General features: G+C 41.3%; 2 protein-coding genes and 1 long non-coding RNA gene across 8 annotated transcripts; all 3 read left to right on the top strand.

The window, feature by feature from the left end:
* Positions 1 to 3,816: 3,816 nt before the first annotated feature.
* LOC140591761 (uncharacterized) lies at positions 3,817 to 6,738 on the top strand. The gene is made up of 3 exons (XR_011992062.1): positions 3,817 to 3,924; positions 6,453 to 6,541; positions 6,626 to 6,738. It is a non-coding gene; the product is annotated as an uncharacterized lncRNA (long non-coding RNA).
* A 2,115-nt stretch (positions 6,739 to 8,853) lies between these two features.
* On the top strand, positions 8,854 to 28,540 carry slc35c2 (solute carrier family 35 member C2). Of its 4 annotated transcripts, none has more exons than XM_072713091.1 (10): positions 8,854 to 8,971; positions 9,595 to 9,795; positions 10,099 to 10,249; positions 16,009 to 16,072; positions 16,326 to 16,398; positions 16,536 to 16,704; positions 17,138 to 17,221; positions 17,310 to 17,485; positions 17,624 to 17,753; positions 28,236 to 28,540. In XM_072713091.1, the coding sequence occupies exons 2-10, from the start codon at positions 9,685 to 9,687 to the stop codon at positions 28,268 to 28,270; spliced, it is 993 nt and encodes a 330-aa protein (XP_072569192.1). In that variant the 5' UTR covers positions 8,854 to 8,971; positions 9,595 to 9,684; the 3' UTR covers positions 28,271 to 28,540. The 4 variants fall into 4 exon arrangements, with proteins under 4 accessions (XP_072569192.1, XP_023650945.1, XP_023650947.1 ...); XM_023795177.2 differs by lacking the exon at positions 28,236 to 28,540 and adding an exon at positions 18,698 to 20,450; XM_023795179.2 differs by lacking the exons at positions 8,854 to 8,971; positions 28,236 to 28,540 and adding an exon at positions 18,698 to 20,450 and having other exon boundaries at positions 9,600 to 9,795; positions 10,099 to 10,164.
* An 11,585-nt stretch (positions 28,541 to 40,125) lies between these two features.
* Positions 40,126 to 100,958, top strand: LOC111835174 (collagen alpha-1(XX) chain). 3 transcript variants are annotated; one of them, XM_072713089.1, is made up of 42 exons: positions 40,126 to 40,264; positions 41,374 to 41,492; positions 45,740 to 45,844; positions 46,457 to 46,600; positions 48,749 to 48,907; positions 50,065 to 50,253; positions 50,741 to 50,908; positions 52,249 to 52,368; positions 66,421 to 66,585; positions 67,013 to 67,171; positions 69,762 to 69,931; positions 70,876 to 71,005; positions 71,109 to 71,254; positions 71,422 to 71,551; positions 72,567 to 72,706; positions 73,094 to 73,220; positions 73,645 to 73,784; positions 78,165 to 78,297; positions 80,642 to 80,784; positions 82,178 to 82,307; positions 84,216 to 84,332; positions 84,559 to 84,705; positions 84,818 to 84,874; positions 85,191 to 85,229; positions 85,344 to 85,482; positions 86,402 to 86,544; positions 87,143 to 87,252; positions 88,316 to 88,474; positions 88,785 to 88,862; positions 89,079 to 89,165; positions 89,545 to 89,598; positions 91,599 to 91,694; positions 91,800 to 91,853; positions 91,953 to 92,006; positions 92,910 to 92,963; positions 93,162 to 93,233; positions 93,651 to 93,686; positions 93,922 to 93,988; positions 94,189 to 94,377; positions 97,050 to 97,127; positions 97,226 to 97,384; positions 98,604 to 100,958. In XM_072713089.1, the coding sequence occupies exons 1-42, from the start codon at positions 40,215 to 40,217 to the stop codon at positions 98,630 to 98,632; spliced, it is 4,785 nt and encodes a 1,594-aa protein (XP_072569190.1). In that variant the 5' UTR covers positions 40,126 to 40,214; the 3' UTR covers positions 98,633 to 100,958. The 3 variants fall into 3 exon arrangements, with proteins under 3 accessions (XP_072569190.1, XP_072569189.1, XP_072569191.1); XM_072713088.1 differs by having other exon boundaries at positions 46,454 to 46,600; XM_072713090.1 differs by having other exon boundaries at positions 41,370 to 41,492; positions 46,454 to 46,600.
* The last annotated feature ends 1,887 nt before the right edge of the window (positions 100,959 to 102,845 follow it).

Below are 102,845 nucleotides of genomic sequence, written 5' to 3'. Positions count from 1 at the left end.
GGACACAGTCTGAGACTTCCTGAGTATCCTGTGTTTGAATGTGGAGGGTTCCTCCTGTCACATTGATCATGGGGCACATATGGGCCGGGGGCGCTGTTGAAACCTTATACGCTGAGGGACGATCCCCATGTTTTACTTGTTTTTCTTTTACGGGAGGGAGTGACTTACTGTACCCTCCCCTTTTTCCTCACTATGGAGGTGGTCTGTCCCTTGCCAAAATATGGCTAATCTCGCCCACACTCTCTTTTCCTTCTCATGCCTCTCTTCCTCTTTTTTCCACTTCCCTTTCTGCACTATACTGGCTGTCGCCCTCTGCCTTGCTGCTTCGTCCCTTTGGCTAGCATGCTCTCTCTCCTTTTTCCACAGTAATTCTCCCAGTGAGCGCTTATCCTCTACTCGACACCCGGCGTTTCGAACCGCCCCACACATACGCTCCCCGGCATCAGCTACCTCCTTCTCTTTATCTCCTTCACCACTTGCCCCTTCTATGGCTTCCTTCACCAACTGGATCTGCTTTACTAGTGGCTTCCACACTGTATTTTCCGGGGGCGCCCATCCCCCGTCATCTAGCTCCCGATCAAACTCGCGGTCCATTTTTAATCAGTCCTGACTGTTTTGATCCCTTGTCTAACAGCCCTTCTGCCTCCGGATGTGGGTTCAGCCACCCACACTTAGTACACCTCCTTATCCTGGTCGAATGTCCTACCAACAAACACCACCAATACATAAATCAACAACTTCTAAAATAATAAGACTATATTCAGAGCAGCTCACTGTTGTGTCCCCCCTGAACAGGGCACGTCCCACAAGCTCAATCCCAGTCAAACAGGCCCGCTCCCAGCCGAAACCCCCCCCATCTCCAGCAATGTCAACTTGGAAGGGGGTGTTCTGTACGCACAACTGAGACAACCCAGGTGGGAGTCAGCTTATCGACCGCACTACCGGTGTTCTGACTCGACCAAGGCCGGCAAAATAGCCTTCAGGCGTCACCCACCCTCCCGAGAGTCCAAGCTAGGGGTGTTCTTAGAACTCACCCTAGGCGAGGTCCTGCTCGGCAGTTGTAATGAACGCCCGAGGTACCCGTCGGCCCTGCCCGTACTGAGTCAGCGGGTGCAGCCAGGCTGGCATGCTTTTGGGCATCCAATTGCTGAGAACTCCCCTTCGGTTCTGACAAACTGTAAGACCGCAAGCAGTGACAGCAGAGCCACGGGCAGCTCGACCAACAGAGAGCGAGCGGCGAGCACCCTGAACAGGAAGAACCCACAACCCTGCTCACACACAACTCAGCACAACAACACACAAATAGCTTTGAGACTCCTCGTCTCGAGACTCCAACCTGTTTTAGAGAGGGGGACCTTATTCCCTCTGGCCAATCTAGCATTCGGGGGTCTTGAATTCCCCGGGACTCTAACCCAGCTTTTCTACCGCTCATCAGCAAATAGTGGGGTTGCCACACCAAAGACAATGCGGGGGTCTCGTACCCTCCGCTCCCTAAGGTCCTACTTCCCTGCGGGGTTCCCGTACCTTCTGCTCCTTAAAATTCTATTTCCCTGCGGGGGTCCCATGCCCTCCGCTCCTTAAGGTTCTATTTCTCTGCGCACAATACCTGGACACAATGCATACACAATACAATATATATTATATAAACAGTGCGTGCAACCTCTCCTCCGTCTTAATTTACCGACGGGCCCCTGGACACTTCAAACTGCTCAATTTGACATATCCAATGTGCAGATTTTGATATACAGTAACAGGCTCTGCTTACCTCTTCTAGTCGGTGCCTCGCAGTTCTCTGTGTCCAAGTAGGCTGCGTCACCACTTAGCCGAATCCTGCGAATCTCCTGGGGATCCCGGACGAGCCCCTCAAACCGGGTCCGTGGATGAGAAGAGATTCACAGCTGACACGGGGAGAAGTTGCAAATCACCGGTTTATTGTCTTGACTGATTATAATCAGGGAGCGGCCGTCTGACATACATTCAGCATGTACAGGAGGAGGCTCTGCCATAAGAATTAGCTGTATCCCTTTTAAAGCCCTATGGGCATCCCCCCCCCCCCTTTCTCGGTACCTTCCGTGTACGTGACAACCACATGTGTGATTCCAGCCGGCTTGTTTTTATTAATTATTCCCTCAACACACATATAAAAGCGGGCGACACCCCCGCCAGCGGGCGACACCCCCCCCCCGTGGGGTTCAAATTCAAGACGCTAACCTACAATTCGAAGGGAGCACAAGCTCAAAGAAAGTAGCAAGAATCAAGCTCACGCCAATATACCAAACCCAATTGCGGCACTCCACTCTCCTACAAGCCTAGCCCTAACTCACTACAGGAGGCAACAAACCTCCCCTCCTAACACAGGAACAAACTAATCCCCCTCATCTGTCTGTCTTCGTCGCCAACAATCCTAAACAACTGCAAACGACACCCTCCCGTCCCAAGAGTACCCAGCCGCAGGTACACAAAACAATAAAAAACTCCCTCTCACCTATTTCTCGTATCCTTTTATATCGTGCCTTGTTCCAGAATACTCCTGAATCAGCTACACCTGCTACAGTCAATCCAATCAATTTACCTATGTCTCCGCCCATCCACACCCAAATCAGTCCACACATCACAATATCTATGGCTGCGTCTCAGTGGATCAGTGATGTCACTTCCTGCGTGTCAGTGGACGTGCGTGTCAGTGGATGTCTGCACTCTGCAGCCAGACTCTCTTGGGGCCCGATCTGCGGACGCATGCGCACACTGGTTTTCCGTGTACGTCACTATTTGATCTGTATACTGACTGCCAAGAGTGTCCAGCTGCAGACGCCTGTAGAGTGGAGCTCCACCGGAAATACGTCACTTCCACAGGAAATACGTGATTTTAAGGGCGTAAAGTGGAGCTCCACAGGAAACACGTGACATGGAATTATTTTTACATGCCTGTGTTGACCAGCGGGGCCTCCGGGTTAATGCTGTCTGTTATGAGAAAGATTAAATTACTGGCACATGAGTGTGTTGATTGATTTTTTTTTATTATTTAATTCTGTTTGTTGTTGCTGTCTAAATAAAATAAATAAATAGCAGTTGATTGAATATAATTGTTACATGTTGATCATCATTTATACAACACATACAGGGCTGCATATAACTGGTACGCAAGTACGCATTCACCTTTAAAAGCGATACGTGCGGCAATCGATTGCTGTGACAGTGCAAATGCTAACGTATTTTATGTGCATTTGCGCTGATATGACAAGAAAATACCGTGCATTTCAACCTATATACCGCAAATGAAGTACGAATTAGCATATACAGGTTAAAATGCACAATAATTTCTTGTCATATCAGTGCAAATGCACATAAAATACGTACGCATTTGCGCTGTTCCAGCAATCGTATATAGTATATGTTTATAACAGTTAAGGCAAGACCAATATATATATTAGTAATGTGTATGGAAAGTAACATAATAGCAATTGCGTATGTATGGCATGTTTATAACTGCTCATCTTATGACCAATATATATATTCCACAAACTAGATCAGACCAGATATATATATGTGTATATATATATATATATGTATATATATATATATATATATATATATGTGTATATATATATATATATATATACATAATAATTTCTCTAGCGTATAAATGAACAAAAACATACTTTTTGAGAATTTTACAACTGAAATTCCGCTGTAACACACAGTTTGGTCACGTGTTTCCTGTGGAGCTCCACTTTACGCCCCTTAAAATCACGTATTTCCTGTGGAGGTGACGTATTTCCGGTGGAGCTCCACTCTACAGGCGTCTGCAGCTGGACCCTTCTCGCCTGGCTGTGGCTGTCCGATCTGCGTACGCATGCGCGACACCAGCTACTCAGCGTGTAGGTAGAGAAGTGCGCCGTGTATCCCCAAGTTATACGATCAAAGGTATGTTAATTTATATCTGCTTGTTTCACACGGTGCGAAATCGAGTTAGGTACCAGTATATGTGTTATTATTGAATCTGTATAGTTTTCTTGCATAGAAGTTTCTGCATAAAAGTACTGGTGTTTGTGCAGCCGTGTCAAATTCGACATAGATCCATCCAAAATTTAGGTTATTTTAATTTTTAATATTGACTTTTGAGTCAACTGTGTTGACTAATGAATTGCCATGCAATTCTTTATGTTGATTATTAACTTTTATTATTATTATTTATTTTAGCCCTGCATAAGTCTCTGCATCTCAGTACAACCAAATCAGTCAATAATTCAGCCACCAGAACCACAGCTCTTTAATCTTCAAGATCAGACAGAACTTAGCCAACAACACTTTAACATGAGACAAGAAAAAGCTGGTCTTTTTTGGTCAGAGTCTTTCTCATTATGGTGGGTGAATCTGGGGTGGCTCTTCTGATCCTTATGACTTCTTGTGTGCATATTGAAATGGGGCTAATATGTGGAGCTGATGACTTAACAGTCTAGGTTGTCAATTGAACACTATATGAATTAATAAATATTAACACTGTAAAAACAACACTCACTGCACACTGTAAAGTATTATAGGTAACACTGAATGCTGTGGGCCAATATAAACAGTATGCAGTGTTAATTTAACACTGGCACATTTGCTGTGTAACGTATCTTAGAACAATTTTACCCAGAGCAGCTATGGTCTGCTAGCGCAGTGCTATGCTAACTGATGCGAACTGTAACAAGTATTATCTTTGGGGAAGCATGGCAAGACAGCATGAGACAAGGGGTTTTCTAGTTGCATTTTACAAATGCAATACTACTTAGATACTGTATAGATATTGTATGTAGCATATAGTACTGTATATAGTATTGTGCTGTACAATATAGATGTATTGAAATTGATTGACTGTACTCATATTTAAACCCTGCTGATCATACACACATATAATGCACACGATTATATTCCACTATTCAAATTGTTTTCTACTTGACTACTTTTGCAACATTTGCACAATTTCTGGATGTCTAAAATACCTATTGTATGCTTTCTGTGTTTAGAGTTGATATTTGTAATTTATTTATAAAAGTTCTTGTACTCAAGCAACAGGGTCCATGTGTTCTGTGTGGCTCAGTGGGTTAAGCCTGTGTGCCAATAATCACAAGGTCACTGGTTCAAATCCAGTCTCAGCATGTCTGTGGGTCCTTGAGCAAGGCCCTTAACCCCCAGCTTCCTGGGCACAGCCATGAGTGGCTGCCCTTCATGGACAACTTACTTACAAAGAGCAAGTTGAGGGAGAAATAAAAGGCAGAATATTACAATGTAAACCCTGGAATTTGACAGGTATAAACTGTTTTTATAGCAACATAAATATGTTAATTAGACAGTTATAAACCGTAAAAAAAACAAATAAAATCCGTAAAATATACAGTACAGTGGGTGCAGTCCTATAAAACCAATAACGTTGCTACCGTATTTTTGACGGTAAAGTTCTGGCAACCACAGCTGCCAGTTTTTTACCGTAAAATTTACGGTTTATTTTTTACAGTGTATAGGTTATTGCTTGGAAGAATGATTAAATTAAAATAGTTTTTGAACCAACACATCCTAAACACTTGATTTTTTTTTCACCGCACAAATGTCAAATGTCGGAAAATTAGAGTTCCTGCACTTATTTTTTCCCACTTCAAGCACTCTATCTATCTATCTATCTATCTATCTATCTATCTATCTATCTATCTATCTATCTAACCTGTTATGTGCGTTGTTTTTTTTTTCTATTAAAGTATCTGAGCTTAACATGAATAAAGGATGCATATCAATTTACTATAAATACAGATGTAGGATATTCTATCCCTATGGTATCTATGTCAAAAAAAATTAATTTAAAGCTTCTAAATCAACAGATGTTGTAAAATTAATTTAATGCCGTTTCACCAAAATTCTTTTTTATGTCAATGATGATATTTGTGACGCCCGGCTCCTCCAATCCTCGTTTGTGCCACGCCCCCCTCGTTACCTAATGTTAATTCCTGATTGTACTCACCTGTTGCTTGTTTAAGTCAGCCTGTCTTTTGTATATTAGTCCACGTCTGCCTTTGTTTCCCAGATCCGTCATTGTTGTTGCGTCGTGTTTTTTCATGTTTGCTGAGAATAAACAGCGTTTCTTCGTATTCACGGCTTTGCTCGCCTGCTTCCCCACTTGCCTCGCAAGTCCGGCGTCACAATATTTATGACACATGATAGCCACAGGCAGAAACAACTCCAGTGGAAACACCGACACACATAACAAATGCCTTATTTTGACGAGTATTATATTTCCTCATGTCTTTCTCATTCATGATTTGCCCTACAGATTGGAAAGTTTCCCATATACTGTAAATGTATCTTGTACTATATTTGCTTTTAATGGCCTATTAGTTCTTTTATTGAAATACAATGACAACCTTACATGATTTTAGTACAACAGTGTTTTATAATGTATTTTCGTTTGTTTTGTTTAGTCCATCATCTGTGCTCTAGCTCAGCTGACAGGTGTGTCCACACAGGAAGCAGAGAACTTGTCCCTTGCTGGTCTTCAGCACAGCAGATGGTAAGAGTTGCAGGAAAACACCTGCAAGGTTAAATGGTGCATGTAACATTGTTAAATGTGTACTTTATCTTTTTTCTGTTCTAGTGAGATTGAAGACTTTGACCCGAGAATAACCTGTCAAATGAATAAGGACGGTCTGCTGTAGGACTGTACATTTTTGTTATTGCTTTTCACTTTTCTAAGTGTTTTTTATTTTCTCAAAAGAGAATTTTTACTTTACACTATTTGCAATAAATAATTTATATATAAAACAAGTACTGACTACCCTCATGTGTTTTTGCTGTTCACTTATTCTTCACTTTCCACAATAAATGAGTTGCACACAACCTGAAGATAAATTGATGTTGAACTTACCACTGCTAATGCTATCTGCACACTGACCTAATATTTTATGTTTTTGTATTGCTTAGATTTGCATTTCCAGTATTTCTTCTCTTATTGTTTCATTCCTTATATACTGTACATCTGCTCGAGCTATATATAATGCACCATTTCAGGTTGACACAGTGATAGTTTTGTTTTACACTATGAAGATCTTGATAACTTCTCAAAACATAATAAGCACATTTAGAGAGGGCCACTGTTCCCCGCAGCTTAAATATAGCAAAAAAAACATGACAGGAACCAAGATTCTAAGAAGCAGTCCTGACAGAGTGAGTCTTTTAAGCATGGACACTCGGTGTAAGACAAAATATATGGGAAATGTATTGTTAATTAAATATACACAGCATACAAAACATTATGGACAGTATTTAAATATTTAAGACAGTCCACAAAAGGATCAACATCCACTTTTCAGTCTGTTTATTGGGAATATTGCAGTTGAACTTATTTTAGGTGAATATTTATCTGATTCATTTACTTATGTATATTCCAACAACTAACTATTATTAGTGATATTCAATATGTATGCGACCATTTGAACATTTTCTGAGCAGAAATTGTACCGTACACTCGCTTAGAATAAGACATTCAACTGCATTACATTTTTCAACAAATGCATTATTGTCTGCGCTTGTCTTAGTTGTGAGAAAAGCAATGATTACCAATTACTGTATGATGATCTGTCAAGTATGTAACGTTGTTTTGTAATGTAAAAACATAATCGGGCAGGCGTTTACGGAAGTCGGTGCATTGCGCAGCGTTCGCGGATGTCATTTAGAACAATGACAATGACAATCTCAAATAGACAAGCGAAACAGTGTCTTTCATCACATAATGTCACACCTCCTTTTTCTTTTACCTTAATTTAAAGAAAATACATCATTGCAACGGTGCAGTCAGTATACATGGTCAGTATACAGATGAAATAGTGACGTACACGGAAAACCAGTGTGCGCATGCGTTCGCAGATCGGGCCAAGACCGCAGATCGGGCAGCAACAAGCACGCATAGGGCACTGACAGCCGGCACGCATTAGTACGGAAGTCTTTAGAGGACATGCATAAACTTTTTTTATGCATGTCCTCGAGATCACGACTTATATTTTTCAGCCGACATCTTTCAAACATCACCCGGTAACCATGGAGACGTCCCGGACTCTCCAGTTGGTTGGTAATGAAACTGACTACTCGTTCAGGCTCACTATAATTTCTCCGACGATATACAGTAGCTGCATATATCTGATCCTCCTTCTCAAATGACGAACACTAATATGACAATTTTCTAGCACCGACAGACAGTGTTATTTCCTCGTATCCATGATTCGGTGCAATATATCTCGACTTTTTCCCCACAGTTTAAAGTCTAGCTTGGTTTTACAAACAAGTGCAATATAAGCACTTATGATATTGGTGCAGTATACTTTTACTTTACTGTGCAATATACACTTTTACTTTTCCTGTAACTTTCGGACAAAGGTACTTTAGATTCCTGTACAGAGATTTTCTATTTTATTTTATTTATTAGAATGTTTAACAGTGCCGTAATTTGTTTTACACTTCATTCCCATTTTATACTTGTTTTGTTCTTGTCTTCGTGTTTATTTGTGACAGTCGCAATGTGAGCAATTTCCTCCGGGATTAATAAAGTCTTCTGATTATGATTCTGATTATGATTGGGACAGTCCACGATCAAAGTAAAATCTGATGCATTCGTCCATGAGGATAATACTAAACCTCGAGATCATGGGAAAGTGACATGGGTTATGTCGACATCACAAGAAAAAAATAAGCTGTGATCTCGAGAAAACGACTTTGGTTATGTCGAGATCACGAGAAAAATAAGTCGTGATTTCGAGATAACGAAAAGAAAAAAAAAGTTTATGCATGTCCTCTACAGACTTCCGTACTTAGGGCACTGTCCACGCACTTCGATCGTACAGCTGGCTCCCGTGCTCCGCCCATTCCGGGGTGCCTTGCGCCTGCTTTTTTCACGTCAGCGGAAGTTGTTTACTTTTGGCTCGGACAACGCCGCGGTTCTTCGTTAGCGGTAATTTCTCCGTTTTTGAAGATTTGTTTATAATACATATTTTTAAAGCACGTTGGGTGAATACGATTATTCAATATTAATCTGATCGGAAGCGTCTGGTAGCTTTGTTGACGAAATTACGACCGCCGTGTGCTACAGGACCAAATAAATGTAACTAATAAAACTAACCGGGTCTGCTTTCTTAAATAACCCGTGGTGCAAGTTCGCTTCCATACAGCTGCGACCATTTACTTGCGTTAAAGAGTTGGTAGCCGATATTTGTGTTTATTTTCTTTTATTGCCATTCGTTAACTTACTTTTTTTCACCAGCTAGCTGATTCGCTAATGTGTGTTTATGTCACCACAACCCAACATAACAAGTAATAATAGGGGCAGTTGGTAAAGACGTGAATTCATTTTCCTCTTGAAGCTAGATCCGGTGATGGAGCTGGTTATCTGTTCCAAGTGGAAAGTAACAGTGTGCCGTTATCATGTCATGTGCTTATTATGAGCTGATAAAGAATGCAATGTGCTGCCGCTGCTTCACAGCTGCTATTTCCTTGCCCCTTTATCTGATAAATATTTTAAAATGCATATAAATGTTTATTTATGCTTATAGATGCATATTTATTTTTGTCTTTTAGCCCCAGGGTAGGCTCAGGCTTCCCCTCGCGATGCTGCCCCGTCAGTAGACCCTGCTCGGTCCGCAAGCGGGCCCACGCCCACATGCTGCCATGGTGTGCCCCGTGCAGTTTTTGTGCCGGGCACTCTGCACTGTGGGCCTTGTCCTCTTTTACTATGTCTTCTCCATTGGCATCACCTTTTACAACAAATGGCTGATGAAGGTGAGGCAGGAATGGTGTACCTTCTGTGAGCCACCCACTATTCTCTGTCATTGACTCAGAAATCCTAGGTGCTTTTTAATGTACACAACGTTCTTTATATATGCAGAACATCAGCATTTTAAGTGATGTATCATCCAGTCATACCACTGGTCTTCTACTTATGTCTAAGTCAAGGCTGCCAACCCTCAGCATTCAAACAAAGATTCCTGAAATTCTGTGAAAAAAAATTGGAGATGATGGGAGCTGGGAACTTATTCTTGTGTGCTTGTGTGCTTGTTTCCTGACTAATCCTTCCTCCCCCAGGGCTTCCATTTCCCTCTCTTCATGACCCTGGTGCACCTGTTCATGATATTCTGCTTCTCTGCACTGGTACGTTCAGCTATGCATTGCTGGACTGGCAAACCCAGAGTTGTAATGAGCTGGAAAATCTACATCACCAAAGTGGCACCAATGGGTGTGTATGTCTGCCAGGTTAATTTTCCTTTTCATTAATCTACCAAAGTCAGTCGTGTTACTGCTGTATGCATTTTCTGGACAGTTGTCATTTGGATTAAACATAAGCCTATTGAAGAATCTGCATAAATTATACCTTAAGTGGTACTAAAAACGTCTATTATATATGTTTTTTAAAAATGGTGAAAGTTCAACACTATTCACCTTGTTCTCTGTGGTAAAGAGGGAGGGGCCATCTTTGTTTATTTTCTGCTGAAACTTCCAGTGTGACAGCTGGTGCCTGTATCACAAAGCTGGATTCCTTGCCTAGCTGGAAAACTTTGTGGCTAGGTAGTGGTAGCTCTAGCTTTTCAATATCATGATGCTGGTTGTCTTCTTAGCGGGACACATTACCACAGTAACTCATGCTACACGCCAAACCTGCTGCACAGCTATGGTGTTATTAATGCCACATTCCTGAGCATGCAGAGGGACATTCGCGAACAACGTTTTCACTCTGTGAGTGCTCAACTCGGCCACCGCACTCTCGCTCACAGTGTGTCTCTCACTCTCACACATCTCGGCACAGTGCTCGTTCAACTCTTTTTGTATGCTTGCTCAAGTTGGGCACAACGTTACAAAAGTGCCACAAAACCAGCCAATTGCAGACTTGGATGAAGTAATTCTGATTGGCTGCTTAACGAATCTACTTGAGTTCTTTGAGGAAGCTACAAGTGAAATTGATCACAACAAGGCCTATGATGTGATTTACTTAGATTTCCAGAAGGCCTTTGATGATGTCCCCCACAAACGGCTCTTGCTAAAGCTTAAAGCTGCAGGGATTTTAGGAACTGTGGCAGCTCGGATCAAAAACTGGCTAACTGACAGGAAGCAGCGAGTAGTTATTAGAGGCACAATGTCACAGTGGGCCTCCGTTCATAGTGGGGTACCGCAGGGTTCAATTTTAGGACCACTATTGTTCCTAATTTACATTAATGATATTGACACAAATACATACAGTAAACTGGTTAAATTTGCAGACGACACCAAGGTGGGCGGTGTAGCAGATACTGATCTAGCAGCAGAGAGGCTTCAACGGGATCTGGATTTAATTAGCGAATGGGCTGATACTTGGCAGATGAAATTTAACACAGATAAATGCAAGGTAATCCATGCAGGGAGCAGAAATATAAAGTACAGATATTTTATGGGTTCCACTGAAATAAAGGTAGCTGATTACGAGAAAGATCTCGGTATGTATGTTGATGCTTCCATGTCCCACTCTCGCCAGTGTGGGGAAGCAATAAAAAGGTGAACAAAATGTTGGGTTATATCTCTAGGTGTGTGGAGTTTAAGTCAAGGGAGGTGATGTTACACTTATATAATTCCTTGGTAAGACCCCACCTAGAATACTGTGTGCAGGTTTGGTCACCATACCTCAAGAAGGACATTGCTGCCTTAGAAAAGGTGCAACGAAGAGCTACGAGAATGATTCCTGGTCTTAGAGGAATGTCTTATGAGGAGAGGTTAGCGGAACTGAATCTGTTTAGCCTTGAGCAAAGGAGACTAAGGGGGGATATGATTCAGGTCTATAAGATTCTAACGGGTCTGGATGCTGTTCAGCCAAATGACTATTTCAATATTAGTCTAAATACTAGAACTCGTGGCCATAAATGGAAATTAGCGGGAGAACATTTTAAAACAAATTTGAGGAAGCACTTCTTTACACAGCATGTAGTTAGAGTATGGAATAGTCTTCCTGCTAGTGTAGTGGAAGCTAAAACCATGGGTTCCTTTAAATCAGAGCTAGATAAGATTTTAACAACTCTGAGCTATTAGTTAAGTTCTCCCCAAACGAGCTTGATGGGCCGAATGGCCTCCTCTCGTTTGTAAATTTCTTATGTTCTTATGTTTCATGTCCAATCAACATTCCTGAAACTGTCTGTCATCCGACATAAAATAGATAAAAGTAAATCTAGTTTTTCTGTTAATATTTTTATCATTGAATTCAATTACAGAACTGCCTATTTCGTTTAGTATATTGTTGAACAATTATCATTTTACGATATTTCCACAGTCCTCGAACCATTGGTTTATATTTAACAAGTTTGACTCATCTTTATTCAATTATCTTTGGGTAGCTAAGCATTTCACAATGTCCTCGGAACTTGAACAGCAACACAAAAATTGTGCACCACAGCCACATGTAAGTAGTTTGTTGTGCTTTAGTTTGATTTTTTTCAGATTTTATTAATTTTATTGTGTTTTACCAATATAATCATCATTATTATTATTGTTAGCTTGCCAAATTAGCTAATGCATTAGACTATTGACAATGGCTAGGATGCTATAAGGTGTAAATTAATTACAAGCACCCTATTATCTCAGTTATATAGTTTATTCTGTGACTAGCAGCCACAGTGTGTAACTATTCTTCCCTCTTCTTTTTTAATTCAAGCTCTGTCTTCCACTAGGACATACTGAGACAACAATTTATAGAGTGACTTCTAAACAAACTACAATCTGCTCTAAACCACCAGCAACCACTAAATTTGGATTATTTAGTGTTCCAGACTTGCCATGAGCTTATACTGTTTGAATCGTTCTCTGAGCAGATAGTCGGTGTATCAGAGTTTACAGAAGCACCAAAATCTCCATCATCAAGTGCAGTGTGAAATTAATGACAGCTCTATACCCACAGTGGAACTGGAAACAGAAGTTGGTCCAGGTCCTGGCCACCCCAAAATTGTAATATAGAGGGAAAAACTGAAAAATTTGTTGGACTCACATCTGCCAGTTGTATGCATTGCTAAATGCCTTGGTGTTTCAAGAAGGACAATTTTCTGTAGGATGCAAGAATTTTACTTGTCTGTGTGAGGATCGTACAGCACAATAACTGACCAAGAGCTTGGCAACATCATATCAGCCATCAAAAATGAGATGCCAAATGCTGGTTATCGAATGGTTCAAGGACATTTGGTTTAAATGGGCATCCATGTTCAGTGGTGGAGAATGATGGCTTTGATGCATCAAGTTGATGCTGCTGGCATCTTGTCACGGATCGCAGAATTAGGTTGTGTTGTGTGAAGAAGCTATTCTGTTGAAGGCCCTCTCTCCCTGGTTCACATTGACACAAACTACAAATTAATAAGGTAAATTAGCATGCTTATAGTTTTATCTAACACAAGTTAGATGGTAAGGGGTATGTCATACTTTGAAAGGACTTTAATCAACTTTATATTATGTCAATTTATAATTTATTAAAGTGCTTCCAATTTAAATAAAGCCCTCAGACAAATTATTTTATATGACTTCATATTTTTGTTGGAGTTACTGATTGGAGGAATATTACGAATAAATAGATTACAGGATGTGTAAAACAATGGCAGGAATATTGTCAATGGTAATAATCCAGGAGCATTCATTTACACTACATGTACAGTAAATATATTAATGGACAATGTGTAATACTGATTGCAATAACACTTTATGACAATATATACATAATGTCATATTTTTCATAAGTCAAATTAGAATAACCTTCAGAAAGCTGAAGAAAAACTTTATAGCCATGTTCAAAAAACTGAAATATTGAGTTGCATTAACCATATTTAGTTTCACACATTCTGATGTAGGCGTAATATTCAGCATCCCCTTTGAAATAGACTTCTTATTTTATGTAAGTAAATTACAAGTGTGTAAGTTCTCATTCTTATCACAGAAGAACAACATAAGTGAAATCGTTTCCCCCCATCTTGAACAGGTACAATGTTGTGATCTTTGATGGAGTGAAAACCAACTTGAGCAAGCGTGCAAAAACAGTTGAGCGAGCACAGAGCCGAAATGTGTGAGAGCGTGAGACACACTGTGAGCGAGAGCACGGTGATCGAGTTGAGTGCGTGCACCATGCTGAGTGAGAGACACTGTGAGTGAGACCACAGTGGCTGAGTTGAGCACGCGCTGAGTTGAGCACGCACGCCATGCTGAGTAAGAGAGTAGCTGTGAGCGAGAGCGCGGTGGCCGAGTTGAGTGCGCACAGAGTGAAAACGTAGCTCGCGAATGTCCTTCTGCGTGCTCAGGAATGTGGCACTAATATAACGCCATACACAGCAGGATATATTTCAGGATCATGGCTCTCAAACAGTGCTTGGACCAATCAAAGAGAATAAGTTGGTATTTTACCTGACGTAACAAAGGAGCTTTCCCAAACTCTCAGTATGGCTTTCTATGAGAATCCTGGGACTAAGGTAAAGTTAGCTGTATATTCAATATTCAGGCTGTAATATCTTTCAGCAAAAGCAAGCCAAACACTTTTTAATCACAGACCTTTGATGTTCACAGGCCTACCAATCATCTTTGCTTTCGCTGTTCGCTAAAAAGATGATCTCTGCTGTAACAAGATATTGGTTTAGCATTTTGAGTTGGTAGCAACTCTTGCACAGCCCTTGGTTTTCTAGATTTACTTTACAGACAAATTTGAATTAATATTTGAATGTTGGCGTGTGTAATTCATTTTCAATAGCTGCTGGCGTATGGACACAGTGTAATTACAAGTACAGATGCTCCTCTACTTACTAACGAGATATGTTCCGAATAGCCGTTCGTAACTTGAAATGCTCGTATGTCGTTATTCAACATCATTTTAAAGGTACTCAAATCTATATGCATCAGTAAGTATGTGTCATGCCCTGCTCGTGCCGATCCTCCTGTGTGCCACGTCCCCCTCGCTATCTCGTGTGGAATCCCTGTGTCAGCTGTTTTGTAGTCATGTTAATTAGTCTTGTGTATTTAAGTCCGTGTTAGAGTATGTTTCTCGAGTCCGGTCATTCTGTCATGCATTCAGCGCGGGGAAGCAGCACAGGAGCCAGCGAAATCGGGTGAACACAGGGCTTATTTTAGGGAAACACACTCAGGAACATGAAAACAACGTCTAGATGTTAAAGACCAGACTGGGGAAACATACTGTAACGCGGACTTAAATGCGTAGCAACAATCAACATGACTTGTAACAGCTGGTAACACGGGGATTCCACACAAGGTAAATGAGGGGGCGTGGCACACAGGAAGCTCAGACGACTGGGGCATGGTATAAAGTCAATACATGTTTTCTTATACTAAAACACATTACTAATGATACATAAAACAAAAATGGATAATGTATGCACAGAATATTTCACAATAAAAACGAAGTAAACTTTGATCTCGAGAGCACGTCTTACGAATATGCAAGTAGAAAGAACTGGGATGCTGGGAGTACGCACGCTATGCTGCTGCGTGGCAGAAGTAGCGGCCAGGATTCGTACTAAGCGGAATTGGTGCGCAGAACAAACTTTGATGTTGCGGATAGGAAACGGGAGCCTAACGAACGCTATTTGGACTTGCAGACCTCTTCATTCGTAAGTTGAAGGTTCGTAAGTAGAGGAGCGTCTGTATTAATGAAGATGTATAGAAGTGCATAATTTGAAAATCAAGCTGTGTCCATTGTTTAAATCACACTTTACTGAAAATGTCAGAGCTGTTTTTAGCACAAGAGGGACCAAAACAATAGAAGGCTGGTAGTTTTAATGTTATGGCTGATCGGTGTATGTGCCAGAATAATTTAAAAAGAAAAGCTTTATCATATTATGCTATGGTGTTGAAAAGAACTTGTAGAATAAGCCTATGTGGTGAATTTAATGCAATTCGCCACTTAATCAGTGATGTATATGCGACTTATTCTGACACAATCTGGCAACATGGACATTTAATGGAGCTCCCTGTCCCTTTCTCTTTCCTCACCAGCCCTGGCTACAGCCTTGGATATAGGCCTGTCTAACTGGAGCTTCTTGTTCATCACCATCAGCCTGTAAGAACGCCGCTGCAGGTCTCTATATTCACACCTGCTCTTCTGCTTGAAAGTATCAGTGTCCTTTTAAAAATAAAAGCCTAAGTTTGTGTGTTTTGAGAAAGGAACGTTTTCGGAAAGATCCTTTTTATTGTTTAGAGATTTGTCGTATTTCCTCCATATACATTTTAAATGGAAGACCATGTGTCAAAGCTCTTTCATGTTTGTAAGTCATCATAGTCATGCAGTGATTATTTGTTTGGATGCCTTACAGATACACTATGACCAAGTCTTCAGCTGTTCTATTCATCTTGTTGTTCTCTTTGATCTTCAAGTTGGAGGAACCCGTAAGTTGGTGGTTGTACTGTATTACAGATTCATGTGTACACATGGATGTTTTGATTTTTAGTCTCACTTATTCTGAAACTGCAGACACGGATGCATAGCCCTTTGGCTCTGATCGGCATTCCTTCTGCCTCTTCAGAACCCATTCCTGATTGTGGTGGTTCTGCTAATTTCAAGTGGCCTGTTCATGTTCACCTTCAAGTCTACCCAGTTCAACCTTGAGGGCTTCATCATGGTGCTTCTGGCCTCCTTCATTGGAGGCATACGCTGGACCCTCACACAGGTTCTCATACAGAAAGCTGAACTGGGTGAGTCCCCTGGTCTCTAATGGGGAGCGAGTGGCAACAAGGTAGTTCCTTGCATTTGGTGTTCACTGTGAGTCTCATTTAGTTTGGTGTCATTTGAAGACATTTCACATTAATGGAAATTAACTCTTCACAATACTTCATAAGTACGTACTCAAACTCCCCGTTTATTCCTCATTAATCATACTTAACACTTTTCCAAGGCTGAGCTATGTGTCACTACTGAGGCAGACAATCACAGTAACTATCAGTAGTTTCTTCCATTATACAGTGTAGAATGGACCTCATTATGTTAGACATAAGAAACAGCATGTATTGTAGGATATGGGCTTTCACTGAAGTGGAATTAGGGTTTTCCTGGTTTCATTCAGTTCATTCAAGGGAAATCAACAGAAGGCTTTAGGGAGTTAATGTTATAGTGATTCTGGCCCTCCAGGTCTTCAGAATCCAGTGGACACCATGTATCACCTTCAGCCACTCATGTTCATGGGTCTTTTCCCCCTGTTCATCTACAATGAAGGTAAGGACGTTGCATCCCTATTAGTATGAGGGCTCCAGGCTCCTGATGTGCCTCTGGGGACTGTGTCTATTTGTGTGTTTTCTGGCAGGTCTGAACCTTAGCACCACATCGAAGCTGTTCCGGGTGAGTGAGGTGTCTGCACTCGCATACTCCCTGTTCACGTTATCGGTGGGGGGCATTCTTGCCTTCGGCCTTGGCTTCTCTGAGTTCCTGCTGGTCTCCCGTACTTCCAGCCTTACACTGTCCATTGCAGGCATATTTAAGGTAGGATTTTATATTTTATCTCTCTTGTCTTTTGCCATTAGTCTTTTTGACTCTGCATGTTAAAATATATGCAAGTCCCTCCTTTCACCCATTGTGCGCTCTCTCTCTCTCTCCCTCCCCTCCAATTCTCCTACATAGGAGGTGTGCACTCTGCTGCTGGCAGCAGAGTTTATGGGGGACAAGATGAGTGCTCTGAACTGGCTAGGCTTTGTCATCTGCCTGTCTGGGATCTCACTGCATGTAGCTTTGAAGACCTACTTCTCCAAAGGTAGGATTTGCATTCTTATATCCTCTGCATGCATGTTTGCTGTGTGTAGGAGAAAGGTTGCAAAAATCAAAAATTGAGAAACAATTTAAAAACATTTGGGTAGGGCTGCACAATATTGCATCACGATTATATGGCGCATTTGCAATAATCACCAGGGCTTTAGATTTGTCTTAACCCCAGCTTTCTGGTACGATGTGGGTGTTTACTTACACCCACAATTTGGTAAGCAATATAGTAGTACTCCTAAAATATTAACAAGAGGCATATCGTGACCCCCCCCCCCCCCAAAAAAAACTTAGTAATCTGTATAAATTCCATGTATCCTTATCTTTAATAAACTTTTTGGACTTTAAACTGCAAAAAGTACCGCCACACCACTGACATCTTTTTACTTTGTTTATCCACAGTGTCTCTTCTTTTAAAAGATGTTGTATCTGTTGAACTTTGCCTTTCTTGTCCACTACTTCACTTCTTACTGCTTCCATGACATAACAAAACAGTAGTATGTGGCAAATCTAATAAACACTAGGATGTGCTGAATTTATACAGATTACTAACTTTTGGGTGTCACAATATGCCTCTCATTAATATTTCAGGCATACTACTAATCTGCTTACCAAACTGTGGGCGTAAGTAAACTTCCATATAGTACTGAGAAGCAAGCATGTGGATTAATGTTTCTGCATGTCATCTGAAGCCCCCGGAGATTAATGTGCATGCGCCATACAATTGGGATTATCCCATGATGTGACATTGTGCAGCCCCTTTTCGGTGGTATTATTGCCACAGTCAAATTATTCCATTCTTTTTAACAAGGTGGGTACCCCTGTAGCATCAGGCTGCTTTCAGCTCTTACTCTATGCATTTGGTATAAGTCTTATAAAGTTGTACCAGTAGTATTTAATCTTGGTCACCTAAAGAAGCATATCTTTTGTGGACACCAGGTAAGAGCACCACCCTCAGGCAGTTGCCCAATAAAGAGTGTCCAGACATGGAACTTCCACTATTGCACCAAGGCGAAGAGGATGACAATGAAGATGCTGAAGAGGAGGAACAGGAGATTCTGCACTGACTGACGGGCATAAGGGGAAACTTCATTGCTATTTTCAGGCACACATGAGGAAATTAGGAATATGGATCCACCACAGTTAGTTTTGCAGCAAACATTTCAACCGCCTGGTAGAGGCCTTACATATTTTTTACATTATGGCCTAATGAACCATCTGCTTGTCTGAGTATCAATGAAAATTTATTATAATTAAAATCAGTTGATATATCAACAACCAACCTGTGTGCCTAAGAAAACAAGGCATGTGAAAAAGCTTCTGGTGACCAGCGAGACTTAACTGCCTTGCCTGTAAGCAATAGGTTTTCTAGAGACCAAAACAAATATTTTGTTTGTTTTCATTATTTTGAAATAGGACCAACAATTCTGCGTAATAATTTGAAATTCTTTTGATAATTTATTTAAAGCTGTAGAATATATCACTGTGTATGTGAATTAGTTTTTTTTCCCCATCACTGGAAAAAAATGAACGGTTGCTCTCAGTTTTTGTCCTGCATTTTAATATGATTGTGTGACATTTTATTTAATGTCAATACAACAGCCAAAACAGGAGAGAAATAAACACATTGGTTAGTGTTTCGAAAGAATCTGCCTTTCCTCTGGCAAGATTTGTTGGTTAGCTAGATAACTTGTCAGATTTAAAGTACCCCAGTTTAATTTGACTATTTTATTTGCTTACATTTACCCCAGTCCACTTCAAATGAGACCAGTTATCTGGCTAACTCAAAAATCCAGCTTTGCGATACAGGCTCCTGGATATATCTTGTGCAAGATAGCTTAATTAGATTTACTTAGCAAATTAAGTAAAAGGGTTGTCTGTTACGGTGTTTTTTGATATTTTCAATTGATATTTGGGAGCAAATTGTGGTTGTTGATGTTAAAAGGTATAATGATAAAACTAGCGCTGGTCACTTCAACGCCTTGACGCTTGTGATTAATCTGGCAACCTTAACCTGCTATTTTGTTTTTAAAGCAAATTAACCCACTGGCATCGGTGGTCCTGCCCACAGGATGAAACGGAAATCTCACCAAACCATCTAAAAAAAAATTATGAGATTTTATCATAGACACAAAAAAGACCCCAGAAACCTTGAACAGTTAAATGTATATAGGTAGAAACTAAATATCTTTTTTGTAAGGAGAATTTTAAAAATTAGTCACTGACTTGATGAGTCTGGAAGCAGTCCTGATCGCCCACCTATTTACAAATACTGTTATTCCTATAATAATGATACAATAACCCAACAATTTGACTCGCATAAATAGCATGTGTCTGAATTATACTGGCTGAGAAGTTTCACTGAGGAATTGATAAACATGCATCTCTTCAATTCATGGAAAACTGCAAATTCAGATAAGCAGTAAGTTTGTAAATCACAAAATGTCACTTGTTTTCCAATACTGTAATAACATGACTTTAAAAAGAAAAAATATATGCAAACTGTTGGTAACTAGGTTGTTCTAGTGTTTTGCAATACGTTTATGAGACTTTTTTTGCAAGTACAAGATCATTTGATTTAACTTGCATTTCTCAAATTACATGTCTTAAAATAGTATAGATTGTATTTATTGAAAATAAAATATTTTGTGTAAAATATTAACTTTAGAATTAAAACACTAATTCACATAAATGGTACAACATTGGTGTTCTCTGGTCATTCAAAAATGGAAGCAACAAAGTCACATGACAAAATTAAAAAAAATATAAGCAGAGTTGCTAATTCCATTAGCAACTTACATTTTTTGAACCTTGCAAGTGAACTATCAAAACCAAGATGTTAAAACGCGTGATTCCTCATCAATTTGTCATGCATTTCTTTGTTCCAGGACCAAATGTATTGTTTCATTTCCAAAAAGGACAAGCAAATAGCCTGCTGCCATTTTATACTCGTGATTCATCATGATTAATCATAGTCTATTATTATGATTAACTGGATCGATTGACACCACTTGATAAAACCCATTATTCTAAATTGATAACATTTAATCTATCACTCCCTTCCGGGCAGCACGGCAACTGGAATATTTTACATGTATTAAATAAAATACAATAAATATACGAATAAAAAGAAATTGACCAACATGAAGGGCCTATACAGAGTTTATAGAGCCCCTCATGGTAAAGCAAATATGTCTGACACAGCAGTGCATTCAGACCATTATTTTGCTTGCGAAAGCTGCCGGACAGGACACATTAAAAAAAAAAAAATTTAATTAATTAATTAATTGCTTGATTGATAACATTGATTTTGAGAAGGATTTGCAGATTTGACCATTTCTTTTTATTTCACTCCATTGATTACGTTATTTTTTTTATTTGTTTTTATCACGTAAAAGAACCCTTTGAATAATGATAGATGCAAATACATGTATGATGTGTTTATGAACGATAACACACTGAGTATGCTGCTGGTTATCTTCGGACAAAATTGTGGTGCGCGTCCTGAATGAACATCGGAATTCAGTTCCTCCAATTTGTTTTACAGTTTTTCTGAAGTGGTAAGACACATTGCCTAAAACTTTCCATTATTTTCTCAATACCCTAAACACAAATCCCAATTTTTAGATTGCATTCACGCATTCTTTGATTCATCTTGCAAAATCAATCAACTAAAAACTGTGTTATCTTTACTCAAAAACAAACAGTACCAAACACAAAGCCTGCCTGTCCATAAAGAGCAGTCATTACACATTACAAAAAATGAAAAACACTGTTCATGGAATGCCAGGTAAAAAATTCATTTGGGTCTTTGACATTTTTATGTAAGTAGCTGACTACTGGAAACAATCACTGGAAAAATATTAAATAATATTGTTTAAGTAATGTTCACTCAAAACAGTAATATGGTTCACATATGGTATGCACAGTAGCATAATGTATGGTACATGTATGTCTGCAGTAGTTACACTGTAGCACTGTTGGAACTAATACAGGCCCATGGACAAATGCAAAATTTAAATCAAATGCATATTACTGTACTACAGTAAAAGGGTCAACTGAAATTGTTCTACATCAGCATTGTGCCTGAGAGCCTGTAGTAGTTTCCATATGGAATGACAGTTTTAAATATTTCCAAATTGCTAAACACTAAACCTCATTCCCTGAATGAAATACTGAGTGACCTGAACCCATTTATCAAATTGCTCACTCTTCTTGTAGAACTGTGAACACATTGTTATTCGCTAAGACATATTTTGCACTGTGATGCACTAGGGATGCAAAATGGTAAACACAGGCTGCAAATGTTAAACACAGCCAGCACACACCATACAAAAATGTAATATATGGCCATATATGTACTTATATTTTAAATAGTATGACATATATCTATACATATATTTGTCTCATCTGAGAATATATTAAATCGGACCAAACGTGAAGAAAATATTTGAGGTTATCCATATATGATGCCATATATCTGCACATATTACAGTACAGTATTGGTTTATCACATATATGGACAATTTTAAGTATAAATATGTGACATACATATTTGTTTATCGCATATATGGAGAACTTTAAGTATAAATATGTAACATAAATATTTGTTTTCCACTTATTTAATACATGCATGTAAACATACATGCATGTGATACTGATTCATTTTTTAAAGCTGTGGCATATGGTTATGGTACTTTGTGGATGTATTTGTCAAAACTGACAAGGAAAACACTGCATTATTGTATTAAAAATACTATATTTTGTATTCACACAATACAGACATACAATATCCAACTATAGGCATTTAATTACAAGGCATTCAGATGTAAAGACAGTACTTTTAAAATATTGGTATTTGAGGTGTTCAGACATTAAGTATCATGTTTTTAAATTATTCAGACAAGCACATACAATATTTCTAATAATTATTATTAACTGGCATTTCATTACATGACATTTTGACAAGTACAAACAATATTCTTAACTATTAAGTGACATTCCACATTCAGACATGTACTATTTAGGACTCCACTATAGATATCAGACATATGCTCTTATTCTTCTTCAACCTATTGACATTTCATTTCAAGGTATTCAGAGTTAGACCATTCTTTTTAAAGGAATAATCTGGAGAAAAATGCTTCATTGGTCAATTTTTGAGTGGTACCAACTCAACATATGAACCCCCAACCATCCAAAAACTGACCTATGAAGCATTTTACTCCAAATTATTCCTTTAACCATCAATTCACATTTAACTGAAAAAACTCTACAAGATTAATGTGATTTCACCATTTGGTCTGCTCTGGTAAAAATTTACCAGGTAATCAAACTCAATATTACATTTTTGTATGGGTAGGGTGTTTTCTGTCCATCTTTCACTCACTAGCGATTTTTCTTGCGCTGTGTACATTATGAAGTCACAGCAATAGCAAAGGTAATGTATCCCTAATATAAGTTAAAGTACATGGTGTCATCATATTAGAAGCATATTTGTATCCCTAATATAATTGAAAGTATGTACTATGGAAATAAGTACATACTGTATATTGACATATACTGTATTACGTTTCTGTATGGGGTATAGTAGTTACCATTTAAACACAATGAATATTACTGACGTGTTTCTAAATGTGAACAAGCCAATGAGTAACTAGAAGAGAGAATACATGCCAGATGAGTGTGCAAGTGCCATGGGTGAGTAGAATTTCAATGTCAAGGTACAGTATGGATGGGTCACACCGGAAGATTCTTCCCCTGTTGCCTAGGAAGGGAGAACATTGCCTGTGGTGTAGACAAAGTCTGTCCTGACCCAGCCCAGAGACATGATGATGAGACAGAATGAATATTCTGTAATGCTTTACATTAACAGCACCTTCATAATGCATTTGTAGAACATTTAGTGCACCATCATCATGCATTTATAAAGCATTCATAAAACATTCATAAGCAGCAAGTAAAGTATACTTTAACAGCTTTAATATACATTGATAGCAAACATCATAATTGTATAGTCATTTAATGTTTGTTATTAATCTATTTTAAAGCTGTTAAGGCATGTTAGGATGTTAAGGTATACTTACATGCTGCTTATGAATGTTCTATGAATGCATTATGAAGGTACACCGAATCTCCTATGAATGCATAATGAAAGTGTGATTAATATATAGCATTACCAGATATTCTTCCATGACTTTGGCTTGCAGTTCTACAAAATTTCATTAATTAAATGAATAAAAGCTGAGCAAAAGTCTATTCACCAAACAATTTAAAGAAAATTTGTATACACAGTATTATTAAACATAACATTAAAAATAAAAGTAATAAAATCAAGTAAAATACAGTGTTTTCTGTGGTTGTGCATAAGTACAATAAAATTTATTTTGAGTGATGTTTCCTTTTCTTGCATTTATAATAATCTATTTCATTAAGCACTGCTGTGAACTATTAGGATATATTCACCAAGTACTGTCTCTCAGCCTGATGTCAAATAATATATCATCAGTTAATTCTGCCTATTGTACAATCAAGCTGTTTATTCTAGCAAGGATATTATGGCATATCTCCAGACGTTTAACCAACCACTCCAAAAATGTGTCATAGTGTTATAGGACACTCTGATGTAATTTAAGAGATCACCAGTGTCACTACAAATTATTTGCCTATACTTGTGATTAAGCAGTTGCTTTGTATGAGAGACCTTAATGGCCAACATTCATAACTCAACTTAGGAAACACTCTGTCAGTGCTGTGCAAAGACTATTTGAGGGGAAGGTGGTCAGACGGATGGCGGGGGTGGCTTAGGGTGAATTTTGCTGACCAGTGGAGGGGTTACGTTCATATGTTTGGGCAAAAGGGGCAGCTGCTCAGCCACCCCCCAGGCCACCCCCTTCATGATTAAACTTGCACATGTAAGTGTGAATGAGAAATTGATGGTGCAAGATCAGCTCTGATGGGAGGCAGTTTAAATGATTAGCAGGGGTTAGGTGGATTTCTTAAAGTTCTGAAGCAGAGTTCAAGCTGTGGTCAAAGCAGATCATGTACATATTTCCTCATACTTGAAGCACTTTCAAAATGCAGCAATGCACACCTTAATCACTGGAATAATCAACATAGCTAAACGTGGGTCTGTGAAGATCCTAAACTGGTACATAGACCAAAAATGTGAGTCACTGCTATAAAACTTCCGCAAAACATGGAGCGGAGGTCCAGGATCGGAGTGCCTGCTCTGTACTGTTCAATATATATGCTCATTATACCAATGTAAAGCATAAACAATTATTTTTGAGCAATGTTTCCCAATCAGGTCCTCAGGACCCAAAGTCCAGATTTTTGCTACCGAATCTGGGGTGGAGTAAAAATATCTGGCAGGGAGCTCGGAGGGGACAAAAATGTCAACCGGAAGGAGCAACAATGTGAACCAGCTGTTGGTCCCCAAGGACTGGATTGGAAAACACTGCTCTTGGTGTGCTACCAAGGGAGAAAGGTGGCACAGTGTCTCAGTTCCACTCTTTGAGAAGAATCACAACATTAGTTAACTAGTAAAAATCAGAAATGCCATAGTTGTCACTGACTTTCAGGGCTACTACCCATCATCACAAGACATTCATCAAGGATGGAAAGATGACAGACCGCTTCCTAAATAGGTGCAAATACAGTGGCTGTTGACTGCTGTTCCATTTACTGTATTTAATATGGCTTTTTCATATTTCCAATGCAAGGCAGGGAAGGGCTTTGCCAGTGTTACTAAGTATATCAAAAACTGTACACTTCCAAGGCAATCAGAGTATAAGAGAGTATAAGAGAGTATGACATTGTTTGTGAGGAGTTCCATCTATCCACTTTCTGTAAGCGCTTATCCTATTCAGGGTCGTGGGGGGTTTGGAGCCTATTCCAGATGCTAGAGGTGCAAGGCAGGGAACAACCCAGGATAGGGTGCCAACGCATCACAGGGCACAAACACACACCAGTTTTGCAACCGAAATACAAGGAATATGGACTTTATTTTACATTAAGCCTTTTCCTTATAATGGGCGTCATAATGGAGGGGAAAACGCTTAACGTAGTATAAAGTCCTTATTCTTAGCATTTCGGTTTAGATTTCTTGTCAGGTGAAAGTGTTTATGACCAGATATATGTGTGAGAAATATAGTGATTTTTGGTGGCTGTCTTGGTACTTTAAGTTACATTAAGCCTTTTCCTTATAATGGACGTCAATGGAGGGGAAAACGCTTAACGTAAAATAAAGTCCATATTCCTTGTATTTCGGTTTTGATTTTCTGTCAGGTGAAAGTCTTTATGACCAGATGTATGTGTGCGAAATTTGATGATTATTGGTCGCTATTTTGGTACATTAAACCACATTAAGCGTTTTCACATTAAGCGTTTTAGAATGTCCCCACACCGATCGATAACATTTGCTACTTTTAGAACGGCCCATGTTCATTTGACATGGATGATCGACGATCGTGTGTCCGGGGCGCCGGGCCAGTTTTGATTAGGCACTACGGATGCTACGGTTGAAAATTGGGGAAAAATGAAATTCGACTTTTCAAAAATTCAAAATTCGTCATTTGAAAATTGAATTTGCCAGAGTGACGATTTGATGCCGTTTTTCTTCGTCACCATGGGTTCCGTTTTCGTCAATGACGAGAGTGACGAGCAGCAGCGGGAACCCTGGGTTAGGGAGTGTGGGAGGAGTAAGGATTAGAGATGGGGGGGAGGTCACTCGGGTTATACATTGTTGCTGTTCCGGCAGCTTCTAGCTTTTGGTGCCCTGAAAGTTTTTGTATGTGAAAGTTTTGACTTGTTTTTCAGTCATCTTATTGTTTGTCCTGAATTATATTTCTTAGAAATATATAATTAAAAGTTAGGTAAATGTGAATTATTGTATATCTTGTATTACAAAGTGAGCTTGAGTACTTATTTGTTCTAGGTATACAACTCATGTGTATAATATTTTACTGACACAAGAACTCATCTCATCACGACCCTGGACTAATGTGGATAGATTGAAAGTGGATAGATAGATGGATGGATGAAGACAACACATGCATATAGTGTGGCTGCAAGAACAGCAGTGTATACAACACAGGTAAAGAATTCTATAGGATTCCCAAAATTGAGAGATGAAGATTTATCTAGTGAGCGCTGTCACCAATAGTTATGCAACATCTCAAAATGGATTTCACTGAAAAGAACCTTAACAGCGCCAGAGTTTGTGAGCACTTTGTGAATGTTAAGAATAATGCTAAAATTACTAATGATTCTGTGTGTTCATTTACGTAGATAACAATGTTGATCTTCATTAGCTGGTGTTTGACTCATCTGCCGGCCCCTGGAGGATGGGCTCCCCCTCTGGGTCTGGTTCCTCCCAAGGTTTCTTCCTCTTAGGGAGTTTTTCCTTGCCACCGTTGCCTTTGGCTTACTCAATGGGGGGTCCTTACGAGGCAGAAATGTAAAGCGCATTGAGACAATGTAATGTTGTGATAATGCGCTATATAAATAAAATTGAATTGAAAATTGAATTGAACATTGTTAGTTTATTTAGCATGCTAACACAACTGCATGTCATGACCTCGATTCTGCCTATATGAGAAACGGCACATGGTTCATATAAGTTCTTATTTCAGTTATATAAAACAATACAATATGTTTTGTATATGTTCACTACAAGTCAGTGCTTTTTCTTGATTATGATTATGGCTGCATTCATACCAAAAAACACACTTGACATGTAAGGCACTCAAGGGAAAAGCCTACATGAGAAATATCAAACTTTTACAGGTACCATATGTGATGAGATATGGCTCTAATAGTAAATACATGCTTATTGCTTGCTCTTTCTTAATATAAATTATATTGCTTTTAAATTATTCTAATGAAAGACATCTATGATCTCTCCACATTCAGTTGGTTTCATTAGACATGAGAAAATCCATGTTATGTTCTCAGAACACAAAGTGAATGCATCAACTGAAAAATTATGTTTCCTTTTCAGAAAATCATTCTACTGTCCATGATTCAACTGAGTTCATTCAAAGAATTATGCATAAAAATGAATACTGACAAAACATTCCTTTAATATGTATTGTACATCAGTGTAGAACTTATGTTTGACAAAACATTAATTTAATGTATTTTACATCAATAAAGGAATATATATCTAGTGATACATTAAGTTGAAACTGTATGAATTGTATATTTATTTTGAGTGTCATATAAAGAACTTATATGATTTGGGTAAAACACATAAGTCATGTCTCACGCCCGGAGGCGGGTCAACCAGGTGTCGGGCATTAGGGACTAATTGCCTCCCTTATTTAAGGAGGGAGAGGATCACAGTCAAACTGCGAAGTATTGCGCTAATGACTAGCCTTATCGAGCATTCTTCTGTCTTCAGTTCTCTTCTGCTCCCGTTCCTTGCCTGTTTACCTTTTGTGAAACCCTTACCTCTTATCCCTTACCTCCTTAGTCCCACTGCCGTCCTTGATTCTCCAGTCCTGCTGAGCCCGGCTTCCCTTGTCGTCCAGCCCTCCTGTTACCCAGTACTGTGTGTATCCGTCGGACGGACTCATCGGCTTTCGACCCACGCTCTCGTCTCTCGACCACGATTACCGCTCACCCCATTTGGACCTGGTTGCCAGATCACCACCACAAGGAGGGTGCCCCTGCCCTGCACCACCTCCCCGATTACTCGGGCTGCAGTGCTCTCCTGCATTACCTGTGTTGAGGGGACTCTTGCCTGTAACTGCTTGCTCTTTGCCTTATTAAAACCCGGCTTTCCCCGTACTTCTGGATTCGTGTCTCCCTCGTCAGCTCGGTGTGACAGCATGTTTTTGCAAAACTTTTTTCATATCAGTGAATAAGGGAGTCTCGACTAATGTGAATTGCAACGTGAATATTAATGTGAGTACAAGTAATTTCATAGCTTTTTCTGCCACATAAGTTATGAGCGGAAAGCTGACATAATTATGGTGGCCCTGAAAGCCCAAAACATGTCAACAGTAACAAATTGAAAACCATTAACACAACGCAAAAACATTAAGAACATGCAAAATCATAAAGATGACACAACAACATCAAGAAAAAAAAATTAAGCAAATTTCATTTTTAAATATGTGTTTTTTGTTTTCTCTTAATGTGTTATGTTCTTTACAGTTTTTTTACCAATTGCTAAAACACTCTGAAGGTGCCCTCAAATTCTCAAAAGTTTAAACACAACATCGTCACTCAACTGTGCAAATCCCAGATTTAAAGCCCAAAAGCAAATAGCCAACTCAAAATCATGTCATTCAGATGACACACACAAATAAGCAAAAATGATCACACACACAATGATCACAAAACACAAGAAGGATCGATTCCAAACACTACACCAAAAACTTCATACAATCAGTAACTACATATTTCAATTTTATCATGGTAGTACTCAACATACAATATTGAAAGTGTACAAAAACACCACATGCACGATCATGTTTCAAATATTTTATTTTTCTCAAATGCACTGCTCCAAAATCAACAGTATGTAAATTCATGAACTAGGAAAAAAAAAATTCTATCCAGGCTGCAAAGAACATAAAAGAAAATGTGCATGAAGCTGATAAATGTATGTTACTGTAAGTACTGTACATTACAGACATTATCCATCAGCTTCATGTCTCTGGGCTGGGTCAGGCCACAAAGCCTCATCCACATCACACAATATGATTACTCTTCTAAGGCAGCAAGGGAAGTGTCACGATCAGCTCCAAACGATCCTCGTGTGTGCCACGCCCCCTCATTACCTCATGTCAATTCCTGATTGTTCTCACCTGTGTCTAGTTAATTCCAGCCTGTCCTGTGCACTTAGTCTGCATCCGAGTCCAGTCCCGTCAGATCTGTCATTGACGTTTGTGGAAGTCTGTGCCCTGTCTGTCCGTCTGCCCTCAATAAATCCCTTTGCCTTGGATTTACGTCTCCTGGACTCTGCTTCCCTACGCCCTGCTCTTTAGCCCTTCTCCCGATTTACAACAGGAAGTATGCTCAGCTGTGTCTTATTTAGGTTTTGATGGACTCTAAAGTGAGATCCCCACAGCCTTCCTCCATGGCCCACAGAAGATTCCCTGCTTCATAGGGATTCTGGTCATAAACTTTCCACTGCCATACCGAGAAGGGTTGAGAAATGGGGAGTATGCTGGCAAGAACAAATTAGAAAATCTGGGATGATCAGTGAACCAGTTATGTACAGCTCTGACATTGTCCCAAATGACAATGTATTGTGACAATTAGGAAACCCCTCAGTGACATGCGGAGAATGAGGCTTCCAGCCTCATTTTGTTGTTGTTGCTCAACATTCTCAAAAAGATGATCAAGGAAATTTAACAGATGTGTTGTGTTGTAAGGGCCACGAATGGCATGGTGGTGGAGATCCCTGTGTTCACTTATGGCTGCACACATGGTCACATTTCCTCCCCACTGCCCAGGAACTTCCACAATACCCCACTGCCCAATACAGTTTTTCTGAATTGCTGAAACGCATTTCCTGAAATATCATCTCCTTTTCTCAAAACACTAAGCACAAACCCTAAAATTCAAGCTACACACAAAACCTTTGACTTGTCTTGCAAAATCAAACAGTGGAACCAATACTATTTTAACTTTATTCAAAATCAACACAACTGTCAGAAAACACACAAAACCAGCCAATGTAAAAACAATATTCTGAAATTGTGACACACTACATAAACAAATGCAAAACACTCTGGGATAAAAGGAAAATAATTTTTATTCAGGATATTTGAACATTCCTGTACTTATGAAAGCTACAGTATAGGATTCCCTTTGAGTGCAACTCCGCGCGACACAAAGACCTACGTTACGAGTATGTGCAAGTACGTATACATCCATGTTCACAAGTTAGTGGACATACTGTGTTGCTCACTGGCCTACATTACTTCTGAACAATACTGTGCTACCTGATTGACTGTTGTTCTGAACACCTGTGCACTTTCACTTTTTCATTGAGGATATTACAGTTGAACGCGATGGCCAGACCTCATGAGTACCTCTTCCTGGATGAGGCTGGCTTCAACCTGCAAAAACGAAGGCAAAGAGGCCGTAACATCAGTGGCCAAAGAGCCATCACTGAGGTTCCTGGCCAACGGGGGCGTAATATTACTCTTTGTGTGGCCATGGGTTCGGAGGGGCTTGTCCGGCATGCTGTCCTTGGGTCTTACAACACCCAACGTCTCCTCACCTTCCTAGAGGAGCTAAAAGACATCCTCCTGGACCGCCAGCAACACCATCCTGGGCCCGCACATCACATTTATGTGATCATTTGGGACAATGTCCGCTTCCACAGAACAAACCAAATCAGAGAGTGGTTCACCACCAACAGTAACCACTCTTTAAACGTCTGTCTGCCACCCTACTCCCCTTTCCTGAACCCTATAGAGGAGTTCTTCTCATCGTGGAGATGGAAGGTTTATGACAGACAACCATACACTAGAGAGTACCTCCTAAGGGCAATGGAGCTGGCCTGTGTTGACATCCCAGTGGAGGCCTTCCAAGGATGGATTCGCCATTTCATGGCGTTTTTCCCGCGGTGCCTGGCAAGAGACAATATAGCCTGCTATGTGGATGAGGTGATGTGGCCCGATGCAGCTCAGCGACATGATGCCGCACAGTGATTGTGGTGCGAATAAAGCAAATAAAAAAACTTCACACCCTGATCATGTTTTCAAGAGTACTGTTGTGTGCAATAGATTCTGTTTTTGCATTGAGTTGTGTTACAGTAGTGTACATGCAGAATTTTCTATAGATTTATACTCTTCATATGAAACTCACAAATCTAAATGCCTAATCCTCTGCAGAGATCTAAGAAGATCCGTTACTGTAAAGTTTCTAAAAATATGCATTGGCAGTTATGAAACAAAGAACCTTCTCACAAATTGAGCATTGTGTTTTCAATTGTTTTGCTGTAGTGTGTAATGATGTGTATAGTGTTTACATTTTTGAAAGCTTCGAGCTGCTCTTTTGGTGTGAAAGTTTGTGTTTTGAAGTGAGAAGGTGTGGTTGTGTTTATGTAGCTTTAGAAAAGGGTGAAGACATTGGGGAACATGGAGGAAACGTTTGTGAAATGTGTTTTAGCATTTGAGAAAAACTGTAAATTTGGTTGCACATGTTGTCCTGCTTCCCTCATAGTCATCCCATGAACCACAGCATGATCTATGACAGGAGTCTCCAACTCCGGTCCTGGAGAGCTACCGTCTAGTAGGTTTTTTATCATACCCGACTTCTGATGAGCCACACCTGTTCTCAGGTAAATACCAGGAACAGGTGTGGCTCATCAGAAACCAAGTGGGACAGAAAACCTACTTGATAGTAGCTCTCCAGGACTGGAGTTGGAGACCCCTGATCTATGATCATTGCTCTAATTTCATTTGAAATTATAGCTCTTCTTCTTGGTCTTCCACCCCGTCCACCACCTTTGACATGCACTCCTCTTCCTCTTCTGTTGTAATGCTCCATGTTGAATTCAGTCACGCATTGCATTTGACTTGGCTTATATCCTGTTTATTGAATAGGTGCACACATCACAGATTTGACACATGTGTGCTCAATTTTGAGTGGTAGTGTGTTAATGATGAAAACAGGGTGTTATTTGTGTGTACCTTTTGGAGTCTGTGTGTGCCATTCTGGGTCCAAGTGCACCACACTGCTAAATGTGTTTTGTGAATGAGAATGTGTTTAGAGTTTCGCTAATTGGGAGGTTCAGATTTGCTAATTGTGACTACAGTTTTTTTTAATTGTTTTGGTACTATTTTCATAAGTAAAGTGTGCATTTTCAAATCTCTTAGTACAAAACTTGTAACTGATCACATTTGTAACACCACTAGTCATTCTTTCAAATCTGATGTCATGATTTCATTGTATTTGCACATATTTTCATTCCACTTAATCATTGTTTCAGAACACATGATCATTGTGATATATATTGAGAACATTTGCTTTAATCACCCAAACAAAACAGTAAGATCTTTTTTCAACTTAGTACTTTTACCAATCATTTCATTCAGGAGCAAATAATACAAGGTAAGCGTTTCAAATTGTCCTTGGTGCTGAATGAGTGTAACTGAACTGTAAAAATTTACACAGCAAATATTACACTTATGTTCAGGAAAAAAATAAATTAATATATATATACATTTTCATCAACATCACAGTGGATGTCTTCGTTGTTCAGGCACCGTGGGAAAAATCTCCTGGCATGACGAATCCAGGCTTGACATTGCTCAGCAGTTATATCACCACAAGCTTCACCCATGGCTTGAAGGAGGGAGACATGCTCATGGGGATGGCGATCATACACCTTCCACCTCCATGTAGAGAAGAATTCCTCAATTGGGTTGAGGAAAGGGGAATATGGTGGAAGATAGAGGGTCATGAAGCGAGGATGTGTTTGAAACCATTCCCGAACCAGCTGTGCATGGTGGAAGCTGACAATGTCCCACACAACAACATACTGTAGATGATGTCTTCTCCCTGACAGGCCTGCTCAAGCTCATTTTGAAAATCCATGGACATAATGAATGATTCATTGATTAAACATTAAGATCAGTTTAATGAAATGACAGACAAATGTATTAAACTGAATAATAAGAGATGCAAATCAAAAATTTGATAGTGATAACATTATGAAAGGCAGTTACTGTGAACGAAACATTTATTTAGATGAAACACTTATTTTGTGTAGTGAAAAGGATATTTTGTGATTATGTGTATTGTACTAACACAATTGAAAATATGCTGAAATGTTTGAAAAAAGTGCACTTTGATGATCTGTTGTGATATAAGTACTAAGAGTTTTGAAAATGTACCAATTGCTTGTGAAAACTGCGCCAAACCAATTACAGTTTTTCCCAATTGTTTACACACATTTTCTGAAAGCATGCCTCATATTGTCAGAACTCTACACACAAATCAAAAAACACACACACAATGAGCAAAACCCTTCAATTCTCCTGCAAAATGAAACTTTGCATTCAAAACAATGTAATTTCTTTTCAAAATGATATTTTGTTTTCAAATGACACAAACAAACCATCATATGAACAGACATTTATAAGAACCAGTTGATCACTGATGTGCTTAATGTAAAACACTATGACCACTTCTCCATTCCTCATAATGACTTACTGTAAGCCTTTTTTTGTTCAGTGTTACACTTACTACAGACAGTACATAGGCCTACATAAGTGCACTGTAAAATATTTCAGAATATTGTTTTTATACAAAACACACAAATACACGGTACCAAATGTATTTTACTGTATTTTTCCCCACAAAAACAATGTACACAGTGTTCATGCCAACCAACACAAAGTTGCACATACCGTGGTCTACATATATGAACAGAAGAATTTACTGAATACAGTTACAGTAAAAAAAAAAAAAAACTATGCTGCATCCTCTCTTCTGTTTCGGTCTGGCCACAGCACCTCATCCACATCACAAGCAATGTTTGCCATGGCCAAGCAGCGGGGGAAATATCGCCTAGCATGGCGAATCCAGCCATGAAAAGCATCAACTGCTATATCTCCACATGCATCGTCCATAGCTTGGAGAAGGGGTATACGTGTGTGTGGATTTCGGTCATGCACTTTCCATCTCCAGGCAGAAAAAAATTCCTCAATAGGATTGAGGAATGGAGAATATGGAGGGAGATAAACAACTAAAAAACGTGGGTGGGCAGTGAACCAGTTACGAACCAGAGCAGCCCGGTGGAAACTTACATTGTCCCAAATGACAACATACCTGAGCTGCTCTGGGCCATCCATCTGATCTGGTGGAATGAGTGTGTTGTGTAGGATTTCCAGGAATGTGATCAGATGGGCAGTGTTGTAGGGGCCAAGGGTAGCATGGTGATGGATGACACCATGGTTGGTAATTGCTGCACACATTGTGATGTTTCCACCACGCTGGCCAGGAACTTCAACAATGGCACACTGGCCAATGACATTCCTTCCCCGCCTTCGTTTTTTTGTGAGGTTGAATCCAACCTCATCAATGAAGATGAACTGGTGCTCCACTGCAGCCACCTCTAGCTCAAGGACTCTCTGAAACACACATGATACGTAATACAGACTTGGAGTGGTCACTATTGTGAAGCACAATCAGAGTATGATTACTGTACAGTACTGAAAAACGTATACTGTAATTTATACAGTGTTGAGAGTATGCATCAATTGTGGGATTGTATGGGACTTACTTGCACATAGTTATATCGCAATTCTTTGACTCTTTCTGAATTGCGTTCAAATGGCACCCTGTAGACCTGCTTCATCCTCAGATTATTTCTGTGCAAGACACGGTCCAGTGTTGATAAGCTTACCCTATCAATATTTTGAAATATGTTGTTGTTTTCTATTATTTTTCTTTGTATTTGCCGTAATGTTATGGCGTTATTTTCTAGAACCATGTTTATGATTTCAGTCTCCTGTTCAGGAGACAGAAGACGCCCCCGACCACCTCGTGTTGGTAATCTTTCAGTTCTGCAATACAAATAGTATAGTGTAAAATACTGTAAATAGGCCTACTCTGTAGGAATACAAAGTAGGAAAACATTTCCCAAATACTTGAAACATACTTTACAGTATTTTCACAGTCTACAGAACAGTCCACAGGCAATACTGTACTACAGTAATGTACTCATTGAGTACAGTGAGATTTCTTACCTATTCTCATTTCGGAAAGTCCGGATGATGGATGCTACAGTGTACCTGCTCAAATTTGGCTGTACTCTTTGCCCAGCCTCCCTCATTGTTAGACCATGGTTGACCACATGGTCAACCAAAGTGGCTTTGATCTCATCAGAGATTACATTCCTTGGTCTTCCTCTTCCTCGTCCTCCCCGTCCTCCTCCTCTTACTCTCACTCCTCTGGCTCTGCCTCTGTTTCCAATGTTGGCATCCATTGCTCCAAAACTGAAGAGCTCACCTGTTGCCCTTTTATAAAGCTCTGATTTCTAAATTGCAATTATGTGTAACAGGTGTTTACCCATGTGATGAGTTACTATGCAAAGTAGGGCAACTGACTGTACAATTTTGAATGACAGTGTGTTCCTTGTGAAAACAAGAGATTTTATTCATGAAAATTGTGCCAAATTCAGAGAATTGTGTTTAGTGTTTTGAAAAAAGTGTGTTTTAAAACTGCAATTTGAGTGTAAAGCAGGAATTGTGCTTGTAGTTTAGCAGAATTGGTTCAGGGGGTTGGTGCATCAGTTACATGTTGTAGTCATTGTATCTCAAGTACAAGTAATTGTGTGTAAACAACTAAGAAAAACTGTAAAAAAAAACTGTAACCAGATGAACAGTGTTTAAGATTTTGCCAACTGTGGGATTGATTTGATGAAGGAGTTTTGGTAGTTAACAGTTTAGTTTTTAAATTGAGGTTTAGTGTTTCAGCAATTAAGAAAAACTTTAATGTTCTTCTTTTGGTGAGGTTTAATCCAGCCTCATCAACAAAGACATATTCATGTGGCTGATCACTGGCATCAAGGTCAAAAATTCTCTAGGAAGAGAGGACCAGAGGTAAGTACACTGTACATGAAAAAGTTGGAATTTAGTGCATATTCACTAAATCCGTACCATATTGTTTACTGCATTATAACCTAGTATTGCAGTGTGAGGTTGCAGTGGTCTTACCTGTACATACTGGAGGTGCTGGGTCTTAATTCGGTTCGAATTCCTTTGAAAAGGGACCTTATACACTTTACTTCATGTTAATGCTGTTACGACGTAGTATGAAGTCAATAGCAGAAATGCTGATGTGATTTATACTCTGGAATGTTTGCTGATCCTCTACGACTCTGCTCTGAATTTTCCTTAAGTGAATAATGTAACAGCTTCAAGAAAACTGTCCCTGTAATTATGCAATGTATGTAATTTAGCAGAAGTTCTGGTCCCATACTTTGGAATGCACAAGAGTCATCTCATAATCCAGACGGAGAAGCATCGCCACAGCAAGTATGTTTTTATTATTTAATATAATTTCTTATTATTTTTCAGCTATTTCTATATTTTCCCTTTCCTGTCGCAGATTTACTCAAATGCATCTTATGAAACAGCCTCTTAAGAAAAAAAAGTGAGTGATTCTGCGGTAGCTAAAGACAGGGTAGATATCGTATGTATGTTGCTCTAACTTGCATTAAAATCTCAGGAACGAGTCATGTACTTCTTTACCTGTTTTGTGGTCTATTCTGAACACTGTATGGGCCACTGAGCACTTTGCATGGATGAATGGGATGTATTTGTAGCCAGTCTTGAGCAACTTACATAGAAAATTGGTTTATTAAAGATACAATGAGCGATTTATGAAATTTTTTACTTTTTTCTGCCTCATGGTCTTCATACTCTGGAATGTTTACTGATCCTCTATGACTCTGCTCTGAATTTTCCTTAAGTGAATAATGTAACAGCTTCAAGAAAACTGTCCCTGTAATTATGCAATGTATGTCTGCTAATTGTCATAAAGTTAAAGTGCTTTAACTGTTCTCAATGCTGAAAGTATGGATTATGGAAGCATCTGTATACTAAGATTTAGATGCACACGTAGCCCAGCGTCTCTCATGGTGAAACCATGGACAAGCACATACATGGTCAACCACAGTTGCATGAATATCATCTGATATTACAGTTCTTTGCCTTCCTCTCCCTCTACCTCTTCCAGCTCTCTGTCTGTTATTCATCATAGATTTATTGAAAGACAACCATAGTAAACTCACACACACAAACAGCATCCTTCATAAGCAGTTAGTAGTTGAGCATCATGTGTGAAGCAATTTGACACACAGTTTTTTCAGATGGAGTGTTAAGTGCTAATTGATCTTTAGTTTTGAGCCCTTACGTTTGATTAGAGATAGGAGTGTTTTCTGATTGGTTGTTTGGTGATAATCGTGCTTTGCCAATGGGGTGTGTGTTTAACGATCTGCTGAAATGGTGCAACCAATCTCTGATATGACACTAACGACATGGACACAGTGTTTAATACTGGGAATAGTGTGGTCATTTTGAGGACTGAATTAAAGCATATGGTCATGTAGCTTAGTATTCATGACATAGTGTTTTAGCAATTGGGAAAAAACTGTAATGCGTTGCGTTTTTCAAAACGGAAATGTTCAGTGCCACTCGGGGCAGTATTCAACTGTTGATATCATTCCTCTGACAACAATATCAACGGTAGCTGAGAACACAACACATTAAGAGAACACAGCACATTAAAAATGAAATTTACTTACTTTTTTGTCATTATGTTTTTGGTCTTTATGTTTTAGCAATTTTTTGTATGTTTTTGTGTTGTTAATGTTTTTGCGTCACGTTAATGTTGACTTGCTCTGGACTTTCACGGCCACTGTACATAATATTAATGTTTTGTTTAAAAAAAATCTCTAAAGGCCAATCTTATCTTTTCCCATTAGGCAAACGAGTCACTATGTATGACAGAGGCAACATTGAATGGACGCCAATAGTGAACTTGACACTGCAGTATGAAGAGTTTCACAGCATTACAGGCATCAAGAGAGAAAAGCAAAAAGACACAACTTAGTCCTATACGGTAACTGAAGTGAATCAAATCTACAAGTCTACAGGGCTCTATGGATACAGAAATCTGATCTTTTTAAATCAGATTTGTCTCACTTACATATGTGGTCCTTGATCAGAAATGTATCTGATTGGTGGCTATGCTACATGAATGAGAATGGGCAGATTGGAATTGATGATGTTTTGCCTATACACATGCCAAAAGCTCAGTTGTCATCAGCCAGTACTGGCAGCGCTGCAAAACAACAATAGAGGATTGGATTGAGATCTGGGGAATCTGGAGGCCAAGTCAACACCTTGAACTCTTTTTCATGTCCCTCATACCATTCCTGAACAATTTTCACAGTTTGGCAAGGCGCATTATCCTGCTGAAAGAGGCCACTGCCATCAGGGAATACTTTTGCCATGAAGGGATGTACTTGGTCTGGAACAACATTTAAGTAGGTGATATGTGTCAAAGTAACATCCACATAAATGCCAAGACCCAAGGTCTCCCAGCAGAACTTTGTCCAGAGCACAGAGGCTTGCTTTCTTCCCATAGTGCATCCTGGTGCCATCTCTTCCCCATGTAAATGATGCACGTGCATTAGCTGTCCACATGATATAACAGATATTGAGACTCATCAGACCAGGCCACCTTCTTCCAAAGTCACAGGACACAATAGCAGATATGTTTGGAGCCATTTTCCACAAAATATTACAGATTTACTGTGTGTTCTATATGCCCCATGCTCCACCAATGCCAAATAATTTCTGTAAGCAAATACTGTGTTTAATTAAATGTCACGTCAAATTTCCATTAAATTAAGATACCTGTATTTCTACAACATTAACAGCAATGGTGTACATTTGGGTATGGACGGTAGGGACATATCCCTACCAATCTTGCAGGAGTACTGTGTGTTTAAGGGGGCAGGGAGTTCGGGGCTGATTTGGTACCTACCAGTGCTGAAACCAAACATGGCTTACAGCATAATTTACAGTACAAACCTACACCTTACAGTATGATTTACGGTGCTGTGCAAAAGTCTTAGGCAGTCAAAGTCAGTGATATTCATGTTGTTGAAAAACTATGATACTATGTCAAAGCGTAGCTTAACCATTTCAAAACTTCTTCTAAAGTCACCCCAGTATTTGCAGTAACCATCCAATACATCTACATGTTTTTTACTCGACCACTAGCACACCTTACATGGTTAATCAATATTGCATTAACTTAACTTCATTAATAAATGAAGTGAGCTGGTGGTGAAATTTAACTTGTACATGGAATGGCCAAGGTGCCCCTGAGGAGAGGTTTGGGAACTCAAATGGTGTTCTTCTACTCATCTTTTTTGGAGAACAGAATAATTTCTTATTAGATTTTTATTATATCCTCCTGAGACCCAAGGAAGAAAGTGTCCTTCAATTTTAGGTTTTTTGTCTTTGGTGGAAATAAGACATTACAATTTAGATTTTTTCAAATTTATTTTTATTTTTAATTTCACAGCATGTTCTCTTTAGTGTACAACAGGAATAAATATGTTTCCTTACATCAGTGAAAATGTCCACTACAATGGACATAAATGAATAGGTGGGGTCTCAGGAGGATATTACTCTTAATCTTCTAATGATATTTTTTTCATGAGCAAATATACATTTACTACATAGATAAATAGATTTTAACATTTTCATTGACTGCTTAGGCTTTTGCAAAGTACTGTGTATCCTCTAGGTTTGTAAGTATGACTAGCGCAATCAAAAAAAAAACCCCGCCCATACCCGCGTCCAAGAAGAGAGATGACTTATGAAATGTCCAACCCCGCTCGGCTAAACTTCACTTGACTGTAACCAAGAATTTAGCGGAAGTTCTGGTCCCATACTTTGGAATGCACAAGAGTCATCTCATAATCCAGACGGAGAAGCATCGCCACAGCAAGTATGTTTTTATTATTTAATATCATTTCTTATTATTTTTCAGCTATTTCTATATTTTCCCTTTCCTGTCGCAGATTTACTCAAATGCATCTTATGAAACAGCCTCGTAAGAAAAAAAAGTGAGTGATTCTGCGGTAGCTAAAGACAGGGTAGATATCGTACTTATGTTGCTCGAACTTGCATTAAAATCTCGGGAACGAGTCACGTACTTCTTTACCTGTTTTGTGGTCTATTCTGAACGCCGTATGGGTCACTGAGCGCTTTGCATGGATGAATGGGATGTATTTGTAGCCAGTCTTGAGCAACTTACATAGAAAATTGGTTTATTAAAGATACAATGAGTGATTTATGATTTTTTTTTACTTTTTCTGCCTCATGGTCTTCTACGACACAGAGGCGGAAACCGTGTGACAATTTAATTTTTATCAAAGTTATTAAACTATAATGTCTTCCTGTGGTTTTCAAGTAGCATTAATCAGACTTGGAATATTCAATGATATTACAGGAAAAATAGCATCCTAAATTACATGAACCTGGCGTTGTTTCTCGTCACGTACAGACAGGTATTGGAGTTTATGGAGACCCGCAAGCGGGCTGCCTGTCACATGATACGGCGCCGGCGGCGGTCTTTCTCCAGGCGGACGGGCGACAACAAGCCGGCGCTCTTGCGAATGTCGGCTTGGGGGTTGGGGATATGGGTCACGGTGTTAGGATGCAGAAACCGGTTTGGGGAAACACCGTCTTATGAGTTTACGTATTCCTTTACGTATCCTTCCCTTGAAAAAAAGACTAATAGTCCTTCGTACTTGAATTGCAGTCTACGACTAAAATTACTACTGAATTTAACCTATGTATAAAAGTGTTATGTAATGTGCTTAAGTGTCTGTTAATTAATTCAGAGGACAAAGGTGTTTCATGTATTATATGTTTAGTTAAGATTATTAATTTTGAATTGGAATTTAAAATCTAGCTGTATAAGCAAAGAAAAATTTTTGTTACCCTTCAAAGCAGCTTTTTAAAAGAACTAAAATAAAATATTTCGCTTGTATTCTGTGTATTGTACTATAATGAGAATGGTTTGTAATCTCCTGTTTTATGTTTGTGAGGTAGTGAGAGAGCCCAAGTCTGTCCAATGTCGGCCCTCTGCCGTCCCCAGCTTGTCCTGGTGCTACTTCGGCAAGGCCTGTGTGCCTTCCTCCTCCTGCTGGTCTCCGGGGTTCACAGCCAAGGTATTTTATTTTCATACTTTTTGTAAGCTTGTCCATGGTTATTTACAGTGCCTAGCCATCTCCTGGCAAATGGTTCATGCAGACATTCCTGGGGTCTATTCTGAGGGAAATAACAGCCCAGTGCAGCTTTATCGCATACACTTTAAACTGTTAAATATAGGCAGTAAGTGAACCAGTTAATACTGCTTTTATTTGAAGATTTTTGCTGTTTTAACTGAGAAGGTTTCCCACTTCTTTATGACGACTCACCATGGGCGTTGCCGCCAATTATTTGTTTGGACCCCCCAACATTTAACATAAAGCTAGTTCACCCAGCGCTGTTGTCTAGTGTGTCTCCCCCCACATTCAAAATGCTTCTAACGCCCCTGCGACTCACTCATTTCTTTACACCTTATATATAGCCCAGTGTGAATTACAATTTTGTTATTTTTAACTATGGCGGTATGGTAACTCTGCACCTCCAGGTAAGGGCTTAGCTATAAATTCTGGGCCCCCTGGTAAAATGCCATCTGGGGCCCCCAGAAAGGACCCCCCCCCACCATAGAGTGGATACATAATGTTTCCCAAGCAGATGCATAATTATTTTTCGTATTGAGGGGCCCTTATAAAATGCTGGGCCCCTGAATCTCCCAGGGTATCCATGTCCCTCAACGCCCCTGCTTCAGGGTTGGGGTTTAACTCTTGGCATCCTACCCCCCCTTACCCCCCGCCCCGACTCTGTGTGTTTGAAGTTTGAAGTTGTACCTGTGTTTGCTAGGTTTTCTGAATCTGTCTGAATGCTGTGCAGAAAGGTGAATTGGTATTTCTGGATTTCAGGTTGCATGTCACTATATGCCATATGGTGGACTAGATTCCAATTTAGGGTGTGTGTATGTATATATGTATGCACCTTGACCCTAAGATTATCATTTTTCTTTCTTTCATTGAGGAAATCTGTAAGACAAAATATTAGTCTGTATCGATGTTGCTTCAGAACTGGACTCCAGTCTGCAGTTCTGGATTAAACTTGTCATGTCACTGTCAAGTTTAATGTCATTGTAGCAACTTAGGTTAAAACATGTTTGAGGATACTGCAGTTCATTTCCTGTCATTTCATTGTATAGAACAGTTCTGTGTCTTACTCGGTACGCAACCTACCAACTATGAGACTGCTACCAGCCGTTAACATTTTTATATGCGATTTTCACTGCAGGCTTTAAAATCCACAAATGTCTTTCTTGTTGAACTCTTGTCAAACTCTTTCCTCTGGTATCTATTTGCTAATTTTTACATCTCACTCAGCATTAAGGTGGATGGGAATGTCAATACAATTCATTTATGACACTTATCCTCACTCTCAGGAAGTATAAATGTCTACATATACATGTCAACTCATCAGTCTTTGAGTAGATTTACAGAAACCGCCCCCACATACTCACAAAGATTAACTATTTTGAACACATACCTTATAACTAGTCAACAATTCTATAATCAGGAATGTGCATTTGCAAATTGATATTCAACATGCGTTGCCTTCAGTTTCCCACTGACTAAGATTGCATGCGTGACAGACACTCAGAAGTAAAAAATTAGCTCCTCACTGATCTGTAACGAAGGTATATTTCAAAAACCCCCTGTTGAGTCATCTTTGAGTAACAAATCCTTCCATTTTTTTCTCATTGTCTTCAAAGCAGGGGGCAACATTGTGGCACTAGTGTAAATTTTACATGAATATAGAGACAGATTTAGTCACTCATGTGTTTTCTGCATTCTTCCATGTTGGATCGAGAGATTCCAGTTGAATGCACCTAACAAAGGTTGCCATGTAAACTTTGACTTGTTTGATCATGTCCTGGTAAGGCGGTAGCCCTGGCATTAATTTTAGCATTTTTTCTCCTCTTTTCTAGCTGAGGCTCACTTATATGTGCAGTCATGTTTTTACAGTTTTTTACACATCTCGAGTGAACAGGGGATTGGCAATGAGTGAATTCTGATTGGCAGTATTTGTCATATATTTTGCATATATATTTCCAATTTGATGCATATATGTGTTGTCAAAGAAAATACTTATTTTATCTCTGTATATTGTTGTAGATCACAGTGTTTTTTGCTATTTTGCTTACCATGTTATTGAGTATTTGTTGCCAGCCAATAGCAAATGCATTTGTGTAGTTATTGATTTTTGGATTGCTCAGTAGATATAATTGTGAAACTCCTTTCAAAGTATTCTGAAAGTCACTGTAATGCAAAACTCCCAGACTGCCACAATCTTGTCTTTTCTCTTTGTCATTTCTCTGAGGTCTTTCTTTGCTTTATGGCTCATCCTTTTGCTGTTTTTTCTATTGATCCCAAGAGCGCATTCCTCAGCTCTTGGTTCACGCAGAGGCTCGCACTGTCGACTACGTTGAGATGCCAGTCAGCCCTTGGCTGTTTCTGTAACATATTCTCTGTACAGGTGCAGAACGGAGCTGCACCAGAAGGGGACTTGGGGCAAACCCCAAGATGGGGCCAGCGAATATCATTTAAGTGTTTGAATAATCCCTTATCCATACTTGTGTAAAGTTATTATTTCAGAACAAAACGTGACATTGGGCCATTTACAGACAATGCAGGCTTTGTTTGATACTGGGTGTAAAGGTAGACCAGGAGTGTTTCTCAATGCCAAGAATGCAAAAATCGTACTTGTGATCTTAGCAAGAGCAATCTTGCTAATTTGCCTCCCAAGAATGAACTTGGGATGCAGTGAATCATGCGATTGGTATCGTTTGGCTAGGATGCGATTTATGCGTCCTTAATATTGTGGGAGGGGCAAGAACAATATCCGGGGTTTTTTACCATCTTCCATGCTTCTATTCTTAGTATAGGAACCGGTCTTTGGCAATGGAAGATGACGTAAAATGCGTATGCGAGAACACAAGTACGGTCAAGGACGCATATTGTGAAACACCCCAAGACTTTGGACAGGATGGGTCTTCTCCAGGTTTCCTCTTATCTGCTGCCAGCCAGTTCTTGGTATGTTCAGGAGTTTCCATGGGAACTGTTATTACAAAAGAGGATGCAGTGGGTGAAAGCAATTTATGCTTTTCCTTTGCAGGGTTCCCAATGGACTGACGTTCATTATCCAGTGTACTTCATACTGCTCTACCAGTCTAGCTTTTCCCCAAATAGGCTTCCTGTCCTCTGGCTCTTAAATACAAGACCCGCTTTGAGAAGAATGGGGCAGCTGGAGCGGAGAGCGGGGACATATAAGTGAAAGGGGAAATTGTTGGGAAAGAGCTGGTGGAAACTGTGCAAATGAGATGGGACAAGAGATGGGTTGAGGGAAGTTGAAGGGGAGCGGAGGTCAGGAAGGCGAAATGGGGGCGATCCTCTTCCAAAACAGAAGGACCTTAAAAACTTCACAACTTTGCTTTGATTTTTTTTTGTTCCCTTGCTGCTTTGATTTTGTGACACTTTTCCCCTCTGCCTCCCATACACATTCCCATGAATCACCCTGTCACTTAAAAACTCATTATAAAGTATCAGTTCCCCATTCAAGGAAGGGCATCACCCTTTACTGCTCACTCAGTCTGCTTGTTGACTGGTTATATATTCTGTTCATCTGCTGGTGGCTCCAAATAGCCTTAGGCAGCCTTTCTGTCCACTTCAGACGGAGCTTACCCGTTCATTTGCTCGATTCCAATCCCCTCTAGAAGAGGTGTTGGTGTGGCCAACAGATTAGCCCATCTTGTGGTCTGGGGAGCCCTATGTCCCAGTCCATTGTTTGGAACAATGTCCTATAAAAAATTATGCTGTCCTTCTGATAAGATGTGAAACTGAGGCCCTCGCTCTCTGAGGTCATAAAAGATTCTTGAGTGTCTTTCGAAAGAGTAGGGATGGTACCTTGATGTCCTGGCTAAAATTGCCCAATATGGCCCTGTAAAATCTGACCTCCTAATCATGTCCTATATCTAACTGGTGAATTCTCTCCTGGCCCTTCACAACCTTACCTACTGTATGTTTACTGGTGCAGAATGGCTGACGGGTGCTACACAGTGGTGGTGGTTGAAATGGCTCCCCATTGGTTCTGTTAAGCTCTTTTGGTGTTTTGAAAAGCGCTATATAAATTTAACATTCATTCATTCTTTCATTCACTTTATATACATATGAGCATTACACAAATACAAAACTGCTTGAAAGCTGCACTTGCTTGCTGTGAAACAGGAATAGAGTAGCACACACTATCAGTCAAGCTCACGTCTCTCATGCCATCTTCTTCTTGGGTTCAGGGCGACTGAAGCTGACCGTGCTCTCTGAGGACCGGCTCCAGATGAAGTGGAAGGAGGCAGAAAGGCCGGTACAGGGGTACAAGGTTCGGGTCAAACCCATCTCAGGTGAGGCGCCGAGACATGGAGGAATGCCCCAATTGAGCCATCAAACCTCAGCACATTGTTATACGGATGATCCACTGGCATAAGTTGCTCTCTTTTGTTCAGGTCCTCTTAGTTCATTGGCCTTTTAAATGGCGTGAATTACTTTCAAGCCTGCTTTGATGGATCATGAGTGAATTGTGGCTGTGGCTATGCCGACAGGCCTGTAACAGTTCCCTTGGTTGGTTTTTAAAGTCACTGTTACCCGTTGTTATTATGTTGTGGCCTATAGGTTGTGCAGTGTTTTTAGCGGTTTAACAGCGAACAGCTGGGGGTTTATGGCAAAGGTACAGAAGCAAAGACTAATCCTCACTGTTCAGTTGTTTTTATGGGGTTAATTGCATTGATGCAAAATAAATGTATGACCATCCAGAATAATATTAGTTTTTTTGAAGAAAAAAAGCCTGGTGTGTATATGGTCCTAGTATTGCTGGTGTGGATGTTACTAGATGTCGTGAGCACTTCTAAAGGAGTAAGTAGTACTGGGAACCCACTTTACTTCTACTGGTTAACTTCCAAGCAAAGATTCTAAAACTGTCTATCATTCCTTGGATGCCGTCCTAAACTTGTCAGCAGATGAGCCCCAGCCGGAGCTAATGCTGACGACAACGCGGGGTCAGGCAACGGTGGCAGGCCTGGACTCCCATCAGGAGCACATCCTGCAGATCCTGATGCTCAACGGGACCCAGGAGCGGCTCATTGCCAAGAGACGCTTCACCAGTAAGAGACAGGGGCAAGGGAAGAGGTTAGGAGGAGGGAAACAGACATATAAGTGGTTATAAAGTTACATTGGCTTATTGTCTTTTTATCCAAATGGTGACTTTGAGAGAAGGGATAACATGAGATCCAGGTGGCGCAAGGTAATGAATAGACATCTCTGTGTCACACCACACTTACTGTACACTACACTGGATTATTCAATTGGCATTGATGGTCTTTTGATTGCTTAAGGTATACTCAAGGGTTTGTTACTTGCACACATCAAAGTCAAACGAAAATCAGAATGATGTTTTTTCTCATACGGTCCTTTTTTGAAGGCCATAAAGGTAATGAATGGGCCATATTTTCAGTAGCTGTTACACCAAAGCGGATTAGTCGCATTCCCTAACGGGTGCTGTATTTCCCACTTCCCACAGCTCGCTTTATTGCACCCTGCATGTAAAAAATAACAGATACTTGCTCCTTGTTAAATCAGAAAAAAAACACTTATAGGAAAGGGGTGGAACTTTCCTGGTACCAAACACAACTTTGTTGTTTTAGGACCCCTGATTTCAGACCTGGGGAAGATAATTGTAAGGCAGACCTGAGGAAGCAATTAAAAGGCCCATAAAATCTGTGTGAGATCTTCTGTATGTTTGGTGTGCTTCTACAAAACTGCACGCCGTGACTTCTGGACATTCGCCATCCCCCCACGCCATGGCAGTCTGTTATTGACACCCTCAGACCCGTGGATTCTTTTGGAATTAGAGGTTGTATTTCTTTCAGGTGTGGAGTTTATGTACAGGCGGGCTGTAAATTTCTGAGAAGTGAGCTCTTGAGGCCTCGGGATAGCAATACCATTGAGATACATGACAGTGCTCTGTTATCCCCTATCCATCATTGTAAACCACTGTAGTCAGTCTATAGTCAGGGGTAAAGTACGCTTTAAAGTGAGTTTTTGTTTTTGCAAACCATGTCCACTATATTTATGCAAATATAGTGCAAATATAATATACACCGATCAGCAATAACATTAAAACCACCCGCCTAATATTATGTAGGTCCCCCCCACCATGCAGCCAGAACAGGTCTCACCCCTCGAGGCATGAACTCCACAAGACCTCTGAAGGTGTCCTGCGGTATGTGGCACTAAGACATTAGCAGCAGATCCTTGAAGTCCTGTAAGTTGTGAGGTGTGGCTGCCATGGATCGGATTTGTTTGTCCAGCACATCCCACAGATGCTTGATTGGACTCAAATGTGGGGAATTTGGAGGCCAAGTCAACACCTTTTTTTCCATGTTCCTCAAACTATTCCAACAGTGTGGCAGTGCACATTATCCTGGTGAAAGAGGCCACTGTCATCAGGGAATACCATTGTTATGAAAGGGTTTACGTGGTCTGGAACAATGTTTAGGTAGGTGGTATGTCAGCAGGACCCAAGGTTTCCCAGCAGAACATTGCTCAGAGCATCACACTGCTTCTGTCTACTTGCTTTCTTCCGATAGTGCATCCTGGTGTTATCTCTTCCCCATGTAAATGATACCCACATGTAACAGATAATGTAACTCATCAGGATCAGGCCACCTTCTTGCATTGCTCCATGATTCAATTCTGATGCTCACGTGTGCCCACTGTAGGCACTGTCAGGTAAACAAGGGTCAGCATGGGCATTCTGATTGGTCTGTGGCTATCCAGCCCCATATGCAGCAAGCTTTGCAACTGTGTGTCATAGCCAGCATTAACTTTTTCAGCAATTTGTGCTTCAGTAGCTCTCCTGTGGGATCAAACCAAATGGACTAGCCTTCACTCCTCACATTCATCAGTGAGCTTTGGGCACCCATGACTCATTTCCGGTTCACTGGTTAGCCTTCCTTAGAGTACTTTTGGTAGTACTGACCACTTCATATTGGGAGCAGCCCCTGAGACCTGCCATTTTGAAGATGCTCTGACAGTGGGAGTGTCAGGTGGGAGTGGTCATACTGTTTTGGCTCATCAGTGTATCTCATATCACTTGCTATTTTGGTTATTTTCATTACCATAGGCATGTGCCCATAGCTCTTTGAATTTGCCACTGTCATCATTACCCTTTGGCTAGGTCAGTCATAGTGAGAGTGCTCCTGCTACCATTCTGGCAGCATTTTTTCCTGTATTCTCTGATCCGTCCTCAGTCAACAGCCTGCGTGAGGATTGGCGGAACCGCAGTGGCAACCGTGAGCAGAGGAGGAAAGCCCAGGCGGGGGTCGGGGGACCAACCAACACTGATGATCTCACCACGGAGGCTCTGTTGGCAGTGCCCACTGTGCTGTACCAGCAGCCTACAACAACAGGTACATGGGGTGCTGCACATGTTGGGCGGCCTGTTGGTTCTCTGTTGCACAGATTCACTGACATATAAGTTATAATGCTATCCAAAAATATTTTCATGTGGGAGCGATCCAGATTCGGTACCAGTTTATGTCCTTTGCCACCATGCTTGCTGATATTTTAACTGTATATAGTTAGGCTATAGTTCTTGGCAAGTTTCAGTGTCCCCATATAAACTCTTGTTTGTTCTTGACGACATGGTCACTGATTCCATTGTTTTTGCACTAGTATCTTTCCCCCTTGAACTGACAAATAGATTCATAACCAAATATGAATAGTTCTTAATTCCAGTGGCATGAAAATATGCCATTGTTTATAGGACAAGACAATCGTTTTCTCTTTGAGTCTCACATCGCCGACCAGATGCTGTGAACTGCAGCTCTGTCCATGCTTCCCAAGCAGTAGGGGGCCTGGACACCCCTTTCTTTGATTTTCCATGACGATCACAGAGTGTAAGAGTGTGGGGGCACATCCTACAGCCAGATGCAAGGGGGGTGCTCCTCAGTACCGAATGCCCTCATCTCTGACATTAGAGTTTGCACAGAGGTCACCAATGTAGACATTCAGATAGCAAATCTGGCCCTCCCCCAGCTTCCTAGTTAGCCACTACTCCGTTTTTATTGATCTTCTTTGAGCCGTTTTGAGTTATTGTAGACTCAGAAGTCAAGTTCCCTTCTTCTTACTTCAGTCATGGTGTTGCACATTTTACTGGTTTCCTCATAAATTTAGGCCCCTCAGCAGCTGTAGTCTGTCAAGAGAAATATATCATCTCATCACACACTAACATGCTTATTTTAAACACATTTTTATGATAAGATAAACAGGCCCAGCCTCTTTCCCAAAACTAGATACAGTTATCTCATCCTTAATTTATTAAATAAATGGACAGATCATAATATTAGCCCTTCTGAGCCTGTTGAATACCTTGAAAATTGTTGTAATCTTATAAAGATTAAATTTTAAAGACATTATCAAGGTGTAAGAGCTTCTATAAAAATGCAGATGAACTCAGATGTTGTTCCTCACACAAAGTGAACAGGGTGCAACTACCCATTGGGAAGTGAGTTTAAAATTGAATGCTTTCTCCTTCATTATGGTATTTCTAAACGCCGGTGAACAGAAGTCCCAGAATCTGCAGATGAGGGCAACAGGAGAGAGAGTGTGCCAGTGGAGAAGAAAAAGAGGAAGAAGGATCGTTTGAAGGCTGATAAGGAAAAGGGAGTGCAGAAGACCACACGGGAGAAAGAAGAGCCAGAGATGTCGAGTAAAACCAGGACAGGGAAGACTGTCCCCACACAGCCTGTCACCGGTATGACAAACTTACTATGTTATCTGTGTACGTGAAGTCTTCTTTTGAAATATGAGCAAAGAGAAAAAAAAGACCAAGGATTGGAGGTACAGTAGGAAGTGGAATAAATCAAAAGTTTTATAGCTGAAGGACACAAAACACGGACAGATAAAAATTGAGCAATCCCTTGTTGTGCCTTAGGGGCAGAAATGTCTTCCCGTTCAGGAAAGAAGAGCATGGTTCAGTCTTGAGGAAGACATTCTCTGTAGATAACATCAGTCGGGCTGTCACTGTGAGCTTACATGCACGCACACGCATGCACACACATCTTTAGGGATGAGTGTGCTGTGAATGCACTGCCTCACCCGCACTGGGGGTATGAAAGCCTATGAAATCGCAGACATGTCACCCTTCCCAGTGTCACCCTCCATGACTGCCTGCTGGCCCGTTCTGCCTTGTCCAAGCTAACCCACTTATCTACTCATTCCCAATCTCACCATGGTTGAAGCGTCATCGGACCGGAAGGCATTTGTGTGCGACAGTACCGATGCCGCCGATGTGGTTCTGCTGGTGGATGGATCATGGAGCATCGGTCGCACCAATTTCAAGAGGGTGCGGGAATTTCTGGAGGCCTTGGTCACTCCCTTCCACATCGGCAGCGACGGAGTCCAGATCGGTGAGCTGCCTCTTGTGCTTCATGTTGGGATGGTTAATGTCAAGCCCCATTTACTCTTCTGGAAAAACAGATTTCATTTTTGTGTGTCTGTAGCTTAAGCTAGCCATGCATTATACATTTTTAACGTATAATGCATTATACGTTTTAAGTGAAGAACCTCCCAACATGAAGCAGAGTATGTTTAAAAGCATATAATGCACGGCATGGAGTGCATTAACCCACACGGTTACCACATATGTAGCTCACAATTAGGAATTGCTTATGTAGCATAGAGCTATATTACCTTTCAACCAACTGTCTACTATCTTACCCCCCTTTTTTCATTGCAAAAAGCAATGAAACTGGCCTTCTTTGGACTAGGGTCTCTTTCCACTTTGGAGTATCTGAAGCATGAGCAGTTGTGGGTTTGATTACAAGCTCAACTTTCTTCTGAAACTCGTCTACTCTTGTTCTGAGAAATGAAGGCTATTCCACGTGAGAAATTGGCAGGAAACTAAAGATCTCATACAATGCTGTGTACTACTGCCTTCAGAGAGCAGCACACACTGGTTCTAACCACAACAGAATGAAGAGAGGGAGACCCCGGTGCACAACTGAATGAGAAGACAAATATATTAGAGTCTGTAGTTTGAGAAACAGATGCTTCATAGGTCTTCAGCAGGCAATTTTACTAAATAGTACCTGCAAAAGACCAATCTAAACATCAACATCATAAACATCATCCAGGATGCTAGCCTGCTATGCAGAATGGCAAAGAAAAAGCTGTATCTCAGAATGGCCAATAAAAAGAAAAGACTGAGATGGGCAAATGAACACAGACACTGGCCAGATGAAGATTGGAAAAAAGTGTTATGGATAGACAAATATAAGATATAAGCTTGAGGTGACTATGGTATAGTATGGTATGGTATAGTAACTATAAGTGTTCTAAAAGCATGACTACAAAGGTAGAGAAATGTAAATATATATTCAGCCATAGTTTTGTAATTTAGCTTTATGTATCTCCTGCTTTCAGCTGCATTATTTATAAAAACTTATTTTATTGTTTACCAATTATTGTAATTGGACTACCATCCCAGAATGTTTAGGCACGTTAAACAGGACTGTAAAGTTTAATTGGATTACAAGTGCATTACATCAGTAAATCATATTTGTATTTATTCACTAACCGCTGGTCCAGGCCCTCAGCCTTAAGCCACAATAAACAGTTTTATGTAAGGGCTCACAGCAACATGTTACTGGAAAGAGTTACTATTATCATATACATTATTATGAACATTATTAAGAAAATCAGAAATGATCAAGGAGGTGGTGATGTTGCTTGTCTGCCCCCCCGGCAGCCCTGACCCAGTATAGTGGAGATCCCCGCACGGAGTGGCACCTCAGCAACTTTACCAGCAGTGAGCAGATCTTGGAGGCCATCAGGAGCTTCAGATACAAGGGAGGGAACACTTTCACAGGTATGCAAGTAGTGTGCTCAGTTATTCCGAAGCCCATTTGTGGTCAGGTGTTAAACGGCTCTTTGGGCAGTATGCACCTGAACAATAATTATGACCTGTGATGAACTGGCATGCAGTACCGGTCCTAGCTGGTGTGGCGCCCCTTGTCTGAGGCAGAGTGAAACTGGCTGGCAAGTCGGCGCCCCCTCAGAATGTGGTTACCTAGGCGGCCACCTATGTTGCCTTTAGGATTGACCAGCCCTGACAGGGGTAGTATTAAAACCCAGCCAATAATAGCACCTAAGCCACATTATAACTTTATAAACACAAACTAAACAGCAAGAGAAATAACACCTGGCTAGCATTGATACACAAAAACCTCATTCAATGAGCACTACTCTCATATGATAATGCTGTTTCTTATACATGTAAGACTAATAAATAATGAAAATGCAAAGGCTTAAAACTAGGGATGTAACGATACCAAAAACTCACAGCACGATAATATCACCATAAAAGGTTTACAATACGATAGTTATCACAATATTTAAAAAGAAAAAACCTGTTTTAATAATTAATAATCAACATGTTTATTTATATCAAATTAGTTTTTTTACATAAAGTGCTTCTGCTTTTTTTCGTTGGTGAAATATCGGACTTTGACCTTAAGCATTTGCCAGAACTTAACAGTAATTGTCCTTTGCAATGAATGACTGAAAAATGCATGTAATTATAAACCAAAAACAAGCAGTCAGTAGTTCCTTTATAAAATATTAATTATTACTGCAGCAGCTGGATCTTTTAATCAAAACACAATTTGTAATCCGAAGTAGTGTTTTCTGCCATTTTTTCGCCAGGTCTGCTTTCACCACATGAAATATAGGCAACGGCCATACATACTAACACACTAAATAATGCGTGAAAACAGTGCACATGTTCATTGGGAGTGGTGGGGGAAAAGAAAATGACACCTCAAAATTTAGAACAGCAACCTTTAGTAAATATTAATTGTAGAACATGAAGAATCATGAATACATTTATATACATTTACATTTAAATGGAAAAAAGGTAAATTTATAAAGTATGAATTAAAATATTGTTTGTTTTGGGTTCTGGGTCCAGTGGTTATTCCTAGTTAATCCTAAGTCTAAATCTAGTTATATCCTAGTTCAGTTTTGCTAATTTTTGACACTGCACAGATCATATAAAATATTTATTTTGAATTTATAATCACATAATAAGTCATTTAAATTCTGTATCCAGTATCTTTAGCACCTATTTTAAATCAGTAACCTCCCCCCACATATCAAACTCAAGCTTAACAATATCTAAGGGTTAATATACCGTTCAATTCAGGCATAACAATGTCCAAAGGTTAATATACAGTTCAATTTAGTCCATCATATCTTAACTGCATACATTGTAAGAAATTCAAAGTTTTCTCTACTTATCTTTCACAGTTGCTCCATGGGTCTATCTTGCCACCCTGCTATAAATTCCATTGGGTGGGTCCCGCTTCGGCAAAGTACAGTAAAACCTTGGATTGCGAGCATAATTCATTCCATTATTTTCCCATTAGAAATAATGGAAACACACTGTGTGTTTTGCAAGAAGTGTAAAGCTGACAATGTGCTTAGTGTTGTGCAAATCTGGGCCAATGATTTGCTAACTGAGTGTAAAGTTATGCCAAATGTGGGAGACTTTTTCTTTTAGTGTGTAAGCAATCAGAAAAAAACTGTAATGGCCGGTTCCTGTAGCATTTGTCTATATTGCCTGTGCCACAGACTGGCCCTTCTGGCAAGCTGTCCAGTTTGCTCCTCTGCCATGTGCCCTCTGCTGTCTGGGATGGACCCCAGGCTCACCAGGACCCTGTACTGGATATTCAGAATCACAAACTTTTATTGTCCCAGAGGAAATTGTTTTCATGAGTGGTTATGAAAGACAATTGGATAGATGTATAAAACCACAAAGCCAACGCAAAGCTTTGAATTCTTGAAATTTTGCTGACATGAATATTTTGTTGAATTGAATATACTGAATCACTGATAACATTCATCTCGTTACATTTACAATTTTTCTGAATTGCTAAAACACATTTCCTAAAATCTACTCTCCTGTTCCATAAACAATAAGCACAAACCCTAAAATTCAGGCTACACTCACAAAACCTTTGACTCATCTAGAAAAATCAAACAATATTCTCAAAACAATATTATCTTTTCTCAACAGCAAACATTGCTTTCAGATCACGCATCAAACCAGTAAGCTAAATAAACACTACTGAGCAGTCATTACACACTACAGCAAAAAACTGAAAACACTACCAGTCAAAACTGTTGCTGGCATATAGAGAAACGTTTACTGTGGACATGGTCTTTTGCACGTTCAGCTGCAATATTGGAAACATAAGAACATAAGAACATAAGAACTATAGAAACGAGAGGAGGCCATTCAGCCCATCAAGCTCGCTTGGGGAGAACTTAACTACAGTTTTTCTCGATTGCTTAAACACACTTCTTGAAACTATGCCTCGTATTCTCAAAACAGTAAACACAAATCCATAACGTCTCACCCAATTTCCCAAACATCGTATTTTCAGGTCAAAATGAAGCTCTACACTCAAAACCATTCACTGTTGCTGAAAAACCAAACTTTGCCCACAGACATCACACACAAGGCCTCAAAAACACACACACTACAACATAGTCTTACACATTGGTGCAATAAATTAAAAACAATATTGCCAAAACTGGCAAGTTATGTTGCTTGTGGTTCTTCCCCTCAAAAATCTTTTCACATGATGAACACAAAAGACGCAACCAATGTATATACAGTGACACATTTTTATTCATGTACTATACAGTACAACACACACCAAAAACATTATTCCACCTCAGCATCCTGTCTTTTGTCTGGGTCAGGCCAGAGAATCTCATCCACATCACAGGCTATATTGGCCCTAGCCAGGCAGCGGGGGTAAAATCCTCATGCATGCCTGATCCACCCCTGGCATGCATCTACTGATATGTCTAGGCAGGCTTCTTCCATGGCCTGGAGGAGGTGAACACGGACATAAGGTTCTGTCGTACACTTTCCACCGCCATGCCGAAAATAACTCCTCTATCGGGTTTAGAAAGGGAGAGTATGCAGGCAGAAAGATGTTAGAAAACCTTGGGTTATTGGTAAACCAGTCATGAACCAGAGCAGCGCGATGGAAGCTGACGATATCCAGCCTCACTACAACAACGTAGCGAGGCTGCTCTGGCTGTGCTGGTTCCCTGTAGTCCAGCTGGAACATATGTTGTCTTAGACCATCAAGAAAAGCAAGGAGAAGCATAGTGTTATAGGGTCCTAGAATGGCATGGCGGTGGAGTCCCCCTCATTGGCTGATGGCTGCGCACATAGTGACATTCCCTCCACGCTGACTAGGGACATGTACAATAGCCAGATGGCCAATTATGTTCCTCCACCTCCTCCTCCCTGATGTCCTGGACCTCCTTCTACTCCTGTTCCTCGACCTCCTCCTTTGCATCTCTTTGGATCCATTGTTTCAAACCTGAATGAGCTGACTTTGGCCCTTTTATCTATCCATCAAAGTTTCTGATTGGTGTGTGATAAATTTTGACTCCTAGTGTTTCCACTTGGTTAATTGTGTGCTAACTGAGCTTAAACTCTGCTGACTTAAGTTAACATTATTGAATGCTAGTGCTTTCAATTTCTGTGTAGAGTTTTGCAGTAACAGTTCACCAAATTTGACTCATGTGTTAAAGCAGGGGAATAGTGTTTATAGTTCAGGGAAATGGGTGTGCTTTTTGAAAAATAGCATTATGGTTTTGAAATTTTAGTTCAAAAGATTGGTTATAGTGTTTTAGCAATCGAGAAAAACTGTAATAGCTCAGAGTTGTTAAAATCTTATCTAGCTCTGATTTAAAAGAACCCAAGGATTCAGCTTGCACTACATTATCAGGAAGACTATTCCATACTCTGACTACACGCTGTGTAAAGAAGTGCTTCCTTAAATCCAGTTTGAAGTGTTCTCCCGCTAATTTCCACCTATGGCCACGAGTTCTTGTATTTGAACTAATGCTGAAGTAACTATTCGGTTGAACAGCATCCAAACCTGTTAGAATCTTATAGACCTGGATCATGTCCCCCCTCAGTCTCCTTTGCTTGAGGCTGAACAGATTTAGCTCAAATAACCTTTCCTCGTATGACATTCCTCTAAGACCAGGAATCATTCTTGTGGCCCTACGCTGCACCTTTTCTAAGGCCGCTATGTCCTTTTTAAGATATGGTGACCAAACCTGTACACAATATTCTAGGTGAGGTCTCACCAAGGAATTGTATAATCTTAGCATTACCTCCCTTGACTTAAACTCTACACACCTGGAGATATACCCCAACATCCTATTGGCCTTTTTTATTGCTTCCCCGCAATGAGACATGGAAGCATCAACATACACACCAAGGTCTTTCTCATAATCAGCTACCTTTATTTCAGTAGGTCCCATAAAATACCTGTACTTTATATTTCTGCTCCCTACATGGAGTACCTTACATTTGTCTATGTTAAATTCCGTCTACCAGGTGTCAGCCCAGTCACTAATTAAATTAAGATCCCGCTGTAGCTGCTGAGCTGCTAGTTCTGCTACACCACCCACCTTGGTGTCATCTGCAAATTTCACCAGTTTACTGTATATATTGGTGTCTATATCATTTATGTAAATTAGGAACAATAGTGGTCCTAAAATTGAACCCTGCGGTACCCCACTATGAACACAGGCCCACTGTGACATTGAGCCTCTTATAACTACTCGCTGCTTCCTATCCGTTAACCAGTTATCAATCCAGGTCGCTACAGTTCCTAAAATACCTGTCGCTTTGAGTTTAAGTGAGAGCCTCTTGTGGGGAACAACATCAAAAGCCTTTTGGAAATCTAAGTAGATGACATCATAGGCCTTCTTATCAACTTCCTGAGTAGCTTCCTCAAAAAACTCCAACAGATTTGTTAAACAGGTGCTACCTCTCCTAAATCCATGCTGGCTATCCCTCAAAATGTTGAGTCCAGGTAATCTACCATTTTCTCTTTGATTATAGCCTCCAAAACTTTACCAGTTATACAAGTTAGACTGATTGGCCTATAGTTTGACAACCATGAGACTATAGTAAAAAAAGTTGACCATTATATTTGTATACAATTGTACTACACTGATATGTAATGTCTGCAGTATACAGTACTCCAAAAAGGTTACTGTAATGGACAAAACAAAAAATCAAAATGAAAGGCACATTACAGTAAAATGTTGTGCAACTGCCAAGCCAGAGTCAAGGAAAAAATATTCAATCTGCATCACTATGTTTACAGTTTTTTACAATTGCTAAAGCACAATTTTGACAACAAGGCTCATTGTTGCAAATCATTTAACACAATTTACAAAACACCTCACATATCCTGCAAAATGAAGAACTACAACCAAAACTACATATAGAATGATCAAAATCAAGCTACTGCACTAAATGGCACACACGTCAGTCATATCACCAGATTTTTGTCTAACCAACTACACACTGTTGAGCATAATGAAAAGCACTCTCATCTTTAGTATGCTCTGCCACAATACTAAAATAGTTCAAATTGTAGAAAATGCAAAGAAATATTTGCAGATACACACACATGCATTTATTTTTTTATTTTTCACCAAACAAGTCAGTGCAACATATTCACAGCAGATATATTTACATTGGAGCGAACAAATATGCTTAGAAAAAACAGTAAACTGAAAAAGAAAATGTGCAGAAGAAATATATAGCAAAAAAAAAAAAAGGCAAGAAAAATAATTAGGCAGCATCTTGCCTCTCAGCTGGGTCTGGCCACAATGCCTCGTCCACATCACAGGCAATATCTTCCCTTGCCAGACATCAAGGGAAGAAGCACCTTGAGTGCCTTATCCATCCCTGAATCGCACCCACATTAATTTCATCACATGCCTCTTCCATAGCCTGCACAAGGGGCATGCGCACATAGGGCTGCCGGTCGTATACCTTCCACCGCCATGCCGAAAAGAACTCTTCTATGGGGTTCAGAAATGGTGAGAGGTATTGCATGACAAACAGTGGGTGGTCAGCAAACCAATTTTGGACTGGGGCTGCATGATGGAAGCTCACGTTGTCCCATACTACAACATACCGGGTTCTTGCATGGTCTGCATCATTCATACGCTCTGGTGGAATAAGAATGTTATGGAGTCTGTCCAGAAATGTTAGAATATGGCCTGTGTTGTATGGTCCAAGGTTGGCATGACGGTGGAGGACACTATGCATATTGGAGATGGCAGCGCACATTGTGATGTTCCCACCACGTTGGCCAGGAACATCTATAATGGCTCTGTGGCCAATGACGTTTCTTCCCCTTCTTCTGGTCTTTGCTAGGTTGAAACCAGCCTCATCTATGAAGATGAACTCATGTGGGATTGCATGAGCATCCATTTCCAGTACTCCCTGAAAACAAAGAACAAAAATCAGTCAATATGGTCTTATCCAGTACACTGGGAAACAATGTTGCGTGTAATGTGCTGCAGTCAATATTGTACTTACATCCACATATGCTCGTCTGAGCGCTTTGTTTGTTTGAGAGTTTCTCTCAAAAGGCACCTTATACAATTGTTTCAGGCTGATTTGGTTTTGCTTGAGAATGAGAGCCAATGTGGACAGACTGACTCGTTGAATGTTGTGGAATATGGTGTTGTCTTAGATGATGTGGCTTTGAATTTCTCTTAATCTGATCTCATTATTCTCCAAGACCAAGTTTATAATGGCAGCTTCCTGTACCCCGGTGAACATTTGGCCCCTTCCTCCACCATGGTTGCGTCTCTCAGTCCTTTACAAAAACAAAAATATAGGGCTTGGACAACGCAGCCTAAAGATTTAAACTGGACAGGAAACTTGTACAGTTAGTATATGACATCAGCCATTCATGAACTACACAGGTGTCACCCAACTGATACACTATGACATGGGGTGTACTACACAGTGTGAAAGAAATTTTGGTTGCATACCTGTGCTCCAGTTTAAATGTCCGGATGACAGAGGTGACAGTGAAGCGGCTCAAGTTGGGCTGCACTCTACGTCCAGCCTCTTGCATTGTCAGCCCATGGTTGATGACATGATCAACTAAGGTTGCTCTGATTTCATTTGACAGTTGTTGTCATCTTCGCCCATGACCTCCTCTACCAGCTCTACTCCTACCTCTCACTCTTCCTCCCCCTCTCATCCTCATCCTCACCCTCCCTCTTCCTTTTCCTCTCTCTTCCTCTCATCTTCCATTGTTCTTGGAAAAAAGGTGCTCACCTGTGGTCTTTTTATAGTGCTTACTTCCTGATTGAAGTGGTACCAATTAACCATTGAGGTGTTTGGCCAGGTGGCACATATATTGGCCAATTAGCTCATGTTCTGTCCTTTTGAATGGCAGTTTGTTGTAATGGCAGACATGTGACTTTATGTCAGATTGTTGTGTCTTATGCAGAGAACCGTGTTCAGTGCATTTAAAAAGTGCCATTTTGAATTGCAAAATGTGTGTAAAGCAGGAAATGTGTTTAGAGTTTTGGAGACTTGAGAAGAGGTTTTGCTCTCTGTGTGTCAATTTGAATAATTGTGCTATGCATGTCATTTTAGTGTGTTAGCAATTGTGAAAAACTAACTAAAAAAACTAAATTGTGTCTAACTAGGTGAGCACTGTATAAAGTTTTGCCAAACGAGTGATTGATTCAATATATGAATCAAGAATATAATATGGATGGTTACACGTTCCGTAAAGACCGTATAGGTAAGAAGGGAGGTAGTGTTGCAGTATATGTAAAGGAAAACTTGCAGGCAAGGGAGCTTACTGATATAAGTAAAACTACGGAAGCTATATGGGTAAAATTAGATGCTAAAAACTCAAATAGCCTAATTGTCGATGTTTGTTACAGAGCACCTAATGTAGCTGCTGAGGAAAGCAGATTGTTATACAGTGATATTAGGATTATGAGCAATAAAAATTATGTGGTAGTTATGGGTGATTTTAATCTACCGGGTATGCAGTGGGACATTGTCACTGGCTCTTCTGAAAATGAACTGGAGATGGTGGAATTAGTACAGGATTGTTTTTTTACTCAGTTTTTTAACACCCCTACCAGGGGAGATGCCATTCTTGATCTTGTTTTCTCTAATAACCAGGACAGGATTAGTAAATTAGACGTTTTAGAACCACTTGACAGTTGCGATCATAACATGGTTAAATTTGAGGTTAAGTTCAGTGCCCGAAGAGCAAAGTCCAAATCAAAAATATGTTAGGATGGCTAGCTTCAATTGTATGAGATTAAAACTAGAAACTATGAACTGGATGGAGTTAAATAACAAAACTGTTGAAGAGGCATGGGAATTTTTTAAAAGCACATTATTGCAAGTGCAAGAGGACTTCATACCTGTTTCCAGCAAGAATAAATCTAGGAAATTACAACCTAGGTGGTTTACTAGGGAAATAAAGTAAGGAGGAAAAGGGCTTTGTTCCAGAAATGGAAAATAACTGATGATGACAGAATAAAGCAAGAGTATCTAAATCTACAGTACAGGCTGAGTTAAAAAATGACATTAGACGAGCTAAAAGGAATGTTGAAAGGAAGATTGCATTGGAGGCTAAGGATGACGTTAAAAGTTCCTTCCAGTATTTTAACTCTAAAAGAGTTCTAAAAGCTGAAATTACTAATCTGCAGGATAGTAAGGGTCTTATAATTGAAAACGACATTGATATAGTAAATGAGTTCAATGATAGTTTTGCACGGGTATTCACTGTTGAGGACACTAGTAACTTACCAGTTCTTATTACTAATCCAGCATCGTCTATAACTAATATATATATAACTGAAGCTGATGTTTTGCAAAGCCTAGCTAAGCTCAAAATAAATAAATCACAGGGCCCTGATGGTATCTTACCTATAGTGTTAAAAGAGATGAGGGATATTATTTGCCGACCCTTAACTTTACTGTTTCAAAAATCCTTATCTGAAGGTGTGGTACCTTCTGATTGGAAGCATGCCAACATAACGCACATTTTCAAAAAAGAGGATAGAAGTAATTTGTCAAACTATAGGCCAATCAGTCTAACTTGTATAACTGGTAAAGTTATGGAGGCTATATTCAAAGAGAAAATGGTAGATTACCTGGACTCAAATAACATTTTGAGGGATAGCCAGCATGGATTTAGGAGAGGTAGATCCTGTTTAACAAATCTGTTGGAGTTTTTTGAGGAAGCTACTCAGGAAGTTGATGATAAGAAGGCCTATGATGTCATCTACTTAGATTTCCAAAAGGCTTTTGATGTTGTCCCCCACAAGAGGCTCTTACTTAAACTCAAAGCGACAGGTATTTTACGAACTGTAGCAACCTGGATTGATAACTGGTTAACAGATAGGAAGCAGCGAGTAGTTATGAGGCACAATGTCACAGTGGGCCTGCGTTCATAGTGGGGTACCGCAGGGTTCAATTTTAGGACCACTATTGTTCCTAATTTACATAAATGATATAGACACCAATATATACAGTAAACTGGTGAAATTTGCAGATGACACCAAGGTGGGTGGTGTAGCAGATATTGAACTAGCGGCTCAGCAGCTACAGCGGGATCTTGATTTAATTAGTGACTGGGCCGATACCTGGCAGATGAAATTTAACATAGACAAATGTAAGGTACTCCATGTAGGGAGCAGAAATATAAAGTACAGGTATTTTATGGGAAATACTGAAATAAAGGTAGCTGATTATGAGAAAGACCTTGGTGGCGGTAACCCCCGTACCCGATGGTGGACACCAGAGGTGAGGGGGGCCGTGAAGCTGAAGAAGGAGGCTTACCGGGAATTATTAGCCCGGGGGTCTCCGGAGGCAGCTGACGGGTACCGGCGGGCCAGGCGGAACGCAGCTCGGGCAGTTGCAGAAGCAAAAACCCGGGCGTGGGAGGAGTTCGGTGAGGCCATGGAAAGTGACTTTCGGTCGGCCTCAAAAAGGTTCTGGCAAACCATCCGGAGTATCAGGAGGGGGAAGCAGCTCCTGGTTCCTAATATTTATAGTGGGGGGGGGGGGTGCTGTTGACCTCACCTGGGGACATCACCCGGAGGTGGAAGGAATACTTTGAGGACCTCCTCAACCCTGCCTCAGATACATCTACGCACACTGCCTTTGAGACATCTGAGGGCACAGAGCCCGAGGGTGCTGGGGGGGGGGGGCTTGCACATCACTGGGGCTGAGGTGGCCAGGGTGGATAAAGAGCTCCGTGGTGGCCGGGCCCCGGGGGTGGACGAGATCCGCCCGGAGTACCTGAAGGCTCTGGATGTTGTGGGACTGTCGTGGCTGACACGCCTTCTCAACAGTGCGTGGAGGTCAGGGACGGTGCCGCTGGATTGGCAGACCGGGGTGGTGGTCCCCTTATTTAAGAAAGGGGACCGGAGGGTGTGTTCCAACTACAGGGGGATCACACTTCTCAGCCTCCCTGGGAAAGTCTATTCCGTGGTACTGGTGAGGAGGGTGAGATCGATAGTCGAATCTCGGATTCAGGAGGAACAATGCGGTTTTCGTCCTGGCCATGGAACACTGGACCAGCTTTATACCCTTGCAAGGGTACTGGAGGGGGCCTGGGAGTTTGCCTATCCAGTCTACATATGTTTTGTGGATTTGGAAAAGGCTTACGACCGGGTTCCCCGAGGTGCTCTGTGGGGGGTGCTTCGGGAGTATGGGGTCCGGGGTCCGCTGTTGTGGGCGATTCGGTCCCTGTATGAATGGAGCAGAAGCTTGGTCCGCATTGCCGGTAATAAGTCGGACATGTTCCCAGTGCGGGTTGGGCTCCGCCAGGGCTGCCCTTTGTCATCGGTCCTGTTTATAATATTATTATATATAATATATAATATACAGGATTTCTAGGCGCAGCCAGGGTGTTGAGGGTGTCCAGTTTGGTGACCTCAGGATTGCCTCGCTGCTTTTTGCAGACGATGTCGTCCTATTGGCTTCATCTGCTGGGGATCTCCAGCATGCACTGGGGCGGTTCGCAGCCGAGTGCGAAGCGGCAGGGATGAGGATTAGCACCAAGTGCGAGACCATGGTTCTCAGCCGGAAACGGGTGGTTTGCCCTCTTCGGGTCGGGGAAGACGTACTGCCTCAAGTGGAGGAGTTTAAGTATCTCGGGGTCTTGTTCACGAGTGAGGGTAGGCGAGATCGGGAGCTGGATAGATGAATCGGAGCGGCGTCTACAGTTTTGCAGGCGCTTAACCGGTCCGTCGTGGCTAAGAAAGAACTGAGCCAAAAAGCAAAGCTCTCGATCTATTGGTCCATCTTCGTCCCTACCCTCACCTATGGGTAATGACCGAAAGAATGAGATCGCGAATACAGGTGGCCGAAATGAGGTTTCTCCGCAGGGTGTCTGGGCTCTCCCTTAGGGATAGGGTGAGAAGTTCGGATATCCGGGAGGGCCTCAGAGTAGAACCGCTGCTTCTTCACGTCGAAAGGAGCCAGGTGAGGTGGTTTGGACATCTGGTGCGGATGCCTCCTGGGTGGCTACCCGGAGAGGTTTTCTGTGCATGTCCTACAGGGAGGAGGCCCCGGGGCAGACCCAGGACTCGCTGGAGGGATTATATCTCTCGGCTAGCCTGGGAACGCCTCGGTGTCCTCCCCGAGGAGCTGGTAGAGGTAGCTGGGGAGAGGGCGATCTGGGTGCCTCTCCTGAAGCTGCTGCCCCCGCGACCCGAACCCCGGTCAAGCGGCAGATGATGGATGGATGGATGGATGGATGGATCTTGGTGTGTATGTTGATGCTTCCATGTCTCATTCTCGCCAGTGCGGGGAAGCAATAAAAAAGGCCAATAGGATGTTGGGGTATATCTCCAGGTGTGTGGAGTTTAAGTCAAGGGAGGTAATGCTAAGATTATACAATTCCTTGGTGAGACCTCACCTAGAATATTGTGTGCAGGTTTGGTTACCATATCTTAAAAAGGACATTGCAGCCTTAGAAAAGGTGCAGCGTAGGGCCACAAGAATGATTCCTAGTCTTAGAGGAATGTCATACGAGGAAAGGTTATTTGAGCTAAATCTGTTCAGCCTCAAGCAAAGGAGACTGAGGGGGGACATGATCCAGGTCTATAAGATTCTAACAGGTTTGGATGCTGTTCAACCAAATAGTTACTTCAGCATTAGTTCAAATACAAGAACTCGTGGCCATAGGTGGAAATTAGCGGGAGAACATTTCAAACTGGATTTAAGGAAGCACTTCTTTACACAGCGTGTAGTCAGAGTATGGAATAGTCTTCCTGATAACGTAGTGCAAGCTGAATCCTTGGGTTCCTTTAAATCAGAGTTAGATAAGATTTTAACAACTCTGAGCTATTAGTTAAGTTCTCCCCAAGCGTGTCACGGCGGGGCACCGGAAAAATAAGGAGGACGCGATAGAGGATCAGTCCAAGGAAAAAAGCCTTTATTGTCCAAAAACGAACAAGCGGATAGAACTGGCAGGGGTCAGGCGATCGGCGTCGGTATCCAGGGGGAATAGGCAGGGCTCGGAATCCGGGGACAGTCAGGAGGTCAGGCGATCGGCGTCGGTATCCAGGGGGAATAGGCAGGGCTCGGAATCCAGGGACAGGCAGGAGGTCAGGTGATCGACGTCGGCAGTAGGAGGGCTTGGCGAAGAATCGGTGGTCGGGAAAGAACAGAACAGAGGTCAGGGAAACAGGCAGGCAGAGGTACAGACAGGCAGGGAATAAACGCTCGAAATTCGCACTGAAGGCTGAAGATCTCGCGTCTGGTTGACGTGCCAAAACCGAATAAAAAGTCTCTCAATCACTCCGATCGGTATCAGCTGGGCGAGGAGGGCATACGGTAACTGGTCCTGCCGGTTCTCGGGACCGGTATGGAAGAAGCACTCCGGCTGCTGCTTGACTCTCGTGTAGGGAAACCCTGAGGGCGTGGCAGGGGAACCCTGCGTGATGTCATAGGGGCTTCCCCTGAGCGATCCATGACAAAGCGAGCTCGATGGGCTGAATGGCCTCCTCTCGTTTGTATAGTTCTTATGTTCTTATGAGTTTTGGCTATTGGCAGTTTTGTTCCAGGAATGAGGTTTCACGTTTTAGCAGTTCAGAAAAAACTATAAACCAGAGAATTTTCCCCTTACTACCTTAATCACATACACCACCTGCTGACCAGCCCCGTTCATTGCATTCTTGAAATTTACCCCTTAAGGGCTGACTTCCAATTTTACAAGGGTGTCAATTTTTTGAGGGATGGGGAGGGTTGTGACTAGCTTAATAAGGTCAAACTGTTATAAGCTGTGCATGTACCAGTGTTTGTGTGTGTGTGTGTGTGTGGTCCTCGTATACCTTACGTTGTGGGGACCAGATGTCCACACAATGTGATAAAAACCTGTTATTTTGATGTTGCATTTTTTCGATCCCCTCAAGGGGAAATTCAATTTCATAAAAATATGTGACTGTAGTAAAAAACCTAAAATAGCCATAAGTCTTGTATTTTGTTTGGATACTTATGGTTAAGGTTAGAACTGGGTAGGGGTTCAGGTCGTCATTGTTTTGCCATTGTTTTGGATTAGGGTTTTGCCCATAGAACTGAATGGACGGTCCACAGAAAGGTTTGAATACAAACGTGTGTGTGTGGATCAGGTTTAAAACCAGGATCAAATGTCTCCCACAATATAATAAAAACCTGTTTTTTTGACCTTGTGGGGACCATTTTTCAGGTCCCCTCAAAGATCTATGGATGCAATCAAAAAAGTAAAAATGCCAAAAGTCTCATATTCTTTTTGATTATTCGTGGTTAAGGTTAGAGCTTGGTAGGGGTTAAGATCGTCATGTTGTGGTTATAGTTTTCCCCATAGAAATGACTGGAGAGTCCCCACAAAGATATAATTACAAACCTGTGTGTGTGTGTGTGTGTGTGTGTGTGTTTGTGTGTGTGTGTTTGGGTGTGTGCGTGCATGCGTGCGCGCGCGCGCACGTGTGTGTGTGTGTGTGTCCAAAATTTATTCATGCCCACATGTGCCTGACCCAGGCCAGGCACTGATGCATGTCCTTGAGAAGAACCTGAACCAGGCAGCTGGGGTGCGGCCAGGTGTTCCCCACTTCCTCCTACTGCTCACGGACGGCAAGTCCCAGGACGACGCCATCGCCGCAGCCAGCAAGCTGAAGAGTGCAGGAGTGGAGATCATCGCCGTGGGTGGGTGGTGTGGGCGAGGCTCCGGCGATCCCACGCATGCACATGGTGGGGGTGGATATCTCTGAATCTCAGTCTCTGCGTGAGATCTGAGGACATTAGGCATGCAGGAACATGCATAGTTTTAGCTAATTCTCTGTGTACCTTTAGTAGTTTTTACACATTACACATTATACACTAATGTCCTTAAATTGGGAAAAACATGCCTAAGGCATTATTAATGGTAATTAAAGATAAACAAATAATCACTTTGTTTCAGAAGCAATATTTTTGTTTTCTGTTTAGATTTCATTTTCTTGTTTAATTTCAGTGTACGTTTTAAAATAATTTTTGTTTTTGTTAACAATGCGAACTAGAGCGGCCCTCCTTAACTCTACAAAGAAGAGGGTGCTCATCTGTACGTATGTGTGCCGCCTGTTCTTCTGCCCAGGGGTGAAGAATGCAGACGAGTCGGAGCTGAGGCAGGTGGCCTCAGAGCCAGTGGAACTTAACGTCTATAATGTCAATGACTTCCCCCTGCTGAGCAAGCTGGTCAGCCGCCTGGCACGCATCCTCTGTGGGAAGATTGAGGACCGCAACAAGGCCAAGAGTAAGCTGTAAATACCCCAAGTAGCCCTGAATGATGTGTGCATACACACATGTGTGGTGGAGGCTTGAGATGTGTAGCCTGGTAGATTTTAGATGGACTCCGAGAGTGAGATGGATTGTGTGTAATCATTACCTTTTAGAGAAAGAAGTGAGTAAGATCTGTGGTCTCAGAAAAAAGTCTGATGTAGATATCAGGATATCAGGATCTTGATGATTGTTGATGGTTTTTGTGATTGAATCTTAGGTGTTAGTATTTGTGGTTACAGTAGGGTGACCAGATAATTAATGTCAGGGAGGACACTTTCAGCTTGGACAGGATCTATAAACTGCCATTTTAATGAAAAGCATGATGATTTCACTTAAACAATGAGTGCTTGCTATTAAGCTGATTGGTCAGTCCCCTGTAGTAATCATGCATGTGTCACCAATGTTACAGTTTTTTACAATCGCGATGACAGTTTTTTCAAAACATTTAACAAGTTTCCTAAACTCTTAACACGGTTAGCACAACATCCGTCTTCGTAGGCTATACAATTAACACATTTCTTGTTGCTTTGATACAAAATGCATACAGTTAACACCAATTTAAAATGCTTGAACTTCTTTTACACACAAACTCAACCAAGACCAAAACAATGTAATTTTACAGTCAAATTTACAAATGCTTTAACACTGTATGTCAGAACAGATAACATCATGTTCTAAACATAACTTATATAGGCTAAAGTCAAAGTGAACAGCTGTTCATATTGTGAATTGAAGCACAAATATATTCCCTGTATTTTATTCCATTGCCAATGAGAACTATACAAAGTTCCTTTTGAAAGGAACAGTGAGCGCATCAAAGAACTCCGTCACCAATACGTCCAGGTAAGGTTATGCAATACAATCATTACTGTACTATACACAGTGTGTTTTGCAGTAAACTACTCTATAAATCTGGAGTGCATTAGTACATACAGTAGATATACAGTACAGCACAGCATTTACATACACTGTGTGTAATTACTTTGAGAGTCATGGAGTTGGAGGCCAATCAAGTCCCACATGAAATTATCTATGTTGACGAGGCTGGCTTCAACTTGGCGAAAAGGCGTCGCCGTGGGAGAAACATAATAGGCCAAAGGGCCACAGTTACCGTGCCGGGCCAGAGAAGAGCCAACATTACCATGTGCGCCACAATCTCCAACAACGTTGTGCTCCTGCATAAATGTCAGATTGGCCCCTACAACACCGACCGCCTTCTCCTGTTTTTAGAAGACCTGCACGAAAGACTGGTGCCAGAGGTAGAAAGGGGACAGGTGGGAGACCACTTGCCAATATATGTTATCACATGGGACAATGTGGCATTCCACCATTCCCGTGCAGTCACAGCCTGGTTTGACGCTCATCCAAGGATGATGTCCCATTTCCTTACCCCTTACTCCCCTTTCCTCAACCCCATTGAGGAGTTTTTCTCAGCCTGGAGATGGAAGGTTTTTGACCATCGTCCACATGACCAAATGTCCCTCCTGGATGCAATGGATGCTGCATGCCAAGACATCACAGCTGAACACTGCAAGGGGTGGATAAGGCATGCCAAAAGATTCTTCCCACGATGCCTTGCCAGAGAAGATATCAGGTGTCATGTGGATGAGATCATGTGGCCAAATGCAGAAGACCGGGCAGAATAGAAGATTACTTTGTTTTTTTTTATTATGATTCCGGTGCTTTTTCTGTTTGTATATCTTGCAGTAATGTCCTTTTGCAAATAAAGTCTGTACTGCAGCAGTTCTGTCTGTATTTTTTTTTTACATAAACTGTACATTTTATAAAGCTACTCTGAGAGGGTCATTCACTTTTTTGTATTGAATTTCTGCAGCAAAAGAAACAAAATGCATGCATTTACTAAACCCAACAAAACAAAAATGTAGAAAGGCTTCAAATATAAGGGCAGACCTGACACATAAAATAATGCAGTTTCTGTAATTTCAGCTGATGATAGTGTTTTTTTGTCAATGTGTTATGATTGACTAAATGTTCCTGTTGGAAGAGAACATGTGTTACTGTTTTGAATAATTATTTGATTTTAAAACATGTTTGCAGTGTTTTGCTAGACATGGTGTACTGTGGTAGTTTATTATTGTATTTTGAAAATTAGTTTTGGGGTTTAGTTTACAATGTGTGATTTTGAGCATAAAATTAACCGTTTTGTCAATTGTGTGTTTTAGGTGTGATGGTGCGTTAAGAGTTTAGGAAACTTGTTAAATGTTTTGAAAAAACTGTCATAGCGATTGTAAAAAACTGTAATTGAAAACAGGTGGATGTTTCTTTCTCCAGTTAACCTGGTAGTTTGTAAATCCTGTCTTAGCTCAGTGTCCTCCCTGACATGGATTATCTGGTCACCCTAGGTTACAGATAATGGTGGATTTACTGTTTCAAAATTTATCCTGAGAGTAAAAACATCAGTTGAAATGTTTAATCCTCTGTGAATATTGCCTGAATGAAATATTTTTCTGTTTTGTAGTTAATAGGGCTATGTATTTATCAAAATCTGCCACTGACAGTGTTTTATGGCTTTCCTTTGGTAATGCTGTTGTTGTATCGAGCAGGAATGGAGCAGCCAACCTTAGACCCAGCATTGTCCTACCCAAGCCCCATTGATCTGGTATTGTCCCAGCTGGGATCTAGGGAGGTCCAGCTGAGCTGGACAGCCCCAAGCAGAGCTGTGGCATGGTACCGAGTGGTATTCCACAACTCAGAGGGCCACAGTCCACAGGAGGTGAGGTGTAGGCTGCAGTGTGTGTCTCAGGGTGCCATATTTCTGGTCTGTAGCTCTAACTAACCCTGCAGAAAGATCTAAAGTGTGAACTCATGAAGTCAGCGCATGGGGAGGGGTTACAATGCGCTGAAAATTTCAGATGCACTTGTTATTTTCAGTGTTTGATTTTTGTTTGATTTTAGCTTTTGCTAAAAACATGCAGAAATTAAAGTAGAGCTGGAGAAAGCAGGCTACATTGGTAAAATGCAGCAAATTGTAAACTAATTTGAAAAACGGAAAACATTCTGCCAAAACTACAAAAAAAAACTCACTTATGTGGTGCGGGATGGAAAAAATTTAAAAGTGCCCCACAGTTCTGTATTCATTGTCGGTAGCCAGCCTTGCAATGATTGTGGTACACATAATCAAAAATTGGTGCTTGCTCTCCGGAGTATATGTTTACGACAGTGACATATGTGATCAAATGACTGAAGTTTTGGATGAACAGCGTCCAATTGAATCCAAGGACTGTTATGTCTCACCAATGACTTAATGATGATTTGTCCAAACAATGGGTGATGCCCATCATCTCTATAACTGCAAAAATTCAGCAAATAATTAGTTATAAATATTAATTAGTAATGCTTTATACTGTAGCTAGCTAATGTTTTGCAAAAAAATAATGTTTCAATTAATACTAACTTAAGAGCCAGTGCTTGTTAGCATTAGCCAAAACATTTTCCATCAAAAGACATTGTTGAACAAATTCTAAAATGTTACATGTTTATCTATGTGTGTACTCACCATGTGTTATGCATGTTGTTTTTAACCAGTGGAAATGCAGGCTTGTTCTTAGATGGTTCCACTTAGAGAACCATCGTTTCTGGAGCCAGTCTCACCTGCTGCACTGTGGCCGGATAAGTGAGTCTTGTCACATGTCATAAACCAGAGCACTTTGGCCGCAGGTGGTGGTGAGTGGGACGGATTCCAGCGTGCTGCTGAGGGGCCTCTCCTCCCAGACCCAGTATCATGTTTCCATCTTTCCCATCTATGAGGACAGCATGGGCCCAGCGCTCAGAGGAACCTTTTCCACACGTACGTTGCTTTTGTGCCGACCTGCGACGAGAAGTTCGCCATGGATATCTGTGGTGTGCTCCTTTTATATCCTGCATCTTTTCTCCCGTTCCCTGGCTGTTAGTGCCGTTTGCCGCCCCCAAGGCCCTGGAAGTCACTGCATCCTCCCCCAGCAGTCTGCGTGTACAGTGGGACCTGACTCCTGAGGCCACGGAGTACATGGTCCTTTACTCTGCCCTTTCCAACGGGGAGCCGGAGGATGCAAAGGAGGTGAGACGCTGGACAGCTGGTGGCAATATTCACTGGGCGACAGTTATCAGGACTGTTGCAGCCTTTTTGCCAGATCTGGACAGATCAGGGTTACATGATGGACCTTATTGTGGCTGACTATGTGATAGAGTTTGTGTGTCTGTGCGTTGTACAAATCCTGCCATTAGGTAAAGTTTGGCCTGGAGCAGACGGATGTCGAGTTGACGGGTCTGATGCCATCCACAGACTACTCGGTGACCCTTTACGCCCTGTATGACGAGGACGCAAGTGACCCCAGCACTGCCATGGCTACCACGTGTGAGGGAACAAAGCAGGCTGTCTTCCACACTATCCTATTTTATTTGGGCTGTGTCATTTCAAACAATCTATGAAACTTGCCCCAGGAGGGATGGCGAATTTGTGATCCATGTGCTGCTGGAATGGGAGGACAGAACAAGGACTTGAGGTTTAACAAACTGGGGAAGAGGATCAAATATGATAGACGGACATTTCAGCCAAAGAGAAAGACGATGGACATTAGGTCTATACAATGGTGGTTATAGGATTTTAAAAATTTTATTTGCCATAAGAGGGACCTTAATTTATAGAGAGGGGTCAACCAATGATATGTTTTTAATCAGTGAGTGATGGAAGGGGGCCAGTCAGCTCTCAGCCGAAGCCAGTGCCCTTGTAGCCCCGGCACTAAATATACCCCCAGGTCTATAGATAGGCAACCAGGCCTGGAGATGTGGTGTCCTGAGAGACAAAACAGATGACTGCTTTATACTGATTTTATACAGTGAAGGACTTCTTCCTTAACTTTCCCCAGCCATCCACACACTTCATGTTACACTGTCTTCTAAAATGTCAAAGTGGAGCTTAATTTATTGCTTAAATACCACAGTGTCCAAAACCATACATCTGTTCTGAAATTACTGATTCAGTTCAGTGTCATAGAGGGATCCTGGAGGCTGTCCCAGGAAGTACAAACCACAAAGAAGGGGAACACCCTCTCCAAAGCACATTAACATTGAATGAAAAGTAAATGCTGATACAGCTAAATAATGAAGCCAGCACATTTACTGACAGACAAGATGGTACCAGATGTTCCCCTAACCTGCTCTCATTCCCTTACCCCCAAACCTTCTCCTTCACTGTCTTTAATTGAGTTCGGGTTCATGCATTGCATTTTACTTCACATATAAGGATAACAGAACATAACAAGAGACAACAAATATATAATTTTATGGTAACATCCATACATACCTTGGGAGCACTTGGGGCATGGTTATGCATGCTAATAGCTCCCTCTTTTTCACCATTTCTCTTGCAGTTCCACTGCCAGCCCCTCAGAGCCTGCAGTTCCCCTTGGTCAGCCATAGCACAGTGATGGTTAGCTGGACCCCAGGCTCTGTGGATTCACGTAGCCACTTCATCACGTATAGCACTAACCATGGTAGTGACGTCAAGCAGGTCAGCAGCCCAGATTTCCCAACTGGACAACACTTGTTTGACTGTCCAGTCATGGACAGAAGTTAATCAATGATAAGTTACAGATAACAATTAATTATTGACTGTTCATAGATAGTACCTTCTTAATTACAATAGATCACAGATATAGTAACAAATATAGTAATTGCTTGGTATCAGGATTCGTTAATGATGAATTAACATGAGATCAGTATGCAACTAAGACTTATTTTGTGGTGAATGAATACATAAGTAATAGGATAGTAATACATAATTTAATACAGTGTTACTGGTGATTGTTTTATGGGAGATAATGAACCATATGATGGGATAAGAAAGGTTACCATCTGTATGACACCTTTTTATTATTTCATGTTCTTTTCCTGCCAGGTGGAGGTGACAGGAGTAAACTCTGTGCTCCTTCAGAACCTCTCGTCCCTGTCCAGGTACCTGGTGTCCGTGCGCTCCAAGTTTGAACAGGGCCTCTCTGCCCCCGTCACCGCCAATGTCACCACCTGTAAGACACTGCTTCCCTCCCTTGTCCATTACAGGTGATCCTTTCCACACAGAGCAGAGATTCCAGCATCCATGCTTAAGAAGATAATAACAACCTTGGCTACTACAAATAAACAATATCAGTATGCTGTTTAGCTTTTCAACTTGAATAGTGAAGTGTTAAAGAATACGCTGGCTAGTAAAATGAGAGAAGCTTTGTTTGTTACCTTTGTTTTACCACCTTTGGATGGAGTAGGGAGCTTGAAGATATTTAGCTCTTAGGACAAAATCTGAGATATGGGTGAATAAACTTTTTTGAATAAAGTTTTCCACTTTCCAACTTTATAGCACTTTCCAACTTTATAGCACAAACAAAAGCCATTCCGGTAGATCTATGATGCAGAGTGAAATGCCACCCATTTTTCTCTCTCCTTTTCCCCTCACAGTGAGGGTCCCCGCGCCATCAGACTTGAGAGTGACAAACTTCTCAGGAAGTGACATCACTGTGCGTTGGGACACGGCAGCCAGTGATGTTTTGTCGTACCTGATCAAATGGATTTCCCTCAGTGGGGGAGAACTCAGTCAGGTTGGTAGGCTGTGGATTACAATATATCTGAAATGCTTTGTGATTATGCTGCAAACTTATTTCCCCATGGACAGGGCTAGACATAAGGATTTAGGAGGGCACAGCCACTTTGGCCTTGGCTATTCATATTTTTTCTAGGGCACAAGGCCATTAAGCCTGGGCACAAGGCCAAAATTACTGTAATTACCAAGTTTAGACAACCTATGCAATACGACCTTCGATTTGAGACAGAATATATATATATATATATATATTTATAGATATATATAGCTTTATTTCAAAAAACAAAATCCAACAATAAAGGAGCCGTCAATATTTTTGTATTTGTTTGCTCAGAACACCCGTATTCTTTTAGTGTACATGACAATTGACTTGACGTTCGTTTTTTGCACACTGCACGCTACCAGTCCTATATCCTCCCAGCAGAGCTTGGTACTTCTCTGAGTCAAATCTGCTCTGCCTCGGCAAATGTTTTTTTACAACACCATCTGACACTTACCTGAACAAAGTAGATAATTTGCAACATTTTGCGGCAGTAGCCGCGAGTTCAGCTTGCTTTCTTTTACGTTCTCGATCTTTGCGAGGCATGGTGACAGCATAAGCAGCAGACGACAACTACACGATGATTACCGAAGAGGACACCTATCTGTTATTCGGAAACCGTCGGATGGCTTTTCCAATCAAAAACGTAACCCCCGATGATGCACCATTGTCATTGCTGTGGCTCCATAGTAGGCTGGACGATACATACCGTACCAGCCAATCATGCGACAAACACATGATCGTATTAGTCCAGAATTCATTGCGGTTCATTCAGTAGTTGGGAATTACGAGATGTGCGGGTCGACCTCGTTTCTCGTATCGAAGGTTGGGTTCGGGTTCAGTACAGATGCATCGATTGTTGACGAGGTAAAGTGGACCGTGTCGTGCGCAAGTCTTTTGTGTAATGAATGTTACTCTCGGTAAAAAGGGGGCATACGGCCAGACAAACATTAAAGGCAGGCCAATCTTGGCCGTAAGGTACTTCAATTTTGAGGAGGCGTGCGGCCAATTTTGAAAGGCACGACGGCCATTGGCCGCGGTGCCGCGGCTTATGTCTAGCCCTGCATGGAGATAAATAGTCAGGACCATAAATATTTGGACAGAGACAATTTTTTTCAATTTTTAAGTTCTGTACATTACCACAATAAATTTTTAAAGAAACAAGTCAGATGCAGTTGAAGCTTTAATTCAGTGGGTAAAACATTGCATAAAAATGTGGGGAACTAAAGCATTTTTTCTACACAATCCCCTCCTTTCAGGGGCTCATAAGTAATTGGACAAATTAATATAACTACAAATAAAATGTTTGATTCTAATACTTAGTTGAAAACCCTTTGCAGGCAATGACTGCCTGAAGTCTTGAACTCATGGACATGACCATGACACTGGGTTTCCTCCTTTTTAATGCTCTGCCAGGCCTTTACTGCAGTAGTTTTCAGTTGCTGTTTGTTTGAGGGTCTTTGACTGTCTGTAGTTTAGTCTTTAGCAAGTGAAATGCATGCTCAATGGGGTTGAGATCAGGTGACTGACTTGGTCATTCGAGAATATTCCACTTCTTTGCTTTTAATAAAGTCCTGGGTTGCTTTTGCTGTGTGTTTTGGGTCATTGTCCATCTGTATTATGAAATGCCGTCCAATCAATTTGGCTGCATTTGAGCAGACATGATGTCTCTGAACACCTCAACATTCATTCGGCTGCTTTCATCCTGTGTCACATCGTCAAGAAACTCTAAAGACCCAGTGCCACTGGCAGCCATGCAAGCCTAAGCCATCACACTGCCTCTACCATGTTTTACAGATGATGCAGTGTTCTTTGGATCATAAGCTGTTCCAGCCCTTCTCCATATTTTTTTCTTTCCATCATTCTGATACAGGTTGATCTTGGTTTCATCTGTCCAAAGAATGCTGTTCCAGAACTGTGCTGGCTTTTTAGATGTTTTTTTTGCAGTGAACCCTCTGTATTTGCTTTCATGCAGTCTTCTCTTTATGGTAGCGTTGTATATTGATACGCCAGGGTACCCGCGGTCATGGAAAACCTGGAAAAGTTTTGGAATTTTGAAATAATTTTTCCAGGCCCTGGATAAGCTTTGGAATTCTTGGATAGAGAGGAAAAGTTTTGGAAACTAGCCCTGTTCATTTTTGTTTCCTACTTCGTTCCACAACGTTCTAACGGAAATGTACGAGTGGAAATCAATAGTTAACTACCTTATACAAATACTGTTCTATCTACTTTAGTTTTATAAACTTGTGGGATTTGGAAAATTTTCTTATGATACTGGAAAGTTTTGGAAAAGTTATGGAAATTTATTCTGCCAGAATTGGGGGAAACCTGATACGCCTATCTCCTGGAGAGTGTTGTTCACTTAGTTGGCTGTTACAAAGGGGTTTCTCTTCACCATGGAAATGATTCTGCGATCATCCACCACTGTTGTCGTCCGTGGACGTCCAGGCCTTTTTGCGTTGCTGAGTTCACCAATGCTTTCTTTCTTTCTCAGGATGTACCAAACTGTGGATTTTGCCGCTCCTAATGTTGTGGCAATTTCTTGAATAGTTTTTTTCTGTTTTCGCACCCTAAGGATGGCCTGTTTCACCAGTATACTGAGTTCCTTTGACCGCATGTTGTATGTTCACACCTAAATCTTCCAAATGCAAACAAGACACCACAAATCAACTCCAGGCCTTCTATCTGCATAATTGATAATGAAAGAACAAAGGAATTGCCCACACCTATCCATGAAATAGCTTTTAAGTGAATTGTCCAATTACTCTTGGCCCCTTTAAAAAGAGGGTGGCACATGTTAACCAGCTGAAACTCCTAAACCCTTCATTTGAATGTGGATAGCCTAAAATGAAATCTGAGAGTCTGCACTTTATGTCCATGCCCATTGTATAACTTCAATTGGAATATACACTCACCTAAAGGATTATTAGGAACACCTGTTCAATTTCTCATTAATGGAATTATCTAATCAACCAATCACATGGCAGTTGCTTCAATACATTTAGGGGTGTAGTCCTGGTCAAGACAATCTCCTGAACTTCAAACTGAATGTCAGAATGGGAAAGAAAGGTGATTTAAGCAATTTTGAGCGTGGCATGGTTGTTGGTGCCAGACGGGCCGGTCTGAGTATTTCACAGTCTGCTCAGTTACTTGGATTTTCACGCACAACCATTTCTAGGGTTTACAAAGAATGGTGTGCAAAGGGAAAAACATCCAGTATGCGGCAGTCCTGTGGGCAAAAATGCCTTGTTGATGCTAGAGGTCAGAGGAGAATGGGCCGACTGATTCAAGCTGATAGAAGAGCAACTTTGACTGAAATAACCACTCGTTACAACTGAGGTATGCAGCAAAGCATTTGTGAAGCCACAACATGCACAACCTTGAGGCAGATGGGCTACAACAGCAGAAGACCCCACCGGGTACCACTCATCTCCACTACAAATAGGAAAAAGAAGCTACAATTTGCACGAGCTCACCAAAATTGGACAGTTGAAGACTAGAAAAATGTTGCCTGGTCTGATGAGTCTCGATTTCTGTTGAGACATTCAAATGGTAGAGTCAGAATTTGGCGTAAACAGAATGAGAACATGGATCCGTCATGCCTTGTTACCACTGTGCAGGCTGGTGGTGGTGTAATGGTGTGGGGGATGTTTTCTTGGCACACTTTAGGCCCCTTAGTGCCAATTGGGAATCGTTTAAATGCCACGGCCTACCTGAGCATTGTTTCTGACCATGTCCATCCCTTTATGACCACCATGTACCCATCCTCTGATGGCTACTTCCAGCAGGATAATGCACCATGTTACAAAGCTCGAATCATTTCAAATTGGTTTCTTGAACATGACAATGAGTTCACTGTACTAAAATGGCCCCCACAGTCACCAGATCTCAACCCAATAGAGCATCTTGGATGTGGTGGAACGGGAGCTTCGTGCCCTGGATGTGCATCCCACAAATCTCCATCAACTGCAAGATGCTATCCTATCAATATGGGCCAACATTTCTAAAGAATGCTTTCAGCACCTTGTTGAATCAATGCCACGTAGAATTAAGGCAGTTCTGAAGGCGAAAGGGGGTCAAACACCGTATTAGTATGGTGTTCCTAATAATCCTTTAGGTGAGTGTATTTCAGTAAACAGGTAAAACAGTAAAACTTGTGTCACTGTCGAAATATTTATGGTCCTGACTGTATAAAGTATGCATCTGAATTTGACACAGTCCAAAGTAGTTCTGTGCTCCTAATGATTGTCTTGGTTGTATGTCATAGCATAGTTGGTTTGCTGCACTGCCCTGTGGCATTCTGTGCTGTTTATGCCATGTGGTCTCAATCTTTGGCAGCTCACAATGGGTGGTGACAGTGATGGAGCCATACTGGAGGGAGTGGAGGACGGTACGGAGTACCAGGTTTCACTGTCTGCTCTGTATGCCGACGGGGCTCAGAGTGAGGCAGTGGCCATTCGGTACAGCACCTGTGAGTAACAGCCTGGTACACCTGTGGCCTGACACACCTGTAGCCTGATACACCTGTAGTTTGATACACCTGTGGCCTGACACACCTGGTGCCCAATACACCTGTGGCCTGACACACCTGGTGCCCAATACACCTGTAGTCTGACACACCTGTGGCCTGACACACCTGGTGCCCAATACACCTGTAGTCTGACACACCTGTGGCCTGACACACCTGTAGACTGATGCACCTGCAGCCTGATACATCTGTAGTCTGACACACCTGTGGCCTGACACACCTGTAGTCTGACATACCTGTAGTCTGACTCACCTATAGTCTCATGCACCTGTGGCCTGATACATCTGTAATCTGACACACCTGTAGTGTGATGCACCTGCAGCCTGATACATCTGTAGTCTGACACACCTGTAGTGTGATGCACCTGCAGCCTGATACATCTGTAGTCTGACACATCTGTGGCCTGACACACCTGGTGCCCGATACATCTGTAGTCTGACATACCTGTAGTCTGATTCACCTATAGTCTCATGCACCTGTGGCCTGATACATATGTAGTCTGACACACCTGTAGTGTGATGCACCTGCGGCCTGATACATCTGTAGTCTGACACACTTGTGGTCTGACACTCTTGAGGTCCAACACACCTGCAGCCTGACACATCTGTAGTCTAACAACAACAACAACAAACAAATTTATTTTTGCATAGCGCATTATCACAACATTACATCGTCTCAAAGCGCTTTACAGCATCCCCACCCAAAGCCCCCAGTGAGTAAGCCATAGGCGACAGTGGCAAGGAAAAACTCCTAAGAAGGAAGAAACCTTGGGAGGGACCAGACTCAAAGGGGTAGCCCAACCTCCTGGGGCCGGCAGGGAGAGTCAAATACAGTAAAATTTCAGACACAAACGGGGAGCAGGGGGGAGATGACAGCCGGTGCCAACGCTCCCTCCAGTCGCCAGGCAACCAGAAGGCAGGGAGCAGGTCATACATGGAAGATGACACAGGCAGAACGGTGAGCTGGATGCACGGACGTCATTGGTAGTGGCGACGTCACATGTTGCAGGGTGTGCTGGACATCTTGATAGATTATGGTCTCCAGGCAGCACCCCCTAGGAGGAGGAGGGGAAGTAAAATATGCAATTAGTCAAAGTAGGGGAGACTATAGGCAGTGCTAAAAGTTAGATGAGTGCAATATGAAGTGCAATGTGCAAGCTCCAGCAGATATGGCTATGGCAGCATAAGTAGGAGGGAGAGGCAGGTGGGAATGCAGGCATGGGGAGTCCCTGAAATGTCAGCACTCCAATCCCACAAGCGATTGTGAAGCTAGAGTGACAACACTGTCAATTCAGTTTATCCAAAGCCAATGGCACCGATCCCCACCCAGCTCTACACCTCACACTATAGGTCTAACTGGGAGTGAGGAGTTAGCTAGAGCTAGAACTAGTGTCCCTATAAGCTAAACTAAACAGGTGTGTTTTTAGTCTAGACTTGAATATTGAGAGTGAGCCTGAAACCCGCACATCCGGTGGAAGACCATTCCACAGCTGAGTAGCTCTACAGGAGAAAGCTCTGCAGCCTGCCGTAGCTCTTTCTACCCTAGGTACTAACATGTCTGCAGATCACTAAGGTATTCTGGTGCAAGGCCATTCAGTGCTTTATAGGTTAAAAGCAGTATTTTATAGTCAATCCGAGACTTAACTGGTAACCAATGAAGGGAGGATAAGACTGGTGTGATGTGATCAAATTTTTTAGTGTTTGTGAGAACTCTGGCTGCTGCATTCTGTACCAGCTGAAGTTCATGTAAGGATCCAGACGGGCAACCAGACAGGAGGGTATTACAGTAGTCCAGTCTGGAAGTTACAAAGGCATGTACAGTATTAATTTTTCTGCATCACGAAGTGAGAGCATTTTACAAAGCTTGGCTATGTTCCGTAGATGATAAAACTCAGTTCTAGTAATACTTCTTATGTGAGCATCAAAACATACATCTGAATCAACTAGAAGTTTGATTCTAGTTGATATTAGTTTGGTTCATAATGGGCCGAGGTATCTGCAGCCTGGCAAACCTGCAACCATACACACATCAAGCCGAACACACCTGTGGCCTGACACACCTGGAACCTTACACACCTATGGCTGAACACTCCTGTGCCCTGCAACACCTGAGGTCTGACGCACCTGAGGCTCTGCACCCGGAGCCTAACACATCTACCACAAGTTGTTATTGCTGTTATTTTAACACAGTTTGCATGCTGATTGTGGTGTTAATGAAAACCTCTATGAATGTATTAATAATCACAGGTCTGGCCATTGTGTGATCAGGACCAAACTCTGTCTTCCAGTGTCAGGCAGTGGCCCCTCTGATGTGACAATCTCCGAGGAGACACCTGTGAGCTTGCTGGTCACCTGGATGCCCCCGAATGCCCATGTTCTCCAGTATCGCATCTCATACATCGCCCTGACTGGAGACGTGCAGGAGCAGACAGTGAGTGCATCATGGAAGGATTCAGAATGTTACAGCAAGTACCAGGGAAGCTCAGAAATGGGGTGGTGCAGCATGGATGTTAATGACATACCGAAGAGTGTCATCAATAGGGTCCTTGAATAGCCAGGTCTTGTGGTGGGCTGGGTTGGAGAGCCTGCTTTACATCGATATACCCGCTAGGGTGGGTGTGAATTTACCATGGAGGGGGACATCCCAACAGCTGAACCAGGGTTAATTTCATTGATGAAAGCTATGAAAAAATTCTACAAATTTGGTCCTATCAGAAGTAGTATCTTTGGTTAGTGTTGATTGTAGTTGCGCATGACTGAGTAATGTTAAACGGCTACAAACATGTAAATCACGCATCCATATGGCAAGCAGAAACCATGCAGGTTTATCTGTGAATGTGCGTAAGTTTCATATTTGATGTGAAAGAAAACGAGCCTCAGAACAAAACACGAGGTACAAAAAACCATAAACAGCACAAAACAGTAACAGGTAAAAACACCACAAACTGCAAAGTGCTTTTCTGAAATGAATGGAAACATATATTTACTTTTTCTTACAATGTGTTTGAAAAATTCACTGCCATGGACTGATGTAGGTGTAGAAATAAGCAATGGCACAGGAGACACTGCGGGGGGGCACAACTTACTCATTATTTAAATGTAATGGTCTGTTTTTGAAGAGAGGGCCATGAAGGAATTCAAAAGAATATTTGAGGGATCAGGTCTCACCTCAGGTTCTTGTGCCCTTGGGAATAACCACATCACAGCTGCAATTTGATTTCCCTAGTCTGATATTGGTTTCCATTGCTGAGAGAGGACACATGAGTTTTCTTTATTCAAGTTCTGTGCAGCGGTATTTTTTAAATAAAATAAATGAAGACACATCATATTGCAGTGTTTGAGACTAAATTTTGGTTTTATGTATATATTTTTAATGATAAATACTGAAAAGTTCATACAAAGCAATTAGTGCAGTGTTTCATATTACAACCGTTACAATAGTTAAATTTGTGTCCTTAAAGACCACTTGTTCAAACATAATGCCATGCCATAATAACAGCTTTACAGATCAATCAGTCTTTAATTATATGATACTGCTCTAATCACAGGGTTTACAAAGTGCTTTACAGACATTTTAAAAGACTAAAAAGAAAGAAATTCAAATAATCCTGGTGGAAAAAGTTTGGTAACCACTGCTTTAAGTAACAGGCTCCTTGGGACTCAAGCTTTTCATCAAATTCCCAACTGTGCCCACATAAGGCAGCATAAATATTCTGTGATTAATGTGCAAATCTGTCTGTCTTTCGCCTTTATTGTTGTTGCCACTATAAATGGGTCCATTTGTAGGGACATGCTTTTGGGTTACCCTGTGGCACCATCTGCAGGTTCTGGTGCCAGGCATCGAAAACCATGTTCGCTTGCAGTCCTTGCTCCCTGACACACAGTACGGTGTCCTGGTCACCGCAGAGTACAGGAACCGGGAGGGAGGCAGCGCCTCCACACAGGGCAAGACCGGTGAGCCACATGGGTGTGTGTTGCCAAGGCTGTTTTGATGTGACTGCCAGACTCAGCATCCATCTGTCAGTCTTTCGTGTCTTCTCCCCGTCCTTCTTGTCAGTCTAGTGTTTCCCCTGCTCCCCATCGGCCGCATGGCTCAACAAGCTGAGCATGTTGTTACCCGTAAACCCTGTACATTTTGTTCCCTTGTGTTTCATTTGTATCTGTTTTTTAGTTCCTGTGATTCTGTGGATTGTTTTTCAATTTGGGTATTTTGCTTTGCCTTAGGTCTGTTTTACCTGCCTCTGTTATTTTCCCAGTGTTTAGTTTCTGTTTCCTTGTTTTTTGTCAGTAAGTTAGTTTCGCTGTTTAGTTTCTGAGTTCCTTGAGTTAATTATTAGTCCCACCTGTTGCCTGTTCTTGTGCCTGCCCTTGTGTGTATTCCCTGTTTGCCCATTGTCCTGCTCCCTTCCCGATTGGTTAACTGTTTTCAACTGTCCGGTATTATCCTTGTTAACCTTTTGTATTTAAGTTCCTGATCCTTTTCTGTTCCTCCTGGAGTCATTGACGTTAAATGTCTGTATGCCAATGTTGATGTATGTGTTCTGTAATTAATAGAACAGGAAGCAGCAGGTAGCTATTAGAGGCACAATGTCGCAGTGGACCTGTGTTCCTAGTGGGGTACCACAGGGTTTGATTTTAGGACCATTATTGTTCCTAATTTACATTAATGATATTTACACCAATGCATACAGTAAACTGGTTACATTTGCAGATGACACCAAGGTGGGTGGTGTAGCAGATACTAAACTAGCAGCACAGAGGCTACAATAGGATCTTGATTTAATTAGTGACTGGGCTGATAAAGTAATCCATGCAGGGAGCAGAAATATAAAGTACAGATATTTTATGGGTTCCACTGAAATAAAGGTAGCTCTTTATGAGAAAGACCTCGGTGTGTATGTTGATGCTTCCAGGTCCCACTCTCGCCAGTGTGGGGAAGCAATTAAAAAGGCCAATAGGATGTTGGGTTACGTCACTAGGTGTGTGGAGTTTAAGTCAAGGGAGGTGATGCTACGATTATACAATTCATTGGTAGGACCTCACCTAGAATATTTTGTGCAGGTTTGGTCACCATACCTTAAAAATGACATTGCTGCCCTGGAAAAGGTTCAATGTAGGGCTACAAGAATGATTCCTGGTCTTAGAGGAATGTCTTATGAGGAGAGGTTAGCTGAGCTGAATCTGTTCAGCCTCACGCAAAGGAGATTAAGGGGGGACATGATCCAGGTATATAAGATTCTAACAGGTCTGGGTGCTGTTCAACCAAATGGCTACTTTAATATTAGTTTAAATACTAGAACTCGTGGCCATAGGTGGAAATTAGCGGGATAACATTTTAAACTGAATTTGTGAAAACACTTCTTTACACAGCGTGTAGTTAGAGTATGGAATAGTCTTCCTGTTAGTGTAGCACAAGCTAAAACCCTGGGTTCCTTTAAATCAGAGCTAGATAAAATTTTAACAACTATGAGCTATTACTTAAGTTGATGGGCCGAATGGCCTCCTCTTGTTTGTAAATGTCTTATGTTCTTATTTGTACCCTGCCTGCCCCTTGTTGTCCTGACCCTTTTGTAATTAGTTTTTTTTTTTTATCCCTTTTGGTTTTGACCCCTTGGGTTCCATTTATTTTGTAGTGTCCCTAGTGTTTTCTGTTTTGTTAATAAACCCCTGTTGTGTCCTGTGAGCCGCCAATGGGTCGTCCACATTCTGTTCCTGCCTGCTCCATGCCTCGCCCCCCTTGCCTTCTCCGCTCGAGTCCGTGACAATGAATGTTATACCTGGATTTTTGCATCACTGTTGTATATCGCCAGAAATACTGTACATCATCAGCCACTCCGCTTCCCATGTTCCCTCGTACTATAGCCAGCCTGCGAGTCAGCAGCGCGACCGTGGTCCACTCTGACCACTCCAGCCTCTGCATGTCCTGGAGACCCGTGCTAGCTGTCACGGAATACCGCATCGTTATCCAGTCACTTAGAGGTACTACTCTCCCTTTCGTTGATTTTTTAAAAAAATGTTCCTTATAGAAATGATCCAGCACTAATACTGTGTTCATTAATAATGTGTGAGTAAGGTATGCTCATTAATAATCATGAAACGTAGGTTAATAAAGCAGCTGGCCATTCTTAATGTAAAGCCCTATGTGTGCCTCTCTCTTCCTTATGTCTCTACTGTCTGTGTTTGTCTGCTATGTCTTTGAGCACAGACCACAAGATAAAGGAAGATGTCATTGAGGCTTCCAGCAGCTCCCACTGCTTCTCCAACCTGCAGCCTGAGTCTATGTATCGCATAAGCATCCACTCCCGTCTCGGCACAATAGAGGGCACTGCAGTCACCATTCTTCACTCCACGGGTCAGCTACCCCGAGTGTGTGTCACCCTTCAGCTGAACATTTTTAATTTTCCCTCACTGTAGACCCCCCCCTCCCTTGCTTTTTTGTGAGATTTGTTATTCTCTCCAAACAGCCCCCACACCCGCTGGACCACCTTTATATCCCAGACAGCCCCTGGCTCATAATGAAGGTGAACTTCACATTTTCACAGCTCAGTTACAATGAAGCCTCTTGGTAAAGAGAGTCTTCTGGCAAAGGCCTCATTCCACATAATGACGATGGTTTTCTTGGTCCTGCAGTTTTCTGCATAATGAAGCAATTTCCTTTGAATATGAATCTGAATGGTACTTTGTGATAGTGTGCTAACATTAAATTATCAAAGGAGAGCACATATTCGGGATCTGTATATTGTCCTTCTGAAGTTGACGTGGTATAAAAGCCCATGTACCCTGATTGTGTTTAAATGGGACAACAGACCTCATTACAAGGGTTTTTCTGCTTTGCAGTATGTCCAGAGGTAACCATCAGAAACAGTGTTATCAAAGGTAAGAGTACAGATTCAGTTTTATGGTGCTGTTCCTCTGATTGCAATTTATTTGATCACATTTGGAAAGCTGCGTCCTGATGCAACCTGAGAGTACTTTTTCTTTGTGCTGCAGGCTTTGATATGATGGAGGCCTTTGGCTTGACACCAAGGGCCCACGCATCCGTGGAGGGCATCGCCACGGAGACCTTCATCTTCAGCACCCTGCCTAGCTATACACTCTACCAGGACATCCAGCTCACGCAGCGGACGCGGTGAGAACACTGGAGCCACGAGGAGTGGTAGGCGGTCCCTATAGGGCCGTCCACTCCTTGTTTTTCCCAGCCCCTAACACTGTCTGTTTTGCTGTGTTCATGCATGGACTTGCACATGTTTGTAGTGTCCATGAGTGTTTGTGTGTGCACCTGTTTGTGCATTGATTGTGTCTCTCTGTGTCTTATGGTGCTTTTCTACTGGTATACAGGAGCCAAGCCATTCCCAAGGCTTACTGTGATGAGTGACTAGTTATAGCACAGTTCCAGCTCATTTCGGTTTTTGCACTGCGGAAAGGTTGGCTTGGTAAAGGCCTTGCTGGGTTTGGAGTGCAACAGTGATGTAAAACTGAAGAGACACTTATTTACTGTTCACAATTTGTGCCATGTGCTAATTTCCACTAGCACATCTGTGAGAATCGTCGTGCAATTTTAGCATCAAACGCTAGTGGAATTAGCATTCGCTTGCATAAATTTGCAACGAATCCATTCCATTCAGCTGTACTATAGTACTTTTTAAGTAGGTGATTGGAAATGTTGAAGTTTCCAGTTATTGGGAATGCATCAATACATTGTGATGTGTGATACCACTTTTTTTCCCTTCAGGTAGTTCATGCATATCTATGCATGTCACTGGTATCTCCATGCATTTTGATCTGATGGTGGTGATGCAACCAGCTCGGTTTGGTCATTTTTGGCCCTGCTAGTAGGCAGGGTCATGTTACTGTGGATACAGCTTGCATAATTTACAATGGAAAGCCATCAGTTTGCGGTATGGCTCGGTTGTTGGTGGCGGTGGAAAAGCTCCACTATGCCCCATGTCAGTGTCCATCTCAGTGCCAGCCTCTGTCCGTGTTAGTGGGCTGCCCTGCCCATGGATGCTCTGCCCCTCACTCCTGATTCGTCCCTCTCCATCTGTCAGCCACACCCACCCCGCAGGGCTCTCCCCGGAGCACACGGTCAGCATGGTCTTCCGCCTGCTCCAGGGCACGCCACAGGAGCCCTTCGCCCTCTGGCAGATCACAGACATCGACTATCAGCCCAAGATGGGAGTGGCGCTCGACCGTGAGTCTCGGAAGAGGGACGGGAGGGTGAGGCGTGGGTGGGCAGTCGATATACTGCAGCTGTCAGTGGCTCAGCAGGTGACCATGTCTTAGCACACTCTCAGAATTACTCGGACATAGAGATAGTGAAGATTCCAGACATATGTGTCTATACTGTAAAACAGAGTAAACATTCCCATATAAAGGCAAAAGTTATTGCCAAAAGGCAGTAATGAGCACAGAAATGTAGTAGACATTTAACCTGAATCTTGTAGTAAAAATACCAGGGAATTATTCAGTGTAGCACATAATTTGGATTATTATAATACAAAATCAGGAAGAATAAAGAACCATATGCTGGTAAATCCACAAGGCACTGAAGCATTTGATAAAGAACTGAACATTTAAATTAATTATGAATTAGGAAATGGCTCTCAAGACCTCTACAATATCAGTGTTGGTCAAAGATAAATCTGCCCTCTTTTACACTGAACTGTTATTTTGTCTGAGGTAATTGAAAGCAGCCCAGTTAGTCAAGAAATGATTTACTACTCGGTCAGCTGCTGAAACACTCTCTTGCCCTCATATGTGTGGCTGCCTTCTCTTAACCCCCTTCTCAGCTGCTAGGAAACAACTGCTGTACTTCAGCCTGGACTATCGGGGGGAGGTGCAGGAGCTAATGTTTGACCAACCCCAGGTGCACCGCCTCTTCTATGGTAGCTTCCACAAGGTATGTGATTGGTTGTTGTGATTAGAGATGAGCAATACAAGAGCTCTTTTTACTTTGTTATACTTTATATATAAATTTTTTTAAGCTAGTAAATACAGATGGAAAAAATGTATGACAAAAATATTTAATTAGGCTACTACAAACATACATAACGTACTGTTCCACCTCGTTTGTTTTAAGCGTTTTTGAGGCATTTGCAGTTCAATATGAATATCTTCAATGCAAGTATACACAAGTGGCAAATGCTTAACATTTTAACACAGTTTTTTTCCCATTGGCGTCAGCACAGTTACACTTTTGTTGCAATGGGAGCCCCTCTTGTATCACAAGCTGCCGGGAGTTCGCAAAACAGTCCAATTAAGTTAGCGACTCCCAAATCATCCGTTGCTTTGTTTTGTCTCGCAGTTGCGTGCGCTTTGTTAAATGGGATTGTCCATTAAACGCTATTCCCACCTTTATTTTACATAGATTGCAAATCGCTGTGCTACTGGTTTCTGTTAAAAGCGTAAAATACTCACCAGATATTATCTTACGCTGCTCGTACTGCGAAGGGTATGTGCATGACATCACAGCAGGCGGAAGTCACTGTAGTAGCAAAAAAGACTGAGGGGCAGCGATAGGGTTCGATTTGAATGCCGCAAAAAACACATGTAACATGGGAAAGAGCTGTTGTGAGATTGATTGCCAAAAACTAAATAAATAAGTATAGGACGTGGATCGGTCACACATGACCAATACCCGATCCATCAAATAGGTCTGGATCGGCGCCGATACCGATCCGAATATCGTGTTATATGTTTAGACTGCTTTAGAAAAGCACTGTATAATGGAAAAGAGTGACATATGGACAACATAAATGACCTGGGTCATGTGGTACATTTTGTCGTATGACTTTTTTTATAGACGTTCCATTTTACAAACTTTTCTCAGCATTAACTTTCCAGGAGGTAGCCAGGTTCACAATATTTTTGTAGTGATGAGTTTTGTGTCGGTCTGCAGCAGGGCAATGATGAAGATGATGATGATGGTAATAAATATTCACATGGTCCTGTCACCTGGCCAGGTGCACTTGTCTGTCAGCCAGGTGAGCGTCTCCCTGTCGGTGGACTGCCAGCACGTGGCGGACTGGCCGGCCCGGCCCCTGGGGATGCTCCCCACTGATGGCTTTGAGATGCTCGGCAAGCTGCTCAGGACTCGCGGCCCGCACAGCGGCTCTGCCTCAGTGGGTTGCCTGCTGCCGTCCTTTGATGTTCACCCAACTCAGCAGTCACCTATGGAAGTTCTGATGGGCTGCTGCCTTGGGATCTGATATAAAACACAAGATGTCTACATTTCACCTGTACTCTCTCTCTTTCTCTTATTAAACTGTGTGACACTTTGTTTCTCTAGGTATTTTTATTTGCTATATATTGGCTCGAAAAAGAGAAATTACAAACCGAATTTAATGCAGGTTGACTAAAACAATGATAAAGGCTGAAAATAGTGTGTGTGTGAGACAGTAATCTGAACCCTTGTGGTATGCGGGTGTTCAGTTTCAGCTGCAGTCCTTTGAGATTGTGTGCAACACCACCTGGGCCTCAGAAGACACCTGCTGTGACATTCCAGCCCAGGTGAGCCATGCTGGTTGACTCCGCCCTATCTGCTCCAGGACCTGGCCTGAGCACTAACCCTCTCGCAGCGTGTCGTTCGGCGCAGGAGCCTGTGTGTGAAAAGTGAAAGTGACTAAGCCAGGCATGACTAAACGAGTGGAAGGTAGAAATCAATGAAACATGGAATGGATGAAGGACTGTGTTTCTGATGGATTGCTGCTGTCATCTTACCCCTAGAGAGATGAGGAAAGCTGCCCCACCCCTGCATATGCATGCACGTGCACCTCTAATGTTCCCGGAGCCCCAGGGCCGACTGGTCCTCCGGTGAGTCCTCATGTTTTCATTGGCTCAACTCAGGAAGACACGCATACAGCTACACTCACTCCATTTGGCTCCATACCGCCCTGCCGTCTTTCTGCAAGATGGACGTGGTCATTCCTTAATGTGTCAGATCATTTTTGGTGTTCTCAAAGGAACCAGTCCATTGTACTTCCTGAAGAGGCTCTTCAAAGCATCTTGCAAACCTTTTCGTATTAGAATAGGCAACTTTATGAGGCTGGAATTGATCATGTCACTGAACTTCAGCATTTTGAAGCACTTTATAAAGCATTGTCGCGTCTGTGCTTACTGTAAATTATTGTTTCTGCGAATTTATGTATCTTTAATTTAGTAATTTGACTGATGTATTTCTCATGTACCTTAGGGCAAACCCGGTCCCCGTGGTGAGAAGGGGCAGAAAGGAGAGCAAGGCCAGAAGGTCAGAGGTCACAGCAGGGTCCCGTCCGCTACACATATTGAGAAAACATGTCCGCATCACATTTACAACTGGCCAACCAGAGAATTTACCTCTTTATATAGGGATTGAAGCAGCATCTCTGTAATTATACTTGCCAAATGGATCCCCGTTTCTACATCCCAGAAGCCATTTTCCAGAAATGTCTGTGGCTTCCGTCGCCCTTCATTTTTTGTCTAAGCATCTTATAAACAAGAATGAGGTTAAACTGATTTCCAGGCATAAGACCAGAGCAATTTTGGTGCTTTATCCATCCATCCATTACACGTAAATTTTGTTTTAATCTTGTTTTTTTAAGTTATTCAAGTACAGTGGTACCTTGGTTTACGACCATAATTCGTTCCGGAAACATGCTTGTAATCCAAATCTGTTCAGCCTCAAGCAAAGGAGACTGAGGGGGGACATGATCCAGGTCTATAAGATTCTAACAGGTTTGGATGCTGTTCAATCGAATAGTTACTTCAGCATTAGTTCAAATACAAGAACTCGTGGCCATAGGTGGAAATTAGCGGGAGAACATTTCAAACTGGATTTAAGAAAGCACTTCTTTACACAGCGTGTAGTCAGAGTATAGAATAGTCTTCCTGATAACATAGTGCAAGCTGAATCCTTGGGTTCCTTTAAATCAGAGCTAGATAAGATTTTAACAACTTTGAGCTATTAGTTAAGTTCTCCCCAAGCGAGCTCGATGGGCCGAATGGCCTCCTCTCGTTTGTATAGTTCTTATGTTCTTATGTATATCAAAGCAAATTTTCCCATTAGAAATAATGGAAACTCATATGATCTGTTCCACAACTCAAAAATATTCATATAAAATTATTAATACAAAATATAAAGTAAAAATACATAAAACAAATTAACCTGCGCTTTACCTTTGAAAAGAATCGTGGATGGTGTGAGGGAGACGAGAGAGGAGAAGAGGAGGGTTATTTTGTAGGACAACTTTCACTATAATTAACGGAATCACTGCTATCTGTTGGCTCACTGGAATCTTTTTCTGTTTGTGCGACTTTAACAAGGAACCCATCCAATGACAGCCTCTTTTGCGCCCTTTTCGATTTAGCAAAAATGTGGACATTGCATTGTCGTTAAACAGATTCATCGCTCGCACTGCTACACCCTTATTCAGGTGGTGCTTTTCTACTAAATTTTGACTATACGAGTGAGGCATGCCGACTGAGACCGAGCATGGGAGACGATTACCCACAATTCCGCAACATGAGAAAGTGAATAACCATTGGTTCAGTTGTGATGACGTGTGCTCGGCGTCAAAACAAGAAGCACACGCGTGCGTTTCCTGTTTTGAAGCCGAGCGCACGTAAAAACAAGAAAAACAAGGAGCGCATGTGTGCCATATGATTTTTGATGATACTTGGCGCTCATAAACCAGGACTTGCTCGGTTTCCAAGTCAAAATGTATTAAAAATCTTTGCTCGTCTTGCGGAACACTCGTAAACCCCGTTACTCGTAATCCGAGGTTCCACTGTAAAATTAACTGCAACATGATGTAATGAGGGTGCCATGGAAGTGCAGTGGTTAGCACTGTTGCCTCACACTTCTGGGTCCAAGGTTTGAGTCTTCATGTGTGTCGAGTTTGCATGTTCTTCCGATGTTGCTGTGGGTCCCCCCTTCTGCAATCCAAAAGGGGAATTGGAGATACATTGTGTATGTGTGAGTGAATGGTGTGAGAGTGTGCCCCACAATTGGTTGGTGCCCCATCCTGGGTTGTTCTCTGCCTTATTCCTGTAGGTTCCCCAAATCCAGTCCTGGTGGGCCAGAATCTAACACGGTTTGCAGATTTCCCTGCTCAAACACATCTTAATCAGCTAATTACCAGGTATAGTAGGTGTGTTTGAACAGGGAAATCTGCAAACTGTGTTTAATCCATGGAGCTATACTACAGTTTGTGATTGTACTGTGACATTTGATTCCTCCCGCTAATCTTCTCTCCTTTTCCTGTGCAGGGAGAAATGGGTCCTCCAGGAAAAGCGGGGCCAGTGGGGGGGCCGGGGCCCCTTGGCTCTCATGGTCCCCGGGCGATGACGGTCCAGGGGCGAATAGTAGGTGTTTCCAGACTCTTCCTAGTGATTTCAGTGGAGACTCCTGCTTGTTTGGAGCAGACACACATCAGGAGTTTTTGAAATTGCATGTTCTCTGGTTTGAAGGGTCCACCAGGAGCGAGAGGGGAAAAGGGAGAGGTTGGGAAGCCTGGACGCCAGGTGATGCATCCGCTCCATCCTCCTGCATCCGACGGAACCCTTTTAAAGTATCATGTAATTTCTTAATTCTCTGCTTCTCTTTTTCATGTGTGCTCTTAGGGACTACCAGGTCCTCTGGGGCCCAAAGGCAATGAGGGAAACCCAGGTCCCAAGGTGAGAGCTCAAACCTACTACATGTCATCTAATGTGGGAGTATGCGTGATTGCGTCACCGGTATATGGACAGTATAGTGACCTCTTCTGGTAAATAAGCCACAAGCACATCAGCCTGGCTATATTTATACACATGTGGCTGCATCATAACATTGTCATTGTGAAGGGGTGACAGCATATGTCTTTTAAACAATTAGTTTACACAAAGTCCTCCAGGGTAATAAGCCTTCAGGAATGTATGGGTTTTAGTTGGACTATTCGGAGAAGCATAACAAAGTTGTGCTGTATTAGAGTAGGAATAGATTCACTCTTTTTCTTGTGGTGGCTCCATCCCTCCAAAATGATGTGCTGAAAGTCACATCATTAAGTCATGGTGGCGCAGGAGGTACTGCTATCGGCCAGCAACCAGAGGGTTGCAGGTTCAAGCCCTGGTTCCTCCTGACCCCATCAAAGTGTCCTTGTGCAAGACACTGAACCCCAAATTGCTCCTGGTGTGCAGGTTGGCACCTTGCATAACAGCCTCCACCACTGGTGTGTGGATGGGTGAATGTGAGGCATGTATTATAAAGTGCTTTGAGTACTAGTAGGAGTAGAAAAGTGCTACATAAATGTAGTCCATTTACCATGTTTTAACTGGACTTTTATAATAGGCCCATGCTTGCAGGAGTTACATTTATGATCAAATTACTTAAATTGATTGTGTGCTGTAATCAGGGTAGCGGCTCAATATTGATGATTCTTCAGTACAGTCTTCATTAGAAGAAACAGTTTGAAGGTGAATGGAGAAACTGATGTTTTTCCCGCTAGTTTATACGAGAAAGCTGGCTGTGAGATGGATTCTGCCCTCATCCAGTGCTCTCCATCTCTGATGTATTTTTTTTTTTTTTATTTCTTCGATCCCCAGGGAGTGCGAGGTGTGGAAGGCAACATGGGTAGCCCTGGGATACCAGGACCAAGGGTAAGAGAATCCATTGCTTCTGAAGAGATTGCCTAACTGCATTCTAGGTGTGTAACTTTACACCACACACATTCAATGTCAGTGACTCCCTAACCACTATGGTATGGTTAATGCTGCCTTTCAAAGATCTTGACTCCATGAAAGAAATGCCTTTTTACTTATTTCAACACCCCCCCCCCACCCCACTTCTAATTGTAGGGGTTTCAAGGATTACCAGGCTTTCCTGGACCCATGGGCGAAAGAGGAGCACTAGGTCCAGTGGGACCAACAGTGAGTTGATTGAATCCTAATATTTCTGGCATCTAGAGTGACTACAATTGTCATGGTCGTCATTAGGTCCAATCACCCGGGGCTATAGCCCCGAGTATTTTAGCCCCGATGCCAATCTTCTTTCAAAAGAAGAAAAACCCCGGTTAAACTTGACTTAGCCCTGGATCTTTTCAACAACTAGAAACTCACCTGACATTTGTATATGAAAAACAAATTATAATGAGTCTGTCACCATATAGAAAAAGTCATATAGAAAACCATTTATGGCAATTAGCAATGCTGTGTATTCATGCATTCCGGTCACTCAGATGAAAGGAGGATGAGTTACATTGAACATCTGAATTGTAGAAACAAGGCAGATGATTCTAGGCCAAAGAATAATTGATTATTAATATCACTGTGCTTCTTGTCCCTCAGGGTCTTCCTGGGAACAAAGGAGAGAGAGGGGAGAAGGTAAGAAAGACCATCCATCCATTCATCTATCCATCTTTCCATACATCTTCTAACCACTTATCCCAATCGAGATTTCAGGGGGCTCTATTCCTGGTAGTATAGGGCATGCTGGGTAGGATGCCAATGAGATAAAATATTTTTATAAATATTATGTATTAGTTCTGTAGAGACACATGGTAGAGAGCTGAGCCAGGATTTGTCTCGTCGATTGTGAATATTTTGCTTTGTGTCCCAGGGGGAGCCACAGTCGCTTGCCAGTATTTACCAGCTGGTTACTCAGGCTTGTGAACAGCTAGTACACGGTATGTATTGATATTTAATGTTTTCTTTAGTATTCCATACAACAATGAGAAATAGACTGTAATACAAAGATGATTCTGTTGCTAAATAATTCCCTTCATAAAACAATACTTTAAGCTTATGAAGTACGTTTGTTTGGTTTCTTTCTTCACACTAATGCATTATTGCAGCACCATTAAAATGGGATATTTTTTCTTGGCAGATGAAGTTCTGAAGCTGGAGTCTGCCCTGCATGAGATCAGCCGAAAGCCTGTGCCGCAGCAGGAGCCCATGGGCCCCCCAGGAGAGCTCGGCATTCCAGGCACCAGAGGGCCTCCGGGACCCAGGGGGGGCCAGGGAAATCCAGGTACTAGGGGAAACCCTGGAAAGCCAGGATACCCTGGGGAACAAGGTAAGACAGTGGATGACTTTGTGTAAACTAATTGTTTAAAAGACATATGTTGTCACCCCTTCACAATGACAAGGGTTAGGGGTGGAAGTTTCCCACGAATTTGCGACTAATAATTGGGCTCCCCTATCTTCAACCCATAACAGTCTGCTAGCCTGAATGATAACATAAGTCCAATATCTAAACCAACAGTACTGTACTCTTGGCATGTTATATTACTATGTCATTTCCAATTTTTATATGATATACAAACCATCTAAATGATTCACCTGTATGTACAAAGTTACTACTCTACGCACAAGGAGCACTACATTTTGGACCCATTATTAAAAATGGAAAAATACAGACACTGAACAGTTTACAATTTACTGCAAGAATCGTGAGATTCCACAGTCACAAAGACAGCTAACACGTGAGTGAGGCTGGTTACCAAGACAAAGATTCAAGACCCAAGCCAAGACTTCTAATATTAATGATATCGTATGCACTTAAACTAACAAATATTATATATCACTAATATTTATGTATATGACTTAATGTGATCCAAATCAAAAATCGTTTTTGGCTTACGTGTTGTCTGTGAGTTTCTGCGATCTCCAAAAATATTCCCATTTAATTTTTCATGGCAAACGTGAATGACCAGAACGAATGTCAAATTAACAATCTGGAGGGGCAACTGTACATATGTTATAAACCTACTGTGGTGTTCGGGCGGACCGAGGCATCGCAGGAGCAGAGAAAGACATGGAGACTTGCTTGCTGGAGAGAACATGCTCTTTATTCGCAGTCCTTGAAAGGACTACATCAGGCAACCAACAAGAACCGAACCAAAAACACAGATGGGAAACACAAGGTTGTCAAACGCCCAACCAAGGTTATTATCGTCAACGAAAACGAACGAAATAACGAAAACTAGAATTGAAAAAACATTTTCGTTAACTGAAATAAATAAAAACGACAATTAAAAGAAAAAACGATAACTGACTATAACTGTATTGTGCGTTGACAAAACTAACTAAAACGTACTGAAATTATAGATGAAATGTCCTTCGTTTTCGTCCTTGTCAATTTATTTGTAAGTCGATTTATTTCGCTCTAGCAGTTTTACGTGAGCTGGCGGCACCGTACTGCACCTCTCTGTCCATCACTTCTTGTTTACAGTCGGCTTTTGCTCACTGCATTACCTGGAAAAATGGCAACGACAAAAGTTGGGAGAAGGCGGCAGAGTCCTATCTGGAATTTCTTTGACTATGACAGCGAGACAGATAAGAGCAGGTGCATTGTAGAAACAGGTGACAAAATATGTGGGATACTTCTCAAGGGAAAAACCCCCACAAATCTGAAAGTCCACTTGAGAAGCTCGCATAAGACGGCTAATCGCGAGTACCTTGACCAAGTAGCCTCTCTGATTAGCTCCCCTGAAAGAGAAGCAACATCCCGGCCAAGTAGCACCGGGAAGGAGGAGACAACCATAATGGACTGCTTTCACCGACGACCAAACAGCTGCTGGTTAGTAAATACGCAGGAACACCACAAGACTTCATTTCCTTTTTGTTTACAATATTGGACGTATGGTTAACATAGAAAAAAAAAAGCACATCAGCATCAAGCCCCCGGGGAAGACCCAGGACACGCTGGAGAGACTATATGTCTCCGCTGGCCTGGGAACGCCTCGGGATTTCCCCAGAGGAGCTGGAGGAAGTTGCCGGAGAGAGGGAAGTCTGGGTTTCCATGCTTAGACAATGCAATGGTTTTTGAGTTTGTTAATGTTTTTCTCAGATTGAGCTCCCTGAGACTCCTGGCTGTCAAGAAATGTGACGTGTGCTTCGTGAATGGGTTTATATTCTTATGTTCATGTGTGTCTTTAGTCTATGGGCTATTTTGATTTGTACCAGGCACGCTACCTGTATCCAACATCAGAAGCAGTATCACACACATTTTGCACTTAAGCTGCTATCTTGTAGACTATTGGTTGTTGTGGATGGTTGGTTGTTCAAAACTAACTGAATACACTTTTTGAAATGGTTTCCTTTGTTGAGTTTTATTACACAATACTTACTGATCTTTTTGAATCCTGCACCTGACAAATAACCCAAAGTCTGAAAAATGAAAACTAATACTAAAACTAATAAAAACTAAACTAAAACTAAGCATTTTGAAAAAATTAAAACTAAAACTAGCAAACCTGCTCTAAAAACTAATTAAAACTAACTAAATTAGAGGGAAAAAAGGTCAAAACTAAATAAAACTAAACTATAATGAAAAATCCAAAACTATTATAACCTTGCGCCCAACTGCAAGATGTGCACACGGTGGGAGGTTTGCACAAGCTAACGTGCGAGGATCGGACCAGGTACACACAAGACACAGGCAAACACACTCGCGACAATAGGGAAATGCAACCATTAACATTAATATTGACAACAACACAACAAGAGCTATTTACTGTTGCACACGGGGCATGCTGGGACATATGCCCCGCCGGTGCTACAATACAAACAATCAAGATGAGATTGCCTGAAAAATATATTTGGAAATGAGGGAAATTGTACTAAGGGCTTCTGCTATATAAGAGAATAAACCATGGTGTGGTATTAACTTTTAATTGTATTCAGCTATTCAAAATAAATGGTCTAGTAAGTGGTCTAACAAATCATCCTGTTTGTCTCCTCCAGGGCGGAGGGGGATTCCTGGGGGAAAGGGTAATGCAGGGGCCAATGTACAGGGGCCCAAGGGGATTAAGGGATTACCAGGTGAGAGTGTCATTTTTCTCAGTGACAATGCTAATGCCGGCTCTGTAACATCCCTCTATCAAAGTCCCACCATTGACCAACATCGTGTGCATGAGCAGGTCTGCCCGGTGAGTCCAAGCTAGGCGACACAGGGCCTCGAGGTCCGGATGGGAATCCTGGGGACGCTGGGCCACCTGGAGCCATTGGCCAGCGTGGGGAAATGGGACCCCCTGGTGTATGTGACAGCAGTGGCTGCAACAGAAGGAGTAATGCAGCAGGTACAGGAAATGCTCGTAAAGTGGTAGATTACAGCATCAACAAACATCTGAGGGTTGAATTTGTCATAGAGATGTTTTTCAACATGATACTGCCCTGGAGCATTATGGGAATTAATATGGGAATTAAATTCTGGAAGCTTGTTTTCAATGTAGACTACAAAATGCCCCCCAGAAGTCTAAAAAGGGTACCTTTCATTTAGGGATCTTTTCCACCACACCAGGTACCATACTTTTGGAATGGATCTTTCGGTACTTTCCCAATTCCATTAACTTGTCGAGTAGCAGTACCAAAAGTTCCAGTACCTAAAGTACCAAACCAGCTGGGGTACTTCTTTGGTATTTCGGTACTTTGGGATGGGACTTGCAAACATGTTCATTGGCGATTTGGTTATGCAGACAGCTTGCCTCTGAAAAACAAAACTGCCGTCTTGAAAAAAGTTACAAACAACTGTTAAAAAAAAGTAATAATAATGTATGCAGGGACAAATGAAGAGATCAAAGCTTTAATAGCGATCTGGTTGAAAGAATCAGAAGTAGACCTGGATGGTATGACAAGAAATAAAAATGTATTTGAAAAAATTAAAATATCATAATGTGATTTTGTTGTAATAAATATTGTGACATTTATAAAGCAAAAAAGGAGCTCAGAATAAATTTCTCTCAAAGCCATCTGTGAGTACCTTAAACTGCAAGGATAAAAATGATTACTGGCTTGGAAAGCACGTGCAGAGCTCATGTAAAAGTAGCAGTGGTAAGCTGTAAACTGATTTTTTTAAACATACATCTTGTAAAGTAACAATCATCAAAATTGCAATGCTTGCTAAGTTTTGTTTCCTATGACAAAGTTATGTTTTAGTGAAAGGTAGTGAAAATGTTTTAGTGAAACTGAAACCCTCCGCGATATAATGTCTGGACAGTATGAAAAATAGTCAGCTGACTATTGTGGTCCTTGAATGTTTGAGTTGATGTTGGTATTAGTATCGCAACATCCAACCCTAACGATACCCGGCCTTGCATTGTGACAATTTAGCACCTGTACCAGTTTTTACACCAATGGAAAAACAACACTTTGAAATACTGTACTTTTGATACTTTCATGAGAAACCAAAAGTATGGTACCCATTGCAGTGGAAAAGCGCCCTTAGTATTAGTTGTTATAGAGACCAATTTAATATTTCATATTAATGCAAATACATTCCACTCTCTTTGCATTCTTCAGAAGATGCATACTACAGTCTCCAGCCCTGAATGCTGGTGGATGACTCCATTCCACAATTGTCCCGCGTTCATCCCAAGTCTCAGCCCATTCGGATACAGTTCCTTTGTTTCTTATTGAAATTGAAAGTACTTTATTTTGAGCAAAGACTTATTTCTGGACAAAAACCAGCAATGAGATGAACAGCTAACAGATATGGCTGCTAGAGCCGTCAGTCAGGCATTAGCAATTAGTGGGAGGGATAGAAAATGCCTTTGCATGAATTTGTAACAGTCAGAAAGGATTAGATCGCAGGTAGGAAATTCTGGTTTCAACTTTGCCCTCAATGGCACGATTTAAGGCATTATTTTAAACCCTATATCCTCCTGTGACCCAAGGAAAAAAAGTATCTTAAAATTGTAGGTTATTTGTCTTTGGAGGAAATAAGACATCTTACAATTTAGATTTTTTCAAATTCATTTTTATTTTTAATTTCACAGCATGTGAAAATGTCCACTGCAATGGACATAAATGAATGGGTGGGGTCTCAGGAGGATATAATTGCACCTGATATTTTCCTCACCAAGTGCCTTATTTGTTAGAACTGTCCACCCCAGTTCTAGAGTATTGGATTAGATCATGCACTCGCAGAAAAGAAACTGTACTTGCCCCAAATGCTTAGCTTGTTAACACTACTGAAATGTTGTGTTTATCAGTCTAAGACTGGGTCAGAAATATTTATCTTTAAGGGTATTATAAAAATGTATTTTATATATGAAAGCTACACATTCAAATGTTTTTGATTTTGTTTTTCATATGTGTTGGTATTTATTATTTATACCTTTTAAAAAAATTGTTTTCCAGTATGAAAGGGATTTCCTATAAGAAACATTTTATAGAAAAAAAATGTCTGTGATTTGAAAAAGAACTACTTAGGCACTGAAATATACGTAATTTGTCAATTGCTTCTGGTTCTCATATTTATATAATATAACAAAAATCAAATTTTAAATGTACTTTAAAAGTGTATTTACACTGTCTGAAGTAAAATTACAATGCATAGATTTGTTTAATTGATAAACCATACACTGTGATGACCATTACATATATTTTTTGAATATTTAATATGTACTTTACGTCTTAACTCATCTCATTTTGTTAAACAGCAGGTAGTGTTTTTGTTGCTGAAAATTAATGCCATTCCATGTTTTTCGTTTAGCTTTTCCTTTTAGTTTATTGTTGTGAAATGCTCTTTATAACCAAAGACTGATGTGGTTTGTAATTGTATTGTGCAGTATACATTTAAGTGAGTTTTGTATGAAAATTGTTTCATAGCATTATACATAATGGTTGAACAATAGCAACTGCGCACCTAATTCTGAAATTGATAATATAACATAACCACTCTTTAAAACATTCAGCTGTGCTATACTTTTGAGACTGTTTTGGTGTTGATATCGTCCCTTCATCACAAACAGATGGGAAGCCATATGAGCTATACAAAAGAGGCGCTCTCAGTTTTTTGTATTGAATGTCTTAAAACTGTGTGACACTACAGAACCAGTATAGTCGACCCCTCTACATCACAGTTTTGATATATCACGGAGTCAGCTTAAGAAATTTTATTTGAATTTTTTGGGAGCTTTTGGGAGTTTTGCAAAAAGCCTCTGATGACACACGAAGACCAGCAGATACACACAAAATTTTAATAACTCATATATCGTATGTATGTATCTGCAGTATTGGTTTGGAGGATGCCAAGCGTGTGTATGGCAGCGATCTCGCTTTACTTCGATCTGCCTGCCAAGGGGACCAAAAAACATATTTTTTTCCTGATCGCAGGGGGGGCCTGCAGCCCTGCACCCTTTAACCCCTGCGATGTAGAAGGGTCGACTGTACTTTCCTTCTAGCCCAGCTTGATATCTTCTTTTATAAAAATACATTGTCTTCTGAGATCTGTTTAAATAGTTTTAAACATATAGAATAGGGTGACCAGATAATCCATGTCAGGGAGGACACTTTGAGCTACTTCGGGTTTTACAAACTACTTCCAAATTAAAAGGCTCCTGTGCTCGGCTAAAGAGTTCAGCTCTTCTTGTGCTTTGACTGGTTTGTTTCCTTGACTGAAAGACTCATCCAGCTGTTTTACATTAGCATTAGTGACACATGCATGCTTATAGGAGACTGACCAATCAACACACAGCAAGAACTCGGTGCTCAAGTGAAATCCAAGTCCGTTTAATTGAAATGGTAATTTACAATTCCTGTCCTAGCTCAGAGTGTCCTCCCTGACATGGATTATCTGGTCACCCTAATATAGAAAGAAAATTGGAAAAAAAACTGAACAAATGAAAAATAAATATGGTTCTATAAAATGTATGTTCCTTCGTGGTGTTTTGATATAGTCACGTTTATTTTTAATGCTGAGAAGAGTAAAATCATTCACATTTATTCATCAATCTTCGACCTCTTGAGGTCAGCCCATGTGTATCCTATAAAGGTAAGCAAGGATGCCAAATCATGCTGGGCATTCACACTCAACAAAATGCACACTTGTAAGAACAATTGTCACGTGTGGTGCCAGTCAACCGGCATAGGCCGCTGCCTCAGGCAGGGGTTCCCCAGCTCTGAAGCTTGACCAGGGTGCCATAAGGGCTTTGACCAGCTCTAGTGATGCAGCAAGCCATTGTACAACCTTGTCATTGTTGTATAACAAGATTGGGTTTTATTCATATTTTATGATTTTGTACAGGAGCATCACTGTGATTTCAATATCGAGAAGGACAGGGACAAATACATTAAGAGATTCAGTCAAATCCATCCTCTCCCATTATCTTGTATGACCTCTTATGTTTAGCTATGTATACGCTACCTGTCCATTTCAATATTAACTGTACAAATTTTGTAAATCAGGCGTACAAAAAAGTTTTGTCTTCGATTAGAAGCAATGTTTGAATAACAGAGAAGGGGGTTGCTTGTCAAGAGTTACTGCATGTTACTGGTATATTTGTGCAACTATATGATAAATGTAGAGTATGTATAGAATTATACACATTTCAGTGAAGTTTTTAAGTTCACTTGCTGATACCAAATTACAGATACAGTATATATAGCCTAGTTCTGTCTAGTAAGCAATGGTGTTCCCCGACATGAAAACCAATATACTTTGGAGACAATAAGACAAAACTAGACCTTAGAGAAATTTCATTTTAGTTTAGTTATTATTAACAACACAGCTTGTGTGGATACTGGGGATGCTGTCTTGATCAAAATATTGACAACACATTATATTCAATGACATACAGTAGATAACATTAATTACATGTAAGGGATAATGTACAGGCAGCCGGTAGTTATCGCAGAAATAAGCCCCGACAGTGTGATCAGGATCTTGTATCACACTGAAGGGGCTTATTTCGCGATAACTACCGGCTGCCTGTACATTATCCCGCTTATTACACGGCTACTTGCCACATAAGGAAAATGACATGAATGACATGGACATGAATATGAATTTGAAACATTTTATTGGCATATTTGTTTTAAAATAACATTTTTATTTTTCCACGAAACGATAAAGTACCACGTGACTATGCGTTATTACTTTGGAGCGGTTATTATTTGAAATTATACTACGGGACCGTTGAATGCTTGAATCTGATTGGCTGACGAACGTTCTGAGGTGTGCAATTATTTTCAGGGAAACGCACGGCGAACGTAGTTCCAGGCAGCTCTCTTGACCGCATTACAGTTCCATATCACTTCGCATAGTTAACTGTAATAACGGAAATTAGCATACAGTGCCTATACAGCACACAGGACACGTCCTTGCACACGCACACTACGGTTACACACTCACACAAAAAACGTGTTGTTAGCGCTGCCCTGACGATTTTATCAGTTAGCCTAGTGTAGCAACTTAAAGGCTACACATGACATTTCTCACTAGCGAGGTAATAACAGCGCTGCATCTTAAAGCAGACTTACAGTTTAGAGACGGTGCTTCAGAACACTGTTGAGGGACACACAGAGGTAGCCTAATTCATACAAGCTCTCTCTCTCTGTTTCTCTTTCTCTGTGTCTCTGTCTCTCTCGCTCTCTTTCTAATAACTTCATTATTAACTGCATTAGTCTGCTATCAACGGCTCAAGCCTCCATTGCCAGCATTAAAATGACGTTTTGGAACTAGCAAAAGAGTCGTTGGATGAGATGCGGAAGAAATAATCCTACTCACAATAGCGATTTAAGTAGAAAAACCGGACGAAT

This window comes from Paramormyrops kingsleyae, chromosome 6, assembly GCF_048594095.1.
Source record: "Paramormyrops kingsleyae isolate MSU_618 chromosome 6, PKINGS_0.4, whole genome shotgun sequence".
NCBI lineage: Eukaryota > Metazoa > Chordata > Actinopteri > Osteoglossiformes > Mormyridae > Paramormyrops > Paramormyrops kingsleyae.
This window is presented reverse-complemented; position numbering and strand designations above follow the sequence as displayed.

Coding starts and splice junctions, on each gene's coding strand:
- slc35c2 (XM_023795177.2), top strand. CDS start 9,685: ATGGTGTGCCCCGTGCAGTTTTTGTGCCGGGCACTCTGCACTGTGGGC. Junction 16,399..16,535: donor TCTTCAAGTTGGAGGAACCC/GTAAGTTGGTGG, acceptor CTGCCTCTTCAG/AACCCATTCCTGATTGTGGT. Junction 17,754..18,697: donor GAAGACCTACTTCTCCAAAG/GTAGGATTTGCA, acceptor TGTGGACACCAG/GTAAGAGCACCACCCTCAGG.
- LOC111835174 (XM_072713088.1), top strand. CDS start 40,215: ATGCACAAGAGTCATCTCATAATCCAGACGGAGAAGCATCGCCACAGC. Junction 50,254..50,740: donor CCCCACACAGCCTGTCACCG/GTATGACAAACT, acceptor CCATGGTTGAAG/CGTCATCGGACCGGAAGGCA. Junction 92,007..92,909: donor AGGGAAACCCAGGTCCCAAG/GTGAGAGCTCAA, acceptor TTCGATCCCCAG/GGAGTGCGAGGTGTGGAAGG.